Here is a 144,179-nt window from a genome sequence, read left to right on the forward strand (position 1 = left end):
AAAAATAAACCTCCGTCTCGTCGTACGATCTAGTTGCATACCAATATTAAGTACGGTTTAGCATCTCTTCTACTACCCTCTTTCCCCTTATGTATTTGACCCTCTGTCTATGTCTTGTCGTGTCTTTGTTTATGAAGTTATGTTTATATACGTATAACTTCTGTGATATAAGTATAATATAATCCCCTGCGTGGGAGTCTGTTGTAAATTCACTTTGTTTATGAAAAATAAAATTTATTGAAACTAAGATACAAATTTCGTACAGAATTGGAGTTTCTTGATCTAAAAATTTAAACACCTTTTAAACATCTTTATGGAAAACCAACATCTACCAATTCCTTTCTGCACGCAACTTCTTCGCATCCCTCGGCAACTATAAAAGGCATCCCCACTGGCCAGTTCCTAAGGGCTAAAAGAATTTGCTACGAGAACAGTGCTTTTGAAAAACAGGCCCTGGACTTAACGAGGAGGTTTAGAAATAGGGGCTATAGTGTTGTGAATTAGACTTTTTTGGCTCCCTCTTGTGGTTACTAGTGATATGACTCTGGGATTTCCTTCCCTCAGTTTGCACCCAGCTGGGTCGTTACTTCAGGGGTGTTGCTATATAAACCTCTTGGAACCTTAGTCCAGTGCCTGGCATCGGTGTTATCAGACACATTCTGTTTGCTCCTGTTTGCTGGTCCTGGTTCGTGCAAAATTAAGCTAAGTCTTGCTTCTTTGTTTTTTGGGTTATTTGTTTGCTATCATTTTTGTCCAGCTTGTACTAAATGTGATTCCTGACCTTGCTGGAAGCTCTAGGGGGCTGGTGTTCTCCCCCCGGGCCGTTAGACGGTTCGGGGGTTCTTGAATTTCCAGTGTGGATATTTTTGATAGGATTTTTTGCTGACCATATAAGTTATCTTTCTATATTCTGCTATTAGCTAGTGGGCCTCTCTTTGCTAAATACCTAGCTCATTCTTATGTTTGTCTTTTCCTCTTACCTCACCGTTATTATTTGTGGGGGGCTTCTATCCAACTTTTGGGGTATTTCCTCTGGAGGCAAGAAAGGTCTTTCTTTTCCCTTCTAGGGGTAGTTAGCTCTCCGGCTGGCGCGAGACGTCTAGGATCAACGTAGGAACGTTCCCCGGCTGCTGGTATTTGTGGTGCTAGGATTAGTTATATGGTCAGCCCAGTTACCACTGCCCTATGAGCTGGTTTTCTGTATTTACAGACTTAGCATTATTCCTGAGACCCTCTGCCATTGGGGTCATAACAGTATGCCAGGACAATATTGAATGTTTAAAGCATTGCAGAAGTGGGATAATAAGAAAGGAAATTCTGAGTTTTTTTTTTTTTTTTCTTTCCTTCTCTTCCTCCCCTTTACCTTTGAGTGGCTTGTGCTTGCTGCAGACATGAATGTCCAGACCTTGATTACAAGTGTAGACCAGCTGGCAGCTCGTGTGCAGGGCATACAAGATTTTGTTACCAGTAGTCCTATGTCTGAACCTAAAATACCTATTCCGGAATTGTTTTCTGGAGACCGATTTAGGTTTAGGAATTTCAAGAATAATTGTAAATTGTTTCTTTCTCTGAGACCCCGTTCATCTGGAGATTCAGCTCAGCAAGTTAAAATTGTTATTTCTTTTTTGCGGGGCGACCCTCAGGATTGGGCTTTCTCGCTAGCGCCAGGAGATCCGGCATTGGCGAATATTGATGCGTTTTTTCTGGCGCTCGGATTGCTTTACGAGGAACCCAATCTTGAAATTCAGGCAGAAAAAGCCTTGCTGGCTATTTCTCAGGGTCAGGATGAAGCTGAAGTTTATTGCCAAAAATTTCGGAAATGGTCCGTGCTTACTCAGTGGAATGAGTGTGCTCTGGCCGCAAATTTCAGAAATGGCCTTTCTGAAGCCATTAAGAATGTGATGGTGGGTTTCCCCATTCCTACAAGTCTGAATGATTCTATGGCGCTTGCTATTCAAATTGACCGGCGTTTGCGGGAGCGCAAAACCGCTAATCCTCTGGTGGTGTTGTCTGAACAAACACCTGATTTAATGCAATGTGATAGAATTCAGACTAGAAATGAACGGAAAAATCATAGACGTCAGAATGGGTTGTGTTTTTACTGTGGTGATTCTACACATGTTATATCAGCATGCTCTAAACGCCTAACAAGGGTTGTTAGTCCTGTCGCCATTGGTAATTTGCAACCTAAATTTATTTTGTCTGTGACTCTAATCTGCTCTTTGTCTTCTTACCCTGTTATGGCGTTTGTGGATTCAGGTGCTGCCCTGAGTCTTATGGATCTGTCATTTGCCAAGCGCTGTGGTTTTGTTCTTGAACCGTTAGTAAATCCTATTCCTCTTAGAGGTATTGATGCTACGCCATTGGCGGAAAATAAACCGCAGTTTTGGACGCAGGTGACCATGTGCATGACTCCTGAACATCGGGAGGTGATTCGTTTTCTTGTTCTGCATAAAATGCATGATTTGGTCGTTTTGGGTCTGCCATGGTTACAGACCCACAATCCAGTCTTGGATTGGAAGGCAATGTCTGTGTCAAGTTGGGGTTGTCAGGGAATTCATGCTGATTCCCCGCCGGTGTCTATTGCTTCCTCTACTCCTTCGGAAGTTCCTGAATATTTGTCTGATTATCAGGATGTATTCAGTGAGTCCAGATCCAGTGCTCTGCCTCCTCATAGGGACTGTGACTGCGCCATAGATTTGATTCCAGGTAGTAAATTTCCTAAGGGAAGATTATTTAATCTGTCAGTACCTGAGCATGCCGCAATGCGTTCATATATCAAGGAGTCTCTGGAGAAGGGGCATATCCGTCCATCCTTTTCCCCTCTTGGTGCGGGATTCTTTTTTGTGGCCAAGAAGGACGGATATTTGAGACCTTGTATTGACTATCGGCTACTGAATAAAATCACTGTAAAATTTCAGTATCCTTTGCCTCTCTTGTCGGACTTGTTTGCCCGGATTAAGGGTGCCAAGTGGTTCACCAAGATAGATCTTCGTGGTGCGTACAACCTTGTGCGCATTAAGCAAGGTGATGAATGGAAGACTGCATTTAATACGCCCGAAGGTCATTTTGAGTACTTGATGATGCCTTTTGGGCTTTCTAATGCTCCCTCAGTATTTCAGTCCTTTATGCATGATATTTTCCGGAAGTATCTGGATAAATTTATGATTGTTTATCTGGACGATATTCTGGTTTTCTCTGAAGATTGGGACTCACATGTGGAGCAGGTCAGGATGGTGTTTCAGGTTTTGCGTGAGAATGCCTTGTTTGTTAAAGGCTCAAAGTGTCTCTTTGGAGTACAGAAAGTTCCCTTTTTGGGGTTTATTTTTTCCCCTTCTGCTGTGGAGATGGACCCAGTCAAGGTCCGAGCTATTCATGAGTGGACTCAACCCACGTCAGTTAAGAGCCTTCAGAAGTTCTTGGGTTTTGCTAACTTCTACCGTCGTTTTATCGCTAATTTTTCTAGCGTTGTTAAACCTTTGACGGATATGACCAAGAAAGGTTCCGATGTTGCTAACTGGGCTCCTGCAGCCGTGGAGGCGTTCCAGGAGTTGAAGCGCCGGTTTACTTCGGCGCCTGTTTTGTGCCAGCCTGATGTCTCACTTCCCTTTCAGGTCGAGGTGGATGCTTCTGAGATTGGGGCAGGGGCCGTTTTGTCACAGAGAGGCCCTGGTTGCTCGGTAATGAGACCATGTGCTTTCTTCTCTAGGAAGTTTTCGCCTGCTGAGCGGAATTATGATGTTGGCAATCGGGAATTACTGGCCATGAAGTGGGCATTTGAGGAGTGGCGTCATTGGCTCGAGGGTGCTAAGCATCGTGTGGTGGTCTTGACTGATCACAAAAATTTGATGTATCTCGAGTCTGCTAAACGCTTGAATCCTAGACAGGCCCGCTGGTCATTGTTTTTCTCCCGTTTTGACTTTGTGGTCTCGTATTTACCAGGTTCAAAGAATGTGAAAGCTGATGCTCTTTCAAGGAGCTTTGTGCCTGACTCTCCTGGAGTCACAGAACCTGTTGGTATTCTTAAAGAAGGAGTTATTTTGTCAGCCATTTCTCCTGATTTGCGACGTGTGTTGCAGAGATTTCAAGCTGGTAGACCTGACTCTTGTCCACCTGACAGACTGTTTGTTCCTGATAAGTGGACCAGCAGAGTCATTTCCGAGGTTCATTCCTCGGTGTTGGCAGGTCATCCGGGAATTTTTGGCACCAGAGATCTGGTGGCTAGGTCATTTTGGTGGCCTTCCTTGTCACGGGATGTACGGTCATTTGTGCAGTCCTGTGGGACTTGTGCTCGAGCTAAGCCTTGCTGTTCCTGTGCCAGCGGGTTGCTCTTGCCCTTGCCTGTCCCGAAGAGGCCTTGGACACATATTTCCATGGATTTCATTTCTGATCTCCTGGTGTCTCGGGGTATGTCTGTCATCTGGGTGGTATGTGATCGCTTTTCAAAAATGGTCCATTTGGTTCCTTTGCCTAAGCTGCCTTCCTCTTCCGATCTGGTTCCTGTGTTCCTTCAGAATGTGGTTCGTTTACACGGCATTCCTGAGAATATTGTGTCTGACAGAGGATCCCAGTTTGTTTCCAGGTTCTGGCGATCCTTTTGTGCTAGGATGGGCATTGATTTGTCGTTCTCGTCTGCCTTTCATCCTCAGACTAATGGACAAACTGAGCGAACTAATCAGACTCTGGAGGCTTACTTGAGGTGTTTTGTTTCGGCAGATCAGGATGATTGGGTGACCTTCTTGCCGTTGGCTGAGTTTGCCCTAAATAATCGGGCTAGTTCCGCTACTTTGGTTTCGCCATTTTTCTGCAACTCTGGTTTCCATCCTCGTTTTTCCTCGGGACATGTGGAGCCTTCTGACTGTCCTGGGGTAGATTCTGTGGTGGATAGGTTGCAGCAGATCTGGAATCATGTGGTGGACAACTTAAAGTTGTCACAGGAGAAGGCTCAGCGTTTTGCCAACCGCCGCCGCGGTGTGGGTCCCCGACTTCGTGTTGGGGATTTGGTGTGGCTGTCTTCTCGATTTGTTCCTATGAAGGTCTCCTCTCCTAAATTTAAGCCTCGCTTCATCGGTCCTTACAAGATATTGGAAATCCTTAATCCAGTGTCCTTTCGCTTGGATCTTCCGGTTTCGTTTGCCATTCACAACGTGTTCCATAGGTCTTTGTTACGACGCTACGTTGTGCCTGTGGTTCCTTCTGCTGAGCCTCCTGCTCCGGTGTTGGTTGAGGGCGAGTTGGAGTACGTGGTGGAGAAGATCTTGGATTCTCGTCTCTCCAGGCGGAGGCTTCAGTATTTGGTCAAGTGGAAGGGTTATGGTCAGGAGGATAATTCCTGGGTGGTTGCCTCTGATGTGCATGCGGCCGATTTAGTTCGTGCCTTTCACGCTGCTCATCCTGATCGCCCTGGTGGTCTTGGTGAGGGTTCGGTGACCCCTCCTTAATGGGGGGGTACTGTTGTGAATTAGACTTTTTTGGCTCCCTTTTGTGGTTACTAGTGATATGACTCTGGGATTTCCTTCCCTCAGTTTGCACCCAGCTGGGTCGTTACTTCAGGGGTGTTGCTATATAAACCTCTTGGAACCTTAGTCCAGTGCCTGGCATCGGTGTTATCAGACACATTCTGTTTGCTCCTGTTTGCTGGTCCTGGTTCGTGCAAAATTAAGCTAAGTCTTGCTTCTTTGTTTTTTGGGTTATTTGTTTGCTATCATTTTTGTCCAGCTTGTACTAAATGTGATTCCTGACCTTGCTGGAAGCTCTAGGGGGCTGGTGTTCTCCCCCCGGGCCGTTAGACGGTTCGGGGGTTCTTGAATTTCCAGTGTGGATATTTTTGATAGGATTTTTTGCTGACCATATAAGTTATCTTTCTATATTCTGCTATTAGCTAGTGGGCCTCTCTTTGCTAAATACCTAGCTCATTCTTATGTTTGTCTTTTCCTCTTACCTCACCGTTATTATTTGTGGGGGGCTTCTATCCAACTTTTGGGGTATTTCCTCTGGAGGCAAGAAAGGTCTTTCTTTTCCCTTCTAGGGGTAGTTAGCTCTCCGGCTGGCGCGAGACGTCTAGGATCAACGTAGGAACGTTCCCCGGCTGCTGGTATTTGTGGTGCTAGGATTAGTTATATGGTCAGCCCAGTTACCACTGCCCTATGAGCTGGTTTTCTGTATTTACAGACTTAGCATTATTCCTGAGACCCTCTGCCATTGGGGTCATAACACTATAGCAAACGTTCCATTTGATATGGCTACAAAAAAGCCAAGAAAGCTTCCAGAGAACGACTGATATACCCTGCTCCAAAAACATAGACTCACAGGACGGATTTGAAACAGCTTTTATAAAAACACTGGCACATTCTAATGAGGGATCTTTTTTTTAACTCAAATATGTTTTTATTAAGTATAAAATTTCAATAAAACATTTGACATCAATACATGTATTTTCAAATTTCTCCAACAGTAACCTCCCCTTACCCACCCCTCCCCCTCCTTCCCAATTAGGCAGCTCACGCTCTTCTCTTATCATGTCTTGTAACAGTGTATACGTTAGCATTATATATTGTCTTTCATTATGAACATATAGACTATTATTTCATAGGAGAAACCTCCCCAGGTCTATCTTCCCTTAACCTCTTCCTTACCCAATTCCAGCCAAGGCGTCCACAATTTGTCATACAAGACTATTTTCCCTCTTTTCTGTTACACTCCCTTTTCCAGGGCAATGACCTGCCCGACATATTTAATGTATTCTCCCCTCGATGCAGGCTCCTCTTTTATCCAATTTCTTGCTATGACCTTCCAAGTCATGTATAGTAATCTAGTGATTGCTATTTTCAACTTGCTATCCACAATTATCTCCTCTACATATCCCAACAAGCACACCACTGTTTCCCTTGGGATTACACAACTGTAAGCCCCCTCTATCCAACTTAGAACCACCAACCAAAAAGCAGCCAACCTCGGACACGTCCAAAGCATGTGAAACATTCCAGCATTATCATTCTTACATCTAAGGGTACCGTCTCACAGTGGCACTTTGATCGCTACGATGGCACGATCCGTGACGTTCCAGCGATATCCATACGATATCGCTGTGTCTGACACGCAGCAGCGATCAGGGACCCCGCTGAGAATTGTACGTCGTAGCAGATCGTTTGGAACTTTATTTCATCGCTGGATCTCCCGCTGTCATCGCTGGATCGCTGTGTGTGACACCGATCCAGCGATGTGTTCGCTTGTAACCAGGGTAAACATCGGGTTACTAAGCGCAGGGCCGCGCTTAGTAACCCGATGTTTACCCTGGTTACCATCGTAAATGTAAAAAAAAACAAACAGTACATACTCACATTCCGGTGTCACGTCCCTCGCCGTCTGCTTCCCGCACTGACTGTGAGTGCCGGCCGTAAAGTGAAAGCAGAGCACAGCGGTGACGTCACCGCTGTGTTGTGCCTTACGGCCGGCACTCACAGTCAGTGCGGGAAGCAGACGGCGAGGGACGTGGCACCGGAATGTGAGTATGTAGTGTTTGGTTTTTTTTACATTTACGATGGTAACCTGTCATGATTCTCAATGGCGAGAGAACATAGCCCAGCATATATGAGAACTAGCTCTTGGAAGATGGAAACTATACTGACCATGAACTAAACCTGCCGCACAACTAGAAGTGGCCGGGTAGCATGCCTACGTTTTTTATCCCTAGATGCCCAGCGCCAGCCGGAGAACTACCTAATCCTAGCAGAGGAAAAGACAGTCCTGGCTCACCTCTAGAGAAATTTTCCCAAAAGGCAGACAGAGGCCCCCACATATATTGGCGGTGATTTTAGATGAAATGACAAACGTAGTATGAAAATAGGTTTAGCAAAATCGAGGTCCGCTTACTAGATAGCATGAAGACAGAAAGGGCACTTTCATGGTCAGCAGAAAACCCTATCAAAACACCATCCAGAAATTACTTTAAGACTCTAGCATTAACTCATAACACCAGAGTGGCAATTTCCGCTCACAAGAGCTTTCCAGACACAGTAACGAAACAGCAGCTGTGAACAGGAACAAAATGCAAAAACACACAAGGACAAAAGTCCAACTTAGCTAGGAGTTGTCTAGTAGCAGGAACATGCACAGAAGGCTTCTGATTACATTGTTGACCGGCATGAAACTGACAGAGGAGCAAGGTTATATAGCGACTCCCACATCCTGATAGGAGCAGGTGAACAGAGGGGATGATGCACACAAGTACAATTCCACAAGTGGCCACCGGGGGAGCCCAGAATCCAATTTCACAACAGTACCCCCCCCTCAAGGAGGGGGCACCGAACCCTCACCAGAACCACCAGGGCGATCAGGATGAGCCCTATGAAAGGCACGGACAAGATCGGAGGCATGAACATCAGAGGCAGTGACCCAAGAATTATCCTCCTGACCGTATCCCTTCCATTTGACCAGATACTGGAGTTTCCGTCTGGAAACACGAGAGTCTAAGATCTTTTCCACAACGTACTCCAACTCACCCTCAACCAACACCGGAGCAGGAGGCTCAACGGAAGGCACAGCCGGTACCTCATACCTGCGCAACAATGACCGATGAAAAACATTATGAATCGAAAAGGATGCAGGGAGGTCCAAACGGAAGGACACAGGGTTAAGAATCTCCAATATCTTGTACGGGCCGATGAACCGAGGCTTAAACTTAGGAGAAGAAACCCTCATAGGGACAAAACGAGAAGACAACCACACCAAGTCCCCAACACAAAGCCGAGGACCAACACGACGACGGCGGTTGGCAAAAAGCTGAGTCTTCTCCTGGGACAACTTCAAATTGTCCACCACCTGCCCCCAAATCTGATGCAACCTCTCCACCACAGCATCCACTCCAGGACAATCCGAAGATTCCACTTGACCGGAGGAAAATCGAGGATGAAACCCCGAATTACAGAAAAACGGGGACACCAAGGTGGCAGAGCTGGCCCGATTATTGAGGGCGAACTCCGCCAAAGGCAAAAAAGCAACCCAATCATCCTGATCCGCAGACACAAAACACCTCAAATATGTCTCCAAGGTCTGATTAGTCCGCTCGGTCTGGCCATTAGTCTGAGGATGGAAAGCAGACGAAAAAGACAAATCTATGCCAATCCTAGCACAGAATGCCCGCCAAAATCTAGACACGAATTGGGTCCCTCTGTCAGAAACGATATTCTCCGGAATACCATGCAAACGAACAACATTTTGAAAAAACAGAGGAACCAACTCGGAAGAAGAAGGCAACTTAGGCAAGGGAACCAGATGGACCATCTTAGAGAAACGGTCACACACCACCCAGATGACAGACATCTTCTGAGAAACAGGCAGATCCGAAATAAAATCCATCGAGATGTGCGTCCAAGGCCTCTTCGGGATAGGCAAGGGTAACAACAATCCACTAGCCCGAGAACAACAAGGCTTGGCCCGAGCACAAACGTCACAAGACTGCACAAAGCCTCGCACATCTCGTGACAGGGAAGGCCACCAGAAGGACCTTGCCACCAAATCCCTGGTACCAAAGATTCCAGGATGACCTGCCAACGCAGAAGAATGAACCTCAGAGATGACTCTACTGGTCCAATCATCAGGAACAAACAGTCTACCAGGTGGGCAACGATCAGGTCTATCCGCCTGAAACTCCTGCAAGGCCCGCCGCAGGTCTGGAGAAACGGCAGACAATATCACTCCATCTTTAAGGATACCTGTGGGCTCAGAATTACCAGGGGAGTCAGGCTCAAAACTCCTAGAAAGGGCATCCGCCTTAACATTCTTAGAACCCGGTAGGTAAGACACCACAAAATTAAACCGAGAGAAAAACAACGACCAGCGCGCCTGTCTAGGATTCAGGTGCCTGGCAGACTCAAGGTAAATTAAATTTTTGTGGTCAGTCAATACCACCACCTGATGTCTGGCCCCCTCAAGCCAGTGACGCCACTCCTCAAAAGCCCACTTCATGGCCAAAAGCTCCCGATTCCCAATATCATAATTCCGCTCGGCGGGCGAAAATTTACGGGAAAAAAAGGCACAAGGTCTCATCACGGAGCAGTCGGAACTTCTCTGCGACAACACCGCCCCAGCTCCGATTTCAGAAGCGTCGACCTCAACCTGAAAAGGAAGAGCAACATCAGGCTGACGCAACACTGGGGCGGAAGAAAAGCGGCGCTTGAGCTCCCGAAAGGCCTCCACAGCATCAGGGGACCAATCAGCAACATCAGCACCCTTCTTAGTCAAATCAGTCAATGGTTTTACAACATCAGAAAAACCAGCAATAAATCGACGATAAAAGTTAGCAAAGCCCAAAAATTTCTGAAGACTCTTAAGAGAAGAGGGTTGCGTCCAATCACCAATAGCCTGAACCTTGACAGGATCCATCTCGATGGAAGAGGGGGAAAAAATGTATCCCAAGAAGGAAATCTTTTGAACCCCAAAAACACACTTAGAACCCTTCACACACAAGGAATTAGACCGCAAAACCTGAAAAACCCTCCTGACCTGCTGGACATGAGAGTCCCAGTCATCCGAAAAAATCAGAATATCATCCAGATACACAATCATAAATTTATCCAAATAATCGCGGAAAATGTCATGCATAAAGGACTGGAAGACTGAAGGGGCATTTGAAAGACCAAAAGGCATCACCAAATACTCAAAATGGCCCTCGGGCGTATTAAATGCGGTTTTCCACTCATCCCCCTGCTTGATTCGCACCAAATTATACGCCCCACGGAGATCAATCTTAGAGAACCACTTGGCCCCCTTTATACGAGCAAACAAATCAGTAAGCAGTGGTAACGGATATTGATATTTAACCGTGATTTTATTCAAAAGTCGATAATCAATACACGGCCTCAAAGAGCCGTCTTTCTTAGACACAAAGAAAAAACCGGCTCCTAAGGGAGATGACGAAGGACGAATATGTCCCTTTTCCAAGGACTCCTTTATATATTCTCGCATAGCCGCGTGTTCAGGCACAGACAGATTAAATAAACGACCCTTAGGGTATTTACTACCCGGAATCAAGTCTATGGCACAATCGCACTCCCGGTGCGGAGGTAGTGAACCAACCTTGGGTTCTTCAAAAATGTCACGAAAGTCAGACAAGAATTCAGGAATCTCAGAGGGAATAGATGATGAAATGGAAACCAAAGGTACGTCCCCATGAGTTCCTTTACATCCCCAGCTTAACACAGACATAGCTCTCCAGTCGAGGACTGGGTTATGAGATTGCAGCCATGGCAATCCCAGCACCAAAACATCATGTAGATTATACAGCACCAGAAAGCGAATAACCTCCTGGTGATCCGGATTGACACGCATAGTCACTTGTGTCCAGTATTGTGGTTTATTACTAGCCAATGGGGTGGAGTCAATCCCTTTCAGAGGTATCGGAGCCTCCAATGGCTCCAAATCATACCCACAGCGTTTGGCAAAGGACCAATCCATAAGACTCAAAGCAGCGCCAGAGTCGACATAGGCGTCCGCGGTAATAGATGACAAAGAACAAATCAGGGTCACAGATAGAATAAACTTAGACTGTAAAGTGCTAATTGAAACAGACTTGTCAGGCTTCTTAGTACGCTTAAAGCATGCTGATATAACATGAGTTGAATCACCACAATAGAAGCACAACCCATTTTTTCGTCTAAAATTCTGCCGCTCGCTTCTGGACAGAATTCTATCACATTGCATATTTTCTGGCGTTTTCTCAGTAGACACCGCCAAATGGTGCACAGGTTTGCGCTCCCGCAGACGCCTATCGATCTGAATAGCCATCGTCATGGACTCATTCAGACTCGCAGGCACAGGGAACCCCACCATAACATCCTTAATGGCATCAGAGAGACCTTCTCTGAAAATCGCCGCCAGGGCGCACTCATTCCACTGAGTAAGCACCGACCATTTGCGGAATTTTTGGCAGTATATTTCAGCTTCATCTTGCCCCTGAGACAAGGACATCAAGGCCTTTTCCGCCTGAAGCTCTAAATGAGGTTCCTCATAAAGCAACCCCAAGGCCAGAAAAAACGCATCCACATTGAGCAACGCAGGATCCCCTGGTGCCAATGCAAAAGCCCAGTCCTGAGGGTCGCCCCGGAGCAAGGAAATTACAATCCTGACCTGCTGTGCAGGGTCTCCGGCAGAGCGAGACTTCAGGGACAAAAACAATTTGCAATTATTTTTAAAATTTTGAAAGTGAGATCTATTCCCCGAGAAGAATTCAGGCAAAGGAATTCTAGGCTCAGACATAGGTGCATGAACAACAAAATCTTGCAAATTTTGTACCTTTGTGGCGAGATTATTCAAACCTGTAGCTACACTCTGAAGATCCATTTGAAACAGGTGAACACAGAGCCATTCAAGGATTAGAAGGAGAGAAAGAGAGGAAGGCTGCAGCATAGGCAAACTAGCAAGTGATTCAATTAAGAGCACACTCAGAACTAGAGGAAAAAATAAAAAAATAAAAAAAAAATTGTAGCAGACTTCTTTTTTCTCTCCTTTCTCAGCCAGTAATTTAACCCTTTTTTGGGCCGGTCAAACTGTCATGATTCTCAATGGCGAGAGAACATAGCCCAGCATATATGAGAACTAGCTCTTGGAAGATGGAAACTATACTGACCATGAACTAAACCTGCCGCACAACTAGAAGTGGCCGGGTAGCATGCCTACGTTTTTTATCCCTAGATGCCCAGCGCCAGCCGGAGAACTACCTAATCCTAGCAGAGGAAAAGACAGTCCTGGCTCACCTCTAGAGAAATTTTCCCAAAAGGCAGACAGAGGCCCCCACATATATTGGCGGTGATTTTAGATGAAATGACAAACGTAGTATGAAAATAGGTTTAGCAAAATCGAGGTCCGCTTACTAGATAGCATGAAGACAGAAAGGGCACTTTCATGGTCAGCAGAAAACCCTATCAAAACACCATCCAGAAATTACTTTAAGACTCTAGCATTAACTCATAACACCAGAGTGGCAATTTCCGCTCACAAGAGCTTTCCAGACACAGTAACGAAACAGCAGCTGTGAACAGGAACAAAATGCAAAAACACACAAGGACAAAAGTCCAACTTAGCTAGGAGTTGTCTAGTAGCAGGAACATGCACAGAAGGCTTCTGATTACATTGTTGACCGGCATGAAACTGACAGAGGAGCAAGGTTATATAGCGACTCCCACATCCTGATAGGAGCAGGTGAACAGAGGGGATGATGCACACAAGTACAATTCCACAAGTGGCCACCGGGGGAGCCCAGAATCCAATTTCACAACAGTAACCAGGGTAAACATCGGGTTACTAAGCGCGGCCCTGCGCTTAGTAACCCGATGTTTACCCTGGTTTCCCGGGGACTTCGGCATCGTTGGTCGCTGGAGATCTGTCTGTGTGACAGCTCTCCAGCGACCACACAGCGACTTACCAACGATCACGGCCAGGTCGTATCGCTGGTCGTGATCGTTGGTAAATCGTTTAGTGTAACGGTACCCTAAGGCATCCCGAATCAGATCTCAATCCAGCTCTATGCAAGACATGCAGAGACCTATACACTCTATGTATGATATAATGCTGGGAAAGTCTATACGGCTCATTCAATGATAATTTGGGTATCCATTCTAGTACAGATTCCCATGTTTCATCCTCCATGTTACCCAACTCTCTTTCCCATTTAGCCCTTGCGCGAATCGGATATCCCAATGATTGGGTATAGAGTAAATCTTTCTACAGGGAGGAGATAACTCCCCTCGATGTCCCCACTCCACATATTTATTCCAATACTATGTCACTTTGGATTTTGAGACAATCCCCCTTATTCTGAGCCACAAACGCATGTCGTACTTGTGCATATTGATATCCCCTGGATGTCATAAGATCATACTCCGTCTGCAACTGGGAAAAGGATTTCAACTCCCGTTGCTCTAAAATCTGATAGACAAATCGGATCCCCCTAGCTTGCCATTCTGATATACATCCCATTGCCAAAAACACCGGTAGATTATTATTAAACCACAGAGGAGAAAACCTGCTAAGACAGGTAACCCCACGAATTTGTTTAACTCTCCCCCATATTTTATACATCAGAAACAATGTTGGATACATTTTCCCAAGCGTACCCAGCGAACCATCTTCTAAACACTGTACCGCTGGACTTTGTTTTGTCACCCTCTATATCAAGAGTTGCATCACATTTGTAGACATCCCATGCGCCCAACCCTTTAAATGCTGACATTGGGCCGCAAAAAAGTAGATTTCGGGATTAGATAAAGCCAAACCTCCCGCATCCTTAGGTCGCTGAAGCGTCTCCAACCTGATACGGGCTAATGACGGATCTTATTCTTAGACAAAGCATTCCTTCATACCCGTCTGCTGTGGCTAAAAGAAGCCGCAACCTCAAGGATTTGCTAGTTCACAGCCATTATGACCCTCCTACTACTTCTTCTCACCAATCTCCACCACAAGGCTTTTTTCCTTGTGGTATGTGCAAAGCGTGCATTAATTTAAGAAAATCCTATACTTTTGCAAATTCAAATGGATCTAAGTCATATACCATCCGAAAACACCTTACCTGTTCCTCTCGCGGAGTAATATATCATGCCACATGCCCCTGTAATTTGATTTATATCGGCCTGACAACACACGAACTGAAAGTCTGAGTAAGGGAGCACATTAGGGACACTGAAAAATCTAAAACAATAGAGGACATCTCACTACTCAAAACTCTGTCCTACCACTTTAAAATCTATCATAATTCTCAGCCTAAAGGCCCCGTCTCACATAGCGAGATCGCTAGCGAGATCGCTGCTGAGTCACTAGTTTTGTGACGCAACAGCGACCTCAGTAGCGATCTCGCTATGTGTGACACGTACCAGCGACCAGGCCCCTGCTGTGAGATCGCTGGTCGTGTCGGAATGGCCTGGACCTTTTTTTGGTCGTTGAGGTCCCGCTGACATCGCTGAATCGGTGTGTGTGACACCGATCCAGCGATGTCTTCACTGGTAACCAGGGTAAACATCGGGTTACTAAGCGCAGGGCCGCGCTTAGTAACCCGATGTTTACCCTGGTTACCAGCGTAAATGTAAAAAAAAACAAACAGTACATACTCACCATCTGATGTCCGTCAGGTCCCTTGCCGTCCGCTTCCTGCTCTGACTGAGATCCGGCCGTACAGTGAGAGCACAGCGCAGCAGTGACGTCACCGCTGCGTTCTGCTCTCACTGTACGGCGGCACTCAGTCAGAGCAGGAAGCAGACGGCGAGGGACCTGACGGACACCGAAAGGCGAGTATGTACTGTTTGTTTTTTTTGGTAACCAGGGTAAACATCGGGTTACTAAGCGCGGCCCTGCGCTTAGTAACCCGATGTTTACCCTGGTTACCCGGGTGCTGCAGGGGGACTTCGGCATCGTTGAAGACAGTTTCAACGATGCCAAAGTCGTTCCCCTGATCGTTGGTCGCTGGAGAGAGCTGTCTGTGTGACAGCTCCCCAGCGACCACACAACGACTTACCAACGATCACGGCCAGGTCGTATCGCTGGTCGTGATCGTTGGTAATCGCTATGTGAGACGGGGCCTTAAGGGTCTTATGTTTATGGGAATAGATCAATTTGATTTGGGCATACGTGGCGGGGATTTACCTAAATTACTAGCCCAGCAGGAAAGTAGATGGATCTACCGTTTAAATACAATGACTCCCTTTGGCTTCAATGAAAGCCTCGGCCTTAACCCCTTAAGCCCGAAGGGTGGTTTGCACGTTAATGACCGGGCCAATTTTTACAATTCTGACCACTGTCCCTTTATGAGGTTATACAGTTATATGAAAAAGTTTTGGCACCCCTATTAATCTTAATCTAATATATAAAGCTGAATGTGTGTATGTGTGTATGTATGTCCGGGATTGGCATCTGAACCGTCGCAGCTACAGCCACAAAATTTTGCACAGTCACACGTCTGGACCCCGAGAGCGTCATAGGCTATGTTGTGAGGTGAAATTTTAACCCCGCACTTTCCAATTCACCAAACAATTTTGCCCCTATCTACATAATGGGGAAAAAGTGAAAGGAAAAGTGTTAGAGGCGTCGCAGCTACAGGCACAAAATTTTGCACAGTCACACGTCTGGACCCCGAGAGCGTCAAAGCTATATTGTGAGGTGAAATTTTAACCCTGCGCTTTCCAATTCACCAAACAATTTTGCCCCTATCTACATAATGGGGAAAAAGTGAAAGGAAAAGTGTTGGAGGCGTCGCAGCTACAGGCACAAAATTTTGCACAGTCACACGTCTGGACCCCGAGAGCGTCAAAGCTATGTTGTGAGGTGAAATTTTAACCCCGCGCTTTCCAATTCACCAAACAATTTTGCCCCTATCTACATAATGGGGAAAAAATGAAAGGAAAAGTGTTGGAGGCAAATTAACAGCTGCCAGATGTGAACAAGGGGGACTTAAAGAATGAGAGCGATGGCGCCAAAGAGTATATACTGTACAGTTGCTAAGGTGGGGCCCCGACATGGGATAATCACCACACCACCACAGGTATATGAACACACACACAAAATGCGCCACACACTACCACGTGCTCAAACACATATACCACCCTCAGCGCACATTTCACCACACATACACCAACCTCGCCACATAAAAGTCGAAACACAAAAGTCGCCGCTCAAAACTCGCCACGCGCAAAACTCTCCACATGCAAAACTCGCCACACGTGCAAAACTCACCTCATGGAAAACTCGCCACACGCAAAACTTGCACACGCGGAAAAATTGCCACATGCACAAAAGTTGCAACACATGCAAAAGTTGCCTCACACAAAACTTGCACATACTCAAAAGGCAACCACATAAAACTCGCCACGCGCAAAACTCGCCATGCGCAAAACTTGCTGTACACAACTTGCTACACTAACCTGTCACATGCAACTCGACACACAAAAAGTTGCTACACGCATGTCGCCACACGCAACTCAACACACACAACTTGACACACGAAACTCGCCCTAAAACACACACAAGTCTGGTATTATCCTTCAAAAATAAAAATCTGATTAATAAGCAGACAAACTACAAGAGCAACAAATGTACCATATAGGAATCCGGCAGCTGTCAGTCACATGACCAGTCTATTATGTGTATGTGTGAGCTAATATATACTGCCAGGGGGTGGGCTTACTGTTGGCTGGGGATTTATCAGGCTGCCAATTTAGCTTACAAATACTGAGGTAAAAATACTGACCAAATAACGTGTGAACGAGGTCTAATACAGGAGGAGATGACATACAGATATATACTATATACAGGAGGAGATGACACATAGGTATATACTATTTACAGGGGAGATGACACACAGGTATATACTATATACAGGAGGAGATGACACACAGATATATACTATATACAGGAGAGATGACACACAGGTATATACTATATAGAGGAGATGACATACAGGTACATACTACATACAGGAGGAGATGACATACAGGTATATACTATATACAGGAGGAGATGACACACAGGTATATACTATATACAGGAGCAGATTACCTACAGGTATATAGTATATACAGGAGGAGATGACATACAGGTATATGCTATGTATAGGAGGAGATGACATACAGGTATATACTATATACAGGAGGAGATGACACACAGATATATACTATATATAGGTGAGATGACACACAGGTATATACTATATACAGGAGGAGATTACATACAGGTATATACTATATATAGGAGGAGATGACATACAGTTATATACTATATACAGGGGAGATGACACACAGCAGGTATATACTATATACAGGGGAGATGACATACAGGTATATACTATATACAGGAGATGACATACAGGTGTATACTATATATAAGGGAGATGACAAACATGTATATACTGAGGTGAAAATGAAAAGGTGTGAGTGCAAAATGAGAGGAGTGAGGGAAAATAGTGGAGTGATCGGAAAATGACAGATGTGAGGTCGAAATGACAAGTGTTAGGGGGGAATGAGAGGAGGGGGAAAATAAGAGGCGTGAGGGGGAAAATGAGAGGTGTGAGGGAGAAAATGAGAGATGTGGGGGGGAAAATGAAAGATGTGATGGGAAAATGAGAGGCGTGATGGGAAAATATGAGAAGTGAGGTGCTATAACTAACCACAGATATTTACTATGCCCAGGCAACGCCGGGCTCTTCAGCTAGTGTTTTATAAAAATTGTTTTTTTTGCAACAGCTATTTCAGTTTCATATATCTAATAACTGTTGGACACAGTAATGTTTCTGCCTTAAAATGAGGTTTATTGTACTAACAGAAAATGTGCAATCTGCATTCAAACAAAATTTGACAGGTGCATAAGTATGGGCACCCTTATCATTTTCTTGTTTTAAATACTCCTACCTACTGTTTACTGACTTACTATAGCACTTTATTTGGTTTTGTAACCTCATTGAGCTTTGAACTTCATAGCCAGGTGTATGCAGTCATGAGAAAAGCTACTTAAAGTGGCCACTTGCAAGTTGTTCTCCTGTTTGAATCTCCTCTGAAGAGTGGCATCATGGGCTCCTCAAAACAACTGTCAAATGATCTGAAAACAAAGATTATTCAACATAGTTGTTCAGGGGAAGGATACAAAAAGCTGTCTCAGAGATTTAACTTGTCAATTTCCACTGTGAGGAACATAGTAAGGAAATGGAACAACACAGGTACAGTTCTTGTTAAGGCCAGAAGTGAAACATCAGAAAGGCAGAGACGAAGAATGGTGAGATCAGTCAAGGACAATCCTCAGACCACCTCCAGAGAGCTGCAGCATCAACTTGCTGCAGATGGTGTCACTGTGCATCGGTCAACTATACAACGCACTTTGCACAAGGAGAAGCTGTATGGGAGAGTGATGCGAAAGATGCCGTTTCTGCAAGCACACCACAAACAGAGTCGGCTGAGGTATGCAAAAGCACATTTGGAGAAGCCAATTTCTTTTTGGAAGAAGGTCCTGTGGACTGATGAATCCAAGATTGAGTTGTTTGGTGATACAAAAAGGCGTGGCAAAAAACCACAGCATTCCAAGAAAAACACTTGCTACCCACAGTAAAATTTGGTGGAGGTTCCATCATGTTTTAGGGCTGTGTGGCCAGTAGCGTAGCTACTGGGGGGCAGAGGGGGCCATCGCCCCGGGCCCTGTCACATGAAGGGGCCCACTGGGAGCCAGGGCCACTACTGTGAGGAGGCAGAACACAGCATAGGAGCAGAGCAGTATAATGTCTGCTCCTATCTGATGGAGACTCTGCACGCTGCTATTAGCACAGTGGCGGCTGCAGTCTCTCTCCTTGTTGTGAATTCTGCTCTTGGGCTCCCTCCGGTGGTTGTAAGTGGTAGCGCTGCTGTCTCTGAGTCGCAGCATTTGTCAGGTGTGTTCACTTTTTGCAATTCTGACTGGGCTATTTAGTCTTGCTTGACCCTTTAGTCAGTGCCAGTTGTCCATTGTTTCTGGAGGATTCACATCCTTGCCTGGTCTCTCCTGTTTTGCTGTTCATATCAACAAAGATAAGTTCTGGCCTTGATTTTTGCTGTCCACATGCTGTGGCCTTATTGTTCAGTTCTTTTTCATGTTTTTGTCTTGTCCAGCTTGGTCTGTATAAGGATTTGTTTAGCCAAGCTGGTATCTCTGGAGATGCAGATTTACCCTCCATATCTTTAGTTAGCTGTGGAGATTTTGTATTTTCTGTGGTGGATATTTTCTAGTGTTTTAATACTGACCGCATAGTACTCTGTCCTATCCTTTCTATTTAGCTAGAAGTGGCCTCCTTTGCTAAAATCTGATTTCAGTCTGTGTATATTTTTCCCTCTCCTCTCACAGTCAATATTTGTGGGGGGCTGTCTATCCTTTGGGAATTTTCTCTGAGGCAAGATAGTTTTCCCTTTTCTATCTCTAGGGGTAATTAGTCCTCCGGCTGTGTCGAGATGTCCAGGGAGTGTTAGGTACATTCCACGGCTACTTCTAGTTGCGGTGTTAAGTTCAGGGTCTGCGGTCAGTACAGGTACCACCTTCTCCAGAGTACATCTCATGCTGCTCTTAGGCCACCAGATCATAACAGTACAACTGGCCAACAATGAGTTAACCGCATCTCAGAAGAAGGGAAGGAAAGTGCTGAGCCATTTTTTTTCTGTAGTCTTTTGTGTTTTTTTTTTCTTCCCTCTTTACCTCTGGGTGGCTCAGGAGTTCGGCGCTGGTATGGATGTTCAGGGATTGGCTTCTCGTGTGGATCAACTTGCTGCTAGAGTACAGGGTATTTCCGATTATATCGTTCAGACTCCGGTTTTAGAGCATAGAATTCCAACTCCTGATTTGTTTTTTGGGGACAGGTCCAAATTTCTGAGCGTTAAAAATAACTGTAAACTGTTTTTTGCTCTGAAACCCCGTTCCTCTGGTGATCCCATCCAGCAGGTTAAAATTGTTATATCTCTGCTGCGTGGTGACCCCCAGGATTGGGCATTTGCCCTGGAACCTGGGAATCCGGCGTTGCTTAATGTAGACACCTTTTTTCAGGCGCTTGGGTTATTGTATGATGAACCTAATTCATTGGATCATGCTGAGAAGACCTTGTTGGCCCTGTGTCAGGGTCAAGAAGCGGCAGAATCATATTGCCAGAAGTTTAGAAAATGGTCTGTACTGACTAAATGGAATGAGGATGCCTTGGCGGCAATTTTCAGAAAGGGTCTTTCTGAATCCGTTAAAGATGTTATGGTGGGGTTCCCCACGCCTGCTGGTCTGAGTGATTCTATGTCTCTGGCCATTCAGATTGATCGGTTGATCGGCGCTTGTGCGAGCGCAGAGTTGTGCACACTATGGCATTGTCTTCCGAGCGGAGTCCGGAGCTATGCAGTGTGATAGGATTGTGTCTAGAGCTGAACGACAAAAATTCAGACGTCAGAATAGGTTGTGTTTTTACTGCGCCGATTCTGCTCATGTTATTTCTGATTGTCCTAAGCGTACCAAGAGAATCGCTAGTTCTGTTACCATCAGTACTGTACAACCTAAATTTCTGTTATCTGTGACCCTGATCTGCTCATTATCGTCATTTTCTGTCATGGCATTTGTGGATTCAGGCGCCGCTCTAAACTTAATGGACTTAGAATTTGCCAGACGTTGTGGTTTCCCCTTGCAGCCTTTGCAGAGTCCTATTCCTTTGAGGGGCATTGATGCTACACCGTTGGCTAAAAATAAACCTCAGTTTTGGACACAGCTGACCATGTGCATGGCACCAGCCCATCAGGAAGATTGTCGTTTTCTGGTGTTGCATAATTTGCATGATGCTATTGTGCTGGGTTTCCCATGGTTACAGGTGCATAATCCGGTATTAGATTGGAAATCTATGTCTGTGACTAGTTGGGGTTGTCAGGGGGTTCATGGTGACGTTCCTTTGATGTCAATTGCCTCCTCCCCCTCTTCTGAAATTCCTGAGTTTTTGTCAGATTTCCAGGATGTATTCAATGAGCCCAAGTCCAGTTCCCTTCCACCGCATAGGGACTGTGATTGTGCTATTGACTTGATTCCAGGCTGTAAGTTCCCTAAGGGCCGACTTTTCAACCTGTCTGTGCCAGAACATACCGCCATGCGGAGCTATGTTAAGGAGTCCTTGGAGAAGGGGCATATTCGGCCATCTTCTTCACCATTGGGAGCAGGTTTTTTTTTGTTGCCAAAAAAGATGGCTCCTTGAGACCCTGTATTGATTATCGCCTCTTGAATAAGATCACGGTCAAATTCCAATACCCTTTGCCTTTGCTTTCTGATCTGTTTGCTAGGATTAAGGGGGCTAGTTGGTTTACTAAGATTGACCTTCGAGGGGCATATAATCTTGTTCGTATTAAGCAGGGTGACGAATGGAAAACTGCGTTTAATACGCCCGAAGGCCATTTTGAATACCTTGTGATGCCATTCGGACTCTCTAATGCTCCATCTGTGTTTCAATCCTTCATGCATGATATATTTCGGAATTATGTTGATAAATTCATGATTGTATATTTGGATGATATTTTGATTTTTTCAGATGATTGGGAGTCTCATGTGAAACAAGTCAGGATGGTATTTCAGATCCTTCGTGATAATGCCTTGTTTGTGAAGGGGTCTAAGTGCCTCTTTGGAGTACAGAAGATTTTGTTTTTGGGCTTCATTTTTTCTCCCTCATCTATAGAAATGGATCCGGTTAAGGTTCAGGCCATTCATGATTGGATCCAGCCTACATCCGTGAAGAGCCTTCAGAAATTTTTGGGCTTTGCTAATTTTTATCGCCGTTTCATTGCCAACTTCTCCAGTGTGGTTAAACCCCTGACCGATTTGACGAAGAAAGGCGCTGATGTGACGATTTGATCCTCTGCGGCTGTTTCTGCCTTTCAGGAGCTTAAACGCCGATTTACTTCTGCCCCTGTGTTGCGTCAGCCGGATGTTTCTCTTCCTTTTCAGGTTGAGGTTGACGCTTCTGAGATTGGGGCAGGGGCCGTTTTGTCTCAGAGGAATTCTGATGGTTCCTTGATGAAACCGTGTGCCTTCTTTTCTTGAAAGTTTTCGCCTGCGGAACGCAGTTATGATGTCGACAATCGTGAGTTGTTGGCTATGAAGTGGGCATTTGAGGAGTGGCGACATTGGCTTGAGGGGGCCAAGCACCGTATTGTGGTCTTGACCGATCATAAGAATCTGATTTATCTCGAGTCTGCCAAGCGGCTGAATCCTAGACAGGCCCGATGGTCCCTGTTTTTCTCCCGTTTTGATTTTGTGGTCTCGTATCTTCCGGGTTCTAAGAATGTCAAGGCTGATGCCCTCTATAGGAGATTTTTGCCTGATTCTCCTGGGGTCCTTGAGCCGGTCGGCATTCTGAAGGAAGGGGTCATTCTTTCTGCCATCTCCCCTTATTTACGACGGGTTCTTCAGGAATTTCAGGCTGATAAACCTGACCGCTGTCCAGTGGGGAAATTGTTTGTTCCTGACAGATGGACTAGTAAAGTGATTTCTGAGGTTCATTGTTCTGTGTTGGCTGGTCATCCTGGGATTTTTGGTACCAGAGATTTGGTTGGGAGGTCCTTTTGGTGGCCTTCTTTGTCACGGGATGTGCGTTCTTTTGTGCAGTCCTGTGGGACTTGTGCGCGGGCCAAGCCTTGCTGTTCCCGCGCTAGTGGGTTGCTTTTGCCTTTGCCGGTCCCTGAGAGGCCTTGGACGCATATTTCTATGGATTTTATTTCGGATCTTCCGGTTTCCCAGAGGATGTCAGTTATCTGGGTGGTTTGTGACCAGTTTTCTAAGATGGTTCATTTGGTACCTTTGCCTAAGTTGCCTTCCTCTTCTGATTTGGTTCTGTAGTTTTTTCAGCATGTGGTTCATTTGCATGGCATTCCGGAGAATATTGTGTCCGATAGAGGTTCCCAGTTTGTTTCTAGGTTTTGGCGGGCCTTTTGTGCTAGGCTGGGCATTGATTTGTCTTTTTCTTCCGCATTTCATCCTCAGACAAATGGCCAAACCGAGCGAACTAATCAGACTTTGGAAACTTATTTGAGATGCTTTGTGTCTGCTGATCAGGATGATTGGGTGGCTTTCTTGCCATTGGCCGAGTATGCCCTTAATAATCGGGCTAGTTCTGCTACCTTGGTTTCACCCTTCTTTTATAACTCTGGTTTTCATCCTCATTTTTCTTCTGGGCAGGTTGAGCCTTCTGACTGTCCTGGTGTGGATTCTGTGGTTGACAGGTTGCAGCAGATTTGGGCTCATGTGGTGGACAATTTGGTGTTGTCTCAGGAGGAGGCTCAACGTTTTGTTAACCGTCGTCGGTGTGTTGGTTCCCGGCTTCGGGTTGGGGATTTGGTTTGGTTGTCTTCCCGTCATGTTCCTATGAAGGTCTCTTCCCCTAAGTTTAAGCCTTATTGGTCCTTATAGGATTTCTGAGATTATTAATCCGGTGTCTTTTCGATTGGCGCTTCTGGCCTCTTTTGCTATCCATAATGTCTTCCATAGATCTTTATTGCGGAAATATGTGGTGCCCGTTGTTCCCTCTGTTGATCCTCCGGCCCCTGTTTTGGTTGATGGGGAGTTGGAGTATGTGGTTGAGAAGATTTTGGATTCTCGTTTTTCGAGGCGGAGGCTTCAGTACCTTGTCACATGGAAGGGTTATGGCCAGGAGGATAATTCTTGGGTTTTTGCTTCTGATGTCCATGCTGCTGATTTGGTTCATGCTTTTCATCTGGCTCGTCCTGATCGGCCTGGGGGCTCTGGTGAGGGTTCGGTGACCCCTCCTCAAGGGGGGGGTACTGTTGTGAATTCTGCTTTTGGGCTCCCTCCGGTGGTTGTAGGTGGTAATGCAGTTGCCCCTGAGTTGCAGTCCTGGTCAGGTGTATCTGCTGATTGCAGTTCTGACTGGGGTATTTAGGCGTGCAGGATTCATTAGTCCTTGCCAGTTGTCAATTGTTGTTGGGAGGTGTTGGACCTTTGCTTGGTTCCTCCTGCCTTTCTGCCAAATCAGCAAAGATAAGTGTCTGGTTTTTTTTTTCCTGTGGCACACATGCTATGTGCTTCACAATTCAGTGCTATTCTTTGTGTTTTCTTGTCCAGCTTAGATTGTGTCAGTATTTTCTCAGTCTTGTTGGATTCTCTGGAGAGGCAGATATACATTCCATGTCTTTAGTTAGATTGTGGAACTTTTTGTATTATCTGCTGTGGATATTTTTGGAAAGGTTTTAATACTGACCGCCTAGTAATCTGTCCTATCCTTTCCTATTTAGCTAGAGTGGCCTCTTTTGCTAAATCCTGTTTTCTACCTGCGTGTGTCTATTCTTCTCCTACTCACAGTCATTATTCGTGGGGGGCTGCCTATCCTTTGGGGGTCTGCTCTGAGGCAAGGTAGCATTCCTATTTCCATCTATAGGGGTATTTAGTCCTCCGGCTGTGTCGAGGTGTCTAGGGTATGTTAGGCACACCCCACGGCTACTTCTAGTTGCGGTGTTAGTTCAGGATTTGCGGTCAGTACAGGTTCCACCGACTCCAGAGAAAGTTTCATGCGGCTCCAAGGTCACCAGATCATAACAGATCTCCATCAAACCTCACTGAGCTCGAGCTGTTTGCCAAGGAAGAATGGGCAAGAATTTCAGTCTCTCGATGTACAAAACTGATAGAGACATACCCCAAGCAACTTGCAGCTGTAATCGCAGCAAAAGGTGGTGCAACAAAGTATTAAGTTAAAGGGGCCAAATAATATTGCACGCCCCACTTTTCAGTTTTTGAATTTCCACAAAAATTTAAAATAACCAATAAATTTTGTTCAGCTTCACAATTATGTTCCACTTGTTGATTCTTCACCAAAAATTTACATTTGGTATCTTTATGTTTGAAGCATGATATGTGGGAAAAGGTTGGAACGTTCCAGGGGGGCAAATACTTTCACAAGGCACTTTATCTCCTTTAAAGCACCACTCCAGCATTTTTTATAGTAAGGCTGGAGTGGTGCTTTGCTCCGGTTCCTCTCCTGTGAAAAGTGACCTGCTCGCAGCTCTAGTGTTTCATGGAGCGGCGTGGAGGTCACTTTTCAGTACATGTCTATGAGACCATCCTCGTGGCCTCGTTCTGGCTCTCATAACCTTGTATTGAGAGCTTGTGATGTAACTTTCGACTTCCGGCTCTTAGAGCTGCGTTTAAAAAATGGCACCATGGGACCGGAGCAGTGCTGAAAAGCTGGGAAGATGCCGGAGGATGAGAATATTACTAGGGCTAGGGGGTTTACACTTCAAGCGTCACTCCAGCGCTGAAAAAAAAACAACCCACTGAATTAAATAAAAGTCCACTGATCGGGGGTGGGACGTGTTATAGTATGTGGGATGGTGGGATTTGTGTGGAAGGGCTGCTTTTGTCTCAGTCGGGCCCTGTTGGGGGCTCTGAGGACACTGAGGTCTGGGGGCTCTGAGGACACTGAGGTCTGGGGGGCTTTGAGGACACTGAGGTCTGGGGGGTCTGGGGGGTCCAAAACAGTTCTGGGGGCTTTGAGGACACTGAGGTCTGGGGGCTCTGAGGACACTGAGGGGTCCAACACACAGTTCTGGGGGGTCTGAGGACACTGAGGTCTGGAGGCTCTGAGGACACTGAGGTCTGAGGACACTGAGGACACTGAGGTCTGAGGACACTGAGGTCTGGGGGCTCTGTGGACACTGAAGTTGGGGGGTCTGAGGCAGGGCCGGACTGGCCATTTGGCAATTCTGGCAAATGCCAGAAGGGCCTGTCTGGTTGTGGGCTGCCTTGTTAACGTTAACAGAATCAGTGTTCTCAAGACACCCATACTGCTAAGAATTGTGATGGAGCGCAAAGTCGCTGACTCCATCACTTACTCCAGCAGCCCACGGGTATCATTAGTATATTGGTCTTGTAGTAAATCTCCCTTTCCTCCATCCAGAGTAATATTAGTAATATATCCCACCTGGTGCTTGGGGACAGAGACAGCATGGGCCTGTGTGATTTCAAATGCCAGGGCTGAATTTCAGCCCCAGTACGTACCTGGTCTGAGGACACTGAGGTCTGAGGACACTGAGGCCGCTCCTCCTGCTCTGACTTGTGTCCTCTGATGTAAAGCCTCCTCACTCAGGCCGGCCTCCGGGGCAGTCACAGGATACGCTCGGGCTTCCCCGCTGTCATCTGCCTATTAGAGGCCGGAGTCAATCCCCTGTTCACACTCACAGTGGAGGCGTGTGTGCACCGCAGCGCTACAGCCGAGCCTCCGGGAGGGAAGCCGCCTGTACAGATTACCCAGGGCTCTGCTCCTTGCAGCTGCTCCACGTCGACTGTCAACCCGTCCAGCAGCGCTGCCTGTCTCCCGCACTCACGGACAGCCCCGCACTCACGGACAGCCCCGCACTCACGGGCAGCCCCGCACACATGGCTGAGGACTCAGGCTGCCGGTCACCCATCGGGTTGGATTGCTGCAGCTGCTGCCTTGACTTGGCCCACCAGAGCATGTTGGACGACGCGAGTGGGGAGAACCTCCCGGCCAGTCCGACTGTCCATCATTTTCGGCAGCTGCGGGAGAAGCTGGTTTATGAGAACTTCAACACCGACAAGCTGAAGTCCATCATGAGGCAGGACTCGCTGGAACCTGTGGTGCGGGATCCCTGCTACCTGCTCAATGAAGGCATCTGCAACAGCAACATCGACCAGACCCTGCTGTCCATCCTGCTGTTCTTCCACAGGTGAGCCCCCTGTAGTAGCTGCCATGCTCCTGTGATGGGGTCTATGGGGGTCTGTTATTAGTCACCAGGTATCTGTAGAGATCGGTCCCTGCTGTCCATCCTGCTGTTCTTCCACAGGTGAGCCCCCTGTAGTAGCTGCCATGCTCCTGTGATGGGGTCTATGGGGGTCTGTTATTAGTCACCAGGTATCTGTAGAGATCGGTCCCTGCTGTTCATCCTGCTGTTCTTCCACAGGTGAGCCCCCCTGTAGTAGCTGCCATGCTCCTGTGATGGGGTCTATGGGGGTCTGTTATTAGTCACCAGGTATCTGTTGAGATCGGTCCCTGCTGTTCATCCTGCTGTTCTTCCACAGGTGAGCCCCCCTGTAGTAGCTGCCATGCTCCTGTGATGGGGTCTATGGGGGTCTGTTATTAGTCACCAGGTATCTGTTGAGATCGGACCCTGCTGTCCATCCTGCTGTTCTTCCACAGGTGAGCCCCCCTGTAGTAGCTGCCATGCTCCTGTGATGGGGTCTATGGGGGTCTGTTATTAGTCACCAGGTATCTGTTGAGATCGGACCCTGCTGTCCATCCTGCTGTTCTTCCACAGGTGAGCCCCCTGTAGTAGCTGCCATGCTCCTGTGATAGGGTCTATGGGGGTCTGTTATTAGTCACCAGGTATCTGTTGAGATCGGACCCTGCTGTCCATCCTGCTGTTCTTCCACAGGTGAGCCCCCTGTAGTAGCTGCCATGCTCCTGTGATGGGGTCTATGGGGGTCTGTTATTAGTCACCAGGTATCTGTTGAGATCAGACCCTGCTGTCCATCCTGCTGTTCTTCCACAGGTGAGCCCCCTGTAGTAGCTGCCATGCTCCTGTGATGGGGTCTATGGGGGTCTGTTATTAGTCACCAGGTGTCTGTTGAGATCGGACCCTGCTGTCCATCCTGCTGTTCTTCCACAGGTGAGCCCCCTGTAGTAGCTGCCATGCTCCTGTGATGGGGTCTATGGGGGTCTGTTATTAGTCACCAGGTATCTGTTGAGATCGGACCCTGCTGTCCATCCTGCTGTTCTTCCACAGGTGAGCCCCCCCAGTAGTAGCTGCCATGCTCCTGTGATAGGGTCTATGGGGGTCTGTTATTAGTCACCAGGTATCTGTAGAGATCAGACCTTCTGTCCATCCTGCTGTTCTTCCACAGGTGAGCCCCCCCAGTAGTAGCTGCCATGCTCCTGTGATGGGGTCTATGGGGGTCTGAAATTAGTCACCAGGTATCTGTAGAGATCGGCCCCTGCTGTCCATCCTGCTGTTTTTCCACAGGTGACCCCCCTGTAGTAGCTGCCATGCTCCTGTGATGGGGTCTATGGGGGTCTGTTATTAGTCACCAGGTATCTGTAGACCCCCCGACTGTATGATCTCAGGCAGGTTTGTTTTGCTCTGAAACACTGCAACATATCAGAGAATGATATACAGTAAAATACCATCAGAGACTGATCTTCGTTGCAGACTAGTTGGACAGCAGATCCCTGAGGGCTTCTTCCCGCTCGCTGCCCTGAACTGCCTAAATGCATGTAAAGGGAGAGACCTGTGAATCACTGGCAGCGGGAGGAGAGAAGACACTGGGGACCCGCCTGAATGACTGGTCTCCAGCACGGTTCCATCTCTGGTGGCTTTTAAAGTATGATTTTCTCTGAAGTTCCACAGTCTCTCACAAGCAAACTCACCTGGCTGAGACCACCCAGCCGGTGTCTGCCCACAGATCAGGGAGCATTTATCAGTTGTCAGGTTCACTATAAGGCACCACTCCAGAGTTATTTTTTATCACTGGAGTGGTGCTACCAATTTGAGGTCCCTTCACTGTCTTATATACTCTCCAGCCATTGTCTTCACCATTTTTTGGCGCTGCTTTGGTCCTACGCAATCTTGTGACCGCAACTTCTGACTGACCGGAAGTCAGAGTTAACAATCAAAAACTCTCAATGTATGTCTGTGATGGTCAGAACGAGGGCAGAATGAGACAAGAACAAGGCGCACATTGTCTGATATTGAGGCGTGACCTCCGGTTTACTCCAGCAAAGACCAGAGCGATCCGGCAGGTCAAACCTGACAGGAGCGACATCTACAGCAGGTGAAGACAAGTATAATACTAGGGGCAGGGAATGTAGATTAGTGGCACCACTCCAGAGCTGCTAGGAAAGAATAGCTGGAGTGGTGCCTTACATTATATATAAAGTGCAATGTTTCACCCCTCACTTTAGATCCAGGCTGAAGATCTAATGTATAAGGGAAAAGCGACAGAAACAGAGAGGACTCAGTGTAGGCGTCACTAAGTGTTTTCTACACATTCGTGTACAAAATACAAAAGTAATAAACTTCTTAACATACCTGCCTTTACTACTATACCCCTACCATGCCAGGTGTACTGATACTGACATACTCTCCATCAGGATGGCACTGACATGTCCTCCATCAGGATTGCACTGACATGTCTTCCATTATGGTGCTTACATATCCTCCATGAGGATGGCACTGACATGTCCTCCATCAGGATGGCACTGACATGTCCTCCATCAGGATGGCACTGACATGTCCTCCATCAGGATGGCACTGACATGTCTTCCATTATGGTACTTACATATCCTCCATGAGGATGGCACTGACATGTCCTCCATCAGGATGGCACTGACATGTCTTCCATAATGGTACTGACATGTCCTCCATGAGGATGGCACTGACATGTCCTCCATAATGGTACTGACATGTCCTCCATGAGGATGGCACTGACATGTCTTCCATTATGGTACTTACATATCCTCCATGAGTATGGCACTGACATGTCCTTCATCAGGATTGCACTGACATGTCCTTCATCAGGATTACACTGACATGTCTTCCATTATGGTGCTTACATATCCTCCATGAGGATGGCACTGACATGTCCTCCATCAGGATGGCACTGACATGTCCTCCATCAGGATGGCACTGACATGTCCTCCATCAGGATGGCACTGACATGTCTTCCATTATGGTACTTACATATCCTCCATGAGGATGGCACTGACATGTCCTCCATCAGGATGGCACTGACATGTCTTCCATAATGGTACTGACATGTCCTCCATGAGGATGGCGCTGACATGTCCTCCATAATGGTACTTACATATCCTCCATGAGGATGGCACTGACATGTCCTCCATCAGGATGGCACTGACATGTCTTCCATAATGGTACTGACATGTCCTCCATGAGGATGGCACTGACATGTCCTCCATAATGGTACTGACATATCCTCCATGAGTATGGCACTGACATGTCCTCCATCAGGATGGCACTGACTTGTCCTCCATCAGGATCGCACTGACATGTCCTCCATGATCAGAGTCAATGTAAGGCGGTCATTTAGGAGCGCTGAGGAGGCAGCCTCAGGGATAAGAGAAGTGCCAGTTACATATAATGCAAGTGGTCACCTAATATGGCTGTGGGCTAGTAATAAATCATAATCATATAATACTTAAATGAAAACAGTTTATTAATAAATATTTAAAAAACCACCAACCTGTGGTTACACCAAAGAAAAACACACAAAAAAAAGTAGTAATAGTACTAGTAATAAACAATAAAATAACAGTAAGGAACCTTTTAATAAATATAATAAAAGCAATTAGAACAATTAAAACATAGAGATAGTCTGAAGGGTAGCATTCCCTTGCATTTAACAGCCCCGGCCGCTTATAACGAGCCAGCTGAAACAATGATTCCCCCTTTTGCTTTAAACCACAATTTGACCCTCCCCTCATTGGAGGATACACCAGTGTTGAATACGAACTTCACAGTATCTCCGGAGGGCTCTTCCAAAAGTGTGGCCGACCCCACTTCAAGTGGACAAGACACTTTTGATAACCTTTCCCAATTATCGGTTTACGAGAGTTTTTCTACTTCACAATCTTCCACCCAATCTTCAATTCCAATTTTCCCAGCCATTAGGTTGAATTCCCCCACCACGAGTTTAAGCACCCCCACTTTGCTACCAGTGATCGAAACTGTAGAATCTAACATCATGGTGAGGAACAACATGGTTGGTTCACTTCACCAAGAGTCCTTTGCCTTATCGTCTCCTCTTAAAATCGATTCACAAAACACTAAAATCACTAATTTTTTCAGGTGGTATACCAGGCCACCATTCAAAGACAAAAAGAAAAATGGAACACAAGGACCTAAAGGCAAAGGCTAATTCTCCAGGAATTTATTCTCCAGGGTTACTGTTCGGTTTGGCAGCCCGAACATCCGGTGTTTCCCACGATGTCATCTGTGTGAAAGTGCGAGAAACACCGTCTCTATCGGTAGAGTAAGTTTGTTACCACCGATCAGAGCGCTGTAGTTCCCAGGCTGTCAGATAGATGACAACGTGTGAGGAGCTCTGTCCAGAGGTAAAAAGGTTAACCCCTGTCACAGACATCTTCTGATGAGAGTACTACTCTCATCAGCGCACGCCTGTTCTTGCCTGTCCCATCCCATGGGAACTGCAGCTCTCTGACCGGCGGTAACTTGAAAGGTTACCGCCGATCACAGCTGGCATTTCTCGTGCTGTCACACAGATGACAGCAAGGAAATACTGGATGTTTGGGCCCCCAATTTTTTGAATGGGGTCCAAGTTGGGTTTCGAGTTCAGGTACTGTTCTGGTACCCATACCATCCACCGGTTGTCCTATCACTATTTGTAAGAACAAAACTAATTGACTTCAGCCTTTTACCATGAGTGAAGCAAGTTCTCAAAGTCAAGGTGGGAACATTTTATTTTGCCAAGTTACCTCTAACTCCCAAAATGAAAATTAATTATTAATGTCTTATAATGAATGGATTGGTTACATCAGATACCTGAGATACTGTGTAGATACTGTGACACTTTAGTAACATAGGCAGGAATATTGGTAGATAATGCAGGAATTATGAAGGATCTTGGCTGTGCCGCTCTGATATCTGACTTTGATAGAGGGCAGCGGCCACCGATAGGCCTGGTATGAACACACAATGTTCCGGCCTTTTGGACCTTGGCACAATATTTACCGTATGATTGAATCACTAAACAATGATTGTACAACTCGGCAGCTTGTCCGTGATCCCAATGTGTTATATAAGAAGTATGGCCAATAGGCGGTCACTGTCCTCGTCATTGGCCCCCGGGCACAGAAATGTACCGGTACTCCTGAGACTGACATGTGCTTAGCCTTACCTTCCTATTATAATACACAGATAGAATAGCTTATGGCAGCGCATTTATGAGGTTCAGCAATAAGAAACACAGGATTGTAATGAGGTTCAAGGTAATATTAGCAAAATACAACATTAATGGGATTGTCTCATCATACACAGCTCCCTCACGATGGGGTCTGGACCCCTAAAGGGTGACAATCAGGAGAAGTCTGATTATGTGTAAGTTGTTTGCAGCTTACAGAACATGCTGTGCACCCTAAGATTCATGCTGGGGCTGATACAACTCCGTTCAGTCATTGTGCACTACACTATACTGCGGATGTAGCTGTAAGAAATCTGCCGAGCCTGATCCTACCATTGTGTGGGTCTCCTCCAGGTTCTCCGGTTTCCTCCCATGCTCCAAAGACAATGATAGGGAATTCAGATTGTGAGCCCCAATGGGGACAGCGACGAGGATGTCTATAAAGTGTTTTGGATTATGATGGCGCTATCTCTTCATGTGAGTCTCCAGCTTAAACTTCATTGCGATCCTGCAGTTAACCATTTTCTTGCCACAAGTCAGTTTTTGTTCATTGCTGCTATTAACCATTTCCAGACTGCATTTCCAGCATCTGCTGTAATGACTCTCATTAGTTTGCAGTTATTGACTTGTCGCTATATTTGTGCTTTCAGAACTTTGCAAGTATTTATAGCACATATACACCCGTACTATGTAACCTTTACAAGAAAAGTACGTTCAAGCAAAGAATGAAAATCTTATCAGCAGCCTCTACCAACAACACGCTCACTGTCTCAGGAGTCGGATTTTATACCCCGGGCTTGATTTTACAAAAGCTTGACTGGAATAATGTACATTTCCTTCAGACATATTTTGTAGATCAACCGATGAATTATGAGAAGTGTCTTTAGAGCATCCTTACTGTCTGTATGCTAAAATTAGAGACCACATTTCTCTTCTAGTCTATATTATGGTTTATGTGTTAGGATGATTTATCAAATCGTTTCACCCCATAATATTCTTTCCCGTAATGCTCTTCACAGAGTCGCTCCAAGTGATTGACGGGTCTCTCCCCATGGTAGATACCTGGGGCAAATGCATTCTTGCAGCCCAAACCATGGGCTTATCAGTCAGGATCAGGCTGCACGATTGCAGCATTTTTCTCTGGAACCCCGTTTTAGAGGAAATCTCATTAGAAGATGCAGCTGGAGACCATAGCAAGAGACGACGGACTGGTCTGGGGAGAATAGTGGTGGATGTGCAGTACCCAGCCGGGCTACTATACAGGTGATGGAGCAACTAAACACATTGTGGCCAGTGGCAGCTCATCGTAGGGGGCAGGTGTCGCACCCTCACTGATCTGCTATTGATCTCCTATCCTAAGGCCAGGTCATCAGTATAAAGTACCTGCAAGCCCTGCTAATGTTGGGTCATATAGCCCAGTGGGTGCTACTGAACAACCACATGCAGAGCATTATATTGCATTATTTCTATTTTCGGGACCTGTCTGATACGAGTCCAAACTTGGTGGTGGTATGTGGTAGGTGTAAGCTCGATTTACCCCTAGTATGATGGAAAGGATTCGTTATGAGATACCTACAGGACTTGGTTTCTTTGGGAGGGAGGATGGTTATTGAAGATGTCTGGATGGTGAAGATGTCTTTTACGCTGGTGTTTGGTTGTTTGCTACGTAACACTGTAGAGATAATGACATCAGATGTCCTCCAGTCTGATCTCAGGGCGTGTGGGACATGTGGTAAGAGAGATAATTGCTGTGATATAATAATATCTCTCCACCAACCTAAAGTGAACTAAGGTCATAGCTTGTTACTTGCCAAACTTCACACCAGACGTAAGTCTTCAAGTAATTCTAGGGACTAGGCCAGCATCTGATGAAGAGCAGATTGTAATGTGACACTCGGAAACTACATTTATTTGTGGCTAAATGGGCTCCAGTAATATGGGTGTCATATTGGACCTGGACAACGACGGCCACCAGAAATTCAATGTTGTCCATGGTGGTTTCTGCGCGTCAGTCTTGATGAATTGGGGCTAAAGCCTTTTTTTTTATCTTCCCTCAACAATTTTGCTTCTCCAGATGTTTCTAAACAGGTTCATGCGATGTGATTTTTGATACATCTTGCACTTTTTTGTCCTGGAGTAAGATTTCAGAAGCGGTTTTCTATATGGAACACTTTTGCAACTTTGGAAAGGACTTTTGCTGCCAAAAAGTTGCAAGAACTGGTTAATGATAAAACAGTAACATAAGAATTGCGCCAAATCCACGAATGAGTGCGCCGACTTTGAAAACTGTGCACAACAATATGTCAACGAATAACGCAAAACAAAAAAAAGAACGTGACATTAATAAATTGCAAATGATAAACTTGGCCCAAAGTGATATCATAATCTGTGCTGCTTTATGGCAAGAAATCAGGATGACAAACATTCATTTATCATGGCGTGCACGATGGCGCTGTCTGTAGTTGGTGTCAACCTCAGAAAGAATCTGCTATATCTCTGTACCACATGATTTGTTATAGTAGATACACAGCCTAAAATACACCTGTAATCGTGGACAGATCATTAGATTAGTCATTTTATTCCTAAAGAGTTTATTCCTATGTCTCAGGCACTGCTACATAGTCACACCGTACAGGACAAGCTGGGGCACTGCTACATAGTCACACCGTACAGGACAAGCTGGGGCACTGCTACATAGTCACACCGTACAGGACAAGCTGGGGCACTGCTACATAGTCACACCGTACAGGACAAGCTCGGGCACTGCTACATAGTCACACCGTACAGGACAAGCTCGGGCACTGCTACATAGTCACACCATACAGGACAAGCTCAAGCACTGCTACATAGTCACACCGTACAGGACAAGCTGGGGCACTGCTACATAGTCACACCGTACAGGACAAGCTGGGGCACTGCTACATAGTCACACCGTACAGGACAAGCTCGGGCACCGCTACATAGTCACACCGTACAGGACAAGCTCGGGCACTGCTACATAGTCACACCGTACAGGACAAGCTCGGGCACTGCTACATAGTCACACTGTACAGGACAAGCTGGGGCACTGCTGCATAGTCACACCATGCAGGACAAGCTGGGGCACTGCTACATAGTCACACCGTACAGGACAAGCTGGGGCACTGCTACATAGTCACACCGTACAGGACAAGCTCGGGCACTGCTACATAGTCACACCGTACAGGACAAGCACTGCTACATAGTCACACCATACAGGACAAGCTCGGGCACTGCTACATAGTCACACCGTACAGGACAAGCTCGGGCACTGCTACATAGTCACACCGTACAGGACAAGCTCAAGCACTGCTACATAGTCACACCGTACAGGACAAGCTGGGGCACTGCTACATAGTCACACCGTACAGGACAAGCTGGGGCACTGCTACATAGTCACACTGTACAGGACAAGCTGTGGCACTGCTACATAGTCACACCGTACAGGACAAGCTCAAGCACTGCTACATAGTCACACCGTACAGGACAAGCTGGGGCACTGCTACATAGTCACACCGTACAGGACAAGCTCGGGCACCGCTACATAGTCACACCGTACAGGACAAGCTCGGGCACTGCTACATAGTCACACCGTACAGGACAAGCTCGGGCACTGCTACATAGTCACACCGTACAGGACAAGCTGGGGCACTGCTACATAGTCACACCATGCAGGACAAGCTGGGGCACTGCTACATAGTCACACCGTACAGGACAAGCTGGGGCACTGCTACATAGTCACACCGTACAGGACAAGCTCTGGCACTGCTACATAGTCACACCGTACAGGACAAGCTGGGGCACTGCTACATAGTCACACCGTACGGGACAAGCTCGGGCACTGCTACATAGTCACACCGTACAGGACAAGCTCAAGCACTGCTACATAGTCACACCGTACAGGACAAGCTCAGGCACTGCTACATAGTCACGCCATACAGGACAAGCTCGGGCACAGCTACATAGTCACACCGTACAGGACAAGATCAGGCACTGCTACATAGTCACACCATACAGGACAAGCTGGGGCACTGCTACATAGTCACACCGTACAGGACAAGCTGGGGCACTGCTACATAGTCACACCGTACAGGACAAGCTCGGGCACTGCTACATAGTCACACCATGCAGGACAAGCTGGGGCACTGCTACATAGTCACACCGTACAGGACAAGCTCGGGCACTGCTACATAGTCACACCGTACAGGACAAGCTCGGGCACTTCTACATAGTCACACTGTACAGGACAAGCTCAGGCACCGCTACATAGTCACACCGTACAGGACAAGCTCGGGCACTGCTACATAGTCACACCGTACAGGACAAGCTGGGGCACTGCTACATAGTCACACCATGCAGGACAAGCTGGGGCACTGCTTCATAGTCACACCGTACAGGACAAGCTGGGGCACTGCTACATAGTCACACCGTACAGGACAAGCTCGGGCACTGCTACATAGTCACACCGTACAGGACAAGCTGGGGCACTGCTACATAGTCACACCGTACGGGACAAGCTCGGGCACTGCTACATAGTCACACCGTACAGGACAAGCTCAAGCACTGCTACATAGTCACACCGTACAGGACAAGCTCAGGCACTGCTACATAGTCACGCCGTACAGGACAAGCTCGGGCACTGCTACATAGTCACACCGTACAGGACAAGCTCAGGCACTGCTACATAGTCACACCGTACAGGACAAGCTGGGGCACTGCTACATAGTCACACCGTACAGGACAAGCTCGGGCACTGCTACATAGTCACACCGTACAGGACAAGCTGGGGCACTGCTACATAGTCACACCGTACAGGACAAGCTGGGGCACTGCTACATAGCCACACCATGCAGGACAAGCTGGGGCACTGCTACCTAGTCACACCGTACAGGACAAGCTCGGGCACCGCTACATAGTCACACCGTACAGGACAAGCTCGGGCACCACTACATAGTCACACCGTACAGGACAAGCTCGGGCACCGCTACATAGTCACACCGTACAGGACAAGCTCGGGCACCACTACATAGTCACACCGTACAGGACAAGCTCAAGCACTGCTACATAGTCACACCGTGCAGGACAAGCTCGGACACTGCTACATAGTCACACCGTACAGGACAAGCTGGGGCACTGCTACATAGCCACACCTTACAGGACAAGCTCGGGCACTGCTACATAGTCACACCATACAGGACAAGCTGGGGCACTGCTACATAGCCACACCTTACAGGACAAGCTCGGGCACTGCTACATAGTCACACCATACAGGACAAGCTCGGGCACTGCTACATAGCCACACCTTACAGGACAAGCTCGGGCACTGCTACATAGTCACACCATACAGGACAAGCTGGGGCACTGCTACATAGCCACACCTTACAGGACAAGCTCGGGCACTGCTACATAGTCACACCATACAGGACAAGCTCGGGCACTGCTACATAGCCACACCTTACAGGACAAGCTGGGGCACTGCTACATAGTCACACCGTGCAGGTCAAGCTCGGGCACTGCTACATAGCCACACCTTACAGGACAAGCTCGGGCACTGCTACATAGTCACACTGTACAGGACAAGCTGGGGCACTGCTACATAGTCACACCGTGCAGGATAAGCTCGGGCACTGTTACATAGTCACACCGTACAGGACAAGCTCGAGCACTGCTACATAGTCACATCGTACAGGACAAGCTGGGGCACTGCTACATAGTCACGCTGTACAGGACAAGCTCGGGCACTGCTACATAGTTACACCGAACAGGACAAGCTCGGTCAGATTAGGCTTAAAGGGAATCTGTCACTCCAAAATTCGAGAATGAGCTGCAGCCACCGGCATCAGGGGCTTATCTACAGCATTCTGTAATGTTGTAGATAAGCCCCCGATGTATCCTGAAAGATAAGAAAACAGGTTAGATTATACTCACCCAGGGGCGGTCCCGATGTGGTCCGGTCCGATGGGCGTCGCGGTCTGGGTCCGGCGCCTCCTATCTTCATACGATGACCTCCTCTTGTCTTCCTGCCGCGGCTCCGGCGCAGGCGTACTTTGTCTCTCCTGTTGAGGGCAGAGCAAAGTACTGCAGTGCGCAGGTGCTGGGCCTCTCTGACTTTTCCCGGCGCCTGCGCACTGCAGTACTTTACGCTGCCCTCAGCAGGGCAAATTAGTACGCCTGCCCTGGAGCCACGGCAGGAAGACAAGAAGAGGACATCATCGCATGAAGATGGGAGGCGCTGGACCCGGACCGCGACGCCCATCGGACCGGACCACATCGGACTGGACCAGCAGCGGGACCTCCCCTGGGTGAGTATAATCTAACCTCTTTTTCTCATCTTTCAGGATACATCGGGGCTTATCTACAGCATTCCAGAATGCATTCCAGAATGCTGTAGATAAGCCCCTGATGCCGGTGACCGCAGCTCATTCTCAAATTTTGGGGTGACAGATTCCCTTTAATGATTGTAGAAGATAGTTGCCATAGGGCCATTCAGGTGATCTCTACAACTGGCCGCAAACTATCAAATAACTCTTCTATTTCAATATATAGGTGGCAGCTTGGGGGATTATACAAAAGTATCAGATCCATGTAAGACGCAGTGTCTGTCTAGGTTTATTGTCTTCAAGGGCAATTGTCAGTAGAATCGTCCTCCTGAGCCGTCTATATGGACACGCAGGTCATAGGAAGCTGAAGAACATGACGCCTTGATATCTGCTGTCTGATGTCTTATTCCAGAGAAATTCACATTTGTCTGATATGTAAATGAGCTGTTGAGATCTCTGGCTTGAACATAGATCGCCTGGAGGATCTGCCCCCAGAGATTATTATAATTGACAGCAGGAGGTACCAGTGTGAAACATGTAGATGAGAAAAGTGAACTGTCAGCCATTACATGTCTCACACTGGTAATGCCCCATGTTATTTACTATAATCTCTGGAGGCAGATTCTCGTTGAGATCTACGTCCGGCTCAGAGATCTGAACAGTTCATTTACATATCAGATAAATGTGTATTTCTCTGGGATAAGACATCAGATCACAGATATCAAGGTGTCCTGTCCTTCAGCTTCCTATGACCTGCGTGCCCCTACAGACGGCTCCGGAGGACCATCCTACTGGCGGACTCCATTTAAAGTACAGTTGTACAAAAAATCAACATCCCCGATCCAGCAACCCGATCCTTCTTGGATGATTGGCTGAAGAAAGTTTTATTCCTAAATCCGATGATCCCTAATGCTCTCATACTCTCGTACAATTGCCGGCAGCCGCTGAGTAGATACTGCTGAGTAACGGGACATCAGAAAGCTTCTGTGTATAAATTGAAGGTATAGAGGAAGTATGGTATGTTACCTATTGTCAGCCATCTCTATAGACCGCACCGTTATCACACAGGACCAATACCCTACATGAAAGCAGCACACATTCTCCACGCTTTCACCTAGATTCCTCTGCTCCTATCACCCAATCTTGATAATCCAGACACTTGTCCCGTGGCGTTGGCAGACTTTCCTGCGGGCCGGTCCGCTCGTGTCTGTTTATTCTGGGAGTGCGCTCCCCTGATGAGAATTACAGACCATTAATATTATTAAACTAACTAAGAAATAAGGTTTATATCAGCTATAATTCTGTGGAAAAAATAGCAAGTGAATTATTGTCTCTGGCAATAGTAAGGTATCGTGACCTCATCCACACCATATAAAGGGACTGCAGAATTTACTCTCACATCTGGACAACCCCTTTAAGTTATATGCACTATACCTATGTGGCAAGACTGTGACTGGCAATAATGGGGTTGCAGGATAGGTGGTGGTCCGATGCCTGGCACTCCCATCCATCACCTGCTCCAATTAAGATGAGCCGCCATTGTAGCAGCCCGATGCCATGGATAAGTCATCAATGTCTCGGGAAAATCTTTACTTGTGTACTTTTTAATTTTGGCCGCACATAAAGTGTTTAATTCCTAATCGTTGGATTCAGTGACTGTCAGTCCAGTCTTAGAAGTCACTTCCACTTGTTTCATGTTTGACTGTAATGACCCCACGGCCATCTTCAAGAGATGAGCCGAACATGGAGGTGTAAGGGTGTGACCGGAGCCGTTCCTCTCCCCTATAGGGAACATCTGCAGGATTGTACGGGAATACGTTACAATTATATTGTATTGCATTGTGTGAGTAAAGTAAATGTGATACTCCATTGAATCTCATAGGCACAAATAGGCGTAATGCGTGTATTGTAATGTGGTGAATGTATAATGTATTTTATGTACGACATTTAGGGAAGGTTTGGGGATAAGCTTAGTATAGCATAAGGTATAGCACAGGATGTAAGAATTAAGGTAGAAAGGGGAAAGATTCAGTTGTGGGCATAGTAAATATAGGAAGCCTTAAACGCAGAGAAGCCTGCCTTAGACACAGAAAAGCCTGCCTTAGACACAGAGAAGCCTGCCTTAGACACAGAGAAGCCTGCCTTAGACGCAGAGAAGCCTGCCTTAGACGCAGAGAAGCCTGCCTTAGACACAGAGAAGCCTGCCTTAGACACAGAGAAGCCTGCCTTAGACGCAGAGAAGCCTGCCTTAGACACAGAGAAGCCTGCCTTAGACGCAGAAAAGCCTGCCTTAGACGCAGAGAAGCCTGCCTTAGACGCAGAGAAGCCTGCCTTAGACGCAGAGAAGCCTGCCTTAGACGCAGAGAAGCCTGCCTTAGATGCAGAGAAGCCTGCCTTAGATGCAGAGAAGCCTGCCTTAGATGCAGAGAAGCCTGCCTTAGACGCAGTGAAGCCTGCCTTAGACGCAGAGAAGCCTGCCTTAGATGCAGAGAAGCCTGCCTTAGATGCAGAGAAGCCTGCCTTAGATGCAGAGAAGCCTGCCTTAGATGCAGAGAAGCCTGCCTTAGACGCAGTGAAGCCTGCCTTAGATGCAGAGAAGCCTGCCTTAGACGCAGTGAAGCCTGCCTTAGATGCAGAGAAGCCGGTCTTTTCCTCTGTACACCTGGGAAAGCCGGACGGGGAGTCACTTAATGGAGTCGGGATGGGACATGAGGGAGCTGCAAAGCTAGCCGGAGTATCCCAGGGGCCAGAGAGGAAAGGGATGGCTCAGGGTGAGGGAACCGCAATTGCGACAACATATTGTGCTGTAGCGACAATTGAACTTGGAGCGCTCAGTAAAGTAATCTGTTTGAAAAGAACAAAGTGTCCCCTGTTAAAGGGGAACCTATCACCCCGTTTTTTTCGGTATGAGATAAAAATACTGTTAAATAGGGCCTGAGCTGTGCATTACAATAGTGTAGTTTGTGGACCCCGATTCCCCACCTATGCTGCCGAAATACGTTACCAAAGTAGTCGTTTTCGCCTGTCAATCAGGCTGGTCAGGTCGGATGGGCGTGGTTTCTTCCCCCAGATATTGCGTAGTTTTCCGTTGGTGGTGTAGTGGTGTGCGCATGTCCAAGGTCCCGAATCCTGCACAGGGGTGTGAAAATAGCAGCGATGTCCGTTATTCCATTGGTGATCGGTGGGCGCGGCCATCTTGCTTTGGCCGCGCGTGCGCAGAAGCGGCGCTCTGCTGGCCGCAGCTTCAGGAAAATGGCCGCGGGATGCCGCGCGTGCGCAGATGGATATCGCGGCGGCCATTTTCCTGAAGCCGCGGCCAGCAGAGCGCCGCTTCTGCGCACGCGCGGCCAAAGGAAGATGGCCGCGCCCACCGATCACCAATGGAATAACGGACATCGCTGCTATTTTCACACCCCTGTGCAGGATTCGGGACCTTGGACATGCGCACACCACTACGCCACCAACGGAAAACTACGCAATATCTGGGGGAAGAAACCACGCCCATCCGACCTGACCAGCCTGATTGACAGGCGAAAACGACTACTTTGGTAACGTATTTCGGCAGCATAGGTGGGGAACCGGGGTCCACAAACTACACTATTGTAATGCACAGCTCAGGCCCTATTTAACAGTATTTTTATCTCATACCGAAAAAAACGGGGTGATAGGTTCTCTTTAAATGTGCGGCTGTTGCTGGATACAGAATTTAGGAGACAGCGGTGGCCTGAAGGTGCATGTTATACAGAAGACCCACAACCAGGTAGGGGTCAGGGCACTGTTTATTTGTAGGGTGCCGGATGTGGGGACACAGCAGCCCCTCTCCCATCACTACCGCCTTGGGCACCTTACAGATGGAGGGGTGAAGTGTCTTTTTTTTTTTTTTTTTACTAAAGCCGGGAGGGGACAGCAGAAGAAGGATAAGGAAGGATTGATACAGCATATCGTTTCTCTTTTGTATCTATTCATTCATTTGTATCAAAAACTATCATATAAACTCCATTTGTGATTCTAACTTTAGAGCTTGGAAAAGTGAATGGCCGATATATGAAGAGCGGTGGTAATCCTTTTGGTGTTAAGGCGGCGTATTGGGGACACATTTCTGGTTCTTTAAGGGTCGTGTACCTTTTAATGAATCTGGGGCACATGACAAGTGGCCCCTGTGCGCCTCACCACAAATCTTACTCTAGTCAAGGACTGGAGTAAGCTGTCCGATGTGAGGAATGCAACTCGCCATGAATTAGATGAGCCGTGGCCCCCGCCATCCCTCATTATCGCCCCAGCCCTGCCCAATCAAGTGTCAATATTGTTAGTTAAGCCGCTGATTTTCTGTTTATTTTAGGCTTCTATTATTTTTCTTTTAAACCTGCAGTTTAGATATGCTGATCCACAATGTACTTAGCATGCACGGGTTTCTGAGAGGAGGGGATCACAGCTCTTCATCCGCCTGCGGCAGAAATGTCCGCTGCTGGAATGTGCAGAACACTATGTAGAATATGTGGCCCAACCAGTATAATATGCAGCCATTATCTGCGGAGACGACTTGTCAGCAGCCAGGAGAGCCACAAGGATGAGCTGCCAGGTGGCTCCCATGTAGATCCGTGTACAGTCTGTCCTCTGTGTAACATGACATGGACGCCTGTCAGTGCTGCAGCCCCGGGCAGATACAGGTTGTTCCTAATATGACTGATACGAGATCACACCCCAATCATAGTCACCAACTGGAAATAGTAAATGGCCTAGAATTAGTTCTTATAAGGCACTGCAACTTTTTGACATATTTATCCCCTTCATGACATCTACATGTATGTGAGGCGCAAGTTTTTCACCCCTGGATTTGGGGATCCTCTGCCATTCTTCCTTGCAGATCCTCTCCAGTTCCGTCAGGTTGGATGGTGAACGTTGGTGGACAGCCATTTTCAGGTCTCTCCAGAGATGCTCCATTGGGTTTAGGTCAGGGCTCTGGCTGGGCCAGTCAAGAATGGTCACAGAGTTGCTCTGAAGCCACTCCTTTGTTATTTTAGCTTTGTGCTTAGGGTCATTGTCTTGTTGGAAGGTGAACCTTCGGCCAAGTCTGAAGTCCAGAACACTCTGGAAGAGGTTTTCATCCAGGATATCTCTGTACTTGGCCGCATTCATGTTTCCTTCAATGACAACCAGTCGTCCTGTCCCTACAGCTGAAGAACACCCCCATAGCATGATGCTGCCACCACCATGTTTCACTGTTGGGATTGTATTGGGCAGGTGATGAGCAGTGCCTGGTTTTCTCCACACATACCACTTAGAATTATCACCAAAAAGATCTACCTTTGCCTCATCAGTCCAGAGAATCTTATTTCTCATAGTCTGGGAGTCCTTCATGTGTTTTTTAGCAAACTCTATGCGGCTTTCATATGTCTTGCACTGAGGAGAGGCGTCCGTCGGGTTACTCTGCCATAAAGTATTCATAAGACCACCATTCATAATAAATAATATTTTATTTACACATAATAGTCACACAATTCATCTCCATAAAAAATGTTTTATGTAAAATTCATATAATATTAAAACTTTATTGAAGCTGATAATTTTAAAACAATTTATTCATGTGAAAAATGTACAAAATTGCAGAGATCAATAATTTGAATCAGAAACTATGTATGCGTAGGGCAGGGCATACTGAAACCGATTGGCACCAAATAAAGTATAAATTCAAAATAATCTATACACCCAAAAATTATGTACATATATATATGTATAAAATAAAAATAAGTGCAAAAAAACTATTATCCAATAAAATAATCAAAATGACCAAAAGTAAAGGTGCAAAGTGCTGAATAAATATGGTCATTCAACTATTTCAAAATCAATTAATCATAGTGCATAACAGATATATATATATACCAAAAATTATAGTGACCACAAAATAATTACACTATAAAACAACAAAAAATAAGGTGCAAAGAAAGTATATATGGTAAAATGCCCAGGTACCAACCAGTGTCAGGACGCCACTGCCCCCGCACACACCACTCCAAGGCACGTTTCGCTTTCCACTTCGTCAGGGCCCCTGACGAAGCGGAAAGCAAAATGTGCGGGGCATTATACCATATTTACTTTCTTTGCACCTTATTTTTTGTTGTTTTATAGTGTAATTATTTTGTGGTCACTATAATTTTTGGTATATATATCTGATATGCACTATGACTAATTGATTTTGAAATAGTTGAATGTCCATATTTATTCAGCACTTTGCACCTTTTACTTTTGGTCATTTTGATTATTTTATTGGATAATAGGTTTTTTCACTTATTTTTATTATATATATATATATATATATATATATATATATATATATATATATATATATATATATATATATATATATATATATATATATACACATAATTTTTGGGTGTATAGATTATTTTGAATTTATACTTTATTTGGTGCCAATCGGTTTCAGTATGCCCTGCCCTACGCATACATAGTTTCTGATTCAAATTATTGATCTCTGCAATTTTGTACATTTTTCACATGAATAAATTGTTTTAAAATTATCAGCTTCAATAAAGTTTTAATATTATATGAATTTTACATAAAAATTTTTTATGGAGATGAATTGTGTGACTATTATGTGTCAATAAAATATTATTTATTATGAATGGTGGTCTTATGAATATTTTTTAAGGGTTATATATTTTGGTGGTATTCATTGGATATACATATTTAAAAAAAAAACATTTTTTTCTGGTATTTCTTTTCTGTATAGGAGTTTGTTTCACTCTGCCATAAAGGCCCGACTGGTGGAGGGCTGCAGTGATAATTGACTTTGTGTAATGCATCTCCCTACTGCATCTCTGGAGCTCAGCTACAGTGATCTTGGGGTTCTTCTTTACCTCTCTGACCAAGGCTCTTCTCCCACCGATTTCTCAGTTTGGCTGGACGGCCAGGACTAGGAAGACTTCTGGTGGTCCCAAACTTCTTCCATTTAAGGATTATGGAGGCCACTGTGATCTTAGGGACCTTGAGTACTGCAGAAATTCTGTTGTAACCTTGGCCAGATCTGTGCCTTGCCACAATTTTGTCTCTGAGCTCCTTGGCCAGTTCCTTTGACCTCATGATTCTCATTTGGTCTGACATGCACTGTGAGCTGTGAGGTCTTATATAGACAGGTGTGTGCCTTTCCAAATCAAGTCCTATCAGTTTAATTACACACAGCTGGACTCCAATGAAGGAGTAGAACCATCTCAAGGAGGATCACAAGGAAATGTACGGCATGTGACTTACATATGAGTGTCTGAGCAAAGGGTCTGAGTACTTATGACCATGTGATATTTCAGTTTTTCTTTTTTAATAAATTTGCAAAAATTTCTATATTTCTGTTTGTTTTCAGTCAAGATGGGGTGCAGAGTGTACATTAATGAGAAAAAATGACCTTTTTTGAATTTACCAAATGCCTACAATGAAACAAAGAGTGAAAGATTAAAGGGGTCTGAATACTTTCCATACCCACTGTATATACATGTACGTATATACATACACATATACATATCGGGAGGACACCACACACGTCTGTACATACACACATACATATCGGAAGGACACCACACACGTCTGTACATACATACACACATACATGTTGCCCATAGGCTCCCATGTAAGGCACACACAGTTTTAGTGGATGTCTCCCTGCAGAATAGCACAAGGAGAAGTATATGGGCCCAGCAGTGGATCCCCTTAACGTCAGGTAATTAGGGGTCTCATATGTATTTTTGACATATTTCCATCACAGTGTGAATGCCGCCCTATCCTGCTATGAGCCCTACCTCAGCCCATGTCTGGCATAGCTGCACATGTGGAGAATACGCCCTTGTCTTTATTGTCTCCCTGATTTTAGTCGGCTGTGTGATCAGGTTTGTTCTGGATTGTTACTGACATGATGTACAGAGGCGAGCAGACAATATATAATCCAGCCACATCAATCATCCCCAGCCTGACCATCAGTGGGGAGAGACCCCCAATGGAGGGCTGGGGAGGAAGAGAACAAGTGCTGTCAGGGATCATCTCCACAAGGTCATGGCGTTTATTAGGCGGACACTAATAACATCGCCAACATTCTTCACGGTTCGCTCACTGCATTCTGTGCCACTGCACCCAAAAAATGCCCCCGGCACAGAATCAACTCCGCAAACACTTAAAAGGGTTGTCCCCAGCCAAATAACGGAGATAGGGGCAGTGGCGGAGATTCAATGCCGGACCCTGGGAGGGTAAGTAAGGAACAGATTGGTGGTTTTATTACAGTAGACTATACATGGTTGCTGGTGAGCCACCCACAGACATCAGTGCTGGAGAGCCACCTGCAGACATCAGTGCTGGTGAGCCACCCACAGACATCAGTGCTGGTGAGCCACCTGCAGACATCAGTGTTGGTGAGCTGCCCGCAGACGTGAGTGCGGTGATCCGCCCGCAGACGTTAGTGCTGGTGAGCCACCCGTAGACATCGGTGCCTGTGAGCCACCCGCATATATTGGTGCTGGTGACCCTCCCGCATTCGTGAGTACTGGTGAGCCGCACGCAGCATCAGTGCTGTTGAGCCCCCCGCAGCCATTGTGCCGGTGAGCCACCCGCAGACATTGGTGCTGGTGAGCCACCCAGTGCTGGTGAGCCGCCCGCAGACATCAGTGCTGGTGAGCTGCCCGCAGCATCAGTGCTGGTAAGCCGCCCGCAGCCATTGTGCTGGTGAGCCGCCCGCAGACATCAGTGCTGGTGAGCCACCCACAGATGTGAGAGCTGGTGAGCCACCCGCAGACATGAGTGCTGGTGAGCCGCCCGCAGATATCGGTGCTAGTGAGCCGTCTGCAGATGTGAGTGCTGGGAGCAGCCTGCAGACATCGGTGCTGGTGAGCTGCTCGCAGATGTGAGTGCTGGTGAGCCGCCCGCAGACATCAGTGCTGGTGAGCCACCCGCAGACATCAGTGCTGGTGAACCGCCCGCAGATGTGAGTGCTGGTGATCCACCTGTAGACATCAGTGCTGGCGAGCCGACGGCAGACATGAGTGCCGGTGAGCCGCCCGCAGATATGAGTGCTGGTAAGCCGCTTTCAGACGTGAGTGCTGATGAGCCACCCGCAGATGTGAGTGCTGGTGAGCTGCCCACAGACATCAGTGCTGGTGAGTTGCCCGCAGACGTGAGTGCTGGTGAGCCGCCCGCAGATCTGAGTGCTGGCGAGCCACCCACAGACATCAGTGCTGGTGAGCCACCCACAGACGTGAGTGCTTGTGAGCCCCCCACAGACATCAGTGCTGGTGAGCCACCCGCAGACATCAGTGCTGGTGAGCCGCCCGCAGACATCAGTGCTGGTGAGCCGTCTGCAAACATCAGTGCTGGTGAGCCGCCTGCAGACATCAGTGCTGGTGAGCCACTCGCAGACATGAGTGCTGGTGAGCCGCCCGCAGATATCAGTGCTGGTGAGCCGCCCGCAGATATCGGTGCTGGTGAGCCGCCCGCAGACATCGGTGCTGGTGAGCCACCTGCAGACATCAGTGTTGGTGAGCCGCCCGCAGACATCAGTGCTGGTGAGCACCCGCAAACATCAGTGCTGGTGAGCCGCCCGCAGACATCAGTGCTGCTGAGCGCCTGCAGACATCAGTGCTCGTGAGCCGCCCGCAGACATCAGTGCTGGTGAGCCGCCCACAGACATCAGTGCTGCTGAGCCGCCCGCAGACATCAGTGCTGGTGAGTTGCCCGCAGACGTGAGTGCTGGTGAGCCGCCTGCAGATCTGAGTGCTGGCGAGCCACCCACAGACATCAGTGCTGGTGAGCCCCCCACAGACATCAGTGCTGGTGAGCCACCCGCAGACATCAGTGCTGGTGAGCCGCCCGCAGACATCAGTGCTGGTGAGCCGTCTGCAAACATCAGTGCTGGTGAGCCGCCTGCAGACATCAGTGCTGGTGAGCCACTCGCAGACATGAGTGCTGGTGAGCCGCCCGCAGATATCAGTGCTGGTGAGCCGCCCGCAGATATCGGTGCTGGTGAGCCGCCCGCAGACATCGGTGCTGGTGAGCCGTCTGCAAACATCAGTGCTGGTGAGCCGCCCGCAGACATCAGTGCTGGTGAGCCGCCCGCAGACATCAGTGCTGGTGAGCCGCCCGCAGACATCAGTGCTGGTGAGCCGTCTGCAAACATCAGTGCTGGTGAGCCGCCTGCAGACATCAGTGCTGGTGAGCCACTCGCAGACATGAGTGCTGGTGAGCCGCCCGCAGATATCAGTGCTGGTGAGCCGCCCGCAGATATCGGTGCTGGTGAGCCACCCGCAGACATCAGTGCTGGTGAGCCGTCTGCAAACATCAGTGCTGGTGAGCCGTCTGCAAACATCAGTGCTGGTGAGCCACTCGCAGACATGAGTGCTGGTGAGCCGCCCGCAGATATCAGTGCTGGTGAGCCGCCCGCAGACATCAGTGCTGGTGAGCCGCCCGCAGACATCAGTGCTGGTGAACCGCCCGCAGATGTGAGTGCTGGTGATCCACCTGTAGACATCAGTGCTGGTGAGCCGACGGCAGACATGAGTGCCGGTGAGCCGCCCGCAGATATGAGTGCTGGTAAGCCGCTTTCAGACGTGAGTGCTGATGAGCCACCCGCAGATGTGAGTGCTGGTGAGCTGCCCGCAGACATCAGTGCTGGTGAGTTGCCCGCAGACGTGAGTGCTGGTGAGCCGCCCGCAGATCTGAGTGCTGGCGAGCCACCCACAGACATCAGTGCTGGTGAGCCACCCACAGACGTGAGTGCTTGTGAGCCCCCCACAGACATCAGTGCTGGTGAGCCACCCGCAGACATCAGTGCTGGTGAGCCGCCCGCAAACATCAGTGCTGGTGAGCCGCCTGCAGACATCAGTGCTGGTGAGCCGCCCGCAGATATCAGTGCTGGTGAGCCGCCCGCAGATATCGGTGCTGGTGAGCCGCCCGCAGACATCAGTGCTGGTGAGCCGCCCGCAGACATCAGTGCTGCTGAGCGCCTGCAGACATCAGTGATCGTGAGCCGCCCGCAGACATCAGTGCTGGTGAGCCGCCCACAGACATCAGTGCTGCTGAGCCACCCGCAGACATCAGTGCTGGTGAGTTGCCCGCAGACGTGAGTGCTGGTGAGCCGCCCGCAGATCTGAGTGCTGGCGAGCCACCCACAGACATCAGTGCTGGTGAGCCACCCACAGACGTGAGTGCTTGTGAGCCCCCCACAGACATCAGTGCTGGTGAGCCACCCGCAGACATCAGTGCTGGTGAGCCGCCCGCAGACATCAGTGCTGGTGAGCCGTCTGCAAACATCAGTGCTGGTGAGCCGCCTGCAGACATCAGTGCTGGTGAGCCACTCGCAGACATGAGTGCTGGTGAGCCGCCCGCAGATATCAGTGCTGGTGAGCCGCCCGCAGATATCGGTGCTGGTGAGCCACCCGCAGACATCAGTGCTGGTGAGCCGCCCGCAGACATCAGTGCTGGTGAGCCGTCTGCAAACATCAGTGCTGGTGAGCCGTCTGCAGACATCAGTGCTGGTGAGCCACTCGCAGACATGAGTGCTGGTGAGCCGCCCGCAGATATCAGTGCTGGTGAGCCGCCCGCAGATATCGGTTCTGGTGAGCCACCCGCAGACATCAGTGCTGGTGAGCCGCCCGCAGACATCAGTGCTGGTGAGCCGTCTGCAAACATCAGTGCTGGTGAGCCGCCTGCAGACATCAGTGCTGGTGAGCCACTCGCAGACATGAGTGCTGGTGAGCCGCCCGCAGATATCGGTGCTGGTGAGCCACCCGCAGACATCAGTGCTGGTGAGCCGCCCGCAGACATCAGTGCTGGTGAGCCGTCTGCAAACATCAGTGCTGGTGAGCCGTCTGCAGACATCAGTGCTGGTGAGCCACTCGCAGACATGAGTGCTGGTGAGCCGCCCGCAGATATCAGTGCTGGTGAGCCGCCCGCAGATATCGGTTCTGGTGAGCCACCCGCAGACATCAGTGCTGGTGAGCCGCCCGCAGACATCAGTGCTGGTGAGCCGTCTGCAAACATCAGTGCTGGTGAGCCGTCTGCAAACATCAGTGCTGGTGAGCCACTCGCAGACATGAGTGCTGGTGAGCCGCCCGCAGATATCAGTGCTGGTGAGCCGCCCGCAGATATCGGTGCTGGTGAGCCACCTGCAGACATCAGTGCTGGTGAGCCGCCTGCAGACATCAGTGCTGGTGAGCCGCCCGCAGACATCAGTGCTGCTGAGCCGCCCGCAGACATCAGTGCTGCTGAGCGCCTGCAGACATCAGTGCTGGTGAGCCGCCCGCAGGCATCGGTGCTGGTGAGCCGCCCGCAGACATCAGTGCTGGTGAGCCGCCCGCAGACATCAGTGCTGGTGAGCCGCCCGCAGACATCAGTGCTGGTGAGCTGCCCGCAGACATCAGGTCAGGGGCGGCTAAGACTGGCTGTGTTTGTTGTGTCTGCAGGCAGAATCACATTACCGCACATTGCACACCACAGATTAGCTGTCAGCACCTCATAAATCTTGTTTTGCAGGCAGCGGCCTCCTCCCATGTGTGTCAGCAATGGCTGCTCCGCACTGAGCCCTCAGGATTGTTATGTAATCGCCTTAGCTGTATCACTATGATGTATGAGCTGTCAGCTGTCATATTATCATATATGCAAATCATGGCTCTACTGAGCTGATTTCTATATCTGTAATATTCCTACACGGGACGTTTAAAAGGATGGTCCGATCTGACATCTTGTCTAATATACTTTAACTGAAAAGTTCCCTCTCTATCTGATGAAGGTCACACTTAACGATGGAAAAGTTCACTGAAATGACCCTCACTTTTGGATTGCACTAGCATTTTCTGCTAGCTCTAAGAAGTGCCGAGTTCCTTGGATTTCCTCACTTTCCTGTCTCAGGCCTCCCACTAATTTGGTAGTGACTGGGTGAGTAGCTGCACCATCCCATGGTCTGTGGCGGTACATTGGCGTGTTCGCCATGTCAGGCGTGACGCTTCTCACAGCGTGCTACCTCTCCACTGAATCATACATGGCGTGTGAAGACGGCACTGTGCAGTAGAGCTGTAGATAACATGGTGCTTCTTATTTGTAGCTTTGTTGTCACAGTTCCAGAATTCATGGTGCTTATTCTCAAACACTGAGCTAAGTCTCTTACCATCTGGAGAGGCCATGTTTGGGCCCAGGCACAAAGAGGAGGCCGACATGACACGGTCTGGGGTGGGAAATAAAGTGAAAGGTGGGATTAGGGGCATGAAAGGATAAGGAACTGGGGAGGAGAACAGGTGACATCAGAGAGGGATGGGAATGGGGTGCTGGAGGACCATTAGTGACGGGGCAGCCATTTTAGGTACAACCTGGAAGAAGAGGCAATCATATTGGTTAATTGGCATTTTTGATATGGTACTCAGGCACGGATGGTTTATGGTTTGGTCTATTTGGGGAATTTGATCGTTCTGTCATAGCAGTGGGGCGAAGGGTTGAGGTCCTAAAAATTGGGGGATGTGGTTGGTGGTGGATGACTGGGTGGGGTGCTTGTAAGGTTCTTGACCTCCCCCCATTAGACAGAATCACGTTATGGTGGGTAGCAGAACGCCCGAGGTTAGGGCTGGACGGGCCCGCGGGTAGGAGATTATCTTTACTGCGGCAGGTGTTATGATCTGGTGGCCTAAGAGCAGCATGAGACGTACTCTGGAGAAGGTGGTACCTGTACTGACCGCAGACCCTGAACTTAACACAGCAACTAGAAGTAGCCGTGGAATGTACCTAACACTCCCTGGACATCTCGACACAGCCGGAGGACTAATTACCCCTAGAGATAGAAAAGGGAAAACTATCTTGCCTCAAAGAAAATCCCCAAAGGATAGGCAGCCCCCCACAAATATTGACTGTGAGAGGAGAGGGAAAAAACATACACAGACTGAAATGAGAATTTAGCAAAGGAGGCCACTTCTAGCTAAATGGAAAGGATAGGACAGAGTACTATGCGGTCAGTATTAAAACACTAGAAAATATCCACCACAGAAAATACAAAATCTCCACAGCTAACTAAAGATATGGAGGGTATATCTGCATCTCCAGAGATACCAGCTTGGCTAAACAAATCCTTATACAGACCAAGCTGGACAAGACAAAACATAGAAAAGAACTGAACAATAAGGCCACGGCATGTGGACAACAAAATCAAGGCCAGAACTTATCTTAGTTGAAAAGAACTGCAAAGCAGAAGGGACCAGGCTGGGATGTGAATCCTCCAGGAACAATGGACAACTGGCACTGACTAAAGGGTGAAGCAAGACTAAATAGCCCAGTCAAAATTGCAACAAGTGAACACACCTGACAAATGCTGCGATTCAGAGACAGCAGCACTGCCACTTACAACCACCGGAGGGAGCCCAAGAGCAGAATTCACAACAGGCAGGTGCCTAACAGGTGCCTCTGAGCTGGTGGCAAAAGTGGAGCAGATATATACGGTATATATATATATATATATATATATATATATATATATATATATATATATACAGTATATTGTGAGGCAGTGACCCCTGGTACAGCTAGGGGGCGCTGTATGTGCTCTGCAGAATGTGCATGGAAGCGTAGTGAGGCCTTGAGGGCGTACTACAGATACAGGTGTGGCTGTAATTAGAATAGTGAAGCAGTGACTGATTAAAAAGCCCTGTAGTAGTGGGGGAGGTGTGTCAGTGTGTGCTTGGAAGCAGACAGGGCAGTTGTCTGCAGAGCTCCCTCTGTGTGGATCAGCACAGAGGCTAAAGGAACCAGAGAGACTGACACCCTGCGTCTTGGGCTGTCTTACGTGTACCCGGCTGCACTCCAGAGGATAAAGAGTGCAGTGCGCTGAGTGAGTACAGAGACTTGTTACCAACATGCGGTCACCCAGGGAAACTGGACAGAGGGAAGTTCGGCCTGTTTATTTACTGCGTCATATAGCCATGCATTATTAGTGGACTGTATGAAGAAGCCATATACTACATTGACTGTGTGAAGTAATACAATAAAATAACGTTTTGTTTGAACTTGTTTGGGTCACTGCCGTTTCACTGTGTATGGTCATAACGCTGCATCACATTTGGTGGAGAATGCGGGCATTGAACTAAGGCATACCCCCAGAGAGTGCTCCAGATTGTTGTGTGAGTCTGCTGGAAAAATGGAGGAACTTTTGGAGCAGGTTGTGCTCAGTCAGCAAAGGCTTTAACAAGAGACGCTGCAGTTTCAACATTCCCAGCAAGAGATTTTGCAGCAGCAGCAGCGGCAGCAGGAGACGTTGCAGAGGGAGCTAGCAGAGGTTCAACGATATAAAGTGGAGACCTCTAATGTGAGGGGTGAACAGCAGAGTCCTGAAGAGACCCCAAAGGTAAGGGGTGATCATTGGGTGTACCAGTGGTCCTATGTAGAGACTCGGCCTGCCAGGTCTCAAGCAAATGACTTATTGCAATTGGTGGAGGAGTGGCTACAGCCTGAGTTCTGTTCTCCATATGAGATGGTTGAGAGAATCGTGGCTGATCGGATGATGAGGGCTCTGCCGGCCGTCATGCAGCTTTGGGTCGGGCTGAGGGACCTAGGCCACTTGGAACTGCTGATAGAATTGATTGAGTGGTAAAAGTCTACTCAGGACGTTGCACCAGAGCCCGGGCATGGGGCTAGTAACTGTTCGGTAACATCTAAGCCCATGGACTATGGGAACACTGGTCAGGAGTCTATGTGTGCCCAGCCTGTCTGTATCACCACTACGGGCACAGCTGGCGGGGAACCAGGATTGTGCCAGGTACTTGTGAATGGGTGCCGAACAGAGGCTCTCCTGGACACGGGGAGTAAAGTGACTCTGGTCCATCGTTCCCTTGTTGCTGGGGACAACACCAACGGACAGAAAATGGAGGTGATGGGTATCCATGGGGAAAACCGGGAGTACCCGACCGCGGAGGTCAATGTTTCTCCACCATGTGGAGACATTAGACATATGGTGGGAGTGGCAAAGACCCTTCCCTATGGGACTGTGTTGGGAAGAGATTTTCCCCTGTTTTGGTCCCTGTGGGAGACCAGGGTCAACCCTCTCATGGAAAAAGTTATACCGGGTGCAGAACCCAAAAATATTGAAGTACCTGCCATAGGGGTCGCCAACCTAGGGACAGAGTGTAATCCCGATAGGCTCCCCCTAGAGGTAGGGGCAGGAGAAGCTAAAGTTGTTGTTTCGGGCGTAGAACCCGAAGATCCTAAGATGTATGCCACAGGGGTCACCAATTTAGGATTAGAGTGTAATCCCGATAGGCTCCCTCTAGAGGTTGTGGCAGTAGAGGTTGTGGGGACCCCATTGAACCCTGAGCTGGAGGTGTTCCCTGGTAAGGTTGGGACAGCTCAGATCCAGGGTCCCTTTTGGAGACGCAGATATAAAAGACGCAGGTATGAGAAGAGCCGAGAGTGTATGATCGCAGAGGTGACTGGGGATGTGTGCACGAGGAACCCTCTGGCACCGGTCAAGGATGGGGCCGGGGGTCAGGGTAAATTAGACAGAGTGCTCGCTAGACAGCAGTGTCGGGAGGCTCCGGTTCGGGTGCGGCGTAGTACAGATATATGCTCAGAGTTGCCAGCGCGGTCCGTGGCGTTTCAGCGTGATATAGTCACTGAGGCACGGGTAAGGGTACAGAGGAAGCAGTACCAGGGGCCCGAAAGCAGATACTTAGGTGACAGGATGACCCGTGGGGTTAGTGAACCTGAAGTAAACAAAGTAAAGACCACCCAAAACTAGCTCAAATCTGCGGTTAATCAGAAAAGAGGGTTTGGCTTCTGTAATGGAGATCGGGGTGGGTGGTCCTGTAATGAACTATGGAGGAGAAACGCAAAGGGGAGGGATGCGTGCTTTGATCAATGGTTCCGGTCCCTACTTTGGTTTCTTAATTTAATTACAAAATCATGAAGCACCACAGTAGATAGTGATGGAGAGCAAACCGCATTAGCTCTCCCTACGCGCCCAACGGGCGCTAGCAAATCAGGATAGCTCCAAACAGAAATCAATACGAAAAAATGGAGGAAGAACATCCATGACAACATAGTTATATATAAAAAGGTATAATGTTTATTATATAATTCCATATAAATAACACCAATATTAACACTGCAATGAGTGCTGTAGGCACTCTGCACACACACAAAGGTAATAGGAAGGAGACATGATGGTAGCCAAACACAAAGAGGGAAAAACACAGTGTATAATACCTCTTTCACATCTTTATCACTAGGATATGTAGCCCACAAATCATCAAATATAAGGTCCTACCGGTATCCCCTTAGCATAGGTGACAAAACTATGATGCATAAAATGCACCATGTATTCAATCCGGCTTACCCATTAGAGTTACTTGAAAAAGGTACCCCCTCCTGGTATGGCTCCCGTGGACGCGCGTTTCGCGTATTCGCTTTCTCAGCAGGGTTGATATGTGACCAGTCTCATGCAGTTTAAATAATAATACAAACGGAAGTGGTACCGGGACAACGGCGCATGCGCGGTGGCGCCCGAAGCGCGTCATCGCCTGAGCCGTCACAACAGGGCGGGCGTAAGGCGGAAATCCGCCGATAGACGTCATGTGTCGCGCGCCCTGCTGATACAGACGGCCGCAGCAGAGGACGTATACTCCGGGCGACAGCGGGCATGCGCACACCCGGCAGCCATTTTTAAGAAGACCACAGCGGCGGCCATATTTAGAAAGATCATGGAGCTGCGTATTCCTACCCCCCATATAAGTGAAGGTAACAGTGAATAGACTATACTAATGCAGTGCGGCAAATGTAGTGCACAGGGGAAATAACACACTAATCCATACAGTTGACATAGCAGTGACAGCAAGATACAAAAGTACACAAGTATAAATCGTGTGCCGATACGGACTTAAAGTGACATGTGCTTACAATATTATGATAATAATATAATACATATAAATAAACAATCAAAAAGACAGTCTCATGTTTACACATACAATGAAAAACAACAAAGATAAATAATGTGGAGCAAAGGTGAAAGGGACTGCACCTAACCCCAAATCAAAAGAAGTCTCAAATGGATGGGAGACCCCCTATAAATAGTCAAATTGCATATAAAGTGCTAGTGCAAATGTAAGCCCTGAGTAACTAATCCGTGCTCATACAAAGTATTCGGTTAAGTACCTATCTCTATCTAGTCCATAGTAAAACATAAATAGCAAGCCCTCAATCATAGTGACCAATAGGCAGAGTACACTGATATAAACACAAAAAGCACTGATAGACAACCAAACAGGATTAGGTCATATAGAGAGGGTCTTACCCATAGTATCCACACAAGGGGTTAAGCGCTGGCAGCCCCAAACTTTTCAGGTGATGAGCAGTGCCTGGTTTTCTCCACACATACCGCTTAGAATTATCACCAAAAAGGTCTATCTTCATCTCATCAGACCAGAGAATCTTATTTCTCATAGTCTGGGAGTCCTTCATGTGCTTTTTAGCAAACTCTATGCGGCTTTCATATGTCTTGCACTGAGGAGAGGCTTCCGTCTGGCCACTCTGCCATAAAGGCCCGTCTGGTGGAGGGCTGCAATGACAGTTGACTTTGTGGAACTTTCTCCCATCTCCCTAGTGTATCTCTGGAGCTCAGCCGCAGTGATCTTGGGGTTCTTCTTTACCTCTCTCACCAAGGCTCTTCTCCCCCGATTGCTCAGTTTGGCTGGACGGCCAGGTCTAGGAAGACTTCTGGTGGTCCCAAACTTCTATTTAAAGATTATGGAGGCCACTGTGATCTTAGGAACCTTGAGTACTGCAGAAATTCTGTTGTAACCTTTGCCAGATGTGTGACTTGCCACAATTCTGTCTCTGAGCTCCTTTGCCAGTTCCTTTGACCTCATGATTCTCATTTGGTCTGACATGCACTGTGAGCTGTAAGGTCTTATATAGACAGGGGTGCGCCTTTCCAAATCAAGTCCTATCAGTTTAATTACACACAGCTGGACTCCAATGAAGGAGTAGAACCATCTCAAGGAGGATCACAAGGAAATGGACATCATGTGACTTAAATATGAGTGTCTGAGCAAAGGGACTGAATACTTATGACCATGTGATATTTCAGTTTTTCTTTTTTATTAAATTTGCAAAAATTACTACATTTCTGTTTTTTTCAGTCACGATGGGGTGCAGAGTGTACATTAATGAGGAAAAAAATGAAGTTTATGGAATTTACCAAATGGCTGCAATGAAACCGAGTGAAAATTTTAAAGGGGTCTGAATACTTTCCGTACCCACTGTACAGCCATGTGTACAGTCACGTGTACAGTCAAGTATAGTCACATATACAGCCACATATACAGGCCTGTGTACAGCCACGTATGCAGCCTCCATCAAGGGTTTCAGTTGACCTTTCTGATATTTTCACGGCCAGAAGAGGATATTCTTGCTATCAAAAATAATCTACGCCTAATACAGTCTAGTGAAGTCATTGGGGTCTTCCAGGATTCCTGAGCCTCTGTGCAGACAGCAGGGAAGCAGGACAGCAGAACAGGGTAACACATGACGGCAAAATGCTGATGCACAGGGATTGTGTGCGGCCTACAACTGTGTGCACTGGGCTCATCTCGGTACATTCACACAATGGAAGCTCAATTTTCTTTTCACATTCAACCCAGATAAGAATTTATAGACATAGGAAAATAGGAATGTATTGATTTTACAATCTGAAATTGTGGTGATAACAATAGAAAATGTTCCAAGAATGTTCAATAGATCTTTAAAGGAAACTCGTTCAAAACCCTACCCTTGTGCAAGCAGGAGTAGTGTGGGAGAGCCCCCCACTGCTAATGGGAAAGGAAGAGGAACCACGGACAAAAGTGCTCCGACCCACCTCCAGTGCGCTTGCAAACCTCGTTTGCATATCAATAGAAGCCATATGTCAGTGCAGTACTGCGTTGTGCTGTGTTGTGCTGCATTGTGCAGTGTTGTGCGGTGTTGTGCAGTGCAGTGTTGTGCAGTGCTGTGTTGTTGTGCAGAGATGTGTTGTGCATTGCTGTGTTGTGCAGTGCTTGTGTTGTGCAGTGCTTGTGTTGTGCAGTGCTTGTGTTGTGCAGTGCTGTGTTGTGCAGTGTTGGCTGTGTGGTGCAGTGCAGGCTGTGTTGTGCTGTGTTGTGCAGTGGTATGTTGTGCGCTGCGGAATATGTTGGCGCTATATAAATAAAATTATTATTATTATATTATTATTGTTGGCGCTATATAAATAAAATTATTATTATTATATTATTATTGTGCAGTGCAGTTCTGTGTTGTGCTGTGCAGTGTTGTGCAGTGCTGTGTTGTGCAGTGTTTGTGTTGTGCAGTGCTGTGTTGGGCAGTGCTGTGCAGTGTTGTGCATTGCTGTGTTGTGCTGTGTTGTGCAGTGCTATGTAATGCAGTGTGTGCAGTTCTGTGCTGTGCAGTGCTGTGCTGTGTTGTGCTGTGCTGTGTTGTGCAATGCTATGTGGTGCAGTGCTGTGCTGTGTTGTGCAGTGCTGTGATGGGCATCTGTCGTACTTTTTTGCAGTGTCCTCTCCCACAGTATCTCTACTTGTGTGGCGCAGTGTTACCCACAGATTTGCTGTAAAGCTGATGAATCAGGTCTCCATTCCTCAGAACAGATTAGACCTCATGTTGCTGATTATCACTTGGATCCTTTCAATTAGGAAAGGCTTTAATGATTATCTAGAACGGCATCCAACTCCGCCATTGACTCTCACCATACAGCTAACTGCACTGAGCCAAGGTCCAGGTGTATGACTGCAGCCGTCCTCTCCACCCCACGGGTACAGCCCCATTATGTCTATAGGGTAGGATAATGGCCCTTCATCAGACGGTCATGTCACTTGTGCTGTAGGTCTCATGGCTCCACAGAACGTGTCCAGTACATTCCTACTGGTGTGGGCATGTAAGCAGAGCTGGGACACAGTGGGAGTTAGATTCCGGCACCCACATACGGCAAAATGACATTTTCCAGTACAGTAATAATTGTATTGCTGTGTATAGCACAGCTGCAGTAAGAAATGTACAGAGGAGGACTTACATAGACAGAGGGGACACAGCACAAAGCAAAGGACCTGGAAATGTGGCCCCCTACAATGGCTAATAAGTGAATGAAAGTTTTACTGGAGAAACAACAGCGTGAAAGGTTCAGGCAAAATCCTCTGAAATCCCTCCACAGTCCAGCCACAGTCCATCCACAGACCCTCAACAGTTCTGCCTCAGTCCCTCCACAGACCCTCAACAGTCCCTCCTCAGTCACTCCACAATCCATCCACAGACCCTCAACAGTCCCACCTCAGTCCCTCCACAGACCCTCAACAGTCCCTCCTCAGTCACTCCACAGTCCATCCACAGACGCTCAACAGTCCCGCCTTAGTCCCTCCACAGTCCATCCACAGACGTTCCACAATCTCTCCACAAACCCTCCACAGATCCTCCACAGACCCTCCATAAACACTCCACAGATCCTCCACAGTCCCTCCAAACCTTCCACAGTCCATCCCCAGAACTTCCAGTCCCTCCACAGACTTTTCACAGTCTCTCCACAGATCCTCCCCAGTCCCTCCACAATCCATCCGCAGACCCTCAACAGTCCCTCAACAGACCATCCACAGAACCTTAACAGTCCCTTCACAGTCCATCCACAGACCTTCCACTGTCCCTCCACAGTTGCTCCACAGACCTTCCACAGTCTCTCCACAGATTCTCCACAGATCCTCCACAGTCCCCCACAAACCCACCACAGTCCCTCCACAGATCCTCCATAGTCCCTCTAGACCTTCCACAGTCCCTCCACAAAACTTCCACCATCTCTCCACAGACCCACCACAGTCTCTTCACAGACCCACTACAGTCCCTCCACAGACCCACCACCTTCCCGCCACAGACCCTCTACAGTCCCTCCATAGACCCTCCTCAGTCCCTCCACTGTTCCTCCACAGACCCACCACAGTCTCTCCACAGTCCCTTCACAGACGGACCACAGTCCCTTCACAGACCCGCCACAGACCCTCTACAGTCCCTCCATAGACCCTCCTCAGTCCCTCACTGTTCCTCCACAGACCCTTCATAGTTTCTCCACAGACCCTCTACAGGCCTTCTACAGTCCCTCCTCAGATCCTCCACGGACCCTCCACCGATCCTCAACAGACCTTCCACAGACCTTCCACAGACCTCCCACAGACCCTCCACATTCCCTCCACAGTCCCTCCACAGACCCTCCACAGTCTCTTCACAGACCCTCCACAGTCCCTCCTTATTCATTAAGTATGAGATGTAGATAGAGCCACAAGGGCAGCGACATCTCCAATAACCTCCATGAGAGCCCTGCTTGCCACGACTCAGCCACAGGACCTCCAACCTTCTAGAAGATGAGGTCATGTGTGGTTATAACCTGTGGATATGATGGAAATGTTTAAGATGGAAATACTCTTAAGGGGCAAGGTGCGTAAGGCAATATTATAAAGGTCTACATACATATATATATATATAATGTGTATGTAGTGTTTATACTATATACAGTGGGGGAAATAAGTATTTGATCCCTTGCTGATTTTGTAAGTTTGCCCACTGACAAAGACATGAACAGTCTATAATATTAAGGGTAGGTTAGTTTTAATATTGAGAGATAGAATCTCAAAAATAAAATCCAGAAAATCACATAGTATAAATTATATGAATGTATTTGCATTTTGCAGTGAGAAATAAGTATTTGATGCCTTTGGAAAACAAGACTTAATACTTGGTGGCAAAACCCTTGTTGGCAAGCAGAGCAGTCAGATGTTTTTTGTAGTTGATGATGAGGTTTGCGCACATGTCAGGAGGAATTTTGTTCCACTCCTCTTTGCAGATCATCTCTAAATCATTATGATTTTGAGGCTGTCACTTGGCAGCTTGGAGCTTCAACTCCTTCCCTAAGTTTTCTGTGGGATTAAGGTCTGGAGACTGGCTAGGCCACTCCATGACTTTAATGTGCTTCTTTTTGAGCCACTCCTTTGTTGCCTTGGCTGTATGTTTTGGGTCATTGATTGCTGGAAGACCCAGCCACAACCTTTTTTTAATATCCTGGAGGAGGGAAGGAGGTTGTCACTCAGGATTTTACGGTACATGGCTCCATCCATTCTCCCATTGATGCGGGGAAGTAGTCCTGTGCCCTTAGCAAAGAAACACTCCCAAAACCTAATGTTTCCACCTCCATGCTTGACAGTGGGGCCGGTGTTCTTTGAGTCATAGGCAGCATTTCCTTTCCTCCAAACACGGCGAGTTGAGTTGATGCCAAAGAGCTCAATTTTTGTGTCATCTGACCACAGCACCTTCTCCCGAACACTCACAGAATCATCCAAGTGTTCATTGGCAAACTTCAGATGGGCTGCACATGTGCCTTCTTGAGCAGGGGGACCTTGCGGGCACTGCAGGATTTTAAACCTTTACGGCGTAATGTGTTACCAATGGTTTTCTTGGTGACTGTGGTCCCAGCTGCCTTGAGATCATTAACAAGTTTCCCCTGTGTAGTTGTAGGCTGATCTCTCACCTTCCTCATGATCAGGGATACCCCACGAGGTGAGATTTTGCATGGTGCCCCAGATCGATGTCGATTGACAGTCATTTTGTATTTCTTCCATTTTCTTTCTATTGCACCAGCAGTTGTTTCCTTGTCACCTAGCATCTTACATATGGTTTTGTGGCCCATTCCAGCTTTGTACAGGTCTATGATCTTGTGCTTGCTGATTATAAATAGGCCATGATTGCTGTCTCTTTGCCCCCTGCTGCCTTTCAAAGGTTAATATGCAATTCTGGAAATTTACAGGACCTCTGCCAGTGCTTAGGAGGGATCCTCAGCTGACTTATGGCTCTCCGAGTGCAGCTGGATACAGGCAGAGCACAACAAGGGGGAGTCACAGAACGTCAGGTCAGAAAGCTGACCAAAATCAGAACAGGTCAGAAGAAGTAGAGGGCATGAGGCTGGCACAGCGGGATGGAAGAAGAGGGCACCAGAGAGATGGGGGCCGGGGATGGCGCTGCAGGACATTAGTACAACATTACATACAGCTCTACTAAATATATAAAGGTTGTCACACTTCTTAAGCCCATAAAAAAACCCAAAATATCATGTTGCTGCACTAGAACTTGGAGCCATTACAATATGCACAGTACAGCACTGAATTATATACGTAGAGTAAAAATGATAAAATCAACATCTCTTCTTTAATATATACTGTAAGGTGGCAGCTGGACAGGTTGTGGATGGGAGGTATGTGTCCCCGAGGTGCCAAGCCTCGGTGATATAGGACCCGGAGAAGCATGCTCCAGCACATATAGTGCTGAGAGGTTTTTAATGAGCCTGGAATATAGGTCCAGGTTTTACGAGTGGCTGAAAGAGCTGGGTGGGATCGGCTGCTCACTTACATCTAGTCCAGGTCTTGGAAGGTCTGGTGTAAGGTGGTCCTATCTCACTCTGTCTGTGTGTTTTCCAAGGTGGGAAGGCCTTGTATGTGCTGCTCAGACCCTGCTGGAGTCTGAGGGAAAGACTCGCATGTAAACAGGTGAGCCCGTGTGTTGCATGGACGGGTTATTTTCTGTTTTGTTCTGTTATACCTTTTTATTTGCCTGGGAGAGGCCGCTTTATTTCTGTTCACACTGACGGTTTAATAAACTGTTTATTTTGAATCAACGAACTACGTCCCAAGTGTGACCCGGTGTCTACCACAGAGCCGATCCCTCACAATACAGACGTAATGAGTAATGTTATATTCCACCATCAAACTGCCTTTAGCAAAATCATTCACATCTCAAACCGCCACCAATTCATATAATTTATTTTGACCTAAAAATTGAACAACACCTGGCAGATTGATCAAAGTGCCCCTGTCCGCAGGATTGTGCTCAGTGACTACAGGCAGCGTCAGGTCAGCGCCGTTATACTGATTACACTGATACCTGGTGATGGAATCCAACTTGTGGTTGTTGTGGAATCTGTATTCTCAGTTTTGAGTAAAGATATGCTCGTGCTCCAGGGCGGCCTGTGGGGGTCAAAACCAGGAGAGGAACAATCGGAGAATAAGTCTAATAGAAACACGTCGCCACTTCTGTATTCTCAACTCTCCTGGTTTTGGCTTACAAATACTGAGGTAAAATACTGACCAAATACTGACCATGTGAATGTGGCCTCAGTGTGAGGCTAGTTGTGACATTTCCTTTCTCAAGCAAAGTCGCGGTGCTTCCTCATTACAAGTCTTCACACGGAAGCCTGTCCCTGCAAACTAAACAAGAAGTGCTGAGCTCACTGAGCCGGACTGTCCTGGCCGAGCGACAGGCGGCACGAGAAGTTATATAACTCGCCTAGAAAGGATATCATTCCCATCTACACAACGTTTAACACGTACAACATGTTGACAGGAGTTCTTGGCTGGATCTCATGTACAATTTCCAGGGAAACAGACAACAATACGTAGCTTATGTATGATATGTTACTACTGTGTGATGGATTCATGAGTCGCCCGTCATACACAGGGCTGCGAGACCACCACGGTCCCAAGTGGTCAATGCCGGCAGTCTTTACCAATTCACAAATTTACACATGATGTTCAGAGAAGGTTTTTCTTCTTTTTACATAGCAGCCACATATTCTATAAACTAAGCAATCACATCCTCGAATATTAATAATGGGCACAAAAAAAACCTCAGGACCCCTCTACTGCAAGGCAACAGTGCTGACCCCCGAGCTGCGGTGCTATACAGTCTCCTGCTTTAGGCTCCTCTGTGCACCAGTCACATTTCTAACCAAAATCTTTAGCAAAAAGTTAGTTTGTGGTCAGGTAAAAGAGCTAAGGTAATTTCAGTAAGGAGTTTTTCCATCACATTGGAAATCCAATAATACCCTGATCCCGTATAGAACAATATTAACCTGATCCCATATGTGATATAACACCAATGATGTCCTCATCCCGTATGTGATATCAGACCAATGATGTCCTCATCCCATATGTGATATAACACCAATGATGTCCTCATCCCTTATGTGATATCAGACCAATGTTGTACTCATCCCATATGTGATATAAGACCAATGATGTCCTCATCGCGTATGTGATATCAGACCAATGATGTCCTCATCCTCTGTGATATCAGACCAATGATGTCCTCATCCCATATGTAATATCAGACCAATGATGTCCTTATCCAGTATGTGATATCAGATCAATGATGTCCTCATCCTCTATGTGAGATCAGACCAATGATGTCCTTATCCAGTATGTGATATCAGACCAATGATGTCCTCATCCCATATGTGATATCAGACCAATGATGTCCTCATCCCGTATGTGATATCAGACCAATGATTATCCTCATCCCGTATGTAATATCAGATCAATGATGTCCCCATCCCGTATGTGATATCAGACCAATGATGTCTTCATTCCGTATGTGATATCAGACCAATGATGTCCTCATCCCGTATGTGATATCAGACCAATAATGTCCTCATCCTCTATGTTATATCAGACCAATGTTGTCCTCATCCCGTATATGATATGAGACAAATGATGTCCTCATACCGTATGTGATATCAGACCAATGATGTCCTCATCCCATATGTGATATCAGACCAATGATGTCCTCATCCCATATGTGATATCAGACCAATGATGTCCTCATTCCGTATGTGATATCAGACCAATTATGTCCTCATCCCGTATGTAATATCAGATCAATGATGTCCCCATCCCGTATGTGATATCAGACCAATGATGTCCTCATCCCATATGTGATATCAGACCAATGATGTCCTCATTCCGTATGTGATATCAGACCAATGATGTCCTCATCCCGTATGTAATATCAGATCAATGATGTCCCCATCCCGTATGTGATATCAGACCAATTATGTCCTCATCCTCTATGTAATATCAGACCAATGATGTCCTCATCCCATATGTGATATCAGACCAATGATGTCCTCATTCTCTATGTGATATCAGACCAATGATGTCCTCATCCTCTATGTGATGTCAGACCAATGATGTCCTCATCCCGTATGTGATATCAGACCAATGATATGATCACGTCTGTGACATTTAGGATCACTGTTCAGAGGCTGGGCAGGAAACATACAATGCAGAAACATAACAGCGCTCCTTACCCTTCATATACGGCGTTCATTGAGGATACACAATATTAGGAACGGAGAACAACTATTCTCAGCTTCTCCAATTGTTGACCGTGTTTGCACCTGCACTCCTAATTACAACATAGACTAGTGGATAAATGGATTCTATCATCAGTTTTTGCTTTTCCACCTGACAGCAGAATAACTTCGGAGCAGAGACCCTGACTCCAGCAATGTGCTACTTACGATGCTGCTTATTGAAGTTTTTGTAAAATCAGTGTTTTATTAGCAGGAGATTATCAGTAGAGGACTAGTAACCCTGCTGCCTGGTAGTCCAACCACCCCCAACACTGACAGCATTCAGCCTATACACAGTGTACACAGAGAGCAGCCAATCAGTGGTGAGGGCAGGGTTATACTGAGCCCGACAGTCAGAGAAGAGCTAGATCTGCAGCAGAAAAACAGGTTTTAATCAATCTGTGGGGCCCAGTAAAGTAACTAAGTTTAAGCAAAAATCTATTACAATGCGGGGGCATCATATCATTGGTGCAGCTGCAGGGGACCATCGCTACATGACAAGCTGGTGGAATTGTGCATTATAATCAGCTATTGAACTGCAAAGAGCCCATATAGCGTTAATCCCCGCCAGTGTAATAATGTACAGAACAAGGGTCCATATAGCATTCATGTCCGCCAGTGTAATAATGTACAGAACAAGGGCCCATATAGCGTTCATGTCCGCAAGTGTAATAATGTACGGAACAAGGGCCCATATAGCGTTCATGTCCGCCAGTGTAATAAAGTACAGAACATGTCCTGCCTGTCAGTATACAGTTATGTCGTGAGCTTTGTGCACGATATTTCCGCTGTGGGTCAGCTGGGACACAGGACACATCGGGGGGCGCTGTGGGACGTGGCGCTGTGGGACGTGGCGCTGTAGGACGTGGCGCTGTAGGACGTGGCGCTGTAGGACGTGGCGCTGTAGGACGTGGCGCTTTAGGACGTGGCGCTGTAGGATATTGCAGGCGGTCTCTGTACACGATATTGTCCCATGTAGACGGTTGGACATTGGGCTCTTTCTTGCTCTTCCAGAAAAGCCTCCTAGGAATCTCGTGCTGAGTCTTCTTGTTTGTAACTGTTGTCCAAACAGTAGAAAGTCCTGAGAAGACGAAGTACAAGAAGTAGGAGGCCTGCGGACAAGGGCCGCTCTCGTCTGGGGCGTAACCGGGATGCCAGACATTAAGAACTGGGAGTTCTGCCAAGGGCTTTATCAAAGGAAGCAGATCGGCCGGCAGCTGCAGATGGGCCCACGCCAGCTCTCCTCACTCTCTCTCCTTCTCTATCTTTTCTTTCTGTTCTTACTTTCTCAGTGTTTATTTGTTCTGCTGTGAAGACTGTCGGTGTTCTCAGGATCTCGATATTCCTCAGCTGCAATTCCTTAGTCACATTGGGCTCACATTTTGCTTGTCAGTTTCCATGGGAAATGTACTAATTCAGAAAAGGAAAAGTCAGCCGAAATTCTGCTGATACATGGTAAAAGCCCTGTACTTATAGGCAGGCCGTGACTGAGAGACATTACAGCCGGGATCCTGCTGATACATGGTGCAGGTCCTGTACTTATAGGCAGGTTGTGACTGAGAGACATTACAGCCGGGATCCTGCTGATACATGGTGCAGGTCCTGTACTTATAGGCAGGTTGTGACTGAGAGACATTACAGCCGGGATCCTGCTGATACATGGTGCAGGCCCTGTACTTATAGGCAGGTCGTGACTGAGAGACATTACAGCCGGGATCCTGCTGATACATGGTGCAGGCCCTGTACTTATAGGCAGGTCGTGACTGAGAGACATTACAGCCGGGATCCTGCTGATACATGGTGCAGGTCCTGTACTTATAGGCAGGCCGTGACTGAGAGACATTACAGCCGGGATCATGCTGATACATGGTGCAGGCCCTGTACTTATAGGCAGGCCGTGACTGAGAGACATTACAGCCGGGATCCTGCTGATACATGGTGCAGGTCCTGTACTTATAGGCAGGCCGTGACTGAGAGACATTACAGCCGGGATCCTGCTGATACATGGTGCAGGCCCTGTACTTATAGGCAGGTTGTGACTGAGAGACATTACAGCTGGGATCCTGCTGATACATGGTGCAGGTCCTGTACTTATAGGCAGGCCGTGACTGAGAGACATTACAGCCGGGATCCTGCTGATACATGGTGCAGGTCCTGTACTTATAGGCAGGCCGTGACTGAGACATTACAGCCGGGATCCTGCTGATACATGGTGCAGGCCCTGTACTTATAGGCAGGTTGTGACTGAGAGACATTACAGCTGGGATCCTGCTGATACATGGTGCAGGTCCTGTACTTATAGGCAGGCCGTGACTGAGAGACATTACAGCCGGGATCCTGCTGATACATGGTGCAGGCCCTGTACTTATAGGCAGGTTGTGACTGAGAGACATTACAGCTGGGATCCTGCTGATACATGGTGCAGGTCCTGTACTTATAGGCAGGTTGTGACTGAGAGATATTACAGCCGGGATCCTGCTGATACATGGTGCAGGTCCTGTACTTATAGGCAGGCCATGACTGAGAGACATTACAGCCGGGATCCTGCTGATACATGGTGCAGGCCCTGTACTTATAGGCAGGCCGTGACTGAGAGACATTACAGCCGGGATCCTGCTGATACATGGTGCAGGTCCTGTACTTATAGGCAGGCCGTGACTGAGAGACATTACAGCCGGGATCCTGCTGATACATGGTGCAGGCCCTGTACTTATAGGCAGGCCGTGACTGAGAGACATTACAGCCGGGATCCTGCTGATACATGGTGCAGGCCCTGTACTTATAGGCAGGTTGTGACTGAGAGACATTACAGCCGGGATCCTGCTGATACATGGTGCAGGTCCTGTACTTATAGGCAGGTTGTGACTGAGAGACATTACAGCTGGGATCCTGCTGATACATGGTGCAGGTCCTGTACTTATAGGCAGGTTGTGACTGAGAGACATTACAGCTGGGATCCTGCTGATACATGGTGCAGGCCCTGTACTTATAGGCAGGTTGTGACTGAGAGACATTACAGCCGGGATCCTGCTGATACATGGTGCAGGTCCTGTACTTATAGGCAGGTTGTGACTGAGAGACATTACAGCCGGGATCCTGCTGATACATGGTGCAGGCCCTGTACTTATAGGCAGGTTGTGACTGAGAGACATTACAGCCGGGATCCTGCTGATACATGGTGCAGGCCCTGTACTTATAGGCAGGTTGTGACTGAGAGACATTACAGCCGGGATCCTGCTGATACATGGTGCAGGCCCTGTACTTATAGGCAGGTTGTGACTGAGAGGCATTACAGCCGGGATCCTGCTGATACATGGTGCAGGCCCTGTACTTATAGGCAGGTTGTGACTGAGAGACATTACAGCCGGGATCCTGCTGATACATGGTGCAGGTCCTGTACTTATAGGCAGGCCGTGACTGAGAGACATTACAGCTGGGATCCTGCTGATACATGGTGCAGGCCCTGTACTTATAGGCAGGTTGTGACTGAGAGACATTACAGCCGGGATCCTGCTGATACATGGTGCAGGTCCTGTACTTATAGGCAGGCCGTGACTGAGAGACATTACAGCTGGGATCCTGCTGATACATGGTGCAGGCCCTGTACTTATAGGCAGGTTGTGACTGAGAGACATTACAGCCGGGATCCTGCTGATACATGGTGCAGGTCCTGTACTTATAGGCAGGTTGTGACTGAGAGACATTACAGCCGGGATCCTGCTGATACATGGTGCAGGTCCTGTACTTATAGGCAGGTTGTGACTGAGAAACATTACAGCCGGGATCCTGCTGATACATGGTGCAGGTCCTGTACTTATAGGCAGGCCGTGACTGAGAGACATTACAGCCGGGATCCTGCTGATACATGGTGCAGGTCCTGTACTTATAGGCAGGTTGTGACTGAGAGACATTACAGCTGGGATCCTGCTGATACATGGTGCAGGTCCTGTACTTATAGGCAGGTTGTGACTGAGAGACATTACAGCCGGGATCCTGCTGATACATGGTGCAGGCCCTGTACTTATAGGCAGGCCGTGACTGAGAGACATTACAGCCGGGATCCTGCTGATACATGGTGCAGGTCCTGTACTTATAGGCAGGCCGTGACTGAGGGACATTACAGCTGGGATCCTGCTGATACATGGTGCAGGTCCTGTACTTATAGGCAGGTTGTGACTGAGAGACATTACAGCCGGGATCCTGCTGATACATGGTGCAGGCCCTGTACTTATAGGCAGGTTGTGACTGAGAGACATTACAGCCGGGATCCTGCTGATACATGGTGCAGGCCCTGTACTTATAGGCAGGTTGTGACTGAGAGACATTACAGCCGGGATCCTGCTGATACATGGTGCAGGCCCTGTACTTATAGGCAGGCCGTGACTGAGAGACATTACAGCCGGGATCCTGCTGATACATGGTGCAGGTCCTGTACTTATAGGCAGGCCGTGACTGAGGGACATTACAGCTGGGATCCTGCTGATACATGGTGCAGGTCCTGTACTTATAGGCAGGTTGTGACTGAGAGACATTACAGCCGGGATCCTGCTGATACATGGTGCAGGCCCTGAACTTATAGGCAGGCCGTGACTGAGAGACATTACAGCCGGGATCCTGCTGATACATGGTGCAGGCCCTGTACTTATAGGCAGGCCGTGACTGAGAGACATTACAGCCGGGATCCTGCTGATACATGGTGCAGGCCCTGTACTTATAGGCAGGTTGTGACTGAGAGACATTACAGCCGGGATCCTGCTGATACATGGTGCAGGTCCTGTACTTATAGGCAGGTTGTGACTGAGAGACATTACAGCTGGGATCCTGCTGATACATGGTGCAGGCCCTGTACTTATAGGAAGGTTGTGACTGAGAGACATTACAGCCGGGATCCTGCTGATACATGGTGCAGGTCCTGTACTTATAGGCAGGTTGTGACTGAGAGACATTACAGCTGGGATCCTGCTGATACATGGTGCAGGTCCTGTACTTATAGGCAGGTTGTGACTGAGAGACATTACAGCTGGGATCCTGCTGATACATGGTGCAGGCCCTGTACTTATAGGCAGGTTGTGACTGAGAGACATTACAGCCGGGATCCTGCTGATACATGGTGCAGGCCCTGTACTTATAGGCAGGCCGTGACTGAGAGACATTACAGCCGGGATCCTGCTGATACATGGTGCAGGTCCTGTACTTATAGGCAGGCCGTGACTGAGGGACATTACAGCTGGGATCCTGCTGATACATGGTGCAGGTCCTGTACTTATAGGCAGGTTGTGACTGAGAGACATTACAGCCGGGATCCTGCTGATACATGGTGCAGGCCCTGTACTTATAGGCAGGTTGTGACTGAGAGACATTACAGCCGGGATCCTGCTGATACATGGTGCAGGCCCTGTACTTATAGGCAGGCCGTGACTGAGAGACATTACAGCCGGGATCCTGCTGATACATGGTGCAGGCCCTGTACTTATAGGCAGGCCGTGACTGAGAGACATTACAGCCGGGATCCTGCTGATACATGGTGCAGGCCCTGTACTTATAGGCAGGTTGTGACTGAGAGACATTACAGCCGGGATCCTGCTGATACATGGTGCAGGTCCTGTACTTATAGGCAGGTTGTGACTGAGAGACATTACAGCTGGGATCCTGCTGATACATGGTGCAGGCCCTGTACTTATAGGCAGGTTGTGACTGAGAGACATTACAGCCGGGATCCTGCTGATACATGGTGCAGGTCCTGTACTTATAGGCAGGTTGTGACTGAGAGACATTACAGCCGGGATCCTGCTGATACATGGTGCAGGTCCTGTACTTATAGGCAGGTTGTGACTGAGAGACATTACAGCCGGGATCCTGCTGATACATGGTGCAGGCCCTGTACTTATAGGCAGGTTGTGACTGAGAGACATTACAGCCGGGATCCTGCTGATACATGGTGCAGGCCCTGTACTTATAGGCAGGTTGTGACTGAGAGACATTACAGCCGGGATCCTGCTGATACATGGTGCAGGCCCTGTACTTATAGGCAGGTTGTGACTGAGAGACATTACAGCCGGGATCCTGCTGATACATGGTGCAGGCCCTGTACTTATAGGCAGGTTGTGACTGAGAGACATTACAGCCGGGATCCTGCTGATACATGGTGCAGGTCCTGTACTTATAGGCAGGCCGTGACTGAGAGACATTACAGCTGGGATCCTGCTGATATATTGTGCAGGCCCTGTACTTATAGGCAGGTTGTGACTGAGAGACATTACAGCCGGGATCCTGCTGATACATGGTGCAGGTCCTGTACTTATAGGCAGGTTGTGACTGAGAGACATTACAGCCGGGATCCTGCTGATACATGGTGCAGGTCCTGTACTTATAGGCAGGCCGTGACTGAGAGACATTACAGCCGGGATCCTGCTGATACATGGTGCAGGTCCTGTACTTATAGGCAGGTTGTGACTGAGAGACATTACAGCCGGGATCCTGCTGATACATGGTGCAGGTCCTGTACTTATAGGCAGGCCGTGACTGAGAGACATTACAGCCGGGATCCTGCTGATACATGGTGCAGGTCCTCTACTTATAGGCAGGTTGTGACTGAGAGACATTACAGCTGGGATCCTGCTGATACATGGTGCAGGTCCTGTACTTATAGGCAGGTTGTGACTGAGAGACATTACAGCCGGGATCCTGCTGATACATGGTGCAGGCCCTGTACTTATAGGCAGGCCGTGACTGAGAGACATTACAGCCGGGATCCTGCTGATACATGGTGCAGGTCCTGTACTTATAGGCAGGCCGTGACTGAGGGACATTACAGCTGGGATCCTGCTGATACATGGTGCAGGTCCTGTACTTATAGGCAGGTTGTGACTGAGAGACATTACAGCCGGGATCCTGCTGATACATGGTGCAGGCCCTGTACTTATAGGCAGGTTGTGACTGAGAGACATTACAGCCGGGATCCTGCTGATACATGGTGCAGGCCCTGTACTTATAGGCAGGTTGTGACTGAGAGACATTACAGCCGGGATCCTGCTGATACATGGTGCAGGCCCTGTACTTATAGGCAGGCCGTGACTGAGAGACATTACAGCCGGGATCCTGCTGATACATGGTGCAGGTCCTGTACTTATAGGCAGGCCGTGACTGAGAGACATTACAGCCGGGATCCTGCTGATACATGGTGCAGGTCCTGTACTTATAGGCAGGTTGTGACTGAGAGACATTACAGCTGGGATCCTGCTGATACATGGTGCAGGTCCTGTACTTATAGGCAGGTTGTGACTGAGAGACATTACAGCTGGGATCCTGCTGATACATGGTGCAGGTCCTGTACTTATAGGCAGGTTGTGACTGAGAGACATTACAGCCGGGATCCTGCTGATACATGGTGCAGGCCCTGTACTTATAGGCAGGCCGTGACTGAGAGACATTACAGCCGGGATCCTGCTGATACATGGTGCAGGCCCTGTACTTATAGGCAGGTTGTGACTGAGAGACATTACAGCCGGGATCCTGCTGATACATGGTGCAGGCCCTGTACTTATAGGCAGGTTGTGACTGAGAGACATTACAGCCGGGATCCTGCTGATACATGGTGCAGGCCCTGTACTTATAGGCAGGTTGTGACTGAGAGACATTACAGCCGGGATCCTGCTGATACATGGTGCAGGTCCTGTACTTATAGGCAGGCCGTGACTGAGAGACATTACAGCTGGGATCCTGCTGATACATGGTGCAGGCCCTGTACTTATAGGCAGGTTGTGACTGAGAGACATTACAGCCGGGATCCTGCTGATACATGGTGCAGGTCCTGTACTTATAGGCAGGTTGTGACTGAGAGACATTACAGCCGGGATCCTGCTGATACATGGTGCAGGTCCTGTACTTATAGGCAGGTTGTGACTGAGAGACATTACAGCCGGGATCCTGCTGATACATGGTGCAGGTCCTGTACTTATAGGCAGGCCGTGACTGAGAGACATTACAGCCGGGATCCTGCTGATACATGGTGCAGGTCCTGTACTTATAGGCAGGTTGTGACTGAGAGACATTACAGCTGGGATCCTGCTGATACATGGTGCAGGTCCTGTACTTATAGGCAGGTTGTGACTGAGAGACATTACAGCCGGGATCCTGCTGATACATGGTGCAGGCCCTGTACTTATAGGCAGGCCGTGACTGAGAGACATTACAGCCGGGATCCTGCTGATACATGGTGCAGGTCCTGTACTTATAGGCAGGCCGTGACTGAGGGACATTACAGCTGGGATCCTGCTGATACATGGTGCAGGTCCTGTACTTATAGGCAGGTTGTGACTGAGAGACATTACAGCCGGGATCCTGCTGATACATGGTGCAGGCCCTGTACTTATAGGCAGGTTGTGACTGAGAGACATTACAGCCGGGATCCTGCTGATACATGGTGCAGGCCCTGTACTTATAGGCAGGTTGTGACTGAGAGACATTACAGCCGGGATCCTGCTGATACATGGTGCAGGCCCTGTACTTATAGGCAGGCCGTGACTGAGAGACATTACAGCCGGGATCCTGCTGATACATGGTGCAGGTCCTGTACTTATAGGCAGGCCGTGACTGAGGGACATTACAGCTGGGATCCTGCTGATACATGGTGCAGGTCCTGTACTTATAGGCAGGTTGTGACTGAGAGACATTACAGCCGGGATCCTGCTGATACATGGTGCAGGCCCTGTACTTATAGGCAGGCCGTGACTGAGAGACATTACAGCCGGGATCCTGCTGATACATGGTGCAGGCCCTGTACTTATAGGCAGGCCGTGACTGAGAGACATTACAGCCGGGATCCTGCTGATACATGGTGCAGGCCCTGTACTTATAGGCAGGTTGTGACTGAGAGACATTACAGCCGGGATCCTGCTGATACATGGTGCAGGTCCTGTACTTATAGGCAGGTTGTGACTGAGAGACATTACAGCTGGGATCCTGCTGATACATGGTGCAGGCCCTGTACTTATAGGCAGGTTGTGACTGAGAGACATTACAGCCGGGATCCTGCTGATACATGGTGCAGGTCCTGTACTTATAGGCAGGTTGTGACTGAGAGACATTACAGCTGGGATCCTGCTGATACATGGTGCAGGCCCTGTACTTATAGGCAGGTTGTGACTGAGAGACATTACAGCCGGGATCCTGCTGATACATGGTGCAGGCCCTGTACTTATAGGCAGGCCGTGACTGAGAGACATTACAGCCGGGATCCTGCTGATACATGGTGCAGGTCCTGTACTTATAGGCAGGCCGTGACTGAGGGACATTACAGCTGGGATCCTGCTGATACATGGTGCAGGTCCTGTACTTATAGGCAGGTTGTGACTGAGAGACATTACAGCCGGGATCCTGCTGATACATGGTGCAGGCCCTGTACTTATAGGCAGGTTGTGACTGAGAGACATTACAGCCGGGATCCTGCTGATACATGGTGCAGGCCCTGTACTTATAGGCAGGCCGTGACTGAGAGACATTACAGCCGGGATCCTGCTGATACATGGTGCAGGCCCTGTACTTATAGGCAGGCCGTGACTGAGAGACATTACAGCCGGGATCCTGCTGATACATGGTGCAGGCCCTGTACTTATAGGCAGGTTGTGACTGAGAGACATTACAGCCGGGATCCTGCTGATACATGGTGCAGGTCCTGTACTTATAGGCAGGTTGTGACTGAGAGACATTACAGCTGGGATCCTGCTGATACATGGTGCAGGCCCTGTACTTATAGGCAGGTTGTGACTGAGAGACATTACAGCCGGGATCCTGCTGATACATGGTGCAGGTCCTGTACTTATAGGCAGGTTGTGACTGAGAGACATTACAGCCGGGATCCTGCTGATACATGGTGCAGGTCCTGTACTTATAGGCAGGTTGTGACTGAGAGACATTACAGCCGGGATCCTGCTGATACATGGTGCAGGCCCTGTACTTATAGGCAGGTTGTGACTGAGAGACATTACAGCCGGGATCCTGCTGATACATGGTGCAGGCCCTGTACTTATAGGCAGGTTGTGACTGAGAGACATTACAGCCGGGATCCTGCTGATACATGGTGCAGGCCCTGTACTTATAGGCAGGTTGTGACTGAGAGACATTACAGCCGGGATCCTGCTGATACATGGTGCAGGCCCTGTACTTATAGGCAGGTTGTGACTGAGAGACATTACAGCCGGGATCCTGCTGATACATGGTGCAGGTCCTGTACTTATAGGCAGGCCGTGACTGAGAGACATTACAGCTGGGATCCTGCTGATATATGGTGCAGGCCCTGTACTTATAGGCAGGTTGTGACTGAGAGACATTACAGCCGGGATCCTGCTGATACATGGTGCAGGTCCTGTACTTATAGGCAGGTTGTGACTGAGAGACATTACAGCCGGGATCCTGCTGATACATGGTGCAGGCCCTGTACTTATAGGCAGGCCGTGACTGAGAGACATTACAGCCGGGATCCTGCTGATACATGGTGCAGGTCCTGTACTTATAGGCAGGCCGTGACTGAGAGACATTACAGCCGGGATCCTGCTGATACATGGTGCAGGTCCTGTACTTATAGGCAGGTTGTGACTGAGAGACATTACAGCCGGGATCCTGCTGATACATGGTGCAGGTCCTGTACTTATAGGCAGGCCGTGACTGAGAGACATTACAGCCGGGATCCTGCTGATACATGGTGCAGGTCCTCTACTTATAGGCAGGTTGTGACTGAGAGACATTACAGCTGGGATCCTGCTGATACATGGTGCAGGTCCTGTACTTATAGGCAGGTTGTGACTGAGAGACATTACAGCCGGGATCCTGCTGATACATGGTGCAGGCCCTGTACTTATAGGCAGGCCGTGACTGAGAGACATTACAGCCGGGATCCTGCTGATACATGGTGCAGGTCCTGTACTTATAGGCAGGCCGTGACTGAGGGACATTACAGCTGGGATCCTGCTGATACATGGTGCAGGTCCTGTACTTATAGGCAGGTTGTGACTGAGAGACATTACAGCCGGGATCCTGCTGATACATGGTGCAGGCCCTGTACTTATAGGCAGGTTGTGACTGAGAGACATTACAGCCGGGATCCTGCTGATACATGGTGCAGGCCCTGTACTTATAGGCAGGTTGTGACTGAGAGACATTACAGCCGGGATCCTGCTGATACATGGTGCAGGCCCTGTACTTATAGGCAGGCCGTGACTGAGAGACATTACAGCCGGGATCCTGCTGATACATGGTGCAGGTCCTGTACTTATAGGCAGGCCGTGACTGAGAGACATTACAGCCGGGATCCTGCTGATACATGGTGCAGGTCCTGTACTTATAGGCAGGTTGTGACTGAGAGACATTACAGCTGGGATCCTGCTGATACATGGTGCAGGTCCTGTACTTATAGGCAGGTTGTGACTGAGAGACATTACAGCTGGGATCCTGCTGATACATGGTGCAGGTCCTGTACTTATAGGCAGGTTGTGACTGAGAGACATTACAGCCGGGATCCTGCTGATACATGGTGCAGGTCCTGTACTTATAGGCAGGCCGTGACTGAGAGACATTACAGCCGGGATCCTGCTGATACATGGTGCAGGTCCTGTACTTATAGGCAGGCCGTGACTGAGAGACATTACAGCCGGGATCCTGCTGATACATGGTGCAGGTCCTGTACTTATAGGCAGGCCGTGACTGAGAGACATTACAGCCGGGATCCTGCTGATACATGGTGCAGGCCCTGTACTTATAGGCAGGCCGTGACTGAGAGACATTACAGCTGGGATCCTGCTGATACATGGTGCAGGTCCTGTACTTATAGGCAGGCCGTGACTGAGAGACATTACAGCCGGGATCCTGCTGATACATGGTGCAGGCCCTGTACTTATAGGCAGGTTGTGACTGAGAGACATTACAGCCGGGATCCTGCTGATACATGGTGCAGGTCCTGTACTTATAGGCAGGCCGTGACTGAGAGACATTACAGCCGGGATCCTGCTGATACATGGTGCAGGCCCTGTACTTATAGGCAGGTTGTGACTGAGAGACATTACAGCTGGGATCCTGCTGATACATGGTGCAGGTCCTGTACTTATAGGCAGGCCGTGACTGAGAGACATTACAGCCGGGATCCTGCTGATACATGGTGCAGGCCCTGTACTTATAGGCAGGTTGTGACTGAGAGACATTACAGCTGGGATCCTGCTGATACATGGTGCAGGTCCTGTACTTATAGGCAGGCCGTGACTGAGAGACATTACAGCCGGGATCCTGCTGATACATGGTGCAGGCCCTGTACTTATAGGCAGGCCGTGACTGAGAGACATTACAGCCGGGATCCTGCTGATACATGGTGCAGGCCCTGTACTTATAGGCAGGTTGTGACTGAGAGACATTACAGCCGGGATCCTGCTGATACATGGTGCAGGCCCTGTACTTATAGGCAGGCCGTGACTGAGAGACATTACAGCCGGGATCCTGCTGATACATGGTGCAGGCCCTGTACTTATAGGCAGGCCGTGACTGAGAGACATTACAGCCGGGATCCTGCTGATACATGGTGCAGGCCCTGTACTTATAGGCAGGTTGTGACTGAGAGACATTACAGCCGGGATCCTGCTGATACATGGTGCAGGTCCTGTACTTATAGGCAGGTTGTGACTGAGAGACATTACAGCTGGGATCCTGCTGATACATGGTGCAGGTCCTGTACTTATAGGCAGGTTGTGACTGAGAGACATTACAGCTGGGATCCTGCTGATACATGGTGCAGGCCCTGTACTTATAGGCAGGTTGTGACTGAGAGACATTACAGCCGGGATCCTGCTGATACATGGTGCAGGTCCTGTACTTATAGGCAGGTTGTGACTGAGAGACATTACAGCCGGGATCCTGCTGATACATGGTGCAGGCCCTGTACTTATAGGCAGGTTGTGACTGAGAGACATTACAGCCGGGATCCTGCTGATACATGGTGCAGGCCCTGTACTTATAGGCAGGTTGTGACTGAGAGACATTACAGCCGGGATCCTGCTGATACATGGTGCAGGCCCTGTACTTATAGGCAGGTTGTGACTGAGAGACATTACAGCCGGGATCCTGCTGATACATGGTGCAGGCCCTGTACTTATAGGCAGGCCGTGACTGAGAGACATTACAGCCGGGATCCTGCTGATACATGGTGCAGGCCCTGTACTTATAGGCAGGTTGTGACTGAGAGACATTACAGCCGGGATCCTGCTGATACATGGTGCAGGTCCTGTACTTATAGGCAGGCCGTGACTGAGAGACATTACAGCTGGGATCCTGCTGATACATGGTGCAGGCCCTGTACTTATAGGCAGGTTGTGACTGAGAGACATTACAGCCGGGATCCTGCTGATACATGGTGCAGGTCCTGTACTTATAGGCAGGTTGTGACTGAGAGACATTACAGCCGGGATCCTGCTGATACATGGTGCAGGTCCTGTACTTATAGGCAGGCCGTGACTGAGAGACATTACAGCCGGGATCCTGCTGATACATGGTGCAGGTCCTGTACTTATAGGCAGGTTGTGACTGAGAGACATTACAGCTGGGATCCTGCTGATACATGGTGCAGGTCCTGTACTTATAGGCAGGTTGTGACTGAGAGACATTACAGCCGGGATCCTGCTGATACATGGTGCAGGCCCTGTACTTATAGGCAGGCCGTGACTGAGAGACATTACAGCCGGGATCCTGCTGATACATGGTGCAGGTCCTGTACTTATAGGCAGGCCGTGACTGAGGGACATTACAGCTGGGATCCTGCTGATACATGGTGCAGGTCCTGTACTTATAGGCAGGTTGTGACTGAGAGACATTACAGCCGGGATCCTGCTGATACATGGTGCAGGCCCTGTACTTATAGGCAGGTTGTGACTGAGAGACATTACAGCCGGGATCCTGCTGATACATGGTGCAGGCCCTGTACTTATAGGCAGGCCGTGACTGAGAGACATTACAGCCGGGATCCTGCTGATACATGGTGCAGGTCCTGTACTTATAGGCAGGCCGTGACTGAGAGACATTACAGCCGGGATCCTGCTGATACATGGTGCAGGTCCTGTACTTATAGGCAGGTTGTGACTGAGAGACATTACAGCTGGGATCCTGCTGATACATGGTGCAGGTCCTGTACTTATAGGCAGGTTGTGACTGAGAGACATTACAGCCGGGATCCTGCTGATACATGGTGCAGGCCCTGTACTTATAGGCAGGCCGTGACTGAGAGACATTACAGCCGGGATCCTGCTGATACATGGTGCAGGTCCTGTACTTATAGGCAGTCCGTGACTGAGAAACATTACAGCCGGGATCCTGCTGATACATGGTGCAGGCCCTGTACTTATAGGCAGGCCGTGACTGAGAGACATTACAGCCGGGATCCTGCTGATACATGGTGCAGGCCCTGTACTTATAGGCAGGCCGTGACTGAGAGACATTACAGCCGGGATGCTGCTGATACATGGTGCAGGCCCTGTACTTATAGGCAGGTTGTGACTGAGAGACATTACAGCCGGGATCCTGCTGATACATGGTGCAGGTCCTGTACTTATAGGCAGGTTGTGACTGAGAGACATTACAGCCGGGATCCTGGTGATACATGGTGCAGGCCCTGTACTTATAGGCAGTCCGTGACTGAGAAACATTACAGCTGGGATCCTGCTGATACATGGTGCAGGCCCTGTACTTATAGGCAGGCCGTGACTGAGAGACATTACAGCCGGGATCCTGCTGATACATGGTGCAGGTCCTGTACTTATAGGCAGGCCGTGACTGAGAGACATTACAGCCGGGATCCTGCTGATACATGGTGCAGGCCCTGTACTTATAGGCAGGCCGTGACTGAGAGACATTACAGCTGGGATCCTGCTGATACATGGTGCAGGTCCTGTACTTATAGGCAGGCCGTGACTGAGAGACATTACAGCTGGGATCCTGCTGATACATGGTGCAGGTCCTGTACTTATAGGCAGGTTGTGACTGAGAGACATTACAGCCGGGATCCTGCTGATGCATGGTGCAAGCCATGTATTTGTCCTCAACCGCTTACCTTATTATTTCACTGTTTAACAGGGTAACACTTTATATAAAATTACAGACATATAATAAATGTTTTATAAAGATGGCTCTGCAGGCTCACATTGTCTCTGCCTATTTATCCATCAGAGGTGGAAGGAAACCTTTATTGCTTATTACCAATACATTTACCCTCATCCTATTTCCATTACGCAGATTATCTCAGACTGGTTTCATGTGATCGAGCTCCGGGCGCCATGGCAGGCATAATTATCCATACACAGAGTAATATTTTCACCACAAGCCCCCTCTGTCCACAGGCAAGTTAGTGCCCAAAGTCATGTACAACCTAGTATAATAAGCAGGGGCGGACAGACCATTATGCAGGCACACGCGGTGCCAAGAGGATGGGGGGCCGCAGATATCGCCAAAGCAGGTGGAATTGTGCATTATGATGCGATATTGGACTGTAAAGGGCACATAAGTTGTTCTTGCACACAGGCCTGTGGAGTCTGAGTCCATTTTGGTGGAGACAATTATAAAATGAACTGAGTCCATCTCCTATCATGTATAACATATTGGGGGCAGTAGTGCGAGACAGGACGTGCTATAAATGTTCCATAATGATTTGGGACAGTTCTGAATTTACCTATAAATGTCTGTTCTGTTCCTGATCTCAGGATCTCAGCTGTTAGTGGAGATGAATCAGTTGTTCTTTTTATTAAATTTGCAAAAATTTCTACATTTCTGTGTTTTTTTTCAGTCAAAATGGGGTGCAGAGTGTACATTAATAAGGAAAAAGAACTTTTTTGAATTTACCAAATGGCTGCAATGAAACAAAGAGTGAAAAATTTAAAGGGGTCTGAATACTTTCTGTACCCACTGTATGTGTGTGTGTCACTGACATCTACAGTATATATCTATGTATTCTATGTGTATATAGCTATTCAATTATAACCTGTCAGAGTGATGTTAATGATTGTGACACATGAATTTTCTTCTTTCTAATATATATATATATATATATATATATATATATATATATATATATATATATATATATATATATACACTCACTGGCCACTTTATTAGGTACACCATGCTAGTAACGGGTTGGACCCCTTTTGCCTTCAGAACTGCCTCAATTCTTCGTGGCATAGATTCAACAAGGTGCTGGAAGCATTCCTCAGAGATTTTGGTCCATATTGACATGATGGCATCACACAGTTGCCGCAGATTTGTCGGCTGCACATCCCTGATGCGAATCTCCCGTTCCACCACATCCCAAAGATTTCATGTTGTTTACGCCAAATTCTGACCCTACCATCTGAATGTCGCAGCAGAAATCGAGACTCATCAGACCAAGCAACGTTTTTCCAATCTTCTACTGTCCAATTTCGATGAGCTTGTGCAAATTGTAGCCTCAGTTTCCTGTTCTTAGCTGAAAGGAGTGGTAGCCGGTGTGGTCTTCTGCTGCTGTAGCCCATCTGCCTCAAAGTTCGACGCACTGTGCGTTCAGAGATGCTCTTAGGCCTACCTTGGTTGTAACGGGTGGCGATTTGAGTCACTGTTGCCTTTCTATCAGCTCGAACCAGTCTGCCCATTCTCCTCTGACCTCTGGCATCAACAAGGCATTTCCGCCCACAGAACTGCCGCTCACTGGATTTTTTTTCTTTTTCGGACCATTCTCAGTAAACCCTAGAGATGGTTGTGCGTGAAAATCCCAGTAGATCAGCAGTTTCTGAAATACTCAGACCAGCCCTTCTGGCACCAACAACCATGCCACGTTCAAAGGCACTCAAATCACCTTTCTTCCCCATACTGATGCTCGGTTTGAACTGCAGGAGATTGTCTTGACCATGTCTACATGCCTAAATGCACTGAGTTGCCGCCATGTGATTGGCTGATTAGAAATTAAGTGTTAACAAGAAGTTGGACAGGTGTACCTAATAAAGTGGCCAGTGAGTGTATATATATATATATATACACTCACCGGCCACTTTATTAGGTACACCATGCTAGTAACGGGTTGGACCCCCTTTTGCCTTCAGAACTGCCTCAATTCTTCGTGGCATAGATTCAACAAGGTGCTGGAAGCATTCCTCAGAGATTTTGGTCCATATTGACATGATGGCATCACACAGTTGCCGCAGATTTGTCTGCTGCACATCCCAAAGATGCTCCATACAAGGCAGGATGGATCCATGCTTTCATGTTGTTTACGCCAAATTCTGACCCTACCATCCGAATGTCGCAGCAGAAATCGAGACTCATCAGACCAAGCAACGTTTTTCCAATCTTCTACTGTCCAATTTCGATGAGCTTGTATAAATTGTAGCCTCAGTTTCCTGTTCTTAGCTGAAAGGAGTGGTACCCGGTGTGGTCTTCTGCTGCTGTAGCCCATCTGCCTCAAAGTTCGACGCACTGTGCGTTCAGAGATGCTCTTAGGCCTACCTTGGTTGTAACGGGTGGCGATTTGAGTCACTGTTGCCTTTCTATCAGCTCGAACCAGTCTGCCCATTCTCCTCTGACCTCTGGCATCAACAAGGCATTTCCGCCCACAGAACTGCCGCTCACTGGATTTTTTTTCTTTTTCGGACCATTCTCTGTAAACCCTAGAGATGGTTGTGCGTGAAAATCCCAGTAGATCAGCAGTTTCTGAAATACTCAGACCAGCCCATCTGGCACCAACAACCATGCCACGTTCAAAGGCACTCAAATCACCTTTCTTCCCCATACTGATGCTCGGTTTGAACTGCAGGAGATTGTCTTGACCATGTCTACATGCCTAAATGCACTGAGTTGCCGCCATGTGATTGGCTGATTAGAAATTAAGTGTTAACAAGAAGTTGGACAGGTGTACCTAATAAAGTGGCCGGTGAGTGTATATATATGTGTGTCTAGGGTGTGTGTGTTTTGACCAATATTTCCTTTGAAAGCGATGTGTAAATGACAGAGAATCGCTGTATGTAAAAGCTCATGTTAAAATCACATTGCGGTCAGATGTAAATCGGATTGTACTAGCATGTCACTCGTGCGACTCTCGGCAGGGAGACTCGGACTGATTTTTCATACGATAAGTGTGACCCCAGCCTTAGCAGCATGATTGGGCACAGACCCTCTCGGCTTCTCAGGTGTGGACCCCAATAGATGTCATTTGCTGGATGACGCACCATCAGATGCTGCGTTGCTGGTGAGAGCGCCTGATACTTGGTTCCCATCTAGACGCCCAGGACTGAGCTCTAATCTTCTGCAGGAAACATCAGGTCTTTTTTTTAAGTCTGGGAAGGGAAAACCTCATTGTCAAAACCTGGCAGCGGGAGCATCAGCTGACGGACTAATACTGTGCCCCTAGGAATACACACAGGAATGGGGGCCATGAACGCTGCACGGCCCTGCTTCCTGCCATTATGTAACAAGCTACATGTCCGACCATCTATAAAGAAGAAAGTGCCGAGTGTTCAATGTCATGAGCAAGTAATAACCAGAATTATACCCATCGCTTCATTATCCTGCTCCTAATGCTGAGCAGCGCTCAGTCAGCTTCATACTACGGCAATGTCACTATGAATATACAGTGGTGTGAAAGTGTTTGCCCCCTTCCTGATGTTCTCGTCTTCTGCAGCTATCAGTCTGGAAAAGGTAATAAAGGCATTTCTAAAGCTTTGGGAAAGCAATGATCCATTATCCACTAATGGCGAAAACATGGAACCGTGGTGAACTTTCCTTTACCCCAAGAGCACAGCAACGACTCATCCAAGAGGTCACAAAAAAAACCCACAACATCCACAGAACTGCAGGCCTCACTTGCCTCAGTTAATAAAGGCAGTGTTCATGACTCCACCATAAGAAAGAGACTTGGCAAAAGTGGCCTACAGGACAGAGTTCCAAGATGAAAACCACTGCTGAGCAATAAGAACATAAAGGCTCGTCTCAATTTCACCAGAAAACATCTTCATGATTCCCAAGACTTTTGGGAGAATACTCTGTGGACTGACGAGACAAAATTTGAACTTTTTGGAAGGTGTATGTCCCATTATATCTGGCGTAGAAGTAACACAGCATTTCAGAAAAGCAACATCCTACCAACAGTAAAATATGGAGGTCGTAGTGTGATGGTCTGTGGCTGTTTTGCTGCTTCAAGACCTGGAAGACTTGCTGTTGTAAATGGAACCATGAATTCTGCTGTCTACCAAAAAATTCTGAAGAAGAATGTCTGGCCATCTGTTCGAGAGACCTGAAGCTGAAGTGAACTTGGGTTATGCAGCATGACAATGATCCAAAACACACCAGCAAGTCCACCTCTCAATTAAGACTTTTGAGTGGCCTAGTCAAAGCCATGACCTTAATCTGATTGAGATGCTGTAATGACCTTAAAAAGGCGGTTGATGCTCGGAAACCTCAAATGTGGCTGAATTACAACAATTCTGCAAAGATGAACGGCCAAAATTTCTCCAGAATGTTGTAAAAGACTCATTGTCAGTTATCACACACGCTTGATTGCAGTTGTTGCTGCTCAGAGCGGCCCAAACCGTTATTAGGTTTAGGGGGCAATCACTTTTTCACACAACTGTATATACTGTACATATATATATATATATATATATATATATATATATATATATATATATATAGAGAGAGAGAGATCACAGCTCAGCCCTATGTACTGTAATACGGACATATAACTCACAGAAGCGAGCAGCGCTGATGACACAAAACACGCGTCCATACACCGTGCACTAATGTGCATGTATGACTCTCTGCGAGTACCTGCTAAGCTAATCATTAAAGGGACCCTGGCATCTGATTCCTGCTGCCAAACCACGGGTCAGATCCTGGCTGCACTACTGCAAAGAAGATAGACTATAAAGATCTGACCCTAGCTGGAGACTATTAGTCCGGTGCCCCCGGCCGGCTCTTCCCAGCGCTGCAGGAGGTGATTGACAGCTCTCTTACTCATGCGAATGTTGTGAGAAACCTGTCAATCGCCTGCAGCAGCGCAAGGGAGAGCCGTCCGGGGTTGACACCAGACTATGCTCATCACTAGCGGGGGGGCTGTAGGCACGCAGTTAACGAAAGCTCCCCATGACTGCATTGCCAAGGGGACTGGGGGAGCAGTTTTTAAATTTAAAGCAGGGCCAGTGGGGATTGGCTTTGGGGGAAGAGAATAGGGGTGGCCTGTAGCTTGTAGGGCGGGTTTTTTGGGAAAAGTGCGGGAAGGGGGCCATTACCTCATTAGTCAGCAGAGCGAGAAGACGCACGATGTCCTCGGTGGATGCATTGGTGACGCAGCTGCGGGAGATGGCCCGGTCCAGGCGCGGTGGCTGGCTTGAGGAGCAGCTGGCATCCCTTCTGGGCGGTTCCGGTGTCCAGGGGACCAGATCCAGGAGGACCCGTCCCCCGGAGCGTTTGTCCCCGGAGCTCGGAGCGCGCGGCAGACGCCGGCCACGGAGCCCCTCCCGGGACCCTGCAGAGGGCGCGGGCCGCGGGTCACCACCTCTCCCTGGCCCGTCCTCTGGCAGGAATCCTCCGGCTGGCGCTGCAGGTGCTGGGCGGCGATCTGGAGCATCAGCGGTGCAGGCCCGAAGTGAGGCGCGGGCTGCACCGGAAGTACCTGTGGTAGTTCCGGTTCCCAGGCAGAACATGGCGGCGGTGAGCAGGAGCGTTACCTGGCGCGGAGCAGCACGGACGGCTGCGCCGGCGCCGTCGACGACCAGGACCCCTCAGGGAGCAGCGGTGGTGCGGAGGGCCGGCGGGAATGGAAGCAGCGGTACGGCGGCGGGTAACAGGGGGTCTGACCCACCCCTGGTGCCTGGCAGGGGCAGCGTGGCAAGAGGCAGGGCGACGGGCAGGCATACTTCAACCCCCCAGCCTGGCCCAGTTCGGAGGGGACGCGTTTCGGCAGACGCTGGGGCTCGTGGCAGGGCCCAGCAAGAAGACGGGCATGAAGACGGGCTGGCAGCGGCCAGGTCCAGGTCGCCCAGAAGATCGAGAGAGAGGTCCGTTTCGTCTGCTCCGGTCCCCCCTGGTGACGAGGAGGCCAGGGGCGCGGGCCAGGAGCAACACAGCAGCGCGGAGGAATCTGGGAGTGACCCACGCGACTTCGGTGATCGTACGGCTGGCAGGGACACAGCACCTGCGCAGCTTCGTGAGTATGAGACTGATTCTTTTGCGGGGTTAGATAGTGGAATACGGTCTGGGGATAGCTTGTATGGGGGGGTCAGTTTGGCAGGGAGAGGAGGGACTAGCGCTGTTGGTGTTCCGGGGGTCAGGGAGCTGTTGGAGGGTATGTCTCAGTTTTTGCGGAGATTAGATCAGGGGGGCTCGGATTGTGCGCGGTCATCTCCGGTAAGCGCGTGGTTGCCAGTGTCCGGCCAGGGTGCCGGGGTGGTAGTGGGATCGGGTGGCGCGAGTGGCGGTGAGCCAGTGTCGGCAGGGGTGTCAGTGTCGGTTCAAACAGAAAAGGAAAAAGCGGATACGATTAAATTGGATGATAGAGCTAAGGGAGAGGTTTATGTGTGTTTTGAGGGGCCGCTGGGGGCTCATTTAAAGAAAGAAATAAAGGAGAAAATTTGGAAAGATGAATATGTGGAGATTTTCTCCCTCTTGCCTTTGGAGAAGTTTAATCTAGATAAGGGTAAGAAGGAGGATAGTAAAAAGGAGGAGGAAGAAAAGAGGCGCTGGCGTTTAATACCGCAGACTTTTGTGAATTGGCAGCAGGCGTTTTCAATCTTGGCGAGTGTTATTGGGGAAAAGTTTCCAGAGAACTGTTCGGGCCTGTTTTGTTACCAGGATGCTATAGGGGAAGCGCACAGGGCGTACGGGGGCCAGGTGTGGCTACGGTACGACGAACAGTTTTGGCAAAGGAAGGCGGTCAGGCCCGAGATAAAATGGGAGCAAAAGGACATAGGGTTGTGGTTGAAAGTTATGGCCCCAACGCGGTTTGGGCAGTCCTTTCATGGGGGGGGGGGGGAGCGGGTAGCGGTCAGCAGTCAGGACAGGGAGCTGGGGGACAGGGGTCACAAGGGGCTAAGGACAAAACAGGGACGTGTTGGCAGTTTAATGACGGCAAATGCAAGTATGGCAGTACATGCAAGTTCAAGCATGTCTGTTCTCACTGCAGCGGGGCCTCTCATGGAGCGGCCAAATGTTTTAAAAAGGCAAGGGGTAAACCAGCAGTGGGTGGCGGTCAAGGGGGCGACACCAGTGAAGGTTCAAAGGATGGCCCCTTATCTAAGTAGGTATCCAGATCAGGAAAAGGCGAGGTTACTATGGGATGGTTTTTCTGAGGGTTTTTGGATTCCTCATCCGGCTCATGCTATCCCGTTTTCAAAAAAGAATTTGAGGTCGGCTAATTTACAGGCGGAGGTAGTTACGGCTAAATTGGCGAAGGAGGTCGAGTTAGGACGTATGGCGGGGCCGTTTAGCGTTTTACCAATGGAAGGGGTGGTTGTTTCGCCTCTGGGGGTTGTCCCTAAAAAGGAGCCTAACAAGTTCCGCCTGATTCAGCATCTGTCGTACCCGAAGGGCCAGTCGGTTAATGATGGCATCGCTGAGGAGCTTTGTTCGGTGGTTTATACTTCCTTCGATGCTGCGGTACAATGGGTGCGTAGGTATGGAGCAGGGGCCTTAATGGCTAAAACGGATGTCAAATCGGCTTTCCGATTGCTTCCGGTTTCACCCCGATAGTATCCCGTTGTTAGGATGTTTTTGGAACGGGGGGTTTTATTTGGATAGGTGTTTGCCTATGGGTTGTTCGATTTCATGTTCGTTGTTTGAGTCTTTTAGTACTTTTCTTGAGTGGGTTGTTCAGGATGTTTCCCAAATTCCGTCTGTCATCCATTACTTGGATGATTTTTTGTTTGTTGGCCCGCCGGATTCGTTGTTGTGTGGAAATCTGTTGGCTAGCATGGAATGGGTGGCGGGACAGTTTGGTGTGCCTTTGGCGCAAGAAAAAACGGAAGACCCTTGCACGGCTTTGAGTTTTTTGGGTATTCTCATTGACTCAGAGCGGATGGAGTGCAGGTTACCTGAGGAGAAGTTGCTGGCGTTACGACAGGAGGTGCTGAGATGTGAAAAATTGCGCAAGGTTACGTTAAAAGAATTGCAGTCGTTGTTGGGGCGGTTGAATTTTGCGTGCCGTATCATGCCTATGGGCAGGATTTTTTGCAGAAGATTGTCAAGGGCGACTGCGGGTGTGCGGTCTGCACATCATTTTATACGAATGAATAAGGAGCATAGGGAGGATTTAGTAATCTGGCGGCGTTTCTTGGATAAGTATAACGGCTGGGCGTTGATTCAACAGGAGGATGTGAATGATTTTGATTGCGAAATCTTTACGGACGCAGCTGGCAGTGTTGGCTATGGGGCCTATTGTGCTGGTAAATGGAGCATTGGCGGATGGCCTGATTGGTGGTTTGAAACTGGTTTGACAAGAAATTTGACATTGCTTGAGCTTTTTCCAATTGTGGTTTCGGTGTTCATTTGGGGTCGTACGTTTCAGGATAGGCGTGTACGTTTCCATTGCGATAATTTGAGCGTGGTGGCGGTGATTAATAGTCTTTCGTCTTCCTCTCCCCCGGTAATCAGATTGGTTCGGGAGTTAGTGTTGCGGTGTTTGGAGTTGAATACCTGGATCTCGGCGGTGCATGTTCCCGGCGTTCAAAACTCTATAGCCGATGCTTTTTCTCGTTTGCAGTGGCAGCGTTTTCAGGAGTTGGTTCCAGAAGCGGAGGATGCAGGAACACCATGCCCTTCTCATTTATGGCGGATTGTAGCAGACGTGGAGGTCGGCTGATACAGGCCTCGGTGTCGGGAAGGACGTGGTCAGGTTACGAATCGTCGTGGCATATGTGGGAAGGCTGGTTGGAGCAGTTGTGTTCGGTTCATTCAGATGGTGACAAGGTGATGGCGTTGTTGTTTTTGATTGGGTCAGCGGAGGAATGGGGTTGGTCGGTGTCACGGCTGAATAAATTTATAGCTGGATTGGCTTTTGGTTTCAAGCTTCAGGGTTCTGTGGATGTTACTAAGGATTTCTTGATTCGGCAGGCGTTAAAAGGTTTTCGGAAGGGTCTGTCCACTTGCGATGCGCGGCGGCCCATTTCTTTTGGGACGTTGGAACGTTTGGGGGAGGCGTTGGAGGGTATTTGTTGTTCTCATTTTGAGGCTGTTTTGTTTCGGTTGGCGTTTTCATTGGCCTTTTTTGGGGCGTTGAGGCTTGGTGAGTTAGTGTCCCTAATCGGTTTGTAGTGGGGGGTTTGTTAGCGGAGGAAGTGGAATTTGGGGCTGGTGGAATCGCGTTTTGGATTAGGCGGTCAAAGACTGATCAGTTGGGTAAAGGGAAACGTGTGGTTTTAGGGAAAGTGGTTGGGGGTTTGATGTGCCCTCATCGGTGTTTGGAGGATTATTGGGGATTGTGGCCTGGCAGGTCTGGCCCACTTTTGCGGCATCGTCAAGGGGAGTTTTTGTCTCGGTTTCAGTTCACGGCAGTATTGAAAAAAGGGCTGATGTCGTTAGGCCTGGATCCACTTTCTTTCGGGTCACACTCGTTCCGGATTGGGGCGGCTTCCGAGGCTGCTGGTTTGGGTCCGGAAATTATTAAGCGTATTGGCAGGTGGGCGTCTAATCGGTACCTGTCTTATGTTCGACATTGATATTGGTATTGTTTTGGTGGTTATTAATTGTTGTTGTATTTTGCAGGTCGGACCCCACTTCTGGCCTGGATATTTGGACACTCTTTTGTGCATTGGGGTGCGGGTTTAAGAGGAATGAGGTGTTGGTTCGTTGGTTGGGTTTTCAGGGCATGTTGTGGTGCAGGATACTATCCGAATTTGTCCGCGCTGCTAGTTTGGATCGTTCCCCTGACATTGTCGTGGTACATTTGGGTGGGAATGATTTGGGGTCTAAGCCGGTTAGAGAGTTGATTCAGGATATCCGCTTTGATTTCTTGAGATTGTGGGTATCCTTTCCAGGATTGGTGACAGTTTGGTCGGACATCGTGCCCAGGAAAAGGTGGAGGGCGGTACGTTCCCTTAAGGGAATTAATAGGGCCCGGGTGAAGCTGAATAGGGCCGTGGCAAGTTTTGTCTCCCGAAATGGAGGTGTGGCAGTTCGGCACTTTGAATTGGAGGCTGGTGTTGGAAATTTTTGGCGGCGGGATGGCGTTCATTTGAACGATATTGGTATGGACTTGTGGATGTTGGCTATTCAGGAAGGTGTTGAGAGAGCCATGGCGGTGGTGGGGCACTCGCAAGCATGAGGCGTCAGTGCTGCTCGTGGTTGGCGGGGGGCGGGGTTCTTGGAGTTGGTGTTTTATGGGGCTGATCTGGCTTTGGTTTACTGGCTCTGGACGGGGAGTTTACCCCGGGAGCTTTGGGGTTTTGTTTGCCCGGAAAATCGGGTTACATGGTGCCCTCGAGCTGGTGGTTACGGCTGAGGGTAAAGAAGGTTTTCGATTTAAATGTTGGTTTGGGCTTTTGCCTATTGGGGGGCCAGATTTTTGTTAGCTCCAAGAACCCTCCCCTCAAGTTTTTATACAAATGTATAAATGGTTATTTATGTTGTTTTGTTAATAAAATGGCCGCTGTGGCCAAATTATCCAAAGAATTAATTGTCGCGTTTTAATTGTGGGTAAGAAATATATTTTGGGGGAAGGTGGTCAGGGGTAGGCTTTATGCGGCCTCTTGAAGGACCAATCTTGGGATACACAGTCAAGCGGGGGGCTGTAGGCACGCAGTTAACGAAAGCTCCCCATGACTGCGTTGCCAAGGGGACTGGGGGAGCAGTTTTTAAATTTAAAGCAGGGCCAGTGGGGATTGGTTTTGGGGGAGGAGAATAGGGGTGGCCTGTAGCTTGTAGGGCGGGTTTTTTGGGAAAAGTGCGGGAAGGGGACCATTACCTCATTAGTCAGCAGAGCGAGAAGCCCACCCACGCTCCCTTGTTTAGTTTGGGCTTGGGTGTTTTTTGTATTTGGGTGGGTTAAATTAGTCTTTTTCTGAAGGGTTCGAGTTATACTGTCGTCACAGTGGCTGGTTGGCGGGGGGCGGGGTTCTTGGAGTTGGTGTTTTATGGGGCTGATCTGGCTTTGGTTTACTGGCTCTGGACGGGGAGTTTACCCCGGGAGCTTTGGGGTTTTGTTTGCCCGGAAAATCGGGTTACATGGTGCCCTCGAGCTGGTGGTTACGGCTGAGGGTAAAGAAGGTTTTCGATTTAAATGTTGGTTTGGGCTTTTGCCTATTGGGGGGCCAGATTTTTGTTAGCTCCAAGAACCCTCCCCTCAAGTTTTTATACAAATGTATAAATGGTTATTTATGTTGTTTTGTTAATAAAATGGCCGCTGTGGCCAAATTATCCAAAGAATTAATTGTCGCGTTTTAATTGTGGGTAAGAAATATATTTTGGGGGAAGGTGGTCAGGGGTAGGCTTTATGCGGCCTCTTGAAGGACCAATCTTGGGATACACAGTCAAGCGGGGGGCTGTAGGCACGCAGTTAACGAAAGCTCCCCATGACTGCGTTGCCAAGGGGACTGGGGGAGCAGTTTTTAAATTTAAAGCAGGGCCAGTGGGGATTGGTTTTGGGGGAGGAGAATAGGGGTGGCCTGTAGCTTGTAGGGCGGGTTTTTTGGGAAAAGTGCGGGAAGGGGACCATTACCTCATTAGTCAGCAGAGCGAGAAGCCCACCCACGCTCCCTTGTTTAGTTTGGGCTTGGGTGTTTTTTGTATTTGGGTGGGTTAAATTAGTCTTTTTCTGAAGGGTTCGAGTTATACTGTCGTCACAGTGGCTGGTTGGCGGGGGGCGGGGTTCTTGGAGTTGGTGTTTTATGGGGCTGATCTGGCTTTGGTTTACTGGCTCTGGACGGGGAGTTTACCCCGGGAGCTTTGGGGTTTTGTTTGCCCAGAAAATCGGGTTACATGGTGCCCTCGAGCTGGTGGTTACGGCTGAGGGTAAAGAAGGTTTTCGTTTTAAAAGTTGGTTTGGGCTTTTGCCTATTGGGGGGCCAGATTTTTATTAGCTCCAAGAACCCTCCCCTCAAGTTTTTATACAAATGTATAAATGGTTATTTATGATGTTTTGTTAATAAAATGGCCGCTGTGGCCAAATTATCCAAAGAATTAATTGTCGCGTTTTAATTGTGGGTAAGAAATATATTTTGGGGGAAGGTGGTCACGGGTAGGCTTTATGCGGCCTCTTGAAGGACCAATCTTGGGATACGCAGTCAAGCTTTGGTTGAATCTTTAAAGTCCATCTTCTCTGAAACACTGGCGCTTCAGAGAAGTTATACCTGTCTGTAATTGAGCCGTCAGACTCCGGTTCACGCAGCGCATGGTTTGGGCAGAAAGAATAAGATGACAGGTTCCCTTTAATATAGCAGATGATAATTGGATTATTAGAAGTCACCTGAAATTTCACACCCTAATTTTGCTAGTTTGCATACTTTCCTCCCTTGGAGCGTTGTCTGCAAGACTTCATGCTCAGTGGGTCTCTTTAAAGGGAATCTGTCACCGGGTTTTGACAACTAATCTAAAAGCAGCATAACGTAGGGGCAGAGACCGTGGTTGCAGTGATGTGTCACATACTGGGCTACTTGCTGTAGTTTTGATATGTACCGTAATCACAGCAGATTATCACTACAGGACTAGTAAACCTGCTGCCTGTAGTTCTCCATATTCATGAGCTCTGTATAACCCTGACCCCCCCCCCATTGGCTGCTTTCTGCCTATGCACTGTGTACACCAAAATCTGCCAATCAGTGTGATGAGCGAGGTTATACAGAGCTCAGCATTCAGAGAACTGCTAGATTTGCAGAAGATAAAACTGAGATTTTATCTAAACTGCAGCAAGCAGCCCAGTAAGTGAAATCATCACTGGAATCACGGTCTCTGCCCCCTACATCGTGCTGCTCTCAGATGGGGCAGTAATAACCTGGTGACAGATTTTCTTCAAGGAGAGTCAGTACTTCCCCAATGTCTGTATCTGTGAATTCCTGGGCTGCCGGCGCGGTAACTATAATAACTCGTCTCCTTCCTGCTGCTATTTATAATAGAGGCACCGAGATAACCGGGCTTTTCTGGACGTCTCGCTGAGCGCTGACCTCTAGTTGTTTACTGCTCAGTGTGGACACGGACAAACAGACATTTCCTCTTGTAGAAGTCTTTCTACTTCCCGTTATGTTGCTTCTCTCACTTCACACTGGAACTTGCTCTTTTCTGATCTCTCATTTTACTGACTTTTTAGAATTTGTTTTATTTTGTTAAGGACTGATGAGTTATGAGGAGGGTGCCCCTGAATTTCAGCTGGAAATTTACCAAAAGTTACGCAAATTGTCACATCTAGTTTTAAACCTTTATATTATATGTTTGAAGAGATGAATGTCGAGGGTTATAGTGAACGACATGCACCAAACGTCTCCAAACTGTGGGCACAAATACGGTAAGTGGTGGGAAGTAATCCAGCTACGAGGAGGTATAAAGTTATACAAAAGTGTCTAAGGAGACAACAAATGTATCACCAAGGACCAGTCGCTGTCTTTATATAGGGATCTCATAAATCTGCCCCAATATGTGATGAGAAGTAATCCAGCTACGAGGAGGTATATAAAGTTATACAAAAGTGTCAAAGGAGACAACAAATGTATCACCGAGCACCAGTCGCTGTCTTTATATAGGGGTCTCATAAATCTGCCCCAATATATGATGAGAATTAATCCAGCTACGAGGAGGTATAAAGTGTCTAAGGACATAACAAATGTATCACCAAGTGCCAGCCGCTGCCCTGATATAGGGGGCTCTAAATCTGCCCCAATATGTGATGAGAAGTAATCCAGATACAAGGAGGTATAAAGTTATACAAAAGTGTCTAAGGAAACAACAAATGTATCACCGAGCGCCAGCCGCTGTCCTTATATATGGGGCTCACAAATCTGCCCCAATATGGGATGAGAAGTAATCCAGCTATGAGTAGGTATAAAGTGTCTAAGAACGTAAGAAATGTATCACTGAGGACCAGCCGCTCTCCTTAAATAGGGGCTCTTAAATGGGCCCCAGTATGTGATGCAATGGTGTCAGTTATTATGTGACTGACTGCAGCGTTTCCTCAGTGATGGCTACATGAAGTCTAAAATGATTTGGGGTTAATTATCCCTCATGGTCCTGACCCAGACTGGGAATAGTGATGCTTTTGCACCTAGCATGGCCGCTAATCGTATCTCTTCTGTAGATGTGCTAGTATGGGGCTGAAGTCCTGTCGCCCATGCACATCTGAACCAGAGCTCCCCACTTATCTACCTATGCTTGCAGCCTGTCATGAAGCCTCGTATTGTATACGACTGTCTCCATGAAGGGGCTTAAGATGCATCTAATTCATGAAGAGGTGCATGACACTTATTGATTTAGGGGCATCCTCTCACTGGTCATTCACCTTTGTGCCTCTCTCCAGAAATGTGACTCCATTCATGGTCTGGCATAAGTCTGTGCCTTGGCCATGCTTCACTCACTTTATCAGATGTTGTTGAGACTGGCGTGAAAAGGCCAAAGGCCACTGGTGAAAACAGTTCGGTAAATCAGGGCCGTCATAAATGACCACTGGGAATCTTCTGGCCCACTGTGTGCATAGAGCAGATGACGGCCGCTGTAGTGTCATCAGACAACATGGAGCAGATGGGCCAATGCCGGCTGCTGTAGTGTCATCAGACAACATGGAGCAAATGGACCCATGACGGCCGCTGTAGTGTCATAGTAGAAGAAAACACTGCACTCAATAGAAAAAAGTTTTTTGTAGGTGCTCAAGTAGGGTCTCCAACCCATAGAACAATAATAGAAAAAACTTGGCACTCAGTAGTGAGGAAAATTATTTTGCTTCTTTTTATTATTAATGCATCCAGACAAAATAAACGTTTTCGGTCCGGCAAAGAACCTTCATCAGACAATTCTTTAGTGTAAACTGGATGTAGAAGCAATCTAAGAAGGTATAAGGAGCGTCCACAGATTATATAACAGCCTGCTGCAATAGGTATAATCTGCTGCAATAGGTATGATCTGAGATATGGAACACCAATCACACAGGGAAGATAAAGCGCCGGGGCATGTGGCAACATCAGTTGCAGAGGCAAAGCGCTGTGTCCGGATCAGTGAGGAGGAAGCGTGGCAACGTGCCGTGCAGCAGGAGGGCCGCTGTAGTGTCATCAGACAACATGGAGCAGATGGACCCATGACGGCTGATGTAGTGTCATCAGACAACATGGAGCAGATGGACCCATGACGGCTGCTGTAGTGTCATCAGACAACATGGAGCAGATCGGCCAATGCCGGCCGCTGTAGGGTCGTCAGACAGTATGGAGGTATGGACGTTAGATGCGTGACACGTCCTTCTGTCTGCAGATTAACATTCCAGCGGCTTTACTCCAGGTCTGCTCCAATTTCATGTCAGTGCATGACCTTATTTCCACAACACTCCTGGTATTATGTAATGGCTGGCACATATATCTGTGCACGCCTGTACTCGGCGCGGATCACATTGTAGCTTTGTCACCAGCAGAGCAGTGAATATCTGGAGAAGCCAGAAACGATTCCTTGCATCAACGCTAAGTTTTAATTCACCAACAAAGAGCGGTATAGGATCTGACCCTGCTGGACAGATGTCTAATACCGTCCATTACTGCCCGCAGCAACAATCCTCACGTTGGTGGAGCACACATCCTTATACCTTCGGCCCACGAGGAACGCACAGGACAGTTCTGTAAGACAGATTTATTGATAATAAGAAGTCTTACTTAACGCGCCCGTCACCAGGAGAAATGTGGCGGCTTTTCTTCATGTTTTATTCCCACTGCTCCCCTGAGGACTGCGTTTCCTGTAGCTCCACCATTTGATGCAAGCCTCTTAGTGCTTCTTTTTCTGATTTTTTACAAGAGGGTGTTGCTCATAGGGTAAAAATGCAGAGAAGCCTAAAGACACGCCCCCAGAGAATCCTGCGAGCCACTCCCCTTTGGTAAACCTTTCATTAGTTCCATGCTGCCGTAAACATGTGTAGTAATGCAAGTGTCTGGATGCAACGAGCAGAGATCATAAGGCAGTAACAGCAGGAGTTGATATAATGGTATTTGTATGCAACAATAACTTTTAAACAATAAGTGTTAGTAGATATGCAATGTAACAGTATAGAGAATCACAACAGATTTCAAATAAGCAAGAAAATCTCTCAGTACTTAACGATAGTGGTGCACCCAGACTTATGAGTCACTGCGTGACTTCTCACTCGAAGCTCTGGCCCTAGCAGGGTTTTCCCGCTAGGCCACAAGTCTCTTCCTGATGTAGTCTATTAAAGCCCATTGAGCCTCCCATGCACCAACCAGCCCCCTCCCAACCTGTAATCCTAGTCCCAGCCGATCCCTGTACCGTAGGTTATAGCTGGAAGTGACGACCTTGTTCGCTCGCACTGTTCCTGCTCTTTTGTAGATGTGCCTCTCCTGTTGTAGTCGCCGCATGGCTCTTCTCAGATTGACCATCGGCGGAAGTCTTTCTCAGGCTTGGGAAGAGAGGACTGGGCTTCAACTCTTGACAAGCATAGTTGGACCTTGGAGTCTTGACCAGCCAGCAGATTCTGGCTACAACCAGCGTAAGGGTATGTTTCCACATGCTGGATTACATCCGGATTAGCTGCGGATTGAACGCTGCGTACAACAGCAGCGTTCAACCCGCAGCGTCCAGATGTTACAGCGTAGTGGAGGGGATTTTATGAAATCCCATCTCCACTATGCGTGCGAACACGCATCCGGCGGCCCTGCGTTTCCGGACATGCGGCGCGTCTTTTTAGAACGCAGCATGTCCATTTACCTTGCGGCCCTATGAATGGGGTGCGGAAATTCCGGATGTGTGCAATGAACACATCTGGAATCACCGCCCGTACAGAAGGGGGCGGTGCTTTGGGCGGAGTGGGTTTTCCGCTGCGTCCAAAGCACCGGCAATCCGGAACATGGAACCTTACACTTAGCCGTACTCTGGGATGTCTTCCGGACTTTGCCAGGTGATGACCAACACCTGGGTAGCACAGACTTCCCGCTGAGGCCTGTCACGCTGGTCTCAGCGGTGTCTCAGGAGCATGTCTGCCCCACTCTCTTCCCTGGATCCAAAATTATTAGTGGCTGGGCGTTCAGGACTTTTATATCAGGGTAGCCCTTACTGAGGGTCACCTGATCCAGTACAGCACACAAGGTCCTTCCCCCTGCAAATATTCTTGCACACTTTGGTTCCACTTGATTTCTGTCGGCCAGCAGCTGGCAGTCTCTCCTCACCAATGGCACATCCTGCACTAATTTTCCAGAGTTCTCATGGCTTTTCATTACATTCCCCCCCCCCTTTTGCTCGCCAATCCTCAGGTGAGTGGAATTCTTTTGAGTTCATAGTTTCCTCACAGATAGGCCAAGTTCAGCCAACAGTCGCTCGCATTCCTGGGTCTTCTGTATCTGGGACCAGACAAATTCATCCTGACCATACTGGAATCCAGGCATTGGTCCGCTCAGACCTGCAGAGGCGCGTCTGGGGTACTTGGAGACTCCACACTGGAGGTGGTAAGTCAATTCCGAGTTTGTTTTCTGTTCCACTTGAAAGCGGCAACGGCATCTCTGGTGAATTCATCAGCCCAGCAAGCCATTCTTCTTCTTCCTCCAAGACTGCCCTTTATGGAACCTCAGCCACTTCTGTTGGGGGCCCTGCCTCAGTTTGGTCTTCTGCTTCTGAAGAGCAGGGTTGCAGCATATTCCTGTGCAACATTCGAGGTGCCATGGCGTCATCTTCATCAAGTCTAACCTGGTAGACTCGGTTATTCGGGTGAATCTTCCTCACCACTCGGTAGAGCACCACCTCCCAACGATGATCTAGCTTATTCCCTGGTCGTTTGGCCCACATCAACACATGGTTCCCTGACTGAAATTGTCAACCTGACATCGGGGATCGACTTGAATGTTCCACTTCCCGAAACTGTTGCTCAACCAGCTTTGGTAAGTCTGAAGCTGGTTTCTGTGTTCTAGGATCCAGGCACTTGGATTACTGGCCAGACAGGAATCTTCTGCCTCCAGCTTCAGTTCAGTGACCTCTTCCGCCAAACAGCAGCATGTAGGAGGTGTACCGGTAGTGGCATGGACTCGATTATTGTAAACCCACACCACCTCAGACACGAATTTGAGCCACTTCATCTTCTTGTCCTCTTCCATGGTCTGTAACATTTAATGCATCAGGGTTCGGTTGACGCACTCACAGGACCGATTCCCCTGTGGATGATATGGCGTGGTTAGGAATTTGTTGATTCCATAGATACGGTACAGTTTGTCCATCACTCTGATGCTGGAAACAGGCCCCTTGGTCAGAGTGAATTCGCTTCGGGCATCCATATATGTGAAAAAAGTTCTGACAGATGGCTTTGGCTGCAGCTTTGACTGTGTGATCCCGGGTGGAAGTCACCACTGCGAACTTGGTGACGTGATCAGTTATCAGTTTATTAAATAAATAAAGTACCAATCATCAGATAGACGACCATCAAGACCCCCAAAGGCGCAGAGGTTCTGATAGACTGAATAGGAGCCCTCTGTGCTGGGGGTTTGTTCAGCTCACACCGGCGACAACTTCGGTAAACTCCTTCGACCTCCTTGCCCAGTTGAGGCCTGTATACCAGTCGTGCAGCCACCGAAAGATCTTCTCTACACTGAAGTGGACACCCCTCTCATGAGCTTCTTTGGCTAGCTGTACTATCAGCGCTTCTGGAACCACTACTTGTCAGGTAACATCGAACTCTTGAGGGAGTTGAATCCTTCAGCACAGCTAGTCCATGAGCCGGGCCAGATATCGGTACCACCCGGAGTGACTAATTTTCTTTGGTATTTTTAGGTAGATGCATGTCTGTAGTTTATTTTTTGATATGATAGCCCTTACATATACGTAGCTTATTAACCCCTTCAGCCCTAGGCCTATTTGTACCCAAGTGCCTAAGCCAATCTGACCTGTGCCACTTCATGGGCTAATAACTTTGGAACGCTTTCACCTATCCAAGCCATTCTGAGATTGTTTTCTCGTGACATATTGTACTTCACGTCAGTGCTAAATGGGAGTCAATATATTTTACCTTTCTATATAAAAAAATGCTAAATATTCGGAAATTTTGGAAAAATCGGCAATTTTTTAACTTTGAAATTCTCTGCTTTTTACAAAAATACTGATACCCCCCATAATAGTTATTAATTTACACTCCCCACATGTTTACTTCATATTGGCATCATTTTGAAAATGAAACCTTATTGTTTTACGACGTAATAGGGCTTATAGTTTTATGCGCAATTTTTCACATTTACAGCAAAACCCACTTTTCAAAGGACCAAGTCACTTCTGAAGTCACTTTAAGGGGCTTACATAACAGAAACCACCCATAAATTACCCCATTTTGCAAACTACACCCCTCAAGCTGTTCAAAACTCATTTTTAAAAACTGTTAACCCTTTAGGTGTTCCACAGGAATTTTAGCAGAATGAAGGCGAAATTTCAAAATTTCATTTTTTTTCCAGATATTACATTGTAATCCAATTTTACCTGCAACCTAGCAAGGGTTAACGGCAAACCCAAACTTGGTTACCCTAATTCTGCAGTTTATAGAAACACCCCACATGTACTCGTAAACTAAAGTATGGGCACACAGCACAGCTCAACACGGAAGGAGCGCTATGTGGTTTTTGGGTGGCGGATTCACTGGAAGAAATCTAGGGGGCCATGTCACATTTGAAGGCTGCCTGAGGTACCCCCACAGTGGAAACCCCAAAAAGTGACCCTATTTTGGAAACTACACCCCCAAGGAATCTTTTAGGGGGTATAGTGACCACTTTGACCCAACCAGTGTTTCACAGTAGTTGGAAACACTTGGTTGAGAAAATGGAAAAAGTGCATTTTTTACATGAAGGTGTCATTTTAGGCTTCCACACAATCTGTAATCTCCTCTCTATCATAGGGAACAGATTTCAGGATGCAGGCCTTAGAGATCTGTGTGTTGAATCCGGTGTAATCGCTGAAGGATCAGTGTCTGGAGTGATGGACGGCCGGAGGTACAACAGAGCAGTGAGACTACACAAGCTGGTCTATGAAGCACTTATGAGGCTTGCATGGAAAAACTTCCTTCCATGGCTAGAAGAAAACCATGCAAGGGACCTTCACCATCTGGATGAAACACTGAAGAACATCACAAACTTTCGCATCAGTGTGTCGCAGGGATCCTTCGAAAAGCTCTTGGATAATGAATCTTGCACACTTACCCTGAAGCTCTTTCAAGTTTATCTTGAGACCCTCAGAAATGAACAACTCTCAGCATTCTGGATGTCATACTTGGACATGGTCGAGACCATGCTGGCCCTGGTTCGAGCTTCAAGAGAAGGCAACTGGATGCTTCACCTAGGAGCAATCCGACAGATGATACCATGGTGTTTTGCCTATGACAAGGTCAACTATGCCCGATACCTAACCTATTACTATGCCACAATGTCTCGGCTGCCCATAGAACACCCAGAGGTCCATGAATACTTCATGCAAGGTGGCTTTTCGGTCCAGATCGGTAGCAAGAATCCTTTTGGACGAATTCCTGTGGACCAGACCATTGAAGAGACAATCAACAAAGACACCCAGACACCAGGGGGCACAAAAGGCTTCAGCCTCAAAGTTGGAGCTGTTTCCAGGTTCTACCTGACATCAGAGTACCGCAGTATGTACTTGAGGCAGCTGAGGGCCCTGGTAGGCCAACAATATACTGACTTCAGCCATTCAGACCTACAGGTGTCTAGGATTAGAAGAGATGAAGCCGATGTCCAATCTTTCGTTCAACTGCTGGAGACAGGTTGGGTGAACCCCTTCAACAAAGAGCATAATGGTGAACTTATCAGTTTGTCAACAGCGACTGTAGCACCACCAGATGTAGCCAAAGACCTTCAAGGGGCATACAGTATAGGAGAGGATGCATATCAAACATTCAAGGATGAGCGTTTGGGTACCGATAAGCCAACTACATTGTTTCATGACAAGATGACGAAGAACAAACTTAAAACGTTCTCTAACATCCAAATGAAGACACGCAGACAAGGTCTTGGCAAGGAGGTAATTTTGAAGGCTGACAGAAACCTATTTGGCCAGATGATACTTGTAGCTGAGAACAGAAAGCTACAAATGAGTGATGTCTTGACTCATCCCCTGGGTCCATTGCCATGGGCACTTGCCAATGGTGATGGGTCTATCCGCAAGACCAACAAGGCTGCCCTCGCAAGGGAGTTGGAGAGGAATGCTCGTCCTGCAGAAGTGATCCCCGAGCCCTCTGCAACCATCATTGATGGGATGAGCCTGGTTCAGAAACTGAAGGGAAACAATGCAACATTTGGCCAGCTAGCAGGCACAGCAATGAGTCGCGCTATCCATGAGGGTGCTAAGAGCAAGCGCATTGATATTGTCTTTGACTTCTACAAGGAGACATCCATCAAAGATACAGAAAGAGTCAACAGATATGAAGGCACAGGGATCCATTTCAAGAACATTCAACATGGGCACAACATCCAGCAGTGGAAAAAGCTTCTAAGTAGTTCCTCCAACAAGGCAAGTCTCATAAAGTTTCTGGTAGAAGAATGGAAGGCGAAACACCACAGGGAGAAGCTTGAGGAGAAGGAGCTGTATGTCACATGTGAGCAGCTCTGCTTTAAGATCACCAAAGAACAGTGGGAAGAGGCTGCTGACCTTAAGTCAAATCAAGAAGAAGCAGACACACGCCTCCTTCTCCATGCTCTTCATGCAGCAGAATCTGGTTACAAGTCGGTCATCATCACTTCGGAGGATACTGATGTCATGGTCCTGTGTCTGGGCATGTGCCACAAAATCCCATCCCACCTGTTCCAGAAATGCGGTACACAGAACCGGACAAGATTCCTGGATATCACCACTCTGAGCCGAACATTGGGAGGCAGCGTATGTGATTCATTGATTGGTATGCATGCATTTACAGGCTGTGACACCGTCAGTGCATTCGCTGGCCGTGGGAAGATGACGACACTCAAGCAGTTGAAGATGAACAAGACATACCAGGATGCCTTTCAGGAAGTTGGTCGTTCATGGGAAGTGTCTACCGAACTTTTTGAGAAGTTACAGGAAATCACCTGCCACATGTACCTGCCAACTACCCAAACAACTGAGGTAAACAGGCTCCGTTATCAGCTGTTCTGTGCCAGACGTGGAGTGGTAGAGTCAAGTCAACTCCCTCCTTGCCAGGACTGCCTTTTCATGCATGCACTGCGTGCAAACTACCAGGCTGCGATCTGGAGGAGAAGTCTGCAGAGCCAGCCATGGGTTGCAAACCCAACAGACTGCGGTTGGATGATAGATAACGACGGAAAGCTTGTTGTCAAGTGGATGCAAGGGGCACCAGCACCAGAAGCTATTATACAGCTACTGTCCTGCAAGTGTGTGCGGTCATGTGAACTTCCTCAGTGTACTTGCCTCAGCAATGGCCTGAAGTGCACAGACATGTGCAGATTACAGACATGCCAGAACAAGGGTACTGAAGACGAGCCAGTAGAACAACAGTCAGATTCAGAGTCCGATGTTGAAGATATTATGGAGTAACATATATATATATATATATATATATATATATATATATATATATATATATATATATATATATATATATATGCACATGACATGTTCAGTGTGTATTTACATAACTTGGATTAAATTTTGTTACAAATACTACATCTAGTCACTCCGGGTGGTACCGATATCGTCATATTTGGTTCTTGGCTCATGCTAAAATTCCTGTGGAACACCTAAAGGGTTAACAGTTTTTAAAAATGAGTTTTGAACAGCTTGAGGGGTGTAGTTTGCAAAATGGGGTAATTTATGGGTGGTTTCTGTTATGTAAGCCCCTTAAAGTGACTTCAGAAGTGACTTGGTCCTTTGAAAAGTGGGTTTTGCTGTAAATGTGAAAAATTGCGCATAAAACTATAAGCCCTATTACGTCGTAAAACAATAAGGTTTCATTTTCAAAATGATGCCAATATGAAGTAAACATGTGGGGAGTGTAAATTAATAACTATTATGGGGGGTATCAGTATTTTTGTAAAAAGCAGAGAATTTCAAAGTTAAAAAATTGCCGATTTTTCCAAAATTTCCGAATATTTAGCATTTTTTTATATAGAAAGGTAAAATATATTGACTCCCATTTAGCACTGACGTGAAGTACAATATGTCACGAGAAAACAATCTCAGAATGGCTTGGATAGGTGAAAGCGTTCCAAAGTTATTAGCCCATGAAGTGGCACAGGTCAGATTGGCTTAGGCACTTGGGTACAAATAGGCCTAGGGCTGAAGGGGTTAATAAGCTACGTATATGTAAGGGCTATCATATCAAAAAATAAACTACAGACATGCATCTACCTAAAAATACCAAAGAGAATTAGTCACTCCGCTTGGTACCGATATCGTCAAATTTGGTTCTTGGCTCATGGACTAAGCAGGCCATCTTTCAGGCTGAGTCTTTCCCACTGCCCCAGGATCTGCAAGGTACTTGGAGGTGAAGCAGCCCTAGCTTCGTGATCAGGCCTTTGGCCCAGAGCAACCCACTTCCTCAGCCGCGTCAGCTCCGAATCGGACTGTTGGAAGTGTATCCACTTGTCCTTTGATCAGCCAAGAATTTGGATAGGTCTGGGCTCTTCTCTAAACTTCTGAGAGGTTATTACAGGCACAGCAAACTGCCTAAAATCTGGGATCTCATCACCCTGAAACTCTCCATATACATCTGTCTTCGGTCCGGATTGGGTGACTCAGGACTCGGGTCTGCATGCAAATTCTGGGACTTAGACCGATAAATCTTGTACTGGTATTTAGGTTGGCATTTTTTAGGTGGGTCAGGGAGTTGTTATCCGTCCGCATGTGTATTTCTGACCCAGACAAATACTCCCCAAATTTCTCAGCCAAGACCCATACCAGTGCCAGCAACTCCAGTTTGAATGAACTGTAATTGTCGGCATTCTTCTCAGTGTCTCTCAGTGACCTACTGGCTTATGCGATTACCCACTCGCTTCCTTCTTGTACCTGTGCCAATACTGCCCCTGGTCTGTATAGGCTTCCATCGGTGTACAGCACGAAGGGCTGCCAGAAGTCAGCGTAGGCCAAGATTGGGACATCTGTCAATACCATCTTCAATTCCTGAAATGCTTCTTCTTGCCATTGGCCCCACTGAATGGATTGACGTTTGGCTTCGCCAGCCATGCCCCGCAACAACTCGTTGAGTGGTACTGCAATCTTGACAAAGTCCTTTATGAACCTGCGATAGTATCCGGCTAGCCCTAGGAGTGCTCTCAGGTCTTGTGATAAAATATAATTCAGAGTTACAAACAAAAGTTGACTATTTCTGCCTCTCTAGGTGTATAAAACTCCATCTTCTGTGCTGTAGGACCCAGGAGTAGTGATGAGCGAATATACTCGTTTCTCGGGTTTTCTTGAGCATGCTCGGGTGACCTCCGAGTATTTGTTAGTGCTCGGAGATTAAGTTTTCATCACCTCAGCTGAATGATTTTCAGCTACTACCCAGCTTGATTACATGTGGGGATTCCATAGCAACCAGGCAACCCCCACATGTACTCAGCCTGGCTACTAGCTGTAAATCATTCAGCTGCCGCAATGAAAACTAAATGTCTGAACACTAACAAATACTCGGCGGTCACCCGAGCGTGCTCAGGAAAACCCGAGCAACGAGTACAATCTCTCATTACTATCCAGGAGAGAAGCTTGCTGAGGATTCCATCCAGTGTAATAGAAAAGAACAATTAGGCTATGTGCACACATTGCGGATTGGTGTGCAGATGTTTCCGCACTGTTTTTGCAAAATCTGCAGGTAAACCGCACTGCGGATTACTTGCGTATTTGCTGCGTTTTTTCCGCAGTTTTTGTGCGAATTCCACCTGCGGTTTTACACCTGCGGATTCCTATTATGGAGCAGGTGTAAACCGCTGCGGAATCCGCACAAAGAATTGACATGCTGCGTAAATAACACTGCTGCGTTTCTGCGCGTTTTTTTCTGCAGCATGTGCACTGCGGATTTTGTTTTCCATACGTTTACATGGCACTGTATAACGCATGGAAAACAGCTTCAGATCCGCAGCGTCAAATCCACTGTGGATCCGCAGCAAAATCCGCACCTTGTGCACATAGCCTTAGGACAATAACATGTATCTGTAGATTATTTGTAAGAATGGTTTGGGCACACACAGTGTGAGCTGCACATCAGCGTATTAGTGCAGTGATTAGTAAGTGGTTTAAGCAGGTGATTGCTGTATCACAGAGCCCGACAAGCCCCATAGAAAGCACAAGTCCGCTGCAGAACCAATGTCTGCCACCAGGGGACAGAAGATGACAAGCGCAGGTTTCTTGCACGGACAAGAAAGTATTTTAGAAACATGTGTGATGTGTAAAAAAATCAACAACTGAGGCCAAGAGCAATGCACTAGTGAGGAGTGCAGATTTATGGAGGCGGACAGACAAAAGCCGTATCATGTACCTCGTACACGTTCACACCGGTGTCACTTCCTGCATTATTGGAGCCTCATAGTGATGAGAGAGCATACTCATTGCTCGGGTTTTCCCTAGCACGCTCGGGTGACCTCCGAGTATTTGTTAGTGCTCGGAGATTTAGTTTTCCTCACCTCAGCTGCATGATTTACAGCTGCTGGACAGCTTGAATGCATGTGGGGATTCCCTAACAAACAGGCATTCCCCACATGTACTCAGGGGGTCCATGGTGGCCCTTGCTGAGAGGTGATCAGTGGAAGTGAGCACTGCTGCGCTGAGTAGTGGACAACCTCTTTAAGTATCTTTTTATGCTCCTTTAGCTAAAGGGGTTAGCTGGGACTATTTGTTATTTTTTGGTTATAGACCTAGGAACTTACTGGCCGGTTCCTACCAGGTAGCAGTTACTGCTTACCTGCCTGTTTTGTCTGCCACCGGTCTCTGCCTGCTCAGAGTGATCACAGACCGCTCTGGCCGGCAATTCTGCAGCTTCTGATGTCACTCCGGCAGATCAGCGGCTTCTTCTGTCCAGTTGATGGGGCGAGACTGCAGTCAGTATGATGGCGACGATCACGTCCTGTTGACCGAGCAGCTGAAGAGGAAGATTTGCTCTGTAAATGTGGAGAAGCAGAATCGCCGGCAGGAGCGGTCCATGATCAATCTGAGCAGATGGAGATCGGGCTCGGACAGGTACCAACTGCCTGTTAGTTCTTAGGCCCTTTAGAAAAAAAATAGTCCTGGATCATCCCTTTAATCTAGGATCTAGGTGGTGACGTATAACATTACTTCTATAATACTTGATACATTCATCTGATATAAGTAAATGTTTCTTTTTTTTCCTTCTTTCCTTTTTTATACATTTAATTTATTTCAATGATTTTGTTCATTCATTTTTGGTACAATTATATTATAGAAATAATAATACTTTGTTCAGTTCTATAGAGCCGTGACATGAGTAGCAGGACCGCAGCGGTCATGTTATGGGACAGATCTTCTGCAGACCAAATATGTCCTGCCCTATGGAAAATTCCCACAACTTATTGGTACAAAGGAGAAAGTGCCGACATTGCAAAACAATCTGCCTGATCCTAGATGATTTCCACACAGTGTAATAAATGCGGTGATCTGGCAGGTGAGCACAGGACTGGCGGGAGACACATGATAGCAGCTTGTTTGCCGGCGCCTGCGGTTGTTTTGGCTGCGCCATATGGAGGAGAACATTGTGTTCTTCACTAATGTAAACAAGATATTGGAGCAGACCGCAGCTGTAATGGCGGGGGGACACAGCAGGGGGAGCCAGAGATCAGGAGACAATGGGATGAAGTCAGACTAATCTGCAGCTCCATCCTTGTGGGGGAGGGGAGAGATAGGAGGACACAGAGCTGACATGTGTGCGCTGCCATAGATGTGCATCAGGTGGAATTAGGCTACTTTCACACATCATTTTTTTGCCGTCAGGCTCAATCCGGTGAATTTTGAAAAAAAACGGATCCGTCGCAAATTGTGAAAAACTAATGTGACGAGCAGCTGATTCGACTAGGAGAGAGAGATGTGTGAAAGCAGCCTTACTGTGCACACGCCGCTGCGCCCTACTCTGCACACGCCGCTGCGCCCTGCTCTACCGCAGGAGGCGGCACACATGCAGCTGCAGGAACATCAGCCTCACTGAATATTATAAGCCGCATTCACACGCAGATTGTTTAGGCTTTATAACGGGTTTCCTAAGCTGAACTAATGGCTCCCAGGCAATGATGATGGTCTCCCCCTGACTCACGGGCCCCATAGTGGGCCCCCAGTTCATCCAGGGCCCTGGCTCTCAGGGGCCCACAAGAGCCCTGTGCTGATCATGCACTGATGGCAGATTACAGCCAGCTGGCAATACCCCGTAACCTGTATTAAAGGGGTCCGACATGAGAAGTGTGCATCACTGTGAGTTATGGCAGACTCTCCGAGTCATCCCCATCATATTCCCCGGTATATGGCAGCAGCCATGTAATAATGTGACGGTCACTGGCAGACTAGACTCCTGCCCTCCTCCGGGTGTCGGTGCTGCACAGTGGGGACTCGTCTGAAGCTGCGCTGATTGCTATGATCATTATGTTACTACCTACCAGCATTAATTCCACAGCACTTTACAGACATTATAATCACTGTCTCCATTGGGGCTCACAATCTACATTCCCTATCAGTCTTTGGAGTGTGGGAGGAAACCGGAGAACCCAGAGGAAACCCACGGAAACACGGGGAGAACATACAGAACATCCTTCAGATGTCGTCCTTTGTAGTATTTAAACCCAACGCTGCAAAGCAACAGTGCCAATAACTAAGCCAACCGTATAGTGCTAATTACTGAGCCACCGTACAGTGCTAACCACTGAGCCACCATATAGAACTAGCCACTGAGCCACCATACAGTGCTATCCACTGAGCCACCGTACAGTACTAACCACTGAGCCACCGTTCAGTGATAGCCACTGAGCCACCATTCATTGCTAACCACTGAGCCACCGTGTAGTGCTAACCACTGAGCCATCGTGCAGTGCTAAGTACTGATGCACTGTATTATGTTAACCACTGAGCCACCGTACAGTGCTAACCACTGAGCCACAGTACAGTGCTAACCACTGAGCCACCGTGTAGTGCTAACTGCTGAGCCACCATATAAAATTAACCACCGAACCAATGTACAGTGCTAACCACTGAGCCATCGTACGGTGCTAACCACTGAGCCACTGTGCAGTGCTAACCACTAAGCCACAGTGCAGTGCTAACTACTGATCCACTGTATTATGTTTACCACTGAGCCACCGTACAGTGCTAACCACTGAGCCACCATACAGTGCTAACCACTGTGCCACCGTACAGTGCTAACCACTGAGCCACCACACAGTGCTAATGACTGAGCCACCATACAGTGATAATGACTGAGCCACCGTGCAGTGCTAACCACTGAGCCACCATATAAACTAACCACTGAACCAATGTACAGGGCTAACCACTGAGCCATCGTACAGTGCTAACCACTGAGCCACCATGCAGTGCTAACCACTGATCCACAGTGCAGTGCTAACTACTGATCCACTATTATGTTTACCACTGAGCCACCGTACAGTGCTAACCACTGAGCCACCATACAGTGCTAGCCACTGAGCCACCATACAGTGCTAATGATGGCCACTATACAGTGCTAACCACTGAGCCACCATACAGAACTAACCACTGTACAGTGCTAACCACTGAGCCACCGTACATTGCTAACCACTGAGCCACCATACAGTGCTAATGACTGAGTTACCATACAGTGATAATGACTGACCCACCGTGCAGTGCTAGTCACTGAGCCACAGTGTGGTGAGCTACTGAGCCACCGTGCAGTGCTAACCACTGAACCACCGTGCAGTGCTAACCACTGACCCACATACAGTGCTAACCATTGAGCAACCATACAGTGCTAATGACTGAGCCACCGTACAGTGCTAACCACTGAGCCACCATTACAGTGCTAGTCACTGAGCCACTGTGCAGTGCTAACCACTGAGCCACTGTATTGTGTTAACCACTGAACCACCATTCAATACTAATTACTTAGCCATTCTACAGTGCTAATCACTGAGCCACCATACATTTCTAACCACTTAGTTACTGTGCAGTGCTTACCACTGAGCCACCGCTCAGTGCTAACCACTGAGTCACCATGCAGTGCTAACCACTGAGCCAGCGAGCAGTGCTAATCACTGAACCACCATGTAGTGCTAACCACTGAGTCACTGTGCAGTGCTAACTACTGAACCACTGTATTATGTTAACCACTGAGTCATCGTGCAGTGCTAACCACTGAGCCACCGTGCAGTTCTAACTACTGAGCCACTGTATTATGTTAACCACTGAGCCACCATACAGTGTTAACCACTAAGCCACCATGCTGCCCATAAATTATGTAGCAGGTGACTGTAAATCTGAGCTGCACACATTACTTGCTGATAAATACTATTTCAATTATTACTAAATAAATCCAGGTACAGATAAATGACCAAATCCTGTGTGTGTGTGTGTGTGTGTGTATATATATATATATGTGTGTGTGTGTGTGTGTGTGTCAGCGCGGCTGGAGGAGGCTGCTCTGCACGGAGGGTGACACCATGTGACGTCACCGCCCTCTGCTATATAAGGCCGGGCAGCCCTGAATAGCCTCAGTGTGTGCGGGTCCACCAGTCACACCGTCAGCACCGTAGTGTATATACACAGCGTACACGTCTATATCCGGGGAGGAATCCTGCAGACATGAGCACAGGGCTGTGCAAGTACCCCATGGAGGTGGCCGTGTACGAGCTGCACAATTTCTCCATCTCCTTCTTCTCCTCGCTCCTGGGCGCCGACGTCGTGTCCGTGAAGCTGGATAACAGGTGACTAGGATTTGGTGATTTGGGATCGTCCCTGTCGCTGTTGTTGCCCGCCTGCAGCAGGGATCCATTTCTGGGATTTCCTGGCGTTATTTGTTGCCGTCTGCTCCTGATGATGATGATGATGATGATGATGATGATGATGATGATGATTGGCCTCGCATTCATTGTGCTCTGGTTCCATTGTTACATTTCATGCATGGGGTGATTACCAGGAATGTCGCCGTTGTACGCTGACACTGCTGCGGTGAGTGACATCCGTCACGCCTGTGTCCGCAGACCTGGGCTTTGTTGCAGCGGTGGCTGCTTGCTCAGAGCAGGATTATCCTGGTTTGGACTGGAATCGCTGCAGTTTCCGCCTCCTTGTTTGTCAGTGCTGCAGGAGACTATTGCTTTGTCTGTGCTGTTTAACCCCTCGGGGGATGTATGCGCTGCCGCCCCCGCAGCCTCCATCATTAGTGTTACACTTGTGTGCACCTCACTGCTTGTGTCCGTTCACACTAACCTCCTGTTATTTTTCTTTTTGCAGCGCTTCAGGGGCAAGTGTGGTTGCAATAGATAACAAGATTGAGCAAGCCATGGTGAGTACAGCGATAATTTCTGCTTTATTACATCTCCTGGATGTTATTATACTCTGGCTATGATTTGTGGAGTGCTGCAGACCACGCCGGCACTGTAAGGGTCCCGCAGACCCCCAGTATGGGGCGATGCTGCTTTTTACTCAGCCCTGTAATGCCATGTATCCGCACGTTGCATCATTCCTGCACCCAGGGGTTCTGGGCAGGAGAATGGGGTCTCCCAGTTCATTGTGAACACGCCGACGCTGTAAGGGTCCCGCTCGGTGGAGTCCCGCAGACCCCCAGTATGGGGTGATGCTGCTTCTTAGTCAGCCCTGTAATGCCATGTATCCGCACGTTGCATCATTCCTGCACCCAGGGGTTCGGGGCAGGAGAATGGGGTCTCCCAGCTCATTGTGAACACGCCGACGCTGTAAGGGTCCCGCTCGGTGGAGTCCCGCAGACCCCCAGTATGGGGCGATGCTGCTTCTTAGTCAGCCCTGTAATGCAATGTATCTACACGTTGCATCATTCCTGCACCCAGGGGTTCGGGGCAGGAGAATGGGGTCTCCCAGCTCATTGTGAACATGCCAGCGCTGTACGGGTCCCGCTCGGTGGAGTCCCGCAGACCCCCAGTATGGGGCGATGCTGCTTCTTAGTCAGCCCTGTAATGCAATGTATCCGCACGTTGCATCATTCCTGCACCCAGGGGATCGGGGCTGGAGAATGGGGTCTCCCAGCTCATTGTGAACACACCGGCGCTGTAAGGGTCCCGCTCGGTGGAGTCCCGCAGACCCCCAGTATGGGGCGATGCTGCTTCTTAGTCAGCCCTGTAATGCAATGTATCCGCACGTTGCATCATTCCTGCACCCAGGGGTTCGGGACTGGAGAATGGGGTCTCCCAGCTCATTGTGAACACACCGGCGCTGTAAGGGTCCCACTCGGTGGAGTCCCGCAGACCCCCAGTATGGGGCGATGCTGCTTCTTAGTCAGCCCTGCAATGCAATGTATCCGCACGTTGCATCATTCCTGCACCCAGGGGTTCGGGGCTGGAGAATGGGGTCTCCCAGCTCATTGTAAACACGCCGGCGCTGCTGGGATCTCATTGGACAGGAGGGGACTGCAGTGAGGTCTGCAGACGGTGCTGGGGATGAGGGACACTGCAGACCTTTCCAACATTGCTCTTCCTCCATCATGACTGACCCACTGTGCAAGGCGCCACCATAAACACACAGCCTCTTAGGTTCACTGCACGACATACTCACATGGATTCAGCAGCCGTTACGTCGACAGTGTGAACGGACAAATATTATTTTACAGAAATGGCTTTCATGTAACATTTCCTTCAGATCTATACACTGATATCCATTGTATAGTTGTTTGGCGTGGAGCAGCTATTATATGACTCCATCTTAGACCTTTATGAAAGTAGTAGGGTGTTCTAAAGGGAACCTGTCATGTCCCCAAATTCTATTACCCTGCAGATTACAGTGCTGTCCGACTGCTGTACTGAAAGTGCGGCTACTGGGAGAAAATTAACTTTATTTGTCTCCAGAGCTGCCGGCTTTCAGTCATAGAGGTGGGCACAGAGCAGCTACAGTCACTGGTCAATACACAGTGAGCGGCATCGTCAGCATGGCCTGGCACTATGATTGACAGCTAGTAAGCACATCTGTGCAGAGCGAGCTGTCAACCACAGTCCTGGGGATGCTTACAATGCTGAGAGCGATGACTATAACCACTCTGTTCCCGCCTCTATGACTGAAATCTGGTGGCTACTGGGAGGAATAAAGCTAAACTTCTCCCGGTACAGCGGCCGGACAGCATTGTAAGGCTATTAACCTGCAGATTACCCCCTTATCCGCAGGTTAATAGCATTTAGAGAAATGACGGATTCCCTGTAGGGTATGTTCCCACGGGCAGGAACTGGCAATACTTTTGTCGCAGCACATGTCAGCTCCTTCCAAAGCACTGCTGGCTTTTGAACGCAGGTGATTCCGCAAGTGTTCATTGAACATTCCGGAATCACCGCTCCCAATACATTGGATGGGAAATTTATCTTGCGGAGACACAAGATAAATTGACATGCTGCAGTCTCGAAACACGTGCCGCATGTCTGTCTCCACAGGGAAGCCGGAGGCGTCCGTGCATGCATAGTGGATGGGATTTCTTCAAATCACGGCCACTATGCTGTAACATCTGGACACTGCGGGTTGGATGCTGTGGCTCTACGCTGCATCCAACCTGCAGCGTTTACTGACCGTGGGAACATACCTTAATTCTGTTGGCAGATGCAGGCATTACGTTTCATTCTGTACCCTGCTGTAATGAATGTGTGGCAGTAACATCTAAGAACAGATTTTAAGTGTTATGGGCAACAACACTGATGTCAATATTTTTCCTTGTCCTACAGGATTTGGTGAAGAACCATCTCATGTACGCAGTTCGGGAAGAGGTGGAAGTCCTGAAGGAGCAGATCAAAGAGCTGGTAGAAAAAAATTCTCAGCTTGAAAGGGAGAACTGTCTACTAAAGAATCTTGCCAGCCCAGAGCAGATGAAAAAGTTTCAATCTCGGCTTCCTTCAGGGGACACCAGGGTGATTTCAAGCCTAGATTTTCTACATGCAACTCAACCACGCAAAGCCGGATCTGCAGTTTAAGTGGCTCTGTCTTTGGAGTGGACAGAGCCACAGAACTTTTCCTTAATCGTCTCCTCGATAATGAGAAAAAAATGTAATTTTTTTCCCCCCTCTTTAAAGTGTCACCTTGGCCTGGAGGGTCGTTGACTAGCCTATACTGGCACCATGAGCTGTACCAGGGCTAGAACAGGCTTCCTCACGAGTCTTTTCTACAAGAGAAGAGTGAGAGAAGCCAATCGTGGACTCCTTAAGAGGAGTACCAGTAAGACAGAGCTTGTCCGATATGGAACCTGCCTTTCTTGGTGTCAGGCTTTAAATGCAAAGCCAGGGTAACAGCGGAAGCTGCAGAAGAAGCCCACAGACCGCTTCTGAAAGAGTTCTCTAACCGTGGAGTACAAAGTTGGTCAGAGGGACCATCTCTGTTCAGCGTGACCATAAACCGTTCTTAAACCAGAGAGTGGTGGCCTTCAGAATGTAGAGACTGGCGTAGGATATGTTGCTCTATTCGGTTGAAGAACAAAGCTTGAGATGCACCTAAACACTTTGAAATGGATTTCTGTAGTTAGAGCCAGTGGAGGACTTCCCAAACCTCCACACGTAGCGGCTGTAGGCATGGGCTCCACAGATGGTGTTCACTATTGGAGCAGTGGTACCATGAAGCCTCCTTGGAGGCTCGGAAGATGCTGCGTGTAACATGGACACTGTTCGTCTTTGTTTCTGTTTATATATGTCTAGGATAGATTGTATTTCTCTTGTGTTCTTCATTTCCATTCGTCTTCATGCAAAAGCACATGGGCTGACAAAGAGCCTCCTGAAAAGTTCACACGACACTTTAAAATCTGGGAAAAGTATGAGACTTTTTATGTACTGCAATATTAATGACTCTAGGACTAAACCGTCAGACAATAACCTTCTATGGCTCGATGGAAAATGTTACTCTTGTGTGCGAGAGTCAAATGTACATAACTCAACGGATTCTGCAATAAAACCTTTTTATTAAATACTTCCCACAGTGTTTAATTCTTCCAGATATTAATCGTGATGTTTTTTATTCTGTTGACATAGCGATTCGCGATTTACTCTATAGGATCCGGCAAGAGAGAATTGTTACTGATGTGATGGACTTCAATGGAGGATGTTTTAGATGAGCTTTTTATACACTCAATGATCCAGCAGTGACTCCTTCTTTCCTGCCAAAACATGCAGAGAAGGTGCAAACATTTCTGCACCGAATACATAGGGTATGTGCAAACGTTGCGGATTTTTCCGCTCGGATTCTGTAGAATCCGCAGGTAAAACGCAGTACGGATTTACTGCGGATTTCACCTGCGGTTTTACACCTGCGGATTCCTATTGAGGAGCAGGTGTAAAACGCTGTGGAATCTGCACAAAGAATTAACATGCTGCGGAAAATAAACCGCTGCGTTTCTGCGTGGAATTTTCCGCAGCATGTGCACTGAGGATTTGGTTTTCCATAGGTGTACATGGTACTGTACAACGCATGGAAAACTGCTGCGGATCCGCAGGGCCAAATCTGCAACGTGTGCACAGACCCTGATTGTCAGGATCGGATTTACTTCATACATCAATAGTTCTCATGAAAGTAAGAATCTTTGTATATATCTTATCCGAGCAATCGTTCTTCTCATGCACGGAGCTTTCATTTTTCAGACAATGAAGACGGATTTTACCTGTGAGTTGAGGATTTTGAAAGTTAAAGCTGGAGGAGAAAGAAGCAATTTCCGTAATGAGATATATGCCAAGCTTCTTATTTTCACATGTATTATTGATTTATGGAAAAAATCACATAAAAAGCTGATTAATCGTGGGGCGGAGTGGAATAAGTAACTGGTTACATGAGGCGAGAGCAAAACTCATCAGTGTGGAGTGAATGTGGATGGAGACTTGACAGGGATAATCTTTATTTTTATATAGCGCTAACATATTCCACAGCACTTTACAGACATTATCATCGCTATCCCCAATGGGGCTCACAATCTAAATTCCCTATTGGTATGTCTTTTGGAATGTGGGAGGAAACCGGAGTGCCCAGAGGAAACCCACGCAAACACGGAGAGAACATACAAACTCTTTGGAGATGTTGTCCTTGGTGGGATTTGAACCCAGGACTCCAGCGCTGCAAGGCTGCAGTGCTAGCCACTAAGCCACCGTGCTACCCATTGATCAGTCACAGCACAGGATGTCTGGGTACTTGTGCGGCCAGCGGGGACCCTGTAACACGACCAGCAGGGACCCTGTAACACGACCGGCGGGGACCCCATAACACAGCCGGTGGGGACCCCCTAACACGGCCAGCAGGGACCCCATAACATGGCCGGCAGGGACCCCATAACACAGCCGGTGGGGACATCCTAACACGGCCAGCGGGGACTCTGTAACACATCCAGCTGGGACCCCGTAACACGGCCAGCAGGGATCCTGTAATAGGGCCGGCAGGGACCCCAAACATGGCCAGCGGGGACCCCCTAACGGCCAGCTGGGACTCTAACACAGCCGCGGGGACCTCATAACACAGCCGGCGGGGACCCCCCTATCAGCCGGCGGGGACCACGAGACACGGCCGGCGGGGACCCTGTAACACGGCCAGTAGGGGCGCTGTAACACGATGCTGGTCACTGATGTATAGTCACACATGGAGAGCAGCCCTAGTGGCCAGTGCAGCTCCTCACTGGATCCAGTTATTATGGAGCCGCTGATGTTTGTTTTTGCTTTTCTTTCTTTTTCTTCGTTGTCTGCCTCCATCTCTCTCCACTGGTGGTGCAGCGATGACACTGCCGCTATTTTCTGTGGTTTGCTCTGACCACACGAGCGTCAGCAGAGAACACGATGGAGCAACAGGAAAATAGTGAAATGTAGATCAGTAGCTGCAGAAAGCTTGTATCCGACACTGTTTGTTTCCCTTTCACCAGGGCAACCGGCGGCGACACCCACAGCGAGAACAAACAAGCTCTTAATTGAGGCACATGACTGGAGTGTTTGACTCTTATGCAGAAATCCCAGGGTCGAGCCTGCAGACAGTACTGTCACGGTAATGATACTAGGACTGACAGATGGGAGAAAAGCAATTTACTCCAGCCCAAGCTCCCTCACAGCCCAGGGGCGGCCTCACAGGCAGGATATTGGCAGATTTCTTAATAGGTTACATTAATGTTACAGTCTGTGTGCGATAATCCAATGTCATTCCCGCTAATTGTGTAATGTGAATGCGGCTAAACGTCATCGTGCATGACATTAATTAAATTCTCGTTCATCTCGAAATGTTTATAATGTAAATTGTTCACTCATTCAATGATTAAAGCGGCAAAAAGGAGAAGTGGAAACTCAAGTCTTAAATACGCTCTCAGCGGTCGGTAGATCCAGGTGATTCAGTAGCATCAGAGCTCGGGAACGAGGACATTATCATTACATATGATCATATATAATAGTCAAACTGATTAGAAAATATTTTAGCACAAATTTCCTTTGCATCAATGGAGAGATGTTTGTACAATCCAAGAATTCAAAATAAATTATATCACTTCTGGGATTGAAGACATTGAAGACGCCTACACTTTGGATTATCTGTCTGTGTGAACATGATGCACAATGTTCGACGTTACAGACGCTCGTCAACCATTTCATTCACAAGTCTCATCCTGTATAAACACTTGTCTTACATTGGTTGAAAGTTTTGAGATCCGATTGCATCGTGCATCAATTAAACAATTATCAGCTCATGTAAGCGAACCTAAGTAGTCATTTCAGGAGAACTTGCAGCAAAATGACTGTGTCTGCCTGTAGTTCCTCCAATCTCATGAAAACTTGCAGCAGAATGTCAGTGTCTACAGCTACTCCCACCTCAGGAGAACCTGTGACAGAATGTCAGTGTCTACAGCTCCTCCCACCTCAGGAGAACTTGCAGCAGAATGTCTGTTTCTGCCTCTAGCTCCTCCCACCTCAGGAGAACCTGTGGCAGAATGTCAGTGTCTACAGCTCCTCCCACCTCAGGAGAACTTGCAGCAGAATATCAGGGTCTACAGCTCCTCCCACCTCAGGAGAACATGCAGCAGAATGCCTGTTTCTGCCTCTAGCTCCTCCCACCTGAGGACATCAGCAGAATATCTGTCTGCATCTAGCTCCTCCCATCCCATGAGAATATGCAGCAGAATGTCTGTCAGCTTCCAGCTCCTCCCACCTCAGAAGAACGTGCAGCAGAATGTGTCTGCCTCTAGTTCCTCCCACCTCATGAGAACATGCAGCAGAATGTCAGTGTCTACAGCTCCTCCCACCTCAGGAGAACTTACAGCAGAATGTCAGTGTCTACAGCTCCTCCCACCTCAGGAGAACATGCAGTAGAATGCCTGTTTCTGCCTCTAGCTCCTCCCACCTCTTGAGAACATCAGCAGAATATCTGTCTGCCTCTAGCTCTTCCCACCCCATGAGAATATGCATCAGAAAGTCTGTGTTAGGTTCTAGCTCCTCCCACCTCATGAGAACCTGCAGCAGAATGTCTGCTTTTAGCTCCTCCCACCTCATAAGAACATGCAGCAGAATGTCTGTCAGTTTCTAGCTCCTCCCACCTCAGGAGAACGTATAGCAGAATGTCTGTCTGGCTCCAGCTCCTCCCACCTCGAGAAATTGCAGCAGAATGCCTTTGTCTGCCTCTAGCTCCTCCAACCTCATGAAAATTTACAGCAGAATGTCTGGGTCTGCCTCCAGCTCCTCCCTCCTCGGGAGAACTTATAGCAGAATGTGTCTGCCTTTAGCTCCTCCCACCTTATGAAAACTTGCAGCTGAATGTCTATGTCTGCCTCCAGCTCCTTCCACCTCAGGAGAACTTGCAGCAGAATGTCTGTGTCAGCCTCCAGTTCCTCCCACCTCAGGAGAACTTGCAGCAGAATATCTGTGTTTGCCTTCAGCTCCTCCCACCTCAGGAGAAATTGCAGCAGAATGCCTGTGTCTGCCTCTAGCTCCTCCCACCTCATGAGAACATGTAGCAGAATATCTGTGTCTGCCTCTAGCTCCTCCCATCTCATGAGAACATACAGCAGAATGTCTGTGTCAGCCTCTAGCTCCTCCCACCTCAAAAGAACTTGCAGCAGAATGTCTGTGTCAGCCTACATCTCCACCCACCTCAGGAGAACTTGCAACAGAATGTCTGTGTCTGCCTCTAGCTCCTCCCACCTCATGAAAACATGTAGCAGAATATCTGTCAGCCTCTAGCTCCTCCCATCTCCAGAGAACTTACAGCAGGATGTCTATGTCTGCCTTTAGCTCCTCCCACCTCATTTGAACTTGCAGCAGAATTTCTGTATTCGCCTCTAACTCCTCCTAACTCAGGGAAACTTGCAGAAGAATGTCTGTCTGCCTCCAGCTCCTCCCACCTCAGGAGAAAATGCAGCAGAATGCCTGTGTCTGCCTTGACCTCCTCCCACCTCATGAAAACATGTAGCAGAATGTGTCAGCCTCTAGCTCTTCCCACCTCATGAAAATTTGCAGAATGTCTGTTCCTGCCTCTAGCTCCTCCCACCTCATCGGAACATGCAGCAGAGTGTCTGTGTTTGTCTCTAGCTCCTCCCAACTCAGGAGAACTTGCAGCAGAATGTCTGTGTCAGCCTCCAGTTCCTCCCACCTCAGGAAAACTTGCAGCAGAATGTCTGTGTCTGCCTCCAGCTCCTCCCACCTCAGGAAAACTTGCAGCAGAATGCCTGTGTCTGCCTCTAGCTCCTCCCACCTCATGAGAACATAGCAGAATATCTGTGTCTGCCTCTAGCTCCTCCCATCTCCAGAGAACTTGCAGCAGGATGTCTATGTCTGCCTTTAGTGCCTCCCACCTCATGAGAACTTGCAGCAGAATTTTTGTTAGCCTCTAGCTCCTCCCACCTCAGGAAAACTTCCAGCAGAATGTCTGTGTCAGCCTCTAGTTCCATATCAGGAGAACTTGCAGCAGAATGTCTGTCGGCCTCTAGTTCCATCTCAGGAGAACTTGCAGCAGAATGTCTGTCGGCCTCTAGTTCCATCTCAGGAGAACTTGCAGTAGAATGTCTGTCTGCCTCTAGCTCTTCCCACCTCATGAGAGCATGCAGCAGAATGTCTGTGTCAGCCTCTAGCTCCTCAACTCAGGATAACTTGCAGCAGAATATCTGCCTGCCTTCTGCTCCTCTCACATAATGAGAACTTGTAGAAAAATGTCTGTCTGCCTCTAGCTCCTCCCACTTCAGGAGAACTTGCAGCAGAATGTCAGTATTTGCATCCAGCTCCTCCCACCTCAGGACAACTTGCAGCAGAATGTCTGTGTCTGTCTCTAGCTCCTCCTACCTCAGGAGAAATTGCAGCAGAATGTCAGTGTCTGCCTCAAGCTCCTCCCACCTCAGGAGAACTTGCAGCAGAATGTCACTGTTTGCCTCCAGCTCCTCCCACCTCAGGAGAACTTGCAGCATATCACTTTTTGCCTCCAGCTCCTCCCACCTCAGGAGAACTTGCAGCATATCACTTTTTGCCTCAAGCTCCTCCCACCTCAGGAGAACTTGCAGCAGAATGTCACTGTTTGCCTCCAGCTCCTCCCACCTCAGGAGAACTTGCAGCATATCACTTTTTGCCTCCAGCTCCTCCCACCTCAGGAGAACTTGCAGTAGAATGTCACTGTTTGCGTCCAGCTCCTCCCACCTCAGGAGAACTTGCAGCATATCACTTTTTGCCTCCAGCTCCTCCCACCTCAGGAGAACTTGCAGCAGAATGTCACTGTTTGCCTCCAGCTCCTCCCACCTCAGGAGAACTTGCAGCAGAATGTCAGTGTCTGCCTCCAGCTCCTCCCACCTCAGGAGAACTTGCAGCAGAATGTCTGTGTTGGCCTCCAGCTTCTCCCACATCAGGAGAACTTGCAGCAGAATGTCACTGTTTGCCTCGAGCTCCTCCCACCACATGAGAACATGCAGCAGAATATCTGTGTCTGCCTCTCGAACTTCTTCAGAACAAAACAAGAAAAATGAAATACCAGTAACAAAAAAAAGCAACAAAACCAGCAAAAACTCAAGCGATAAATATGAAGACTTTAAAGAGTTTGTGTCATTTCTGAGAAAAGCTCAAAGTCCACAATTTACCAAGACTGGTGTAGTGAATGGACCTCTTGAGTAAGAAGCACCTAATTCATTAAAGGGAACCTGTCACCGGAAAAGCTCTATAATCCCGCAGATATGGGGTTAATCTGCAGGGTAATAGCATTACTAACCTGCCTGGTGCCTGCACATAGCTGAACACTCTAGGGAAAAAAATTAACTTTATTCCCCTGGCAGCATTCGGTTTCGGCAATGGGGACAGCATCGGCGCTGGTTCAGTTACAGAGCAGCGGCAGTAGCCGGCCCTGACTGACAGTAGGACCTAATGCTGAGCAGGAGTCAGTCAGGGTCGGGCACGGTTACAGCGGCCTGTATGCTCAGAGCTCTGCCCGACCCTGCACCGACGCCACCCCCGTGACTGAAACCAGAACACTGGTGGGAATAAAATTAATTTTCTCCCCGCAGCGTTCAGCTACGTGCAGGCGCCGGACAGGTTAGTAACGCTGTTAATCTGCAGATTAACCACATATCTGCAGGTTAATAGTGCTTTTTCTGATGACAGGTTCTCTTTAAGAAGGGAGCGCCTGTGTAAGAAATGTATGGACAAAGGACATTTCTTTGGTAATTTAGCTACAAATTTTTGCACATCTGCGAGTTGTGCAAAAATGTAGCAATATTTCAAAAGGTATTACTTCTGAATTCTGACGGAAACTGTTTCATGAATCCAGGCCAAAAGGTGAAATTACACGACTGTTCCCTTATACATGTCATTAGCAGAGGAGATATTCTCCCTGATTATTGCAGGCTTCATCTTCATTATACCAGGTGGAGCGAATTCTATACTTAGACGCAGAGGTGTACCTAGCCTTTCCAGCACCCGGGGCAAAGGATCAGTTTGGCGCCCCTCCCCCATTTGAACCTTAGCTCTATTGAGACTGTATGACCAAGCCAAGGTACATTCCTGAATCTCCATAATGTTAAAATAGATACCAATAAAAGTAAAATTAATTGAGACATCAGTAGGTTAAGTGTTTTTGAATATCCATATTGAATCAGGAGCCCCATATAATCCTGCATAAAGGTTAATAATGGCCCCATAAGATGCTCCATAGACACATTTGCCCAATATAGTGCTGCACAAACGTTATGGCCCCATAAGATGCTCTATACAGACACTTGCCCCATATAGTGCTGCACAAACGTTATGGCCCCATAAGATGCTCTATACAGACACTTGCCCCATATAGTGCTGCACAAACGTTGTGGCCCCATAAGATGCTCTATACAGATACTTGTCTGCCCCATATAATGCTGCACAAACGTTATGGCCCCATAAGATGCTCTATACAGACACTTGCCCCATATAGTGCTGCACAAACGTTATGGCCCCATAAGATGCTCTATACAGATGCCCCATATAGTGCTGCACAAACGTTATGGCCCCATAAGATGCTCTATACAGACACTTGCCCCATATAGTGCTGCACAAATGTTATGGCCCCATAAGATGCTCTATACAGACACTTGCCCCATATAGTGCTGCACAAACGTTATGGCCCCATAAGATGCTCCATACAGACACTTGCCCCGTTATAGTGCTGCACAAATGTTATGGCCCCATAGATGCTCCATACAGACACTTGCCCCGTTATAGTGCTGCACAAAGGTTATGTCCCCCATATAGTGCTGCACAAACATTATGGCCCCATATAGTGCTGCACAAAGGTTATGGCCCCCATATAGTGCTGCACAAACGTTATGGCCCCATATAGTGCTGCACAAACATTATGGCCCCCATATAGTGCTGCACAAACATTATGGCCCCCATATAGTGCTGCACAAACATTATGGCCCCCATATAGTGCTGCACAAACATTATGGCCCCCATATAGTTCTGCACAAACATTATGGCCCCCATATAGTGCTGCACAAACATTATGGCCCCATATAGTGCTGCACAAACGTTATGTCCCCATATATTGCTGCACAAACATTATGGCCCCCATATAGTGCTGCACAAGCATTATGGCCCCCATGTAGTGCTGCACAAACGTTATGGCCCCCATATAGTGCTGCACAAATGTTATGGCCCCATACAGATATTTGCCCCATTTGCTGTTACTGCGATAAAAAAAAAAAAAAATCATATACTCACCTCTCCGTCGTTCAGGACCCCACACTTTCAATATTCACCTGTCTTCGTTACAGCCACCGCTCCATCTTCCACCTCCTCTGCACTGACGTTTAGGCAGAGGGCATGCACTAACTACGTCATTGCGCCCTCTGACCTCAGCATCACTGCAGAAGACGGACCGGTGGCTGGATCGAGGAGCAGGTGAATATCGCGCAGCGCAGCGCTCCCCTCCCCATTATACTCACCTGCTCCTGGCGCGGTGCAGTCCCTGCTTCCCCAGCGCCGGCAGCTTCTCCCTGTACTGAGCTGTCACCGTTACCACTCATTACAGTAATGGATATGCGGCTCCACCCCTATGGGAGGTGGAGCCGCATATTCATTACTGTAATGAGCAGTACCATGTGACCGCTCAGTACAGGAAGAAGCCGGGGCGCCGGGCAGCCAGGGACCTGCAGGGACTGCGCCAGGAGTAGGTGAGTATAATTAGACAGCCCCCGCTCCCTGGCCCTGCCAACCCCCTCCTTGGACCGCCACATCATCAGGCGGCCCGCTGGTGCCCCCCTGTCAGCTGCGCCCAGGGCACATGCCCCGGCTGCCCCCCCCCTGGATACGCCACTGCTTAGATTGTCATGATCTCAATGGCAAGAGAACATAGCATAAGCATATATAGGAACTAGCTCTTGGAAGATGGGAACTGAGCTGACCATGAACTAAACCTAACGCACAACTAGCAGTGGCCGGGTAGCATGCCTACGTTGATTCTAGATGCCCAGCCCAGCCGGAGGACTAAATAAAGCTAGCAGAGGAAAATATTAGTCCTAGCTCACCTCTAGAGAAATACCCCGAAAGGAGACAGAGGCCCCCCACATGTATTGGCGGTGAGTTGAGATGAAATAACAAACGTAGTATGAAAATAGGTTTAGCAAATTTGAGGTCCACTTACTACATAGCAGAAGACAGAAAGGACACTTTCATGGTCAGCTGAAAACCCTATCAAAAAACACCATCCAGAAATTACTTTAAAACTCTGGCATTAACTCATAACACCAGAGTGGCAATTCCCGTTCACAAGAGCTTTCCAGACACAGTAACGAAACTACAGCTGTGAACTGGAACAAAATGCAAAAACAAACATGGACAAGAGTCCAACTTATCTAGTAGTTGTCTAGGAGCAGGAACAAGCACAGAGAGGCTTCTGATAACATTGTTGACCGGCAAGCAACTAACAGAGCAGCAAGGTTATATAGCGACTCCCACATCTTGATGGGAACAGGTGAACAGAGACACCAGTTCAATTCCACCAGTAGCCACCGGGGGAGCCCAGAATCCAAATTCACAACAGTACCCCCCCCCTCAAGGAGGGGGCACCGAACCCTCACCAGAACCACCAGGGCAATCAGGATGGGCCCTATGAAAGGCACGAACCAGATCGGAGGCATGAACATCAGATGCATTCACCCAAGAATTATCCTCCTGGCCGTATCCCTTCCACTTGACCAGATACTGGAGTCTCCGTCTGGAAACACGAGAGTCCAAGATTTTCTCCACAACGTACTCCAACTCACCCTCAACCAACACCGGAGCAGGAGGCTCAACGGAAGGCACAACCGGTACCTCATACCTGCGCAATAATGACCGATGAAAAACGTTATGAATAGAAAAGGATGCAGGGAGGTCCAAACGGAAGGAAACAGGGTTAAGAATCTCCAATATCTTATACGGGCCGATAAACCGAGGCTTAAACTTAGGAGAAGAGACCCTCATAGGGACAAAACGAGAAGACAACCACACCAAATCCCCAACAGAAAGCCGAGGACCAACACGACGGTGGCGGTTGGCAAAAAGCTGAGTCTTCTCCTGGGACAACCTCAAATTGTCCACCACCTGCCCCCAGATCTGATGCAATCTCTCCACCACAGCATCCACTCCAGGACAATCCGAAGATTCCACCTGACCAGAGGAAAATCGAGGATGAAACCCCGAATTACAGAAAAACGGGGACACCAAAGTGGCAGAGCTGGCCCGATTATTGAGAGCGAACTCCGCCAATGGCAAAAAAGCAACCCAATCATCCTGGTCAGCAGACACAAAACACCTCAGATATGTCTCCAGGGTCTGATTAATCCGCTCGGTCTGGCCATTCGTCTGAGGATGGAAAGCGGACGAAAAAGATAAATCTATGCCCATCCTAGCACAGAATGCCCGCCAAAATCTAGACACGAATTGGGTCCCTCTGTCAGAAACGATATTCTCAGGAATACCATGCAAACGAACAACATTTTGAAAAAACAGAGGAACCAACTCGGAAGAAGAAGGTAACTTGGGCAGAGGAACCAAATGGACCATCTTAGAAAAACGGTCACACACCACCCAGATGACAGACATCTTCTGAGAAACAGGCAGATCTGAAATAAAATCCATCGAGATGTGCGTCCAAGGCCTCTTAGGAATAGGCAAGGGCAACAATAATCCACTAGCCCGAGAACAACAAGGCTTGGCCCGAGCACAAACGTCACAAGACTGCACAAAGCCTCGCACATCTCGTGACAGGGAAGGCCACCAGAAGGACCTTGCCACCAAATCCCTGGTACCAAAAATGCCAGGATGACCTGCCAACGCAGAATAATGAACCTCAGAGATGACTCTACTGGTCCAATCATCAGGAACAAACAGTTTATCAGGTGGGCAACGATCAGGTCTCTCCGCCTGAAACTCCTGCAAGGCCCGCCGCAGGTCTGGAGAAACGGCTGACAATACCACTCCATCCTTAAGGATACCTGTGGGCTCAGAGTTACCAGGCGAGTCAGGCTCAAAACTCCTAGAAAGGGCATCCGCCTTAATATTCTTAGAACCCGGTAGGTATGACACCACAAAATTAAACCGAGAGAAAAATAATGACCAGCGCGCCTGTCTAGGATTCAGGCGCCTGGCGGTCTCAAGATAAATCAAATTTTTGTGGTCAGTCAATACCACCACCTGATGTCTGGCCCCCTCAAGCCAATGGCGCCACTCCTCAAAAGCCCACTTCATGGCCAAAAGCTCCCGATTCCCAACATCATAATTCCGCTCAGCGGGCGAAAATTTACGGGAAAAGAAGGCACAAGGCCTCATCACGGAGCAGTCAGAACTTTTCTGCGACAACACTGCCCCAGCTCCGATCTCAGAAGCGTCGACCTCAACCTGAAAAGGTAGAGCAACATCAGGCTGACGCAACACAGGGGCAGAGGAAAAACGGCGCTTAAGCTCCCGAAAGGCCTCCACAGCATCAGGGGACCAATCAGCAACATCAGCACCCTTCTTAGTCAAATCGGTCAATGGCTTAGCAATATCCGAAAAACCAGCAATAAATCGACGATAAAAGTTAGCAAAGCCCAAAAATTTCTGAAGACTCTTAAGAGAAGAGGGCTGCGTCCAATCACAAATAGCTTGAACCTTGACAGGATCCATTTCAATGGAAGAGGGGGAAAAAATATATCCCAAAAAGGAAATCCTCTGTACCCCAAAAACACACTTAGAACCCTTCACACACAAAGAATTAGACCGCAAAACCTGAAAAACCCTCCTGACTTGCTGGACATGAGAGTCCCAGTCATCCGAAAAAATCAGAATATCATCCAGATACACAATCATAAATTTATCCAAATAATCGCGAAAAATATCATGCATAAAGGACTGGAAAACTGACGGAGCATTAGAAAGACCAAAAGGCATCACTAAATACTCAAAGTGGCCCTCGGGCGTATTAAATGCGGTTTTCCACTCATCCCCCTGCCTGATTCGCACCAAATTATACGCCCCACGAAGGTCAATCTTAGAGAACCACTTGGCCCCCTTTATGCGAGCAAACAAATCAGTCAGCAACGGCAATGGGTATTGATATTTAACAGAGATTTTATTCAAAAGCCGATAATCAATACATGGTCTCAAAGAGCCGTCTTTTTTTTAACACAAAGAAAAAACCGGCTCCTAAGGGAGATGACGATGGACGAATATGTCCCTTTTCCAAGGACTCCTTTATATATTCTCGCATAGCAGCATGTTCAGGCACAGACAGATTAAATAAACGACCCTTTGGGTATTTACTACCCGGAATTAAATCTATGGCACAATCGCACTCTCGGTGCGGAGGTAACGAACCAAGCTTGGATTCTTCAAAGACGTCACGATAGTCAGACAGGAACTCAGGAATTTCAGAGGGAATGGATGATGAAATGGAAACCACAGGTACATCCCCATGAGCCCCCTTACATCCCCAGCTCAACACAGACATAGCTCTCCAGTCGAGGACTGGGTTGTGAGATTGCAGCCAAGGCAATCCTAGCACCAAATCATCATGTAGATTATACAGCACCAGAAAGCAAATAATCTCCTGGTGATCCGGATGAATACGCATAGTTACTTGTGTCCAGTATTGTGGTTTATTATTAGCCAATGGGGTGGAGTCAATCCCCTTCAGAGGAATAGGAGTCTCCAAAGGCTCTAAATCATACCCACAGCGTTTGGCAAAGGACCAATCCATAAGACTCAAAGCGGCGCCAGAGTCGACATAGGCGTCCGTGGTAATAGATGACAAAGAGCAAATCAGGGTCACAGATAGAATAAATTTAGACGGTAAGGTGCAAATGGAAACAGATTTACCAAGCTTTTCAGTGCGCTTAGAGCATGCTGATATAACATGAGTAGAATCACCACAATAGAAACACAACCCATTTTTCCGTCTAAAATTCTGCCGCTCGCTTCGGGACAGAATTCTATCACACTGCATACTCTCTGGCGACTTCTCAGTGGACACCGCCAGATGGTGCACTGGTTTGCGCTCCCGCAAACGCCTATCGATCTGAATAGCCATTGTCATGGACTCATTCAGACCCGCAGGCACAGGGAACCCCACCATAACATCCTTAATGGCATCAGAGAGACCCTCTCTGAAAGTCGCCGCCAGGGCGCACTCATTCCACTGAGTAAGCACAGACCATTTACGGAATCTTTGGCAGTAAATTTCCGCTTCATCTTGCCCCTGAGATAGGGACATCAAAGTTTTTTCTGCCTGAAGCTCCAAATGAGGTTCGTCATAAAGCAACCCCAAGGCCAGAAAAAACGCATCCACATTGAGCAACGCAGGATCTCCTGGTGTCAATGAAAAAGCCCAGTCTTGAGGGTCGCCCCGGAGCAAGGAAATCACAATCCTGACCTGCTGTGCAGGGTCTCCGGCAGAGCGAGATTTCAGAGACAAAAATAATTTGCAATTATTTCGAAAATTCTGAAACCCGGATCTCAATGGCAAGAGAACATAGCATAAGCATATATAGGAACTAGCTCTTGGAAGATGGGAACTGAGCTGACCATGAACTAAACCTAACGCACAACTAGCAGTGGCCGGGTAGCATGCCTACGTTGATTCTAGATGCCCAGCCCAGCCGGAGGACTAAATAAAGCTAGCAGAGGAAAATATTAGTCCTAGCTCACCTCTAGAGAAATACCCCGAAAGGAGACAGAGGCCCCCCACATGTATTGGCGGTGAGTTGAGATGAAATAACAAACGTAGTATGAAAATAGGTTTAGCAAATTTGAGGTCCACTTACTACATAGCAGAAGACAGAAAGGACACTTTCATGGTCAGCTGAAAACCCTATCAAAAAACACCATCCAGAAATTACTTTAAAACTCTGGCATTAACTCATAACACCAGAGTGGCAATTCCCGTTCACAAGAGCTTTCCAGACACAGTAACGAAACTACAGCTGTGAACTGGAACAAAATGCAAAAACAAACATGGACAAGAGTCCAACTTATCTAGTAGTTGTCTAGGAGCAGGAACAAGCACAGAGAGGCTTCTGATAACATTGTTGACCGGCAAGCAACTAACAGAGCAGCAAGGTTATATAGCGACTCCCACATCTTGATGGGAACAGGTGAACAGAGAAGATGAAGACACCAGTTCAATTCCACCAGTAGCCACCGGGGGAGCCCAGAATCCAAATTCACAACATTAGATGCTGGATAGTGCATTGTTCTCAGAACTGGCAGGATTCATGGTGGGCTTATCATTATCACTGTTTTGTAGAGTCGCTGGAGCATAGAATATATAGGAAAATATATCCGCATAAGCAGCCAAATAACTAAGCTCCCTTCTAGCCAGGAGCATGATCTTTACCAAATATAAAATAATATCATTCAGCCATGTAGAAGGGTGACCCTGTGCATTATAGAGCCAGGGTAAAGGAAGAGAACAGCGCAGCTTGTAAAGGGTCGATGCACTAGAGGAGGACATAGCTGGAGGTAAAAGATCAATCTGACACTTTTATTACATATACACAGACCTCAGCAGCTACAGTGAAATGACTGACAGGATTTGCTTCTGTGGCTGATTTATAAAGCCTCCATCTCCTCTTGACACTCAAAGGCTGCGTCTTTCATGCCCTCATACATCATTTCAACCACGGTGAAGTAAGACTGCAGCATGGGGTCCTTCTGTTCTTCACCATACCAGAGTCTCATGCCACACCAGAAGTCTCACATAGCTGTAAAATAGTCAGATAGCAGAGATCTATTTCCTCTACTCTGGTCTCCTCGCCTTAGCTACCAAATCACAGAGGAAATATTTTATTTTATTAATTCTATTAATTGAGAAATATTTTGATGTCCTTTTATTTTATGAAGCCATCTTCAGTGCAGTGCTTACAAGCTCTTCATCTGCAGCACTGCGTTTCTTACCTAAGAGACTGGCCACCGCTGGGTGACTGCAGAGGTGGCTAGTAACCTAGACAATTAGCATTCTTGGGAAAGGAGAGGATGTTTTTTTTTTTTTTGAATAAGTATATTGTAAAGTTGCTTGTTTTTACAAACACTTTGCAATTTTTCTCATTTTACATAATGAGACAATCCCTTTAAGAATAAAAGCTGTGAAAAAAGTTATAAAACATCGCGGGCCAGTTTTAAGACTCACATTTCATACACACAGATTTTCTCAAAATATAAACAAACTTTACAAACATTTTTATTTTATCAGAGAAAAATGCTTCTTTCTCCACTTAGGAGCCACTTCCTTCCTTTCTTCAACTAAAATCTGTCTTAGTTATAGTGAGACAGACGGCCAGTACAATGAGATGTCAGTATACACTTATTTAGAAATGAGGACCTTGGTGGAGCAGAGACATCACTACTCGAAGCCCCCCGGACAGGAGCTGGCCACCTTTCTGGCTGCCCTTGGTTTATGTAGCCCGGGGTGGGGTCATTATTGCAGCATGAGTCACATATACAGTGCCTTGCGAAAGTTTTCGGCCCCCTGGAACTATTCAACCTTTTCCCACATATCTTGCTTCAAACATAAAGATACCAAATGTAAATTTTTGGTGAAGAATCAACAAGTGGAACACAATTGTGAAGTTGAATGAAATTTATTGGTTATTTTACATTTTTGTGGAAATTCAAAAACTGAAAAGTGGGGCGTGCAATATTATTCTGCCCCTTTAACTTAATACTTTGTTGCGCCACGTTTTGCTGCGATTACAGCTGCAAGTCGCTTGGGGTATGTCTCCATCAGTTTTGTACATCGAGAGACTGAAATTCTTGCCCATTCTTCCCTGGCAAACAGCTCGAGCTCAGTGAGGTTTGATGGAGATCGTTTGTGAACAGCAGTTTTTAGCTCTTTCCACAGATTCTCGATTGGATTGAGGTCTGGACTTTGACTTGGCCATTCTAACACCTGGATATGTTTATTTGTGAACCATTCCATTGTAGATTTTGCTTTATGTTTGGGATCATTGTCTTGTTGGAAGATAAATCTCCGTCCCAGTCTCAGGTCTTTTGCAGACTCCAAAAGGTTTTCTTCAAGAATGGTCCTGTATTTGGCTCCATCCATCTTCACATAAATTTTAAAAATCTTCCCTGTCCCTGCTGAAGAAAAGCAGGCCCAAACCATGAAGCTGCCACCACCATGTTTGACAGTGGGGATGGTGTGTTCAGGGTGATGAGCTGTGTTGCCTTTACGCCAAACATATCGTTTGGCATTGTTGCCAAAAAATTTGATTTTGGTTTCATCTGACCAGAGCACCTTCTTCCACATGTTTGGTGTGTCTCCCAGGTGGCTTGTTGCAAACGTTAAACAACACTTTTTATGGATATCTTTCAGAAATGGCTTTCTTCTTGCCACTCTTCCATAAAGGCCAGATTTGTGCAGTGTACGACTGATTGTTGTCCTATGGACAGACTGTCCCAACTCAGCTGTAGGTCTCTGCAGGTCATCCAGAGTGATCATGGCCCTCTTGGCTGCATCTCTGATCAGTCTTCTCCTTGTTTGAGATGAAAGTTTAGAGGGACGGCCGAGTCTTAGTAGATTTGCAGTGGTATGATACTCCTTCCATTTCAGTATGATTTCTTGCACAGTGCTTCTTGGGATGTTTAAAGTTTTGGAAATCATTTTGTATCCAAATCTGGCTTTAAACTTCTCCACAACAGTATCACGGACCTGCCTGTTGTGTTCCTTGGTCTTCATGATGCTCTCTGTGCTTCAAACAGAACCGTGAGACTATCACAGAGCAGGTGCATTTATACGGAGACTTGATTACACACAGGTGGATTATATTTATCATCATTAGGCATTTAGAACAAGGTTGGATCATTCAGAGATCCACAATGAACTTCTGGAGTGCGTTTGCTCCACTGAAAGTAAAGGGGCCAAATAATATTGCACGCCCCACTTTTCAGTTTTTGAATTTCCACAAAAAATTAAAATAACCAATACATTTCGTTCAACTTCACAATTGTGTTCCACTTGTTGATTCTTCACCAAAAATTTACATTTGGTATCTTTATGTTTGAAACATGATATGTGGGAAAAGGTTGAAAAGTTCCAGGGGGCCAATACTTTTGCAAGGCACTGTAACATTGCGCTGGGGATCGTCAGGTCGTGACTCCCATCCATACGCCATACCCTGGATTTGGCATTACATTATTATTATTAAGTTATTGATTTTTAACACTGGAAGCCATAATGATGACAAACCAGACATGCGGGTGACAAGATGCACTGGTGTGAACCTGGCGTAAGGAAGGAGAAAGTTTACTCCTAGGAGTGTATATGGCGACATAGAGAATGTGACCCCCACTAGCGCTGACTCCCAGGCTTATGGGACCTGACAGGCCTCATCCCAGTATGGGTCTCATCGTCCTTCCTGGACGAGGGCTGATAATGGGTGACATCGGCTCTGTGCCACCCGCAGGATACTTTGTGCTGTTATGTCGGATTGTGATCCTGTCTGGGAGAAGTGAAGGAGGCCATGAGTGATTATTTCCACACGCTGCTTTCCTGGGTTTCTCTGTTTCGTCTCCATAGTGACAGGATGTGGTGATTCCCTGTAATCACGGCCATATTGGCTGCACACGGAGTGCAGTGATACGTCCAGAAGACTTGTCTGCTGCCAGCAGCTATTTTAGTCTTTCTGCTTTTCTATACATTTTTCTAGGATGTTTAGGTGGGAGGAGGTGACTACACAGGGGGTTCGCTGGGTTGACACATTCACATTAGCCAGCATTTCCATGCTTAGGTCTTTTCATGCACAATATGCTGATTTTACAGTTTTCATGCCTTTTCTGCAGAGAAAATGCTTTTTGCATGAGAATAGGGTTAATTAGACAAAAATTCTGTGACTTTATTGTGTGTTCACCTTTGACGTTTTTGGGTGTTGTCCCAGGACGGGCACAAGACGTTTCCGGGCCCTGTGCTCTGTGTGCAGGATTATTAGGCAGTTCGTGATCTGACTAATGTTATTATCACACAACTACAGAGCTGTCAATCAGAAGAGGAAAGAAACCTGAACATTTACGAAAATACTCGGCCACTCCAGAACATTTACACGTTTCCCCTTAAGCCCCACGAGTGTTGCTTTAGCAGTATGCTTCAGGTCATTATCTTGTAGGAAGGCGAATCTCTGCCCCAGTCTTAAATCACAGACAGACTGAAATAGGTTTTCCTCCAGAATATCCTTGTATTTCGCACCATCCAACTTCCCCTCAATTTGGACCATCTTTGATGTCCCTGCTGCCAAAAAACATCCCCACAGCATAATGCTGCCACCACCATGTTTCACTGTGGGGATTATTATTATTATAGTGCCATTTATTCCATGGCACCTTTCATGTGAGGAGGGGTATACAAAATAAAAACAAGTACAGTAATCTTGAGCAAAACGAGCCACTGACTGGTACAGGAGGAGAGAGGACCCTGCCCACAAGGACTCATAATCTATAAAGGATGGGTGAGTATACAGTAGGTGAGGGAAGAGCTGGACCTGCAGCGGTTTGGTGGTTACTGCAGGTTGTAGGCTTGTTGGAAGAGGTATGTCTTCAGGTTCCTTGTGAAGGTTTCCACAGTAGGCGAGAGTCTGATGTGTTGGGAGAGAGAGGTCCAGAGTAGGGGGGATGTGCGGGAGAAGTCTTGTTTGCGATTATGAGAAGAGGAGACAACAGGGGAGTCGAGAAGGAGATCTTGTGAGGAAAGCTTCTTCAAGATGAGGAGTTTCTCCGTTTGTTGCAGGGCAAGGAAAAGTCTGCATGGGTCGCATTCACATTAGTGGGAAATCAAGAGCAGATAACTATGAAGAGTTGGTGGAAAATCTAATCAAAACATATAAGGATCTTGTCTGTAACTTAAAGATTCATTTCTTTCATTTGCAGTTAGACTTTTTTCCACCAAACTGCAGAGCAGTGAGCGACGAGCAGGGTGAGAAATATTGCGTCTATGGAGAAAAGATATCAAGGAACATGGAATCCATCAATGCTGCAGATTACTACTGGATGATTGTGAGAGTTGATCTGATGCAGAAGTACAAGAGACAAGCTAAAGAGTCCCCACTGAATGAGAACTTTCTGTAGTGCAATTTTAACTGTTTAGAATTCACAATAGTGATTAGATGCTTTACATATAGGAATTGTTGCTATGTTTCCTCTAAATAGATATCAGAAAATGTTCATAACAAAATATTCTGCATCTTTACACTGTGTTCCAAATTATTATGCAAATAATATTTCCTCATATTTTCTCTAAATTACCTATCTGAATTGCAGTCATTGTTATTTTCCAGTCATCTACTATTCTAGTATAATTGCAATGTTTTGGAACAAACTGCCTATGAAACCAATATCTTTTTAAAAAAAATAAACACTCAAAATGCATGTTCCAAATTATTATGCACAGCAGAGTTTTCAACCTTTTTTTTTTATTTTGAACCAAAAAATGGTCAATTGTGAAGTTATAAGCATTATCAGCTTATTACAAAATGAAATCAAACAGTTTTCAAGTGAAACTTTATTCTAGGTGATGTTACATTTGCACATAGGACCCCTTGTTCGAAAGAAGCTTCTGAACTCTCTCGTCCATTGAATTTGTCAGTTATTGGATGGTTTCTGCTTCAATTGTTTTGCATGTGGACAGAATACCCTCCCAGAGCTGTTGCTTAGATGTGAACTGCCTCCCGCCATCATAGACACTCCTTTTGATGATGCTCCAGAGGTTCTCAATGGGGTTGAGGTCAGGGGAAGATGGTGGCCACACCATAAGTTTGTCCTCTTTTATGCCCATAGCAGCCAGAGATGCAGATGTGTTTTTTGCAGCATGAGACGGTGCATTATCATGCATGAAAATGATCTTGCTGCAGAAAGCACGATTCTTCCTCTTAAACCATGGCAGGAAGTGTTGTTTTAGAAATTCCACATAGATTATGGAGTTCATCTTTACCCCTTCAGGGATCATAAAGGGGCCGACAATCTCTCTCCCCATGATTCCAGCCCAAAACATTACTCCACCTCCTCCTTGTTGGCGCCTTAGCCGTGTTTGGGGTGTCCATCAACCAGCCATCCTCCACTCCATCCATCTGGACCATTGAGCGTTGCACGGCACTTATCGGTGAGCAAAACAGTTTGGAAGTCAGTCTTCATGCATGATTTGGCCCACTGGAGCTGTTTCTGCTTGTGTGCAGTGGATAGAGGTGGTCGACAGGATGGCTTACGCACCTCTGAAGGACCCTGCATCTTGTTGTTCTGGGGACGTTGGAGGCACCAGCAGCTTCAAAAACTTGTCTGCTGCTATGACGAGCTGCTCTTTTAACCTTACGCAATTGCCTGTTGGAAATAGTCCTCAATTTTTCCTTATCAGCACGCACACGTGTGTGCTGGGAATCAGCTACATACTTCTTGATTGTGCGATGATCACGATGAAGTGTCTTGGCAATGTTGATTGTAGTCATGCCTTGACCTAAATACTCCACAATTTGTTGCTTCTCAGCAGCCGACACATCCTTTTTCTTTCCCATTCTGGCAAAAAATGTAGGCTGCTTAATAATGTGGAACAGCCTTCTTAAGTAGCCTTGCCTTTATTTGGACACACCTGCCAAACTAATTTGCACAGGTATCTGCAATTGCTTTCAGTGATATAAAGAGCCCTGACACACATCACCATCAATGAGTTTAAATGACAAACAAAAAAATTCTAACCTTATCACTCCTAAACTCTTTGTGCATAATAATTTGGAACACAGTGTATATTTGAAAAAATAATACTTCAAAGTACTGAAACTTGTATGCATTAATTATATGTAGCAGTAAAAGGAAAACTCTTTGCTATCATAGAAACAAGAAACAACTAAAAAAAGTAATTGTCGGAATTGTACTGAGGTCAAACTTATTAAGAAATGGCTCATTTCATATCTGATCCTGACAACTTCTGAAAATATGTAGAACAGTGATCTACTGTCTCTCCGTCCTTCTATCTATCTATCTATCTATCTATCTATCTATCTGTTATCTATCTATTTATCTATATATTATCTATCTATTATCTATCTATTTATTTATCTATTATCTATCATCCATCTATTATCTATCTATTAATCTATCTATTATCTATCAATCTATCTATCTATCATCTATCTATTATCTATCTATTATCGATCATCTATCTATATATTATCTATCTATCTATCTATTATCTATCTATTTACCTATCCATTATCTATCTATCATTTATCTATTATCGATCTATTATTTATTATCTATCTATCTATCTATTATCTATTAGCTATCTATCATCTATTATCCATCTGTTATCTATCTATTATCTATCTCTCTGTTAATTATCTATCTATCTATCTATCTATCTATCTATCTATCTTTCATCTATCTATTATCTATCTATATCTATTATCTATCTATAATCAATCTATTATCTATCATCTATTACACAGGGCTGCAAAAAATACAATTTTAATGGCTGTTTTGGTTATTCCACGCAATCTGTATGTTTTTTTGGTGCACTAAATCCAAAAATGATGTTTTGCCATAGAACATCACGTTTCCTGACAATTTAGGTAAACTATGTTAAATAAGGCAATTACACGAAATAAATGAAAATAGACTTATAAAATACATTTTTTTATTGCAAATTTTTCATGAAAGTCATTTTTGAACTGAGATGATCTCACTAGCACACATTAAAATCAATTTTTTCCCTGTGAGGCTCCTCTTGGTATATTTACGCTTGTGAGCAGTGGCGTATCTAAGGGGGGGCAGCCGGCAGGGGGGCGCAGTCGGGCCGCCTAATGCGGCAGTCTGCAGTGTCTCCCCCGGCGGCTGCATTCTGCCGCTCCCGGTCTAGGAGTCGGCTGTTCTCTGTGCCGACTGTCAAGCTGACAGCCGGCACAGAGAAGCTGCAGAGCGCCGGCTCCCAAAATGTGCGGACATACTGCATGTGGGCCCGGAGGTGGAGGGGGGCCCCTGCAGGGTGACAGCGGAATCTTCCTCTGACACAGCCGGCCGCTGAATGATGACATCATCCAGCGGCACTGTCTGTGTGAGAGGAAGCGCGGGCAGGAAGACAGATCGCTTCAGCTCCGCTGCTATTTTCTCTTGTAGGCAGCTGAGCTGCAGGGATTTCTTCCTGCCCGCGCTTCCTCTCACACAGACAGTGCCGCTGGATGACGTCATCATTCAGCGGCCGGCTGTGTCAGAGGAAGATGCTGCAGCAGAGTGCGAGGAGAGGTGAGAGGGATGTGTGTGTGTGTGTGGCGCGTGTGTGTGGCGCTGCAGGGGAATGTGGCTGTGCAGAGAGCTAAATGGTGTGTGTGTCTGTGTGTGTAGGGGGAGGAGAGGGCAATAATGGGGCTGATGGGAAGAGGGCAGTGATGGGGATGGTGGGGGAGGCGAGGGCAATGATGGGGCTGACGGGGAGAGAGCAATGATGCGGATGGTGGGGGAGGAGAGGGCAATGATGGGGGCTGATGGGGAGAGAGCAATGATGGGGATGGTGGGAGAGGAGAGGGCAATGATAGGGCTGACAGGGAGAGGGCAATGATGGGGATGGGAGAGAAGAGGGCAATGATGGGGCTGACGGGGAGAGGGCAGTGATGGGGATGGTGTGGGAGGAGAGGGCAATGATGGGGCTGACGGGGAGAGAGCAATGATGGGGATGGTGGGGGAGGTGGGGGAGGAGGGCAATGATGGGTCTGACAGGGAGAGGGCAATGGTGGGGGAGGAGAGGGCAATGATGGGGCTGACAGGGAGAGGGCAATGATGGGGATGGTGGGAGAGGAGAGGGCAATGATAGGGCTGACGGCGAGAGGGCTATGATGGGGATGGTGAGGGAGGAGGAAATGATGGATGTGGTGGAAAGGGCAATAATAAGGTGGGGGGAGGAAATGCAGGAGGTGGTGAAATGGGCAATGATGGGCGTGACGGAGAAGGCAATGATGGAGGTGGTGAAGAGAGCAATGATGGGGTGTGTAGAGGACAATAATATGTGTGTGGACAATTTGAGTGGGGATAGGGGAATTTGTTATGTGTGGGGAGAATTTGGGGATGGGGGAATTTATTATGTGTGGGGTGAGATTTGGAGTGGGGATGGGGGATTTAATGTGTGGGGGAGATTTGAGGACACAAAATGAAGAGCAAAGGGGGAGAAGGGGGGCATGTATGAGGAAACAGTATGGGGGAATGAGGGCATGTATGAGGAAACAGTATGGGGGATGGGTGCAGACAGTATAGGGAGCGAACGGGGGAATGTATGCGGGCACAGTATGAGTAGCAATATGAAAAATGTATGTGGACAGAGTATGGGGAGTGAGGGTGATGGGATGTGTGCAGACACATTATGGGATTCAGGTGAGCAGGCAGTATAGAAAGTGAGATGGAAAATATATGAGGAGACAGTATGGTGAACAGGGGGATGTGAGAGGAGACAGTATGAGGAGGGATCGGAATAGTGTGAGGAGACAGTATTGGGGAGAAAAGTAAGTGGGCACAGAATAGAAACTTAATAGTGGGGGTGTAGCATGGAGGGACAGTGTAAGGGCACAGCCAGGAGGGGACAGTATACCAAGGAGGGGGAGTGTGATGAGAGTACAGTATAAATACTGGGCCCTATAGGGGGACACAGTATGAGAGGACATTGTGAAGAGGGGGCCGGTATGGAAAGGAGAGGTCAGTGTGAAGAGCATGTACAATAAGAGGGACAGTATGGGGGTCATATTTTGTGCAGACAATATAGTGAGGGGCAATTTTTTATTCAGGAGCATTGTAATGACTCTTCTATCTTTAAGGGCGTCATGTGGAGATTTTCTGCAAAAGAGCAGAGAAGATGGAGGTCTGCAGAGACGAGCTGTGGATGAGAAAACTCATCATGTGGTCTGGACAAGATGAAGAAAAGAAGGAGAATGGCTCCAGAGACGACGTCATCTATTAGGTACCCGGATATAAATGTTATGTGTGATACTAACTAATTCTCATGTTTTTATTTATGTTCGGAGCATTAAAGGGAATGTCCAGGTTTGTAATGAGTCATTCTTTGTGACTGCAGACTTCTGAGTTCTCACAGTGCGCACTGCACACTGTCAAGATTCTCTCGTGCTGGCGATTTACATACATGCGGTCACGTGCTGACTAGACATGTGTGGTCTCAGTCAATGAAAATGAACTGAGCGAGGCCGGGCATGTCTAGTCGGAATGTGGTCAGAGGTATACAATCACATGCTTGTGCTTACATGACTGTCCACCGGCAAGGGAGAATCCTAAAAGTGTGCAGTGCATTAGTTGTGAGAACTCAGAAGCTGCGATGTCAGGATTCATCTCTGCAGGTTCCAGTAGCTGTCACATGGACACTTCACTCACATGCGACTTTCATACTTATGGTCCTGTGACAACGACCTTCTCTTCCTGCTTCTCTCAGTTTTTCACTGAACATTGAGAGAATTAGGAAGAGAAGCTCGTGGGTACATGACTAAGTGTGCAAATCGCATATGTCCTTGGGGGGGGGGGGGCGCCAAAATGAATCCTTGCCTCGGGTGCCAGAAACCCTAGATACACCTCTGCTTGTGAATAGCATCTGGAATGTCTCTCTGAAGCATCCAACGGAAGTCTGCCATCTTTGTTAATGCTCCATTTTCCCTGGTATCTTCGTCTCATTTCTTTAATGTCCTGGTGGAATCGTTCACCTTGCTCTTCACTCACAGCTCCCAGATTTTCAGGAAAGTAGTCAAGGTGGGAATGGAGAAAATGAACTTTCAAACTCACCTGTTGTGAATTCCATTCTGGAGCTCCCTCCTGTGGTTGCTAATGGTATTTTTGCGAGTTCTGCTCTTGGGCTCCCTCTGGTGGTTTCGAGTAGAACTGCTGCTCCTTTAGGTAGCTGTAGCAGCTGCCTCCACTGATCGCCTTGCCTGGGTTTGTTATTTAAACCTGCTCTGGGCTTTAGTTCATGCCAGCTGTCAATGTTCTTGGTTGGATTTGGTTCTCTCCTTGGATTTCTCATATGGCCTGTCCTTGTCAGCAATAGATAAGTTTTTGCTAGTTCTTGTTTATCCATTTGTTTGGACTCTATTGCTCTGCAAATATGTCTCTTTTTGTTCAGCTTGTCACTATGTCATATTCAGGCTAGCTGGAAGCTCTGGGGAAGCAGATTTGCCCCTCCACACCGTGAGTCGGTGTGGAGTTCATTTTTTGTAAACTCTGCGTGGATTTTGTAGTTTTTAATACTGACCGCACAGTATCCTTTTCTCTCTGTCTATCAAGTTTAGTATTGGCCTCCTTTGCTGAAACCTGATTTCATTTCTGTGTATGTCATTTCCCTCTCCACTCACAGTCAATATTTGTGGGGGGCTGTCTTTCCTTTGGGGGTTTTCTCTGAGGCAAGATAGCTTTCTATTTCCTACTTTAGGGGTAGTTAGCTCTTAGGCTGTGACGAGGTGTCTAGGGAGAGTCAGGAACATCCCACAGCTATTACTAGTGTTGTTGTTAGGATTAGGGACTGCGGTCAGTAGAGATACCACCTCCTCAGAGCTCGTCCCATGTTGTGTTTTAGCCACCAGGTCATATCAGTGTGGCCTCTTAACCACCAGGCCATAACACTCACCACCTAAACCTTGAAATGCTTTCAGCATTCGTCCGAAGATCTTTTTGTAGTCAGGATCTTTTTTATTGCCTAAAGATTTCTTTACGACCTCTTTAAATGCAATCCACCCTTCTTTTTGAGGATCCCTCATGGTATTGACAAACTCTTTATCAGCTATAAGCCTTCTAATGTCTGGTCCGACGAACACACCTTCCTTCAATTTTGCCTCCGAGAGGCTTGGAAACTTGGTGACCAAGTATTTGAAGCATTCTCCATCTCTTGGAAGTGATTTCACGAATTGCTTCATCAAGCCCAATTTTATGTGGAGAAGTGGTAGAAGAACTTTATGGGGAGGAACCAAAGTTTCTCAGAGGACATTTTTTTATCACCGACTGTCAACACCATCGGCTGCTAACTCTTCCTGTTCCAGTGATTTTTTTGGTCTTGAGTCTGTCCCACAGACACAGAAAACAAGGGTATTTGGTATACCCAGCTTGTTGCCCGAGCAGCATGCACAAGACCTTCAAATCCCCACACAATTGCCAACTGTGATCTCATAGGTTTCCTTCAAGTGTACGGAATGACCTACAGGGATAGAAGCGTAACAACCGCCGTTGTGGAGTAAAACTGCTTTGAGTCTTCTGTTTGAAGAATCTATAACAAGACGCCATTGCGCTGAATCATATTGGATTTTGAACTGACCCATCAAACCTTCGACATCGAAGCAATAAAGCAATTGTCTTCCTGGGCAAAGTAAGGAACAAACTCCTTTTCATGATGCCTGAACCATGAAAAAGACACTCCTGATAATATTACATTCCTGCTTTTGAGCCTTGATTCGAGTAACTCAGCGGCACCTTTGGGAAGATTCAAGACTCTTACTAAATCCTTCATCTCCTCCTGGGAAAAAAATGTTGGTCTTGTATCATCTTCAAAGTCAGAACTTGATTCATCATCTGGTTCAGGTATGACTCCACCTTCATCGGAGCTAGTTATCTCTTCCAAGGTAGCAGGGGCCTTGGATACTGGTATATCTGTGCCATGGGGGATGGGACAAAGTGAAGATTGGGGTATGACATGGAATGCTTCCATTTGGAAATATACCCTTTCACATTGCATGAACAAAAGTCACAGTCGTCACTATGGTTCTTTTACTCTCGCCATACCATAGGAATCCCAGAATGGAAAGCTTTTTTATTACCCTTAATACAATTTTGGAGTGTGCACACTTTATGAGGAGCACAAACTTCATCTTCATCTCCAAGTTTTAGTCCGAAGTATGCGAAGTATACATTTTTCATAAAGTCTGTAACATTCAGCTTCTGATTCAACCCTGTATATTCACCACAAATGAAAAAGAAACAGTCAGGAGAATAATAGCCATAGCAAAGCCATAACACCAATTTGGGGAAACACGGCTGATGAATGAAATTCCAATGCAAGGTTCTTGAAAGCATAAGGACCTTTCATTATGTCAGTAACCACCTGACTACCAACAGCCAATCACACACTTCCTATTGATGGTAATGTGGAAAGCAAATACGGTAAGCTGCCTGCTGATGATTCACACCAGAGTTTGCAGAAGGACCTACAGGTTTGTGGCAAGTCCTGAGCGTTTATGATTTTTTTCAATATTTTTTTTCCGAAAAAAACGGCAAAATACATGGAGATTATATGAAAATAATCAAACAGGTTTTTAGTCGCAGACCTGTGTTATCTATCTATCTATCTATCTATCTATCTATCTATCTATCTATCTAGATAGAAAAAAATAGAACAGCACATACAATTAAATCGGAGCAGAGGCCTCCAAAGCAACTAATCCATATACCGTACTTACCAAATATAGAGGGACCAAAAAAGTGGAAGGCAGCACTCCAGGTTTTAGCAAAAAATATAAGAGGACTTTATTGGGCTCACATGGCGTGGTGCAACATTTCGGCTTCCAAAAGCCTTTCTCAAGCTTGAGAAAGTCCACTTATATTTTTCGCTAAAACCTGTAGTGCTGCCTTCCATTTTTTTGGTATCTATCTATCTATCTATCTATCTATCTATCTATCTATCTATCTATCTATCTATCTATCTATCTATTATTTACCTATCTATTATCTATCTGTCTATCTATCTCTATTATCTATCAATCTATTATCTATCTATCTATCTATCTATCTATCTATCTATCCAATATCTATCTATCTTTCTATCTATCTATCTATCATCTATCTATATCTGTATCTATTATCGATCTATTATATATTTATTATCTATCTCTCTATTATCTATCTCTCTATTATCTATCTGTTATCTATTATCTATCCATTGCTGTTGACTATATATCTGAGCAGCCCTTCTCTCTATTCTTCTGGTATGTTCCCACAGTCTGTGTCCTTCCTGGGCTGACATTGGGCCGGACACACGCCGAGCTGTTAGGGGATGCCGTACAGTACAGTATCTGCTCGATGTTCTCTCCCACCCTCCCGCGGAGCAGTGATGATTATATTACAATCACCAGCAGCCTTTTATCTCGTTATCTTTATTTCACTCCAGACTCACATGTGCATTTCAGAAAGGAGATGGAATTTTCTGCTGTATCTGATGGATGATTTTACAGGCAAACATTGTTATCTAGGGAAAGCAGTTACATAAGAAGGTAATGAGTAATTCAGTGCTGGTAGACTAATAGCTGCATTTTTTTTCTTAAACTTAACAGATTTTTGACAAGCAGGCGCTGCACATTTTCCATCCATCCTCACATGTGCATTATATAGAATATTACATGAGGACAGGTGGCACAATGGTCGATATGCAGACGGTGCATCAGACGTAAGTAACTGGGGAGAGTTAATAAAGCATAAAGACATGAAAAGTCCATGGCTATCAGGAAGGGAGTAGAAAGCTGCCCCGATACCTGGGGTGAGGGGGGTCCATACATATTACATCCATGCTGATGGGAGCAGAGGGGAAGGAGGGTTTTACTCTGGTCCCGACCATTAGAATCTAATGTATCAGAGTACATGCATGAAATGAATGCATTAAGGTTGTTTGTTGAATAAAATTTGTGATGCCACCTGTGGTATTCGGTCAGGGCTGACCGACGCTGCTTAAAGGGGTCCACTGGGGTGATGTTATGGCAGCTCTTATGGTATGGCTTCCCACAGGTGAAGCTGGGTCCCCAGGGCTCCCGGTGTATTTGGCAAAGATGGTGTGAAAACAAACAGAGAACACAAGTTGCAGTCTCTTTATCTCTTTACTGTCGAATTCAGGCAGCCACAGTCGAGGGTACCGGATCACAGGTACTGGTATGGTCCGGCCGGCTTGGAAGCGAATCTGTAAACCCCCTAACCAGGTTGGGTTGGAATCCTTCCTTCTAGCGCTGTGTTGTTGTTCCTTGCTGCCTTAGGCCTCACAGTAGGTCCTCACGCTCTTTCTCTGTCCCCCTTTAGGTAGGACAATACCCGTATGAC

General features: G+C 47.5%; 1 protein-coding gene across 2 annotated transcripts; it reads left to right on the forward strand.

The window, feature by feature from the left end:
• The first annotated feature begins 26,685 nt into the window (after positions 1 to 26,685).
• Positions 26,686 to 115,158, forward strand: LOC143804833 (TSC22 domain family protein 3-like). 2 transcript variants are annotated; one of them, XM_077283323.1, is made up of 3 exons: positions 26,686 to 27,197; positions 111,487 to 111,538; positions 113,928 to 115,158. In XM_077283323.1, the coding sequence occupies exons 1-3, from the start codon at positions 26,887 to 26,889 to the stop codon at positions 114,171 to 114,173; spliced, it is 609 nt and encodes a 202-aa protein (XP_077139438.1). In that variant the 5' UTR covers positions 26,686 to 26,886; the 3' UTR covers positions 114,174 to 115,158. The 2 variants fall into 2 exon arrangements, with proteins under 2 accessions (XP_077139438.1, XP_077139439.1); XM_077283324.1 differs by lacking the exon at positions 26,686 to 27,197 and adding an exon at positions 110,738 to 110,960.
• The last annotated feature ends 29,021 nt before the right edge of the window (positions 115,159 to 144,179 follow it).

Source organism: Ranitomeya variabilis, chromosome 2, assembly GCF_051348905.1.
Source record: "Ranitomeya variabilis isolate aRanVar5 chromosome 2, aRanVar5.hap1, whole genome shotgun sequence".
NCBI lineage: Eukaryota > Metazoa > Chordata > Amphibia > Anura > Dendrobatidae > Ranitomeya > Ranitomeya variabilis.

Bases quoted from the DNA above. Each gene is read 5' to 3' on its own strand.
- LOC143804833 (XM_077283323.1), top strand. From the start codon at position 26,887: ATGGCTGAGGACTCAGGCTGCCGGTCACCCATCGGGTTGGATTGCTGC. The intron at 27,198-111,486 runs GTGAGCCCCCTG...TTCTTTTTGCAG, and splicing joins ATCCTGCTGTTCTTCCACAG to CGCTTCAGGGGCAAGTGTGG. The intron at 111,539-113,927 runs GTGAGTACAGCG...CTTGTCCTACAG, and splicing joins ACAAGATTGAGCAAGCCATG to GATTTGGTGAAGAACCATCT.